Source organism: Oncorhynchus mykiss, chromosome 2 (assembly GCF_013265735.2).
Source record: "Oncorhynchus mykiss isolate Arlee chromosome 2, USDA_OmykA_1.1, whole genome shotgun sequence".
NCBI classification, from domain to species: domain Eukaryota; kingdom Metazoa; phylum Chordata; class Actinopteri; order Salmoniformes; family Salmonidae; genus Oncorhynchus; species Oncorhynchus mykiss.
This window is the reverse complement of record NC_048566.1, coordinates 33,498,365-33,603,601: the sequence shown is the minus strand read 5'-3', so window position 1 is coordinate 33,603,601 and position 105,237 is coordinate 33,498,365. Positions and strand designations below refer to the sequence as shown.

At 43.3% G+C, this 105,237-nt stretch overlaps 2 protein-coding genes and 1 long non-coding RNA gene across 9 annotated transcripts in view; 2 read left to right on the top strand and 1 right to left on the bottom strand.

Annotated features, from left to right (window-relative positions):
- Nucleotides 1-12,611: 12,611 nt before the first annotated feature.
- Nucleotides 12,612-80,567, top strand: syngap1b (synaptic Ras GTPase activating protein 1b). Of its 7 annotated transcripts, none has more exons than XM_036946399.1 (19): nt 12,612-14,731; nt 26,672-26,766; nt 28,234-28,355; nt 34,525-34,678; nt 35,267-35,365; nt 37,244-37,483; nt 37,738-38,067; nt 39,738-39,882; nt 40,004-40,148; nt 40,298-40,534; nt 40,799-41,000; nt 41,317-41,525; nt 41,834-42,047; nt 42,386-42,982; nt 45,077-45,517; nt 55,447-55,629; nt 56,416-56,627; nt 64,116-64,197; nt 74,838-78,133. In XM_036946399.1, exons 2-19 carry the CDS (start codon nt 26,722-26,724, stop codon nt 75,258-75,260), a joined length of 4,080 nt encoding a protein of 1,359 aa, XP_036802294.1. In that variant the 5' UTR covers nt 12,612-14,731; nt 26,672-26,721; the 3' UTR covers nt 75,261-78,133. The 7 variants fall into 7 exon arrangements, with proteins under 7 accessions (XP_036802294.1, XP_036802304.1, XP_036802293.1 ...); XM_036946409.1 differs by lacking the exon at nt 12,612-14,731 and adding an exon at nt 67,968-68,029 and having other exon boundaries at nt 25,089-26,766; nt 74,838-75,018; XM_036946405.1 differs by lacking the exon at nt 12,612-14,731 and adding an exon at nt 67,968-68,029 and having other exon boundaries at nt 25,091-26,766; nt 78,000-80,567.
- LOC118939517 lies at nt 62,907-72,012 on the bottom strand. The gene is made up of 3 exons (XR_005036461.1): nt 71,477-72,012; nt 63,227-63,367; nt 62,907-63,127 (listed from the first exon to the last, which is right to left on the bottom strand). It is a non-coding gene; the product is annotated as an uncharacterized LOC118939517 (long non-coding RNA).
- A 19,224-nt stretch (nt 80,568-99,791) lies between the features above and the next one.
- smg5 (SMG5 nonsense mediated mRNA decay factor) overlaps nt 99,792-105,237 on the top strand; it is a 14,403-nt gene continuing 8,957 nt past the window's right edge. Inside the window, exons 1-8 of the mRNA XM_021559653.2 lie at nt 99,792-100,570; nt 101,389-101,487; nt 101,580-101,703; nt 103,464-103,620; nt 103,693-103,782; nt 103,929-104,018; nt 104,470-104,548; nt 105,136-105,237. The exon at nt 105,136-105,237 is cut by the window's right edge and continues 24 nt beyond it. Of these exons, the coding sequence (XP_021415328.2) occupies nt 100,506-100,570; nt 101,389-101,487; nt 101,580-101,703; nt 103,464-103,620; nt 103,693-103,782; nt 103,929-104,018; nt 104,470-104,548; nt 105,136-105,237 (806 nt within the window). The 5' untranslated portion in view covers nt 99,792-100,505. The remainder of the gene's footprint in view (nt 100,571-101,388; nt 101,488-101,579; nt 101,704-103,463; nt 103,621-103,692; nt 103,783-103,928; nt 104,019-104,469; nt 104,549-105,135) is intronic.

Genomic DNA, 105,237 nt, shown 5'->3' with positions numbered 1-105,237 from the left:
CTCTTCAATAAGCGTAACAACCAGCAGAGAAGAGAGTGCTACTACACAGTAAATATGTATTCCTTGGGGCTGTATATTATTGAAAAATTAGGCAAATGTGATTTAAAGATAACGTTTTTATAATCAACATCTTAGCTACAATACATTTTTCAAGACGGGTCTTTTAGAATCCTCTTTGTAATTGAAATTTTGACCAAAAGAATCACCCTTTAATAAATGATTACTGATCAATTGATCAATTACGAGGTACCAGAAATGACATGTTAAGAAATGGAGTGAAGCACCATTGAAAATACCATGCCTAAATTAGTGAATAGCTTTTTATGCAGAGCAGCTATGTAAATGTCGACATTATGTAAGTGCTCACATATCCTGTGATATATCCTGAGGATGAAATAGAGCAACAACGATAATAACAGCAGTAGCAGCACAGCTCCTGGTTTGACTGGCAGTTGTCCATGGATCTCTTGTGTAGGCTGGTTTCCCTTCCTCAGCCCTCAGTGTGTAAGTCAGCTTTCATACATTGGTTGGCTGTAGTCTTACAATACTTCCCTCTGCTAAATATCTCTCTGCACTGAGACTAGTGTCAGGGATTTACTGCAACTTCCTTCAGCTTCAATTAAACTCTGTCTCAAATAGCCACCTGTCCCTTTAAATAGCTGGGCATCGGCACACATTGCAGCAAATACACAAGTATTCAGACCCTTTGCTATCAGACTCAAAATTGAGCTCAGGTGCATCCTGTTTCCATTGATCATCCTTGAGATGTTTCTACAACTTGATTGGAGACCACCTGAGGTACATTCAATTGATTGGACATGATTTGGAAAGGCACACACCCGTCTATATAAGGTCCCACAGTTGACAGTGCATGTCAGAGCAAAAATCAAACAATTGAGGTCGAAGGAATTGTCCGTAGACCTCCGAGACAGAATTGAGTCAATGCACAGATCTGGGGAAGGGTACCAAAACATTTCTGCAGCATTGAAGGTCCCCAAGAACACAGTGACCTCCATCATTCTTAAAAGTTTGGAACTACCAAGACTCTTCCTAGAGCTGGCCGCCCGGCCAAACTGAGCAATCGGGGGAGAAGTGCCTTGGTCAGGGAGGTGACCAAGAATCCGATTGTCCATCTGACAGAGCTCTGGAGTTCCTCTGTGGAGATGGGAGAACCTTCCAGAAGGACAACCATCTCTGCAGCACTCCACAAATCAGGCTTTTATGGTAGAGTGGCAAGACAGAAGCCCCTCCTCGGTAAAAGGCACATGACAGCCTGCTTGGAGTTTGCCAAAAGGCACCTAACATGCTGACCAAACCGGTCACATCGCGTGCATGAGCGTCGCAAAATAAATTTAGAAATCCATGTTATTCAATTATTGCACCCACACTGCTCGCACGTGCCAATGAGCGTCTGCGATGCCAAGGGCTAAAATAGAACTCCTTTCTATTTCTGACGCAGATCGCGCTGAAAGTCCTGCCTCTCCCATCTCCTCATTGGTTTATAGAAACAGGTTCCCATGTGCCATCTCCTCATTGGTTATACCCACGTGGGTGATTGAAAGACAAACTGTTTTGCCAGTAGTCGTGGTAATACTATGAAAGTTTAGATGCCAATCATCATATAAGTTCAAAGATGGAGAGATGACTACAAACTATTCGGTTGGCCGTTTTATGTGTGGATTAATTGGCAGAGTAGAGGAGCATGTTCATTTCATGTAAAATAACAACTCAATGTTTATATCCCAGGACAAATTAACTAGCAACAGCAAACTAGCTAAATAGGACAAATTAGATAGCAAGTGCAAGCTAACTAGCTAAATTGCCATACATGTTTAATGGTTTTCGACCTGTCCCCAAATTTAGCTAATTTGTTCAGAGTTTGTTTTGATATTTCAACCTGCGTGTCGTGATCGCGGTTTGGTGTAGGGGGGAAAAATAAATGTATGCACGATGGCGCACGAAGGCGCACGCGCGCAGCTGGTTTGGGTTCCGTGTAAAGACTCTCAGACCATGAGAAACAAGATTCTCTGTTCTGATGAAACCAAGATTAAACTCTTTGGCCTGAATGCCAAGCGTCACATTTGGAGGAAACCTGGCACCATCCCTATGGTGAAGCATGGTGGTGGCAGCATTATGCTGTGGGGATGTTTTTCAGTGGCAGGGTTTGGGAGACTAGTCAGGATCGAGGCAAAGTACAGAGAGATCCTTGATGAAAACCTGCTCCAGGGTGCTCAGGACCTCAAGACAACGCAGGAGTGACTTCCCCACAAGTCTTTAAATGTCCTTGAGTGGCCCAGCCAGAACCTGGACTTGAACCTGATCAAATATCATTGGAGAGACCTGAAATTAGCTGACAGAGCTTGAGATGATCTGCAGAGAAGAATGGGAGAAACTCCCCAAATACAGGTGTGCCAAGCTTGTAGCGTCATACCCAAGAAGACTTGAGGTTGTAATCACTGCCAAAGGTGCTTAAACAAAGTACTGAGTAAAGGGTCTGAATAATGTGAATGTGATGTGTTTTTTGATAAAGCTGCATGCAGACATGGTCTCTCTTTTGCTTTCTTGAGTAAGGCAGCTCCAAAATGCAAGTGTTTCAGCCTAGCTCAGTGCTTTCTGTGGAGGGGCAGCCAGCAGAAAATACAGAGCATAGGGTTTGTTCATCTTCTTATGTTGCTCCGTGATTGGCTCAGTGTTCTGTCACTCATGGGGACACTACGTCATCTCAAAATCTACAGGGAGAGCTAGAAAGTTCAAACCCCCTTGGGTGCTGCCATAGATTTACATTAGAAGTGCCCATCCAAGAAGGCTCAAGTTAGAGAAAACAGTCATTATCATGAATCACATCAACAATCTACTGGCAAATCCTTTTCAATCCTTGTCATATGAAGAGAAATTATAGATAAAATGTATCGATGCTCATCGGCCATTGGACATAAACATTACACAACAACAATGAGTGGTTTGGAAGGAATCAGTGGCTAACTGCAAGCATTGCAAAGCAATCACAATTTTGCTTCCCCTGCCTGCTATTCAGTGGAGAGGGTGTGTGGTCCAAGTCTGGGTTTAAGGGTATCTTTTCAAAGCTTAAAAGGATAAACATTCACACGCAACACCAAGGGCCAGAAAAGGTTGAATACATTAGCCATGCTGTCAATCCAGCATGACTTCTGCCGCGTTCAAAACAACTTGAAAAGCAGAACTGGGAAATCTCAATCTTCAGTGTGTTCTTGACAACTGGGAACTCTGAAAAAACGATCTCCGACTGGGAAAATACGTTTTGAACGGTCATCCAATACGAAATTCCAAGTCGGGAACTCAGGCCTCTTTCTAGAGCTCCGACTTGAAGATGTCATGATTCGATCTGGGTTTTTTTCCGAGTTCCCAGTTGTCCTGAAAGCACCATAAATCTAGAGAATGAAAGACTTTGATGACAAAGTTTCATGACAAAATTTGCCCACAATAAGGACCGCTGCGCCACCTTCCTGTTCAAGTGAGCACAACACAATGGTGAGTCCTAGAATGTCTTGTATGCAGCTGCATAAATTATGTAATATGCAAGGGAGATACAGTGGGGCTAAAAAGTATTTAGTCAGCCACCAATTGTTCAAGTTCTCCCACTTAAAAAGATGAGATAGGCCTGTCATTTTCATTATAGGTACACTTCAACTATGCCAGACAAAATGAGAAGAAAAAAAATCCCGAAAATCACATTGTAGGATTTTTTATGAATTTATTTACAAATTATGGTGGAAAATAAGTATTTGGTCAATAACAAAAGTTTATCTCAATACTTTGTGAAATACCCTTTGTTGGCAATGACAGAGGTCAAACGTTTTCTGTAAGTCTTCACAAGGTTTTCACACACTGTTGCTGGTATTTTGGCCCATTCCTCCATGCAGATCTCCTCTAGAGCAGTGATGTTTTGGGGCTGTTGCTGGGCAACACAGACTTTCAACTCCCTCCAAAGATTTTCTATGGGGTTGAGATCTGGAGACTGGCTAGGCCACTCCATGACCTTGAAATGCTTCTTACGAAGCCACTCCTTCGTTTCCCGGTTGGTGTGTTTGGGATCATTGTCATGCTGAAAGACCCAGCCACGTTTCATCTTCAATGCCCTTGCTGATGGAAGGAGTGTCACACCCTGACCATAGTTTCCTTTGTATGTTTCTATGTTTTGTTGGTCAGGGTGTGATCTGAGTGTGCATTCTATGTTGGATGTCTAGTTTGTCTGTTTCTGTGTTTGGACCTGATATGGTTCTCAATCAGAGGCAGGTGTTAGTCATTGTCTCTGATTGGGAACCATATTTAGGTAGCCTGTTTTGTGTTAGGTTTTGTGGGTGATTGTCTATGTTGATTGCTTGTGTCAGCACAGTTCTCATTAGCGTCACGGTCGTTATTTCGGTTTTTGTATAGTGTGTTTCAGTGTTCAGTGTTTTCTTTATTACATTTCATCATGAACAAATACCATGCCGCATTTTGGTCCTCCGATCCTTCTCGCCTCTCCTCTTCAGATGAAGAGGAGGACGCCCGTGACAAGGAGGTTTTCACTCAAAATCTCACGATATATGGACCCATTCATTCTTTCCTCTACACGGATCAGTCGTCCTGGTCCCTTTGCAGAAAAACAGCCCCAAAGCATGATGTTTCCACCCCCATGCTTCACAGTAGGTATGGTGTTCTTTGGATGCAACTCAGCATTCTTTGTCCTCCAAACACGACGAGTTGAGTTTTTACCAAAAAGTTATATTTTGGTTTCATCTGACCATATGACATTCTCCCAATCTTCTGGATCATTCAAATGCTCTCTAGCAAACTTCAGACGGGCCTGGACATGTACTGGCTTAAGCAGGGGGACACGTCTGGTACTGCAGGATTTGAGTCCCTGGCGGCGTAGTGTGTTACTGATGGTAGGCTTTGTTACTTTGGTCCCAGCTCTCTGCAGGTCATTCATTAGGTCCCCCCGTGTGGTTCTGGGATTTTTGCTCACCGTTCTTGTGATCATTTTGACCCCACGGGGTGAGATCTTGCGTGGAGCCCCAGATCGAGGGAGATTATCAGTGGTCTTGTATGTCTTCCATTTCCTAATAATTGCTCCCACAGTTGATTTCTTCAAACCAAGCTGCTTACCTATTGCATATTTAGTCTTCCCAGCCTGGTGCAGGTCTACAATTTTGTTTCTGGTGTCCTTTGACAGCTCTTTGGTCTTGGCCATAGTAGAGTTTGGAGTATGACTGTTTGAGGTTGTGGACAGGTGTCTTTTATACTGATAACAAGTTCAAACAGCTGCCATTAATACAGGTAACGAGTGGAGGACAGAGGAGCCTCTTAAAGAAGAAGTTACAGGTCTGTGAGAGCCACATATCTTGCTTGCTTGTAGGTGACCAAATACTGGTCACCTACAAATAATGGATTTGTTTTCTCTCATTTTGTCTGTCATTGTTGAAGTATACCTATGATGAAAATTACAGGCCTCTCTCATCTTTTTAAGTTGGAGAACTTGCACAATTGGTGGCTGACTAAATACTTTTTTGCCCCGCTGTATGTATACTGCAGCTAAGAAAGTAATAGTAAGTGTATGTTGTGTAGTAAGCTGTTAGAAGCCCATGTGCATCACCTTAATAATTTGGTCCCTTTCCCCCTCATAACTTAGCCTACTGTTCTGACTTGGTGGTGCACATGTAGCCTATATGATGACATTTCATCATCAATATTTGATGATGAAATGTCATCATCAAATATTGTAAGAGCTTTCATTGTCTGCTTATACAGTATGCCCCCTTTATTTATCATTTGGTTCTGACTTGGTGTAGAGGGAGAATACTGTAAGAATGGACCATGTTCTGAATTCTGTCGCTGTACATTTCAAAAGTTATATTGACAACGTCCATCTTAGATGGCTTAATCATGTCTTAATCAAAATTACGGATTGCCTCTTATTCGCTCATCGTTCCCTTATGCTATGGCTTGTACATCTAAATTGTCAGTAGAAACCACATTTCTTTAAGCAAGTCAGCCAAATCCCAGCTATGTTTTTTTAAAAGGCAGTAAATGAGGTTGAATTAATTGTTTTTCGCTGTATGCTCGTCGAAGCTGCTGTAGACATGGTGACCTAAGCCAGGGGTTCTCAAAAATAATATTATGAATCTACAATGTATGTTCTTAACCCTGGGCAACATAGGCCTGGTAGGTTTACAGGAATATTGTTATCCACAATAAGCCTATTCTCCACTAATTGTATTCTCCCCCACAATAAAAAATAAACAAACAACAACATAAATGCACTGTAATTTAAGCTTTAAAACTGCACCATTTTCTCTCTGCCTCATTAAAAAATGTGTAGAATTGCAGGAAAGGAGCTTTAAAGCTGCAAGGTGTTCTCTCCGATGCCAAGAGGCGGGCCTTTAAAACATTCCTTCCCAGGGCTCGAGACTTGGTTCGTCCAGCCATGCACTGCCAAAGTCATAGTAAAGCTTATTGTATGCTATTCTTATCTCACTGGAGTTGTGTTCTGACTATGGAATAGCCTGCAGACTAAACTTAAACTTGAGACTCTTGTCTCCCTGTTGCCCATTTTAAATATTTATTGGAGGATTTGTATTTTTGTATTGCTTGTACAGTGCCTTGCGAAAGTATTCGGCCCCCTTGAACTTTGCGACCTTTTGCCACATTTCAGGCTTCAAACATAAAGATATAAAACTGTATTTTTTTTGTGAAGAATCAACAACAAGCGGGACACAATCATGAAGTGGAACGACATTTATTGGATATTTCAAACTTTTTTAACAAATCAAAAACTGAAAAATTGGGCGTGCAAAATTATTCAGCCCCTTTACTTTCAGTGCAGCAAACTCTCTCCAGAAGTTCAGTGAGGATCTCTGAATGATCCAATGTTGACCTAAATGACTAATGATGATAAATACAATCCACCTGTGTGTAATCAAGTCTCCGTATAAATGCACCTGCACTGTGATAGTCTCAGAGGTCCGTTAAAAGCGCAGAGAGCATCATGAAGAACAAGGAACACACCAGGCAGGTCCGAGATACTGTTGTGAAGAAGTTTAAAGCCGGATTTGGATACAAAAATATTTCCCAAGCTTTAAACATCCCAAGGAGCACTGTGCAAGCGATAATATTGAAATGGAAGGAGTATCAGACCACTGCAAATCTACCAAGACCTGGCCGTCCCTCTAAACTTTCAGCTCATACAAGGAGAAGACTGATCAGAGATGCAGCCAAGAGGCCCATGATCACTCTGGATGAACTGCAGAGATCTACAGCTGAGGTGGGAGACTCTGTCCATAGGACAACAATCAGTCGTATATTGCACAAATCTGGCCTTTATGGAAGAGTGGCAAGAAGAAAGCCATTTCTTAAAGATATCCATAAAAAGTGTCGTTTAAAGTTTGCCACAAGCCACCTGGGAGACACACCAAACATGTGGAAGAAGGTGCTCTGGTCAGATGAAACCAAAATTGAACTTTTTGGCAACAATGCAAAACGTCATGTTTGGCGTAAAAGCAACACAGCTGAACACACCATCCCCACTGTCAAACATGGTGGTGGCAGCATCATGGTTTGGGCCTGCTTTTCTTCAGCAGGGACAGGGAAGATGGTTAAAATTGATGGGAAGATGGATGGAGCCAAATACAGGACCATTCTGGAAGAAAACCTGATGGAGTCTGCAAAAGACCTGAGACTGGGACGGAGATTTGTCTTCCAACAAGACAATGATCCAAAACAAAGCAAAATCTACAATGAAATGGTTCAAAAATAAACATATCCAGGTGTTAGAATGGCCAAGTCAAAGTCCAGAACTAAATCCAATCGAGAATCTGTGGAAAGAACTGAAAACTGCTGTTCACAAATGCTCTCCATCCAACCTCACTGAGCTCGAGCTGTTTTGCAAGGAGGAATGGGAAAAAATGTCAGTATCTCGATGTGCAAAACTGATAGAGACATACCCCAAGCGACTTACAGCTGTAATCGCAGCAAAAGGTGGCGCTACAAAGTATTAACTTAAGGGGGCTGAATAATTTTGCACGCCCAATTTTACAGTTTTTGATTTGTTAAAAAAGTTTGAAATATCCAATAAATGTCGTTCCACTTCATGATTGTGTCCTACTTGTTGTTGATTCTTCACAAAAAAATACAGTTTTATATCTTTATGTTTGAAGCCTGAAATGTGGCAAAAGGTTGCAAAGTTCAAGGGGGACGAATACTTTCGCAAGGCACTGTAACTGTTTCGGGTAATGCAAGTTATTGTGCTGTTAGTAGAATAACCTATGTGTAAATGTAATCTGTTGCTGTATTGTTTTGTGTTATCTGTGATTATTTTGTTTGTCTCGTTTCTTAATCATTGTGCCTAAACTGTATGTGTAAACATGTATATGCCGGGCCCAGCTGTAAAAGAGACCTTGGTCTCAGTCTGTGTTCCTTGTTGAAATAAAGGTATAATAATAATGAAGGGTTCCCTGATGAATTTGCTATCACAAAAGGTGTCCCCGGCCCCCAAAAGTTTGAAAACCCCTGATCTAAGCTATCCAATTGGCCAACGGAATGCCTACAGGTGCACCTGATTTAGCTCTCTTGGCCCGCGGAGTTTGTATCTTCAGACAAATAAAATGGGAACACTTCGCCTATCCGGCATGCAGGGCAGATGAATCAAGTGCACCTATCGCATTATTGGCAAAAAGGCTACTACAAAAATATATTTTTTTAAATTGCCAGCATGATTGTACCTTTCGTTTAAGCTGCTGTACCAAAAGAGTAGTTATTGCTGCATCCTCCACATAAATGTCATAATGGGTACTGGGAGGCTGTATCACTGTCATTTGACCAAATGAGATCAATCGGGGCAGGCAGGCAGTTGCGGCCTTCTTCATTATCCCACATGAATCGTTCTGAAAATGACTGTTGAGTTCCATAAGTTGTCTGTCCAATATCTCATTCCATTATGCCTGTAAATCCAAGTTGCTCCTAACGGGGGATGCATTCCCCACTGCATGGGTCCTGAGATCCTCAAAAGGTTCTACAGCTGCAACATCGAGAGCATGGTTGCATCACTGCCTGGTACGACAATTGCTCGGCCTCCAACCGCAAGGCACTACAGAGGGTAGTGCGTACATCACTGGGGCTAAGATGCCTCCCATCCAGGACCTCTACACCAGGCGGTGTCAGAGGAAGGCCCTAGAAATGTGTCAAAGACCCTAGCCACCCCAGTCATAGACTGTTCTCTCTACTACCGCATGGCAAGCGGTACCGGAGTGCCAAGTCTAGGACAAAAAGGATTCTCAACAGTTTTTACCCCCAAGCCATAAGACTCCTGAATAGGTAATCAAATGGCTACCTGGACTATTTGCATTGTGTGCCCCCCAACCCCTCTTTTACGCTGCTGCTACTCTCTGTTTATCATACAGTATATGCATAGTCACTTTAACTATACATTCATGTACATACTACCTCAATTGGGCCGACCAACGAGTGCTCCTGCATATTGGCTAACCAGGCTATCTGCATTGTGTCCCGCCACCCGCCACCTGCCAACCCCTCTTTTACACTACTGCTACTCTCTGTTCATCATATATGCATAGTCACTTTAACCATATCTATATGTACATACTACCTCAATCAGCCTGACTAACCGGTGTCTGTATGTAGCCTCGCTACTGTATATAGCCTCGCTACTTTTATAGCCTCGCTACTGTATGTAGCCTCGCTACTGTATATAGCCTCGCTACTGTATATAGCCTCGCTAGTGTATGTAGCCTCATTACTGTATGTAACCTCGCTACTTTTATTGCATCGCTACTGTTTATAGCCTCGCTACTGTATATAGCCTCGCTACTTTTATAGCCTCGCTACTGTATATAGCCTCGCTACTGTTTATAGCCTCGCTACTGTTTATAGCCTCGCTACTGTATATAGCCTCGCTACTGTATATAGCCTTGCTACTACACAGCAACCCCCCACAACTCAGACTAGTATGTTCCGACACTAACCCCCCCCCCCCCCCGCGTGACTCAGACTAGTACTGTATGTACTGACAACTCCCAACAGTTAATCCTATACCAATCCAGAGGACCATATCTCTAACGCAAGATGTCAATCATTTCTCTCCTTTATGGCTTTCATAGACCCTGACTCTCTCCTTTTGCATACAAATGTATGCTTTTGCTATATTTCCTCTTTGTGCATCTCAAATAGGTGCATGCCAGTTGCTACAAATGGGTTAGCCAAGAATCAGTAGTTGTTACTGCCATACACAGTTGAAATGGAGGGAGTTGAAATGGAGGGAGTTGGGTGTTGAAGAAAGTGACCAAGCAAAGATAAAAACAGCCTTGGTCCTCACGTCATATACAAGAGCATTTATGCCAGTACATCCGTTTACACAAAAGAGGCAAAAATAGCTATTGACTGGAGAGTATTGCTGAGAAATATAAGGACAGTGCGGTGTGGTCTTCTTGAAGTCATAACGGATATTACATGTCGATATGATGGCCAACTTTCCTTCATGTAGTACATATTGTATCTCTCTGTTTATCTCTCTCGCCCCCCTCTCTCTCTGTCTCTCTATGTCTGTTTATCTCTCTCTCTATCTCTCCATCTCTCTCTCTCCCCCCTCTCTCCCTATGTCTATGTCTCTATCTCTCCGCCCCTCTCTCAATTCAATTCAAGGGGCTTTATTGGCATGGGAAACGTGTTAACATTGCCAAAGCAAGTGAGATAGATAATATACAAATGTAAAATAAACAATAGAAATCAACAGTAGACATTACACATACAGAAGTTTCAAAACAATTAAGACATTACAAATGTCATATTATGTATATATACAGTGTTGTAAAAGTACAAAAGGGAAAATAAATAAGCATAAATATGGGTTGTATTTACAATAGTGTTTGTTCTTCACTGGTTGCCCTTTTCTTGTGTCTGTCTCTAACACCTTTATCTCAATGCCCCTATAGGTATGTATTGTATATCCATTATTTCTAACTCGGCTCTCTGGCTCTGTTTTCACACGTAGAGTGTCGTTACCAGGCTCTCCAGCAGCACTAGTCAGGCTCTTAATTGAATATTTGCACACAGCCGTGTGCTGCAGCTCCGGAGGCACGTGGTTTTCCAGAGACAGAATACCGGTGTTGTCAGGCCAACACTCCCACTCTGACTGACTGTCAACTAAAGGCTCCACCACGATCTGTGAAGCTAGAAAGGAGCTCATTTACTTGGTCTATCAGTAAGTTATAGAGTAAGAATGGATGGGAGATGGGGAGATACAGTATTCACACCATATGGTGGGTGAATGGGATGTTGTAAATGGGAAGGTGATGTATGTGTTATGGGTGTGAGGCCGTAGGGTATCTACAGAAGGTGTGCGAACATCCATGCAAATATCTTCACATGCAAGAGAATGCGTGGGCTTGTGTTGTGAATACTGCACTGTAATTGTGTGTGTGTGTGTGTGTCTGTGTGTGTGTGCGCATGTGTCTGTACTGTAAACGGTGTCTGTGCCTCCAATGTGTTCCTAGTTTCCCACGTGCCTGTGCCTGTGCCCACCACTGCCAACATCCCAGTTTACTCTTCAGCCTTGGCACTCCACCTAGCCAGCTGGCAATGTGCACGCTTCAAGTGTGTCCTCGTTTCATACCATCCCTCTATCCTATCTGATGGAGAGAGACAGGGAGAGAACTATGTGAACAGGTTGGACATTTTGTATTGCATGGAGTAAGCAAGGGATGTGAAAAGGAAGAGTAAATGACAGTGGTGAGAGAGACGGAAAGATTACTACAATAGTACATCCGCCTTAGGTTCACATCACTAATGGTAACCATGGAAATAATTATAGAGCAGACGCACAGACGTTAGAGAGAATGCAAGAGAGAGAGAGGGAGCGAGGGGGGGGGGGGGGGTGGGTGAACGAGAGAAAATGTGTGTGTGGGAGGGGGTGTAGTAAATTGTTTTCTGCAATACTTAAATTAACCAATCCCTGTAATTCTTATCGCTCAGTGTCTTAGTATCTGTAATGCGATGGGTTAAAAAGTTGGTCCAAGCTTACAGTTGTCATGGAAACAGATCCAAGTCACCCTTTACCCATTTGGAAATACTGATGGCTTTAAATATACTATAAAGTGCCTTCACCGGCGATGTCTTAAGTGACTGAAATTAAAAATGTCTGGCTTTTTAGCTGTTGGTGATAAAAGAGTACCGCAAATTGTGCTTTGATGTAGGTCTACGTGAAGATAGGCATAGCGTTTTGTCACCATTTCAGGTGTGTTTGGGTACTTTTGATGTACTCAGTTATCATTGCCTTTCTTTCCATGATAGATCATGTTATTTGCATTGAAACCATTACACCTACCCCAGATTTGTCTTGTGTCTCTGTGTGTGTTTCTGTATGCATGAGCGGATTGCAACTTTCAGTGTCATAGTCATATTGTTACGCTCATGCCTCCCACACACTTGCCCCTAGCTCTGAACCTCTCATTCTCCCAGATGTGTGTGTGTGTGAGTGAGAGGGGGCAGGAAGAGAATGATGAAGGGGGTGGAGAGAGAAAAAGAGAGAGCGCATTCTGGGCACCTCATACTAGTACTGTACTTCAATCACTCCATTACTCGACTCCCACACCCTTTCAAAAACATCGCTGTCCTATCCCTTTAACAAAACTGAGATAGAGGGAGATGTGAAGGCAAAGCAAGGCAAGGCATAAGTGCTGCTCCAACCATATACACCTGTGTGACACAGTCTCGTTCGACATAGGTTGGATAAGACCTCCATCGAAGGAGAGGCGGATTACTTGAGGATGGACTATAATTTCTAGCAACTGGATAAGGGATGCTAATTTGGAAATATTCACCTGGTTATTCCATGCTGTAGGACACTGTTCACTTTCGTGTTGCTGTTTCGCCGTTATTTTTGTATGACATTTGCGTTTTGATGGTCACCAATGATTCGCGCTTCCTGTACTTGCAAGAGTAACCTGTCCAGGCGCTGGCACAGCATCTGCTAAACTGCTGCTAGTTCAATATTCTCTGCCGATTTGGGAATTAAGAAAGCATCGGTCTATCAACGGAAAGAGGACTTCGAATATCTTTCCCCTTGTATAAGAGTAGGACTTGACGGAGCGCATCCGAACGCGCACTATCCTATTTCCAATAATTGGCACACAGGACAGGCGGACCTCACGAACCCCCCCACTCACACACATACACAGCTGCAGATGTCATGGGTTGATCTGCTTATTGTAAAAAACTAAAACTACAAAACATTAAATTAACCAAAAAGTGTTATTATTATTTATTTTAATCATTATTTTATTTTTCCGAAATCGAAATTGAGGTCTTGTAGAAAATCTATCCTCCACACCTGGACAACATCATTTTGTGGATAGAAGGCATAAAACCCTTAAAAACCATTGCTCAATTACAACCAAAACATGAGAGAAATTCGCCTCTGTAGATCTTCTGTAGGTTACCGAGGAAACGGCCGCGGGATTGGGGGCGAGGGCACCGGTGCGAGGGGACAGGGAGAGGCCGGGGAAGAGGAGCTCTCAGCGCGACTGCCCGCCGCGGAACAGCCGCTGCCGGTGCTGGAGAGCTTGGCTGGGGGGAGGTGGTGGAAGAATGAACCATACATCCGTGAGGAATTATAACAGTCGCTGACTTTGGAGACATAGCCTATTTCTAATTCTTCATATTTTTCCATATGGATATACTACTGTAAGAGACGTCTACAAATTCAATCAAGTATAGCCTAGGATAGCTAATATTTTGGTGTTATTTATGTGTGGGGAAATAGTAGCCTACAAAATCATCCTTATTCTCTGTAAGCTTACATGTGGCACTTTAAGGTCATGATAAATATATTTATGAGCACTTTTCAAAAGTATACAGCTTGAGGTTTAGACACTGCACCTTATGAGAAAACTACTGCCTCCCTTCATTGACCTATACGCAAATGCCACGAGTAAGGCTAATCATTTTCCCTCTCCTAAATTGTACTTATAAAAACCTCTCATATTTATTTCACTGAGTTAGAATAGATTTTTTTCATGAGTGAAACATTAAGTTGATCTAGAGATTCCTATTTCAAGATGCCTGGATAGTAAAGTCTGGCAATCAAGTTAATTTATATGTGTATTTATGTGTTGAATATTTAAAGTGTGGACAAAGTTGTTGATAGTTATTTGGCTGTATATTCATTTTTGATTAGAATATATTCTACCGTCTTTGCTTGCTGGTGTTATTTAAATTGGATTCTTTGCTTGAGAATTGACCTCAAGCACTGCCTGAGCAATATATCTGTATGGCCAACTCATGGTCTCAGACCTGCAGATGCTGAACTCAATAGGTGAGGCACTTACCTGCTTGACAGCAACCCAGACAAATGCACTTAGGCTATCAGACAAATGCCATGACACACATTCACAATCACGTCCAGTGTCAGCAGATACTCACTGAGACCAATGTATTTAATTATTTATAGACACTAATGTCAAGGCATAGTGGCGGAGCATTGATTTACAGCAAGTTTGGGCCCAAAGGAATGTGACAACGACAACAATATCAAACAGACACAGACCGTGGAAAACTATGGTAACTCAAGACAAAGTTGGATATCTAAAGTTGTTTGCTTCGAATTGCCTCCACTTTCTTATCGTGGGCTGAATAGACGATGGACATCTGAAGATACTTTAGAGGTCTGGGATCGAAGCACAACACCTCTCATCTTTCTTAGGTAGGAACCAACACCGTCTTCTTTCTTAGGTAGGAACCAAAGTTGTCATCTGATGTTTCATGTCTCATCTTGGTCATGACCAAGTATGTTGCATTCACCAGATTCTATTCAGGTTCTATACAGTAGGAACAGGCTTTTGGATTAAACAGGCATCTCGTTTTGTTGTGCACACATGAAAGCATGTTGTCATGGTCCACTGTTCATGTGTTACGGCCCGCTTTTATACTTTCCCAAATAGTAAGAAGATTGCAACATATTGCACCAATATAAGATGAAACATTTGAGTTGGGCAAGTTTAAGGTGATAGTTCACCCTAAACTCAAACCAAACCACTTTGAGGTCTGAAAACATCTAGCAAACTTTGATTTTAGGATGAACTATAGCTTTAAATCTTACAAGGCTACGTCCCTCTTCATTATTGGCCCTGATTGGCTAGAGCTAGACCAAGAGTAGAACATGCTCATTCTGGATATCTAGTTGAAAAATAGGAATATTGTATTGTCATGACAACGTATCCTTTCTGACATGCATCAAATTACACTAAGTAAGCTGCCGCTGCCTGCTAAGTGGCAAGCCTAAAAGCTCGACATTGTTTATCTGTTAAATCATTCATCAATTAAAACTCAGAAATTACTCCTAAGTGCGCATACCATAGAAATAATGAATTAGAACGGGTAAGGCCAGGTCAGTTTGACAGTACACTCAATATGGTCACCGGTATTACCCATCACGGAACATTGACTTGAATGAGGATGTCAGTTCTATAGATTCTATGTCTATGGCTCAGACATCCTCTAAGGCGTGGTCATACATGTAGAGACATGAACTACGTGTGTTGAAATACGTCAAGAAAGATCAACATAGAACTACAATGGAGTATAGTGTATGTTGCACACAGGAGAGACGATCCTACGTTTGGATTTACAGATCTTGGATCAAAAGCTAACAGGTCTGCAGACCAGCATTCTATGAAAAACAATGGAAAACATACAAAAAGGCTCACAGCATTTCAGACACCCACTCCCTCTCCAGCCTCCATCACTCTGGCTATTGTACTCTCTCTCTCTCGCTGTCACTCTCTCTCCTTCGCTTTTTTCCTTCTACCTTTCTACCTCTTGCTTTCTTGCGTTTACTCTCCTGTCTTGCTCTGTCCCTCCCACTCATTCTCACTCTATATATCCATCTCTCTCCCTCTCTCTCTTTCCTCTCGCTCTCTGCTCTCTCTCGCTCTTTTACTCCCTCACTCTCCCTCCCTCCCCATCCTGTCTCTCTGAGGGACTAAGCTCGAAGCTGTTGCCACCCACACGTTTCATCTTCAGCTTTCGGCTTGACATCAGATTTACATTCAGAAGGAAAAAGAGTGCACCATTTCACATGCACAAACACATGCCAATGCAAACTGACATGTTCACACATCCATGTGCATGCCAGGGCAAACTGTGCTGAATGCACACAGGCACATGCACACGTGCATCATTGGCATCATGTAGGCTGTAGGTGGCGTATACAAACGCATGCACAATTGCAGACGAACACACACGTCATGTGCATCCTGTTGGATCTGTGAACACATTCTCAGTATAAAAGGTTCTATGGGTTAAAGTCAGATGCAGTAACAGAAGAATGAGAACCCTATTGCTTTCTCCTCTATTTTTAGAAGGCTCATTCAAACCATCTCTACATTCCTCTAACCCTCCCTTCGTTATGTAATGCCTAGTACTATTTAATATACTACTATACTATTTAAGTCAGTCTAAGGCTATATGTTTTTTTACTGCTTTGCATTCGTCTGTCATTTCAGTTATGGTAGTACTGGACATGGTGTTCCCCAGATATCATGAACATTAACCGAATGATATCAGCATGACTATAGATTTTCATTTCCCCCCACATTTGGAGCGTGTTTCCTCCCTCTGTTGCTTAGCGTTTGCGAAGGTGAATGTGTAGGATGTAGTTTATAGGCTCCTAAGTGTCTTTTTTCTGTTTCCTGGCTTTGTTATGTGTCTGTAACTCAAATGCAAGGTACTTGGAAAATGTTGCCATGGAAACTAAATAAAGAGCCCGGGTTTGGATCAAAAGGGATTGGGTGAAAAATTGAATGAAATGGACCTATTGAGTCCCTTTTACCAGTGACTTTTTAACGCATAATCATAAATCAATATTTAATGTGGTCGATTATTGCTGAACACCATTAAGGAGTTCATATAGGACACAAATAATACTGGTCACACAAAACGTCACACAATTCACGCCTCTCATTTGTCTCCACTTAAGGTAGAAGTTGCTCTAACAACAGATCTAGGATCAGATTACGAATCTCTTCATCATAACATAGACCATGTTGGGATTAAAAAAGATCTGACCCTATAATCAGTGTTTAGAAGCAACTTCAACCCACTCATCTTGTCTCCCCACTCTGAGCATGAAGTGCATGAAGTGTTATAGTAACACATGGACATGACTGAACAAGTGAGGATATGTGGTTACTTTTGACATGTATAAAAGAAATAGAGCCGTACACTCATAAGTTCCAACGTCAAGGTATGTTTGTGAATGAAGGTACATGGTTGAGCTTATCAGTGTGTGAGCTCCATTTCTTTAATACTGGCACTGCACCCCACTACAGGATGGGTCAGGATGGGTCATTTAAAATGTCAACTTCACTGGTGTAGGGACATCCCAAGGATCCCGGATAGCACAGACCCTAAAGGATGTACGTTTGATCACGCTTGACTACATTTTACACGTGTCTGACTCACCCATCATAATACATACATGATGCTCTTAGGATTTCAATAGCATGATTCCCCTCTCCCCTCCTACTTCATAACATCTGATTTCAGTTCATACGAAAATGACATACTGCTGCTATGACACGTGGGATTACACTTTCCTAATACCAAGTGACAAGCTTGCCCAGACCCCAGATGATCTTGTGTACCATGAACCCTACACAACAGTGTTGGGTCACTTGTCATTTACATCTACTTATGTCATTTCTAGAGCAGAAAATTGTAGTATGAGGAAATGTTTGTGCTAATTAAAAGTATGTGGGTGCCTGGTTCAAAAGAAATAGTGAAAAAAGAAAAAAACAAGTGCAGGTTTTTCCTTTTTCAGGATAGAACAGAAAGTTGCCCATAGTTGTTACGGTGCGTGAATGAGGACCCAAAAGCGAATCAACTTAAACAGAGCTTCTTTAATTACCAAACATAGGTAGGCTCAGATGGACCGGCAGATTCCGACAGGACAGGACAAGGTTACAGCAAACATGACGGCAGTCTGGTTCAGGCATGAATGACACAAACAAACAAGAATCCGACAAGGACAGGAGCAGAAACAGAGAGAGATATAGGGACCTAATCAGAGGGAAAAAGGGAACAGGTGGGGAACGGGGTGAATGGGTAGTTAGAGGAGACAAGGGACAGCTGGGGGAAAGCGGGGGAGAAAAGGTAACCTAACACGACCAGCAGAGGGAGACAGGGTGAAGGGAAAGGACAGAGACAAGACAACATGACAGTACATGACAGTACCCCCCCACTCACCGAGCGCCTCCTGGCGCACTCGAGGAGGAAACCTGGCGGCAACGGAGGAAATCATCAATCAGCGCACGGTCCAGCACGTCCCGAGAGGGAACCCAACTCCTCTCCTCAGGACCGTACCCCTCCCAGTCAACTAGGTACTGATGACCACGGCCCCGAGGACGCATGTCCAAGATTTTACGGACCCTGTAGATAGGTGCGCCCTCGACAAGGATGGGGGGGGGGGGGGGGGAAGACGAGCGGGGGCGCGAAGAACGGGCTTAACACAGGAGACATGGAAGACCGGGTGGACGCGACGAAGATATCGCGGAAGAAGAAGTCGCACTGCGACAGGATTAATGACCTGAGAGATACGGAATGGACCAATGAACCGCGGGGTCAACTTGCGAGAAGCCGTCTTAAGGGGAAGGTTCTGAGTGGAGAGCCAAACTCTCTGACCGCGACAATATCTAGGGCTCTTCGTTCTACGCTTATTAGCAGCTCTCACAGTCTGCGCCCTATAACGGCAAAGTGCAGACCTGACCCTCTTCCAGGTGCGCTCGCAACGTTGGACAAAAGCCTGAGCGGAGGGGACGCTGGACTCGGCGAACTGAGATGAGAACAACGGAGGCTGGTACCCGAGGCTACTCTGAAAAGGAGATAGCCCGGTCGCAGACGAAGGAAGCGAGTTGTGGGCGTATTCTGCCCAGGGGAGCTGTTCTGACCAAGACGCAGGGTTGCGAAAAGAAAGACTGCGTAAGATGCGACCAATAGTCTGATTGGCCCGTTCTGCTTGACCGTTAGACTGGGGGTGAAAGCCGGAAGAGAGACTGACGGAAGCCCCAATCAAACGGCAAAACTCCCTCCAAAATTGAGACGTGAATTGCGGACCTCTGTCCGAAACGACGTCTGACGGAAGGCCATGAATTCTGAAAACATTCTCGATGATGATTTGTGCCGTCTCTTTAGCAGAAGGAAGCTTAGCAAGGGGAATGAAATGAGCCGCCTTAGAGAACCTATCGACAACCGTAAGAATAACAGTCTTCCCCGCTGACGAAGGCAGTCCGGTGACAAAATCTAAGGCGATGTGAGACCACGGTCGAGAGGGAATAGGAAGCGGCCTGAGACGGCCGGCAGGAGGAGAGTTACCGGACTTAGTCTGCGCGCAGACCGAACAAGCAGCCACGAAACGACGCGTGTCATGCTCCCGGGTGGGCCACCAGAAACGCTGGCGAATGGAAGCAAGCGTACCCCGAACGCCAGGGTGGCCGGCTAACTTGGCAGAGTGAGCCCACTGAAGAACGGCCAGACGAGTAGGAACGGGAACGAAAAGAAGGTTCCTAGGACAAGCGCGCGGCGACGGAGTTTGAGTGAGCGCTTGCTTTACCTGCCTCTCAATTCCCCAGACAGTCAACCCGACAACACGCCCCTCAGGGAGAATCCCCTCGGGGTCAGTGGAGGCTACTGAAGAACTGAAGAGACGAGACAAAGCATCAGGCTTGGTGTTCTTAGAGCCCGGACGATAAGAAATCACGAACTCGAAACGAGCGAAAAACAGCGCCCAACGCGCCTGACGCGCATTAAGTCGTTTGGCAGAACGGATGTACTCAAGGTTCCTATGGTCAGTCCAAACGACAAAAGGAACGGTCGCCCCCTCCAACCACTGTCGCCATTCGCCTAGGGCTAACCGGATGGCGAGCAGTTCGCGGTTACCCACATCATAGTTACGTTCCGACGGCGACAGGCGATGAGAAAAATACGCGCATGGGTGGACCTTGTCGTCAGAGAGGGAGCGCTGAGAAAGGATGGCTCCCACTCCCACCTCTGACGCGTCAACCTCGACAACGAACTGTCTAGAGACGTCAGGTGTAACAAGGATAGGAGCGGATGTAAAACGATTCTTGAGGAGATCAAAAGCTCCCTGGGCGGAAACGGACCACTTAAAGCACGTCTTGACAGAAGTAAGGGCTGTGAGAGGAGCTGCCACCTGACCGAAATTACGGATGAAACGACGATAGAAGTTCGCGAAGCCGAGAAAGCGCTGCAGCTCGACGCGTGACTTAGGGACGGGCCAATCAATGACAGCTTGGACCTTAGCGGGATCCATCTTAATGCCTTCAGCGGAAATAACAGAACCGAGAAATGTGACGGAGGAGGCATGAAAAGTGCACTTCTCAGCCTTCACAAAAAGACAATTCTCTAAAAGGCGCTGGAGGACACGTCGAACGTGCTGAACATGAATCTGGAGTGACGGTGAAAAAATCAGGATATCGTCAAGGTAAACGAAAACAAAGATGTTCAGCATGTCTCTCAGGACATCATTGACTAATGCCTGAAAGACAGCTGGAGCGTTAGCGAGGCCGAAAGGAAGAACCCGGTATTCAAAGTGCCCTAACGGAGTGTTAAACGCCGTCTTCCACTCGTCCCCCTCCCTGATGCGCACGAGATGGTAAGCGTTACGAAGGTCCAACTTAGTGAAAAACCTGGCTCCCTGCAGGATCTCGAAGGCTGAAGACATAAGAGGAAGCGGATAACGATTCTTCACTGTTATGTCATTCAGCCCTCGATAATCTATGCAGGGGCGCAGAGACCCGTCCTTCTTCTTGACAAAAAAAAACCCCGCTCCGGCGGGAGAGGAGGAGGGGACTATGGTACCGGCGTCAAGAGCTACAGACAAATAATCTTCGAGAGCCTTACGTTCGGGAGCCGACAGAGAGTATAGTCTACCCCGGGGGGGGGTGGTTCCCGGAAGGAGATCAATACTACAATCATACGACCGGTGTGGAGGAAGAGAGGTGGCCCTGGACCGACTGAACACCGTGCGCAGATCGTGATATTCCTCCGGCACCCCTGTCAAATCACCAGGCTCCTCCTGTGAAGAAGAGACAGAGGAAACAGGAGGGATAGCAGACATTAAACATTTCACATGACAAGAGACGTTCCAGGAGAGGATAGAATTACTAGACCAATTAATGGAAGGATTATGACAAACTAGCCAGGGATGGCCCAAAACAACAGGTGTAAAAGGTGAACGAAAAATTAAAAAGGAAATGGTTTCACTATGATTACCAGAAACAGTGAGGGTTAAAGGTAGCGTCTCACGCTGAATCCTGGGGAGAGGACTACCATCCAGGGCGAACAAGGCCGTGGGCTCCTTTAACTGTCTGAGAGGAATGTCATGTTCCCGAGCCCAGGTCTCGTCCATAAAACAGCCCTCCGCCCCAGAGTCTATTAAGGCACTGCAGGAAGCTGACGAACCGGTCCAGCGTAGATGGACCGACAAGGTAGTGCAGGATCTTGAAGGAGAGACAGGAGTAGTAGCGCTCACCAGTAGCCCTCCGCTTACTGACGAGCTCTGGCCTTTTACTGGACATGAAGTGACAAAATGACCAGCGGAACCGCAATAGAGACAGAGGCGGTTGGTGATTCTCCGTTCCCTCTCCTTAGTCGAGATGCGGATACCTCCCAGCTGCATGGGCTCAGCACCCGAGCCGGCAGAGGAAGATGGTAGTGATGCGGAGAGGGAGGCGACGGAGAGCGCGAGCTCCTTTCCACGAGCTCGGTGACGAAGATCAACCCGTCGCTCAATGCGAATAGCGAGTTCAATCAAGGAATCCACGCTGGAAGGAACCTCCCGGGAGAGAATCTCATCCTTTACCTCTGCGCGGAAACCCTCCAGAAGGCGAGCGAGCAAGGCCGGCTCGTTCCAGCCACTGGAGACAGCAAGAGTGCGAAACTCAATAGAGTAGTCTGTTATGGATCGATTGCCTTGACATAGGGAAGACAGGGCCCTGGAAGCCTCCTCCCCAAAAACAGATCGATCAAAAACCCGTATCATCTCCTCCTTAAAGTCTTGATACTGGTTAGTACACTCAGCCCTTGCCTCCCAGATTGCCGTGCCCCACTCACGAGCCCGTCCAATAAGGAGAGATATGACGTAGGCGACACGAGCAGTGCTCCTGGAGTAAGTGTTGGGCTGGAGAGAAAACACAATATCACACTGGGTGAGGAACGAGCGGCATTCAGTGGGCTCCCCAGAGTAACACGGCGGGTTATTGATTCTGGGCTCCGGAGATTCGAAAGCCCTGGAAGTGGCCGGTGGATCGAGGCGGAGATGGTGAACCTGTTCTGTGAGGTTGGAGACTTGGGTGGCCAGGGTCTCAACGGCATGTCGAGCAGCAGACAATTCCTGCTTGTGTCTGCCTAGCATCGCTCCCTGGATCTCGACGGCTGAGTGGAGAGGATCCGAAGTCGCTGGGTCCATTCTTGGTCGGATTCTTCTGTTACGGTGCGTGAATGAGGACCCAAAAGCGAATCAACTTAAACAGAGCTTCTTTAATTACCAAACATAGGTAGGCTCAGATGGACCGGCAGATTCCGACAGGACAGGACAAGGTTACAGCAAACATGACGGCAGTCTGGTTCAGGCATGAATGACACAAACAAACAAGAATCCGACAAGGACAGGAGCAGAAACAGAGAGAGATATAGGGACCTAATCAGAGGGAAAAAGGGAACAGGTGGGGAACGGGGTGAATGGGTAGTTAGAGGAGACAAGGGACAGCTGGGGGAAAGCGGGGGAGAAAAGGTAACCTAACACGACCAGCAGAGGGAGACAGGGTGAAGGGAAAGGACAGAGACAAGACAACATGACAGTACATGACAATAGTATGTTGTCTCTGGTCAGTTATACACTGTGGCTCAGCTACACACAAGTATAGCATCTAGAATGACATATGCTAATGCATTGGGCAAGTAGTATGCTAAGTAGTACGCTAGTATGGACATTGGGACATAGCACTACAGTGCATTACTAGTGGAGATTAGTATGCGCTACACTGCACTACACTGCCTCAGATCCTTTCTTGTAAGTTTGCATATCACTAAGGAATTGGAACAAAGACTGTTGGCATTTGTAAAGCTTTGAAATATCCACTTTTGGAGGTCAAACCTCAACGACTCAAAATCACAACACTGTAATACTGTTTTATTTGTAGATAAAGCAACTAACACTTTATGTTTAAATGGTACAGAAATAAATATAATGTCGATTTTATATTACTAAAATATTGTAGTGAAACGGATTATTAATCCTAGTAATATTATCATCATGTTTTATTATGCACAAAGCTCGTATGAATAACTGCAGCCTATCAGGTATATTTAAGTGTTTTGCTCATAATCATTACCAAACATGTACATTACTTTCTTAATTTACTGAGCCAACTGACACTCAGACTTTGCCAAGTTATTGTTGTTGCCTAGCAAGCGTTATGCTAAGGGAATCTCAAGGGTTTGTTCTGTTAGTACGGAAGCATCGGAACCTTTATTGCATAAGCACTTCCACAATGTCAGGTTTGGCTTCACGCTGTGATTTGAGAGCTTTGAGTGAAGGCCGATGGTGGTGAACAGCAGATACGGAACGACCTTGGTGAACTATTTCCTATTTCCGTAAACTCACCGTCACGCTGCAAGGCTCTGTGCACTTTCAAATCGAACAAAAGGGTTCATTAGCCAATCATATCAGAACACAAAACCCAAAGATTTCATGAGGGGTAACCCATGACAACCGGCGGTGACACTTTATTTGGATAGTCCATCTGTAGATGCTCTACAGACTATCAGCAACATTTCAACTAACTATCTACTAACCCTAACCCTAGCCCTAACACTAGCCCTAACCTTAACCATTCCGTAACCCTTATTCTAAACCTAATCCTAACTGTTGCTTATCAACAGATAGCTTGTTGACAGTATGACCATCTGTAGAGCATCTACAGATGGATTATCTGGACGATCCACATCCACATTCATAAGAAGAATATTTGCTGTCTTTTTGAATAATCTCCTTCACATAGTAGACTCAGCGTTGAAAAGAGTGAAGAAAACAACTTGGTAGATCTCCAAACAAATCAAAGGTTTGGCCCAATGAAATCCTCCATGAGACCAATATTTTCAGATAATCTTATGAATCTAAATTGGCAACAAAGGACAAAGTTTTCACCCTCATGGAGAGAGCCTGACGCCAAGTTGCTGACTGTTTCCAGCTTATCTAAATGCCTAGCTAGCTAAAGCCACAGAGCAGTCACACCTTTGGACTGTAGGAGGGATACCAGCTGAATTGTCATTTAGCTACTCAGGCATGGCATCAGTCTACTTGCTCTAGGAAAACGAATTTGTTTCGTGAACAGTAGTTCCAGGAGGAAATGATGCACCTCTTAGTTTATGTTGCATTTTGACTGGGGCTGTATTTGGAGTTCATACATAATGACTGTTGTCCTGCCATTTTTCTAACTATGTGAACTGACCAGGAAAAGGTCACATGGTCAGGAAAAAAACTCTGGTCCCTAAAAATGACGTTTTGTCTATGTCATAAGAGATCATGACACCAGGGTGACTAGAGCCTGTAGTTTTCCTGGTTAGGTTATGTGGTCAGAAATACTCAGGTCCCTTAGTATGATAACTACCTCAATACAGATGTAGGGTCTTAATTTGAGCCAGTTTGCTACAGCAGGAAAACAATTCTGGAGCTAGAGGAAATATGAATTATTATGTGGATTATAACTAATGGACATTTTTGTAGAGGTTGATATATTATTAGGGCAAATCAAGTCAGACATTTTTAAGTGGAAATTACAAATGTAAGAAGCCTTTTTAAAGCTGAAATACACTACAAGTAAAAATGTCCTGCTGTGCAGGAAAATTCTCAGAAACAAAAGAATGATCAAATTAAGATCCTGTGTGCTACCCATATTTACAAAGGACAATGATGGACTAGCAGTTGGTTCATTGGTCTTGGGAGTTTCCACTGTGTATAATGGACATACACCCTTTTGGATTTCATAACCCTCTGTGATTCGTTGACTTGGTTATCATCACAATGAGGATCCTTCCCTAAGGCGCTCGCTCAGCTCAGTGCGTGGGCAGTGGAAAGTAGCATGACAGCAGAGTCATGAGAAAAGATTGACATTTTGAGAAGTAGAGGGAATGTAGTGACCAGATAAAGAGAAGGAATTCAGATAAATGAAAGGAGGATGAAATAGAAGGATGGAGGAGACAAGATACATTAAGTAAAGGGGAAAGACGGGACCATGTGAAAACGTGAAGAGTGAGGAGAGGAAAGAGAGTGCGATGAGAGGCTGGAGAGAGGAGAGGATAAATGCACTTTTGAATTATGTAAAATAGCTGCGTGGGAGAGAGGAGGAGTGTGTGTGTATGCCTGAGTATTTGTGTGTCTGTGTGATAGCAGAACCAGGGAGAGCGAGAAGAAGGAGAGAAAGAAAAAGAGAGAGAGAAGAGAGGGTGGGATAAAGAGAGAGACAGAGAATACAAGAGAGAGAGAGACCGAGAGAATAAGAGACAGGAAGAATATTTATAGCCTCAAATATGACGATGTTATCATTGATCTATCTCAAAAGAGGGTAGCAGAGAAAGGGATAGGGAGGGAAAGAAAGACTGAAATGAAGGGGCCTCAGATGCTCTCATACTTTCGTTCCCGTTCCCTTCTTTCCATGATACTGCGTACATTAGTTAACTTCTCCTTGCCTTTCACAGATCTTCTCCTGTGTCCAGCCACTGGTCTCCTCCCGCTGAGCACACACTGTTTGAATGAATGTTGTTTCCACGTCGTTTCAGCGGAATTCCTTTGAACCAACGTGGAATAGGCGTTGAATTGACGTCTGTGTCCAGTGGGTTCTGCCTTCCATCATGGATAGTACAGAGTGTTAGAGTGGGCTTGTGTGATCCATCTTCTCTACTGTCCGGCCACTGGTCTCCTCTGCCATCCATCATGGATAGTACAGAGTGTATTCCCTTACTGACTAATTCACTACGTTAGGGACTGACTCACGGACGGAAGTCAATAGGAGCTTTGTTTGTGAATGCTCCCCCCTGCTCCCCTCCCTTGGTCCCTGCTTCCTCTCTCCCCTCCCCCGACACACTCAGTGCAGATTGTTAACGTTTGCCTCGTCGAACGGCCAGGCAGAAAACCCATCCCTTTCAACTCACTCACCTCACCCCTCCTATGCCCTCCTCTTTCATCTTCCTTCCCATGCAGCTCTCCATCTACATCCCTCATTTTCCTGGTAGGAGGAGAAGAAGTAGGGGATGATGGAGATCAGGGTTAATGGGACATCATCATCGCATTGCTTCTCTCACCCTTAACCTTGCTCTCTTGCTCTCTCCCTTGCCATTTTTTATACACACTACCTTCACTTCACCTTCTGTTTTTTCATTGTTACTTGTCAGTTTCTCACACTTTTCCTATCTCCCCTGACCGTATGCATGTACTGTGTGTATCTTCTCTCTTTCGCCCCCGTCTCCCCGCTGACACACATGCCAAGACCATGCCCTCTCTCGCTCCCTGTCTTTTGGATTCTCTCTCTCTCTTTCTCTTACCTGACTTCTTCCCTCTCTCTCTCAGAGAACGCTCGCGCCCGGCGGAAGAGCATAGCCAACGTGAAGCAGCCAAGCATGGAGATCCCTCCCACTGCCCCTCCCCAACCCTTCCGACAATCCGTGAGTACCCCTCCCTCCTACCGCCCTCACTCGCTCCCCCCGTCCCTCTCTCTCTCCCTCCCTTCCCACTCCCCACCACACACCTGTCGCAGGGCCAGTGGAACCCCTCCCTTCCCCTTCCCCCTCACCCTCTCACCCTCTCTCTCCCCCTCCCTCCCCCATGGCCACTCCTGCCCTCAGCAACGCTACAAGAAAGGGGTCGGTACTCCCCCTCTCTCACTGCCCCTCTCCCCCTGCCTGTCCCTTAGTCTCCCCCACTCCCCCCCTTCTTCTAATTGGCCGGGGGACTGGAGGGTTGCCGCTTCCAGCCCAGTGACCGGACGCCATATCGCACCTCTTCCTCCGATCGAGGTACATGACTCAGATGTCTCTGTATGTGGTGAAGAAAGCCCCTGTAAACTTCACGTTACATCCTTTGCCAAATGCTATTTCTGTTCCCTATGCCAAATGTGATCCACCACTGTGATTCAGTTCTTCTGACTGTATGAGGCTTCAAAGTGTCAGACAGGCCGGCTAATCAAGCCAGAATGACTTATCTAGTCCTACCAGTCGGTTACTGTGACGGTCAGCAAATGAGTCAAATTTTTTGTCACTTCTTTAAAACAGACTTCAGTGACACAAAGCTCACAAAAAGTGAATGGTTGGTCTCGATTCAGACCAATTCCTCGCAGAATGTAGCGTTCAATGTTGATGTGTAATGTGCAGATTGATATCTGAGTGGATTTTAGACATGGAGAGAGGTTGAATTCAGCTGATTCAGTATTGTAAGACTGTCATAAAAAGCATTGTTATTATTCAGATACAATAGCAGCATGTCTCTCCTTCCACTCTGAGAGGAAAAGGCTGCATAGTAGTTGTATGGAACCTTATACTGCATGTTGCGGAGAATGACATCATTCATTGATTTTCATTCCACTATTGAAGCCCTGTTCTCCCTGTCAGCACTTCTTATCAAAGACACAGTATCAACACACAGCCTGTTAGATTAGACCTGTGTTATATACTGACTAAATCAGCTGATTAAAATCAGGGGAATATGGTTGCATGGAAGCACAGGACAAAACTGCACTGCAATATGAAGCTCCTTTTTTTTTACGGAGGTCCAGTGTATGCTGTTGGATTGTGGGTATATTTATGGCACAACACCACCCACTGTTGGTTACCAGATGATACTACACTATTCTACTACTGCTGTATTGTGGACGTGTGACTGATATAATATGCAATAAATCTTTCTGTTGCTCTCCCCCTTCGTGCATCTGTCATTCACTAAATCACATATGTCCTCTGTTCTTCTTCCAATCCATTTTGGGCACGAAATATCGATCTTTCCTTACTCACCCTATTCCCCCTCTCGACAACTCTGATGTTTCTCCTTTCCTGTGTCCCCTTCCTCCCTCTCTCCATCCCTGTTTCACACCCTCTCATTCTTCACCTCCTCCCTCTCTCCATGGCTGCCCTGTTCAGAGTTTCCTCAGTAGAAGGTTGAAGGGCTCTATCAAGAGGGCTAAGAGTCAGCCCAAACTGGACCGCACCAGCAGCTTTCGACACATGATCCTCCCCCGCTTCCGTAGTGCCGACCAGGACAGGTACGAGTCTCTGTGTGTGTCTGTGTGTGATTCTGTGAGGGTGTGCGTGTGTTCCCTGCTCTCTCTGTTCCGGAGCAGGTCAGGCAGGCACTTAACTTGTCTTTCTAAGTGTGTGTGTGTACACTCCTACCTGTGTGTCCACATGTATGTGGGACTCTTAAAGATGCTTTCTTGTGTCTATTTTGGATACCTTTCAAGGACAATGTGGCATGTACTGTGTTTTACTATTACTCCTAGCTGTAATGAAACCAGTAAGCCTTGACAGTAAGTGTCTGTTTCACAACCGCCCCTTTCAGTGCCGCTGCACTCCCATTTTACATAGTACATTGTTTATGACTGCTTAATACATGGAGAATACCAGTGGAAGATTTCATTTGAAAAAGTCTTGACGTTTCCATGGCAACCATCAGACAGCCGTATGGCCACAGAACAGACATACAGTTGAAGTCGGAAGTTTGTAGACACTTACAGTGCCTTGCGAAAGTATTCGGCCCCCTTGAACTTTGCGACCTTTTGCCACATTTCAGGCTTCAAACATAAAGATATAAAACTGTATTTTTTTGTGAAGAATCAACAACAAGTGGGACACAATCATGAAGTGGAACGACATTTATTGGATATTTCAAACTTTTTTAACAAATCAAAAACTGAAAAATTGGGCGTGCAAAATTATTCAGCCCCCTTAAGTTAATACTTTGTAGCGCCACCTTTTGCTGCGATTACAGCTGTAAGTCGCTTGGGGTATGTCTCTATCAGTTTTGCACATCGAGAGACTGAAATTTTTTCCCATTCCTCCTTGCAAAACAGCTCGAGCTCAGTGAGGTTGGATGGAGAGCATTTGTGAACAGCAGTTTTCAGTTCTTTCCACAGATTCTCGATTGGATTCAGGTCTGGACTTTGACTTGGCCATTCTAACACCTGGATATGTTTATTTTTTAACCATTCCATTGTAGATTTTGCTTTATGTTTTGGATCATTGTCTTGTTGGAAGACAAATCTCCGTCCCAGTCTCAGGTCTTTTGCAGACTCCATCAGGTTTTCTTCCAGAATGGTCCTGTATTTGGCTCCATCCATCTTCCCATCAATTTTAACCATCTTCCCTGTCCCTGCTGAAGAAAAGCAGGCCCAAACCATGATGCTGCCACCACCATGTTTGACAGTGGGGATGGTGTGTTCAGCTGTGTTGCTTTTACGCCAAACATAACGTTTTGCATTGTTGCCAAAAAGTTCAATTTTGGTTTCATCTGACCAGAGCACCTTCTTCCACATGTTTGGTGTGTCTCCCAGGTGGCTTGTGGCAAACTTTAAACAACACTTTTTATGGATATCTTTTAGAAATGGCTTTCTTCTTGCCACTCTTCAATAAAGGCCAGATTTGTGCAATATACGACTGATTGTTGTCCTATGGACAGAGTCTCCCACCTCAGCTGTAGATCTCTGCAGTTCATCCAGAGTGATCATGGGCCTCTTGGCTGCATCTCTGATCAGTCTTCTCCTTGTATGAGCTGAAAGTTTAGAGGGACGGCCAGGTCTTGGTAGATTTGCAGTGGTCTGATACTCCTTCCATTTCAATATTATCGCTTGCACAGTGCTCCTTGGGATGTTTAAAGCTTGGGAAATCTTTTTGTATCCAAATCCGGCTTTAAACTTCTTCACAACAGTATCTCGGACCTGCCTGATGTGTTCCTTGTTCTTCATGATGCTCTCTGCGCTTTTAACGGACCTCTGAGACTATCACAGTGCAGGTGCATTTATACGGAGACTTGATTACACACAGGTGGATTGTATTTATCATCATTAGTCATTTAGGTCAACATTGGATCATTCAGAGATCCTCACTGAACTTCTGGAGAGAGTTTGCTGCACTGAAAGTAAAGGGGCTGAATAATTTTGCACGCCCAATTTTTCAGTTTTTGATTTGTTAAAAAAGTTTGAAATATCCAATAAATGTCGTTCCACTTCATGATTGTGTCCCACTTGTTGTTGATTCTTCACAAAAAAATACAGTTTATATCTTTATGTTTGAAGCCTGAAATGTGGCAAAAGGTCGCAAAGTTCAAGGGGGCCGAATACTTTCGCAAGGCACTGTAGGTTGGAGTCTTTAAAACTTGTTTTTTCAACCACTCCACAAATTTCTTGTTATTAACAAACTATAGTTTTGGCAAGTCGGTTAGGACATCTACTTTGTGCATTTTTCCAACAATTCTTTACAGACAGATTATTTCACTTATAATTCACTGTATCACAATTCCAGTGGGTCAGAAGTTTACATACACTAAGTTGACTGTGCCTTTAAACAGCTTGGACAATTCCAGAAAATGATGTCATGGCATTAGAAGCTTCTGATAGGCTAATTGACATAATTTGAGTCATTTGGAGGTGTACCTGTGGATGTATTTCAAGGCCTAACTTCAAACTCAGTGCCTCTTTGCTTGACATCATGGGAAAATCAAAAGAAATCAGCCAAGACCTCAGATTTTTTTTGTAGACCTCCACAAGTCTGGTTCATCCTTGGGAGAAATTTCCAAACGCCTGAAAGTACCACATTCATCAATACAAATAATAGTACGCAAGTATAAACACCATGGGACCACACAGCCGTCATACTGCTCAAGAAGGAGACGCGTTCTGTCTCCTAGAGATGAACGTACTTTGATGAGAAAAGTGCAATCAATGTCAGAACAACAGCAAAGGACCTTGTGAAGGTGCTGGAGGAAACAGGTACAAAAGTATCTATATCCACAGTAAAACGAGTCCTATATCGACATAACCTGAAAGGCCGCTCAGCAAGGAAGTAGCCACTGCTCCAAAAACGCCATAAAAAAGCCAGACTACGATTTGCATCTGCACATGGGGACTTTTTGGAGAAATGTCCTCTGGTCTCAAACAAAATAGAACTGTTTGGCCATAATGTTCATCGTTATGTTTGGAGGAAAAGAGGGGGGGGGGGGGGGCTTGCAAGCCGAAGAACACCATCTCAACCGTAAAGCACGGGGGTGGCAGCATCATGTTGTGGAGGTGTTTTGCTGCAGGAGGGACTGGTGCACTTCACAAAATAGATGGCATCATGAGGGAGGAAAATTACGTGAATATATTGAAGCAACATCTCAAGACATCAGTCAAGAAGTTAAAGCTTGGTCGCAAATGGGTCTTCCAAATGGACAATGACCCCAAGCATACTTCCAAAGTTGTGGCAAAAGGGCTAAAGGACAACAAAGTCAAGGTATGGGAGTGGCCATCACAAAGCCCCGATCTCAATCTCATAGAAAATGTGTGGGCAGAACTGAAAAAATGTGTGCGAGCAAGGAGGCCTACAAACCTGACTCAGTTACACCAGTTCTGTCAGGAGGAATGGGACAAAATTCACCTAAATTATTGTGGGAAGCTTGTGGAAGGCTACCCGAAACATTTAACCCAAGTTAAACTATTTAAAGGCTATGCTACCAAATACTAATTGAGTGTATGTAAACTTCTGACCCACTGGGAATGTGATGAAAGAAATACAAGCTGAAATAAATAATTCTCTACTATTATTCTGACATTTCACATTCTTAAAATAAAGAGGTGATCCTAACTGACCTAAAACAGGGAATTTTTACTAGGATTAAATGTCAGGAATTGTGAAAACTGAGTTTAAATGTATTTGGCTAAAGTGTATGTAAACTTCAGACTTCAACTGCATCTCTCTTAGTCTCTCTCTCTCTCTGTTTTCTCATCAACCCTGTCACTCCCTTCTTCTCTAAATTACCCTAGTTTACATAACAACTTGATTTCCTCTGAGATGTACTCTCTTCCACCATCTTCCCCCTCTCCTTCTCTCTCCTTCTGTCTCTCTCGCCCTCTCGCCCTCCCTTTCTCGACCTCCCCCACTGTCCTTTATTTCTCTCATTCTGACTCATTTCTTTGGGTCTATTTTTATCTCTCTCTCTCTCTCTCTCTCTCTCTCCACTGTAAGTATTCAATGTTCTGATGCACGTTATGAGTGATTGTCCACAAAAACAGTGGCACAGGGAGAACGCGAGAGAGCTGGATGCATCAGGGACATCATAGTAGGGAGACTGTTACTTTCTTTTCTCTGCTTTTTCTGTGTTGTGGTCACTGTCATTCCCCTTTCTGTCATTCTGTATCTGTCTCCTCTTCAGTTCAGTGGCATTGTGGCATAATCGGTGTGTGTGTGTGTCTGTATGTATAAGTCAGTGTGGGTGGGTATGGCGGGCAAGCGTCATGGACAATTCTATTCACGTGTTGCTCTGTGCCTTATGCATGTACAGTATGGCTGTCAATAGAAATATAGCTTTGTTGTCCAAGAACTATCGTGGTAACACTATTGTGGTTATGCTCAAATCTAATCTAATCCAGTGAAACTCTAATTGAATGCTAATGTGTTTACTTCTTCAGATGACAATTAGACCCATTGTGAGACTAGCAGCGCATTGTTTTTTGATGTGACCTCTTTTGAAGCTCACATAACACAGAATTTGTGAGTACAGACGGATTCCTTTGGCATGAAAAGCAGAATGGTTGCGTGCTGTTTCTCATTTTTTCAGAATCAGATATGCTCAAGTGTATCTCAGAAAAACTCCACTGGGCCTGCCGTTATGAAAGATCTCTAGCTCTCTGTGCCCTCAATGACTGATTGTATTCTAGTCCCCTTGTCACAGTTCGATTTGTTAGTGAGATTGTAGGGAGCTATAAACAGAGGGTAGTCCCTTTAGTGCAAGAAGTGTATACCGACATTCAAATGAAAAATATTGACCGTGGTTGCATTTTTTTGGGCCACATGGTGCCAGTTGCCTTGTTGACTTAATCATCCCCCTAATCAAATCAAATTGTATTTTTCACATGCTTCGTAAACAACAGGTGTAGTCCTTACAGTGAAATGCTTGCTTACAGGCCCTTCCCAACAATGCAGAGAAAAAAAATAAAAATAATAACACTAGGAATAGACACACCATGAGTAACGATAACTTGGCTATATACACGGAGTACCAGTACTGAGTCGATGTGCAGGGGGTAATTGAGGTAGATAAGTACAGGATAAAGGTAGGGATAAAGTGACTTGGTAACAGGATAGATAATAAACAGTAACAGTAGCTCACATGTGATGAGTCATAAGAGATGCAAAAAAAGTGCCAATGCAGATAGTGAAATAGTTAACCAATAGCTACATTGACTAGCTATTTAGCAGTATTATGGCATGGGGGTAGAAGCTGTTTAGGGTCCTGTTGGTTCCAGACTTGGCGCATCGGTCCCACTTGCCATGCGAAAGCAGAAAGAAGAGTTTATGACTTTTTAGGGCCTTCCTTTGATACCGCCTGGTGTAGAGGTCCTGGATGGCAGGGAGCTCGGCCCCAGTGATGTTCTGGGCCGTACGCACTGCCCTTGCGGTTGGATGCCAAGCAGTTTCCATACCAGGCGGTGATGCAGATACGGTAGTCACTGGGAAGCTGTAACCTATACGACACCTCGTTGACCCTCCAGAGAACCTTGAATGGCCCAACAAACCGGGGGCTCAGCTTCTTGCAGGACAGGCGGAGTGGGAGGTTCCTGGTAGAGGAACGGGGGTCGTCTGCTCCTTTTGACGGTGGACGGCAGGCTGGAGTCTCACGTGGGCATCGCTCCACACTTCTGCATACCTGAACCACTCATCAACCGCAGGAGCTTCAGTCTGGCCCGTGATCCACGGAGCCAGCTCCGGCTGAAAACCCAGAGCACACTGAAAGGGGCTCAAACCAGTGGAGGAGTGACGAGCAGACTACGTCCAGAACTCACTACATGGAAGGAATCGAGCCCCCAGCTGCGCTTCCAGGAGGACTAGGAAAAGAGAATAGCAAAAGGAGTACGGGAAAAACACGCTGGTTGACTTGACTAAACATATAAGACGAACTGGCGCAGAGAGACAGGAAACACAGGGATAAATACACTGGGGAAAATAAGCGACACCTGGAGGCGGTGGAGACAATCACAGGAACAGGTGAAACAGATTAGGGCGTGACAGTGACATGTTCTAAAACTTTTGACCGGTAGTGTATATGTGGCTGTTTGGCTGTGGGAGAGTTACCCTTTATAACCACAGTTCAGACTGCTGTGTACTGTATCCTTGATGCGGTGTAATGTAATGTATGGGACTCACTCTGCTCCTCTCACTGTGTCTCTGCTCCCCACCCAGAACACGCCTGATGCAGAGCTTCAAAGAGTCCCACTCCCATGAGTCCTTGCTGTCTCCCAGCAGCGCTGCCGAGGCGCTGGACCTCACCCTGGATGAGGACGCCATCATCAAGCCCGTCCACTCCAGCATCCTGGGACAGGAGTACTGTTTCGAGGTGACGCTGACATGACCCACACACACACACAATGACCACAGATAGTGCTACTAATTAAACCTGGGTTCAAATACTATTTGAAATCATTTCAAATAACTTTGCTGGGCTTGATTGAGCTTGCCTGGTGCACTGGAACCAATAGAAGAAAATAAAGTTCAAATCCTGCCCATCTGCCACTCCGGGCAGGCTAAAGCAAACACATTAACACATATTAAAGATTTCAAATAGCATTTGAACCCAGGTCTGTCTACTATTGTTACTAATGCTACTAATGTTGGGTAGAAGTCTCTCCATTGGCATCAACAAAAGGATTTATTGAATAAGGCTGTGATTTTTTTAAATCTAGTTATCTGTGGAAAAGATATCAAAAAGAAAGCCAACAAGCGGCTCGAAATGAGCTCATGTCCCAAGTTGATTTGTCACAGAAATTTGTTGTGAAAACGGCTTTCACTGCATGGCTCACTTTCCCATAGCCGACGTGTACATGACACAAGTCTCTATGATTTAAAGGACGTTGTTATGCCACTTGTCATCTTCTCCCAAGTTGCTAATGGTTGTGGCTGTTGATGTTACCGTTGGTAACCTCAGGTGACTACGGCTTCAGGAACCAAGTGCTTTGCATGTCGCTCGGGTGCAGAGAGAGACAAATGGATCGAGAATCTTCAGAGAGCTGTCAAACCCAACAAGGTGGGGAAACAAGGACGAGAAATTAAGTTACTTCTCTGTCTGTCAGTGCTTCTCTCCTTCTCCCCTGTCTTCAATATGTCTGTGTCAATCTGAGCATTTCCTCATTTTGTTTACTGTAACCTCCATGTGCTCTCTGTTTGTCTGTATCTGTAATGTGTAGTGATCAAATACAGTACATATTAAAACACAGCACTTCTACACCATCATCCGAGTTCAATAAAGGACTAAAAAGACGCAAACTCAGCACTTTAGATGCGGTTGATTAAAACAGATCTTCTAATTTCAGCTCAGCTTGATCTCCTAGGTCTGCGTAATAGGCCCCTCCCCTCCCCTCCCCTCCCCTCCCTCTTATCAAAAGAGCCATTACGTGGGACAGATAACTGCTCTCGATGGCAGCAAGGGAGCTGCAGTTATTAAGGCAAACCGAGAGGAAACATCAGCCCGAGTGGATTGACTCATCCAGATGCTGTGACTGCAGGGTTCCTGGCCTGAATCACGGGGCTCCAAGGACTCGACACGGGGGCTGCAAAATACCCTCTGCACCCGCATGAATCTCCAACCAGATAGATGATGGGAGAGATAAGACGAGGTGCGACGTCGATAGAGACCAGGATGTTCATTAGGTTTCGCAACCGTCGCTGGGCAGACAGACGCTCTTGATTCTTCTTCCTATTGAAATTCATGATGAACAGTTGAAAGGGTTGTATCGGCGGACGTCTGCATTTATTGTCAGGCGGCATACCAATGGAGTACTTAAGAAATAACAACTTTGGAAAATTGGTGATATACTTAGCAGTCGAAATTTGGTATTAAGAGCTGAGCTAAGCCAAGGCTGAGCGATCCAGTGGCATTTCAGACTAGTTAAAATGACTCACCCCTGACTAAAACATCACTCTGTGCAATCTGCACAGCACGCTCTCCTCCCATGGGGGGATTTCAGACATAGTTGGCTTTTTGTAAACATGTTCAGAAAATGCAGCTCTCTGCTGCAACATTACCAATCACACGTCCACTTTCTGTCTCTCATGCCTCCAGTACATATGTGTTATCTAATTTATCTCCAGTACATATGTGTTATCTAATTTATCTCTAGTACATATGTGTTATCTAATTTATCTCCAGTACATATGTGTTATCTAATTTATCTCCAGTACATATGTTTGCATATTGCTCTTAGACTGTTCTTAATCAGTGGTGGAAAAGGTACCGAATAGTCATAGTTGAGTAAAAGTAAAGATACCTTAATATACAATGGCCCAAGTAAAAGTGAAAGTCACCCAGTAAAATACGACTTGAGTAAAAGTCTAAAAGTATTTCGTTTTAAATATACTTAAGTATCAAAAGTAAATGAAATTGCTAAAATATACTTAAGTATCAAAAGTAAAAGTATAAACCATTTCAAATTCTTTATATTAAGCAATCTTGACAGCACACTTGTATTCTTTTATTGACGAATAGCCAGGGGCACGCTCCAACACTCGGACATAATTTACAAACGAAGCATTTGTGTTTTGTGAGTCCGCCAGATAAGAGGCAGTAGGGAGGACCAGGGATGTTCTCTTGATAAGTGTGTGAATTGGACCATTTTCATGTCAAAATGTCACGAGTACTTTTGGGTGTCAGGGAAAATGTAGTAAAAAGTACATTATTTTATTTTGGAATGTACTGTAGTGAAGTTAAATATAAATAGTGAAGTACAGATACCCCAAAAAACTACTAAAGCATGTTTACTTAAGTACTTTACACCACTGTTCTTAACCCACTCAACCCTCCCTCTCCCTTTGGCTTTCTTTTTCTCTTTGGTCTTTTCCCCTTTGGTTTTCTTTCCTCCCTGTTCTGCCTTGTCCTTTTGCCACCCTCTCTTCGAACCCTCTTCAGGACAACAGTCGGAGGGTGGACAACGTGCTGAAACTCTGGATCATCGAGGCGCGGGAACTTCCCGCCAAGAAGCGCTACTACTGCGAACTTTGTCTGGACGACATGCTTTACGCACGCACCACCAGCAAGCCCCGGACTGACACCGTGTTCTGGGGTGAGCACTTTGAGTTCAACAACTTGCCAGCCGTCCGCAACCTACGCCTTCATCTCTACAAGGAGACTGACAAGAAGAGACGCAAGGTGAAGGGACAACTCTCTCACAAGTGTGCAAAACTGGATAAAACTGGTTAAAATGACATTTTTGCAGGCTGGTTAAAGCTGTGGTTTAATGACAGCAACTTGCCCAATGATTAGGCGTGGAAATAAATATACTTTAGTTTCATTACTATCCTCTTTTTCTCCTCTTTCTTAAAGGCCCAGGCCCCATAACTCTTGACCACAAAGTCCCACATTAAGTTTCTCTGATTTATGCCTTATTTCCCCTCTTCTATCAGGAAAAGAGCACATACCTGGGACTGGTCAGTATCCCTATCTCCAGCATCACGGGCCGACAGTTTGTGGAGCAGTGGTACCCGGTCATCCAGCCTAGCGTCCTGGCCAAGGGGCAAGCAGGGGGCAAGATCATCAATGCCTCCCTACGCCTCAAGTCCCGTTACCAGACCATGAGCATCCTGCCCATGGAGCTGTACAAGGAGTTTGCCGAGTATGTTACCAATAACTACCGGACTTTGTGTGCGGTGCTGGAGCCTCTACTGAGCGTGAAGAGTAAAGAAGAGGTGGCCTGTGCGCTGGTCCATATACTACAGAGCACAGGGAAAGCAAAGGTAAGTATTGGCATGAAACTGAAGTTGTTACTTCAGTAGTACACGGTACAATGCAAGGTCATATTCCTGTATACACCTACCTCACTGTATCCTGTGTATATACCAGATAAATGCTGTTTTTGATTTGATAACATAATATTGATGGAACAGGAGTAGGGGGGGGGGGGGGGGCATTACTGCCAAATAGATCAGTGTCATAACCGTATTCTTTAAATACATAGGATGTGGTGTTGTGATGTAACCAGTGTAACATGTGTCATGCTAATGTAACCATCCTATTACTTGATGGCCCATGTTCTACCAATATGTCATGCAGACGGGCCATTGTTTACTTTACTGGCCACACTGGATATTCATTCAGTCCTTGAATTTGGGCAGTTCATGGTAGGGCTCAATGCCATGCTATGTAGAAGATGTGCTGAACAGGCAAACATCGCTTCCATTGGTCGATTATCAATCAAATTATTATTGAATCACAAAACGTAACAAAACATTCCATAGCATTTTTTACCTCTCTTTTGGAATTTTCCACAACCACAACTTCTACAACCTCAGGTTCCCTTCAAAATCAGACTATCTCCACCAGTATCTCCCTGAGAAATACATGTTTGTGTGATGGCAATGTACCAAATGTATAGCTAGATGATGCATTGTTTGGGTGGTCCTAGGTTGAAAATGCTGTCAACCATCTAGCTAGCTAGCATTATCATCTACAAACCAAACACACTATCATGTCAACAATCTGCATATCTAGCTTTAGCTAGTTGAAATAAAGGCATTGGGCATCTTGTGTGGTTTATGCAGTGTATACATGATGTAGCTAGTTATCATTAGATTCTTTGAGTACAAAACAGTCCAAATACAAAGATGTCAGCTAGCTAAGTAGCCATGTTAGCAAGCTTGAACATTGAACACACTAAGGTTAGCAGCTAATGTAGCTAAAAAACCCAGTCTAAAAACGCAACCCAACACTTACCTACCTGTTCATGAGGAGGCCATTTCGGCAACACTCTTCCACCTTTCAAAATTAATTCCAATGTTTATCCGGTTTCTGGATTGGTCATGAGCAGTCTTTTTTGTGCTTCTTTTTCTCTTTTGGGGTCGAGTTTATTCAGATCCAAGAACTGAGAATGATGCTTGTTTCTGTCTACATTTTCTGAAAATGCTGACCCTGCTACCAGGACAGTTTATCTGCAAACAAGTTAGCTAGCTTGTTTGCTTCGTCTGCTCTGTATTTGTTTCTGGCGACTGTAGCTTGCAAGTGACTTTCACTTCCTCTCCAGCTCCGGAGCATGGCAGCAGGGTTGTTTGAGTAGATAGGATTTAGTGCGAAGACACACCTTGCCTAGAAAGCCAGCCCAAGGCGGCTCAGGGCTCCATCCCCTTGTTTTCGTTCAAAGTGAAAACACAACAGAAGAAGTGGGGCGGCATGGAGGCGCCCACAACCTGCGGATTCTATCTTTAAGGCACTATGAACTACAAAATGAACACTAGTTTGACTACTTCTTGGTTTCCTTACCAAACCATAAGCCAAAAGAGATAACAAATTACATTCTGACCTCAGGAAAGGCGTTATATCCTCAAAATTGAATTTGAGAGTACCCAATAGATTATAATTGAATGTTTTAAAAAGAAAGTCTATGCTATGTTGACGTTTTGTTTTTTCCCAGGATTTTCTTTCGGACATGGCGATGTGTGAGGTAGATAGATTCATTGACCGAGAACACCTTATCTTCAGAGAGAACACTCTGGCCACCAAAGCCATAGAAGAGTACCTCAAGCTGATTGGACATAAGTACCTCAAGGATGCAATAGGTGTGGCCTTCGTATGCTTCACATTAATCACTCAATACATGTTGTTGAACTGTTCTTGCTGTGATATATTCATTATCTTTCTGTGTTTGCCTAATGGTCAGTGATATTGTGTTTGTTTCAGGGGAGTTCATAAGGGCACTGTATGAATCAGAAGAGAACTGCGAGGTGGACCCCATGAGGACACCACCCTCTGTCCTTCCAGATCACCAAGCCAATCTCCGCATGTGCTGCGAACTGGCACTCTGCAAAATCGTCAACTCCCATTGGTCAGTAGACCAAAGACCAAAGACTTATTTACAGAATTTTGCTTGTTGAACACCAGATTTGCATTCAGTTGTTGGGATACACTGCCTGACTAAAGCAGAATATCCTATCAAATGATAATAACACACTGAATATTTGTATCTCTCTGCAGTGTGTTTCCTCGAGAGCTGAAGGAGGTGTTTGCCTCGTGGAGGGTGCGCTGTGCGGAGAGGGGGAGGGAGGACATCGCAGACCGCCTAATCAGCGGCTCCCTTTTCCTGCGCTTCCTGTGTCCGGCCGTCATGTCCCCCTCCCTGTTCAACCTGACCCAGGAGTACCCAGACGAGCAGACATCTCGCACGCTCAGCCTCATCTCCAAAGTGGTGCAGAACCTGGCCAACTTCTCCAAGTCAGTTCATTCATTCACTACAACTTATAATGTTATGCTTATGCTAAAACTTTTGTAATATTTCGTATTTTTCCAGGACACAGATTAAGCCTAATCCTGGACTAAAAAGCGTGCTCAATGTAGAATCTCCATTGAAAGTGTTTATTAGTTATTAATCCAGGGTTGGGCTAATTCTGTGTCCGGGAAACCAGCCAATGATGTAATCTCCGTGAGTATACAGCATTTTGACAATTCTTCTTCTCTCACTCTCTCTCGCTCCCTCAGATTTGGTATGAAAGAGGAGTACATGTGCTTTATGAATGAGTTCTTAGAGATGGAGTGGGGCTCCATGCAACAATTCCTCTATGAGATCTCCAACCTGGACAGTGTGAGCAACGCGGGGGGCTTCGAGGGCTACATCGACCTGGGCAGGGAGCTGTCCATACTGCACAGCCTCCTCTGGGAGGTCATGGCCCAGCTCAGCAAGGTAGGGAGGATCAGGGTAAATATTGACAATATAACCTCTACAACATATGACCAATAAAAAAGTACAAGTTACAGATAACCAATGTGGTGTTATTCAATAATGAATAAGTCCAATTAGGACTCAGGACAATAAAATAACTATGTATGGTCTTGACACACCAGTAATCTGAAAGTATGAGTCAGTAGAATGAATGGAATGATTAAGTATACTTGCAATTTTCAAGAATAAGATACTTCAACAATTGAACCATTTGAATGCTTTTCCTATTGCCATTGCTAACTTGTATTCATGTCAGTCTTCTAACCCTAACCCACAGGATGCCATTATCAAACTGGGTCCCTTGCCCCGCCTCTTGAATGACATCAGCATGGCCCTGCGCAACCCCCACCTGCAGAGGCAGCCCAGCCACCAGAACCAGACAGATAGAGTCCATGAGAGACAGACGGAGAGGCTGCTCTCACGACCCAGCTTCCACAGGGGAGTCTCCTCGGAGTTTCAGAATCTCATGATGAAGGATCTCAACAGGTAGTGCCCTGGCTTTATTTAATCCTATGGGCCTATTTCCTGGAAACAGGTTAAGTATAGTCCTGGACAAAAAAAGCACTTTGAATGGAGAATTTCAGTTGAACATACTTTTTTGTCTAGGATTAGGTTTAATCTGTGTTGGGGAAACCAGCCCTAGGAGGATGGTTGGTTGGTACGTTTGTAACGGTTTTGCCTTTCCTGCCATAAGGCTGTAGTTGGGTTGTGGCTTTTATACAAACTTGTAATACACCTATAACCTTGTCATCGTCTTCTCCAATCTGTTGCCATGTGTTGTTGCCTTTCTTAAGCTCCATAGATATCACTCGCTTGCCTTCCCCTACATCTGGTGTGTCCGGTGGGGGGGTCATGCCGTCTCGTGCTCATGCTCAGCTGAGTTTCCAAGAGCGCGATCACCCACATCGAGCCTCCAAAGACGTTTTCTATGTAACCCGCCCTCCCTTGGCCCGATCCAGCCCTGCCTACTGCACCAGTAGCTCCGATATCACCGAGCCAGACCACAAGGTTAGTTGAATTCTAGAGTTTTGATAGCATTAAGATATGTTAGGAGCCATGTTCTACAGGAAATTATGTAAACTGCACATCTCCTTTCCATGTGGTAGCCAAGTCTGGCAGACGACTGCAGGATAGTATGGCAGCTATGCGCTCATAGGAAAATGATGCATGTACCTTAGTGGTAAGTCATGGGACATGCAATTCAGGCATACAACCACCCCTCTCAATAGATAAAACACTTGATCAACTTATTGGCACTTAGAATTGGGCACACAAGGGTGTTAGCTATATCAATCTAGTCTAGGTGCTCAGTGTCAATAAAGTGTATATCTATGATGGACCTCCAGGACTCCACAATGAACAGCGTGTCTAACCTGCAGTCGGTGGCCATGCTCAACTCCTCCCAGGCCTCCATCACCGGCATGGGCAGCTTCGGAGGGCTCAGCAGCCAGGGTGGAGGAGGCCTGGGCTCAGGCCTGAGCGGCCAGCTCCGGGCCGGGGGCCGCCACTCGGCTGGCTCGGGGGGATCCAGCATGTCAGGGGGCCTCCGGCTGAGCCAGTTGAGCCAGATGGGCACCACCACCGACTCGCTGTCCCAGCAGCAGCAGCAGCAGGCCGCCGCCCTGAGATACCCGCTCTCCTTCCAGAACCCCCTATTTCACCTGGCCACCGGCACTGCAGATGGACCCCACCTTCACCACCAGCACAGCAGGGCCCATCTCCCGCCGCCCCTGCTCCTGGCCCCGGAGCCTGACCCCGGTGGCTCGCACCAGGCCTACATCCCCCAGTTCGCCCACGGGGGGTTCTCCCGCAGCGAGGACCTGTCGACCCTAAGGACCGGGGCAGGGCACCTGGGGCAGCCAGCCATTATCCACTCACACAGCTATAGTGACGACTACAGCAGGGCTGATTACGCACGGCGGCAACTGTCCATGCACGGGCAGGTATGGATTAACTTAAGGTCAAGAACGTGTTTACAATCGTGTTCTACTTTTGTGCAAATTAGCCTTTTTGTCTCTCCTACATGATAATAATTTAAGTCAACATTTGTTTGTAGCCTACATTACCGTAATTTCTGGACTATTAAGCGCACCTGAATATAAACCGCACCCACTGAATAAAAAAAAACATGTATTTTGTACATAAATAAGATGCACATAAGTGCATATGTGCCTACCGGTACATTGAAACAAATGAACTTTACACAGTCTTTAAACGAAACACGGCTTGTAACAAAAATAAATAAGCTTTTAAACGAAACACGGCTTGTAACAAAAATAAATAGGCTTTAACGAAACACGGCTTGTAACAAAAATAAATAGGCTTTTAAACGAAACACGGCTTGTAACAAAAATAAATAGGCTTTAACGAAACACAGCTTGTAACAAAAATGTAAAAAAATAGCAGTAAACAGTAGCCTACCAAGAAAGTCATTGGTCACTATCTTCCTCCTCCTGTGCACTGAAACCACTGAAGTCATCTCATTCGGTGTCGGAGTTGAATAGCCTCAGAATTGCTTCATCCGATGTTGGATCGTTTTCATTGTCGCTCTCGTCATTTTCATCCGGAGGCAAATTCCCCGCTGAGCTCATGCTGCCTTCTTCAACACGCAGCAGTCCAGCCTTTCGAAACCCGTTGATGATAGTGGATTTTTTGACAATGCTCCCCGCTGTCAGGACCCACTGGCAGACTTGACCATAAGTTGCTCTTCGCATGCGGCCCGTTTTAGTGAAGGATTTCTCCCCACTTGTCATCCAAGCCTCCCACTGAACACGGAGCGCCACCTTAAATGCACGATTTACACTGATGTCGAGTGGCTGCAAATACTTTGTTGTGCCCCCAGGAATCACAGCTGGAATTGAGTTTGTCCTCTTGATGGCTTCTTTCACAGAATCTGTTATGTGGGCCCTCATGCTGTCCAACACGAGCAATGCCTTGTTCTTGTGAAAGAATCCTCCCGGTCGCTTGCCGTAACACTCCGTATGCCATTCATGCATTAGGTCTTCCGTCATCCATCCTTTCTTGTTGACTTTCACAACAATTCCTTTCGGGAATTTTTATTTTGGCATCGTCATGCGTTTAAAAATCAACATCGGTGGAAGCTTTTCTCCCGATGCCGTGCAGCTCAGAACACAGGTGAAGTGCGTTTTTTCATGCCCAGGTGTTTTCACCGTGACGGATGATTCGCCTTTCCTGTTGACAGTCCGAGTGAGAGGCAGGTCAAACGTCAGAGGAACCTCATCCATATTTATGATGTCGTGCGGGCCGATGGAATGCTCCGCTATCTTTGCATCAGTGAATTTGCGGAAGTTTGAAACTTTTTCCTTGTAGTCGGGAGGGAGCTGCTGACACAGACTCGTCCGTACCCTGATGGCCAGGCCTTTACGTCTCATAAATCTTAGACACCACGATGGTCCACCTCTAAAATCCTCAAACTTCATTGCGGTGGCGATTGTTTTGGCTTTCAGTCGGATCTGCACAGTTGAAACACCTCGGCCGTCTGCTCTCTGTGTGTTGACCCAGTCTTCAAGCTCATTTCTAGTTCGGGCCATCTGCTTTTCTTCCCTCTGAAAGCTTTTGTTGTCTTTTTGCACTGAGTCAGTTCCTCACGCTGCTGTTTCCAACGTCTTATCATCGACTCAATAAGGCCAAGCTCCCGTGCAGCAGCTTTATTTCCTTTTCCAACAGCCAGATCGATCGCCTTCAACTTGAAAGCTGCATCATATGCATTTCTCCGTGTCTTTGCCATGATGAGGGTGACAAAATGACTACCGTAATCAGAATGATGGGAAGTTTGAGCGCGCTCGATTTACGTCACATTATGTGACGGTGCTCAGTTTTTTGGCGGCATGAATCTTGTGAAAGCGGGAAAAATCCATAAATTAGCCGCGTCATTGTATAAGCCGCGAGGTTCAAAGCGTGGGAAAAAAGTAGCGGCTTATAGTCCGGAAATTATGGTACTAGAATTAGCATAATGTAAACATCTGAAACAGGTTGAAGGCCAGGATAACTTGGTGTTCTCTAATTGCCCTTGTTAGGATAATCTTCAACAGCAACAGCAGATGGGCATGGCCTCTCAGACTGGTACCTCCCACTCCTCCCTGGCCACACCCCCCTCCACAGTCCAGCCCACGCGCCAGAGCTCCATCGCCCCGCCTTCCGCTCAACGCGTCAAATCACAGACCTCCCATCAGCTGTCTGTCAGTGCGGCTGCTGCTCCCACACCATCCGCTAAGACACGACCGCCCAGTGCCAACCTATCGCCAGAGTCGGGCTACGGAGGTCGGCAACAGGCACCGCGGCAACAGCTGTCGGTCAAAGACAACACAGCCCCTGGACTGCCCCACCAGCAGAGCTCTGTCAGGGAGAGCCAGGGGCCACAGGGAGGCACTACAACGACCATACAGCAATCGCAGCAGCAGCAGCAACAGCAACAACCACAGCAACAGCACCTGCTGAAACCTTCCATCAGCAAACAGGTATGCAGGCTACTGTACTCTATTGTGTAGTTCAATCTACCCTTAAGTCTGACAACAAGCTCATAGCTGTCACTGTTATTTTCTCTCACTCTGAAAAGAGCATTATATACAGTGGGGCAAAAATAGTATTTAGTCAGCCACCAATTGTGCAACTTCTCCCACTTAAAAAGATGAGAGAGGCCTGTAATTTTCATAATAGGTACACTTCAACTATGACAGACAAAATTAGAGAGAAAAAAAATCCAGAAAATCACATTGTAGGATTTTTTATGAATTTATTTGCAAATTATGGTGGAAAATAAGTATTTGGTCACCTACAAACAAGCAAGATTTCTGGCTCTCACAGACCTGTAACTTCTTCTTTAAGAGGCTCCTCTGTCCTCCACTCGTTACCTGTATTAATGGCAGCTGTTTGAACTTGTTATCAGTATAAAAGACACCTGTCCACAACCTCAAACAGTCACACTCCAAACTCCACTATGGCCAAGACCAAAGAGCTGTCAAAGGACACCAGAAACAAAATTGTAGACCTGCACCAGGCTGGGAAGACTGAATCTGCAATAGGTAAGCAGCTTGGTTTGAAGAAATCAACTGTGGGAGCAATTATTAGGAAATGGAAGACATACAAGACCACTGATAATCTCCCTCGATCTGGGGCTCCACGCAAGATCTCACCCCGTGGGGTCAAAATTATCACAAGAACGGTGAGCAAAAATCCCAGAACCACATGGGGGGGACCTAGTGAATGACCTGCAGAGAGCTGGGACCAAAGTATCAAAGCCTACCATCAGCAAGGGCATTGAAGATGAAACGTGGCTGGGTCTTTCAGCATGACAATTATCCCAAACATACCACCCGGGCAACGAAGGTGTGGCTTCGTAAGAAGCATTTCAAGGTCCTGGAGTGGCCTAGCCAGTCTCCAGATCTCAACCCCATAGAAAATCTTTGGAGGGAGTTGAAAGTCCGTGTTGCCCAGCAACAGCCCCAAAACATCACTGCTCTAGAGGAGATCTGCATGGAGGAATGGGCCAAAATACCAGCAACAGTGTGTGAAAACCTTGTGAAGACTTCACCTCTGTCATTGCCAACAAAGGGTATTTCACAAAGTATTGAGATAAACTTTTGTTATTTGCAAATAAATTCATTAAAAATCCTACAATGTGATTTTCTGGATTTTTTTCTCATTTTGTCTGTCATAGTTGAACTGTACCTATGATGAAAATTACAGGCCTCTCTCATCTTTTTAAGTGGGAGAATTTGCACAATTGGTGGCTGACTAAATACTTTTTTGCCCCACTGTAACAATTCCAACACACCTCTCAATTCCATTCAACAATGCTATCTCTTGCTCAGTTGTTTCTGACCAACCCCAGAGTCCCAGTGACCTGTATGATTAAATAGGGGCAAGGGTCACCCCCTCATGTGTGTAGTACATAGTAGTGGTGCGTGGGTAAAACCACTGGGGAAGTCAGAAAAAAAAGCCATATTACAACTTATGTGTTGTGATAATTGCTTTGTTTGCTCTATAACCTGTTAGTTAATGTGCCTGGCGACCCTGATATATCAGCCTAAGGCCTAGTTAATAAGAAGACACAGTGGTAGAATAAATTCAATCACACCTGGCGAAGTCCACAAAGCATGTTGCATGTAACAAACCGTTGCATGATCAAGTTAATGTTTCCAACATTTTCGGACCACTAAACAACTATTGATTTAGAACCACGGAAAGTTACCACAAGACGCAAAGAAAACAGGAGTTGCCTCAACTATTCCAGCACCATTTTTTTTATTTATTCAACATTTTGGGGTCACTTAGAAATGTCCTTGTTTTTGAAAGATAACTTTTTTTTGTCCATTTAAATAACATCAAATTGATCCTAAGTAGAGTGTAGATATTGTTCATGTTGTAAATGACTGTTGTAGCTGGAAACGACGGATTTTTAATGGAATATCAACATAAGCGTACAGAGGCCCATTATCAGCAACCATCACTCCTGTGTTCCAATGGCACGTTGTGTTAGCTAATCCAAGTTTATAATTTCAAAAGGCTAATTGATCATTAGGAAACCCTTTTGCAATTATGTTAGCACAGCTGAAAACTGTTGTTCTAATTAAAGAAGCAATAAAACTGGCCTTCTTTAGACAATCTGGAGCATCAGCATTTGTGGGTTTGATTATGGAAGTTTACATACATTTAGGTTGGAGTCATTAAAACTCGTTTTTCAACCACTCCACAAATTTCTTGTTAACACAAACTATAGTTTTGGCAAGTTGGTTAGGACATCTACTTTGCATGACACAAGTCATTTTCCCAACACTTGTTTACAGACAGATTATTTCACTTATAATTCACTGTATCACAATTCCAGTGGGTCAGAAGTTTACATACACTAAGTTGACTGTGCCTTTAAACAGCTTGGACAATTCCAGAAAATTATGTCATGGCTTTAGAAGCTTCTGATAGGCTAATTGACATCATTTGAGTCAATTGGAGGTGTACCTGTGGATGTATTTCAAGGCCTACCTTCAAACTCATGGGAAAATCAAAAGAAATCAGCCAAGACCTCAGAATATTTTTGTAGAACTCCACAAGTCTGGTTCATCCTTGGGAGAAATTTCCAAACGCCTGAAGGTACCACGTTCATCTGTACAAACAATAGTACGCAAGTATAAACACCATGGGACCACGCAGCCGTCATACTGCTCAAGAAGGAGACGCGTTCTGTCTGTTCTGTTTGCAACTTCACATGGGGACAAAGATCGTACTTTTTGGAGAAATGTCTTCTGGTCTGATGAAACAAAAAATAACTATTTGGCCATAATGACCATCGTTATATTTGGAGGAAAAAGGGGGAAGCTTGCAAGCCGAAGAACACCATCCCAACCATGAAGCACGGGGGTGGCAGCATCATGTTGTGGAGGTGCTTTGCTAGAGGAGGGACTAGTGCACTTCACAAAATAGATGGCATCATGAGGGATGGAAAATTATGTGGATATATTAAAGCAACATCTCAAGACATCAGTCAGGAAGTTAAAGCTTGGTCGCAAATGGGTCTTCCAAATGGACAATGACCCCAAGCATACTTCCAAAGTTGTGGCAAAATGGCTTAAGGACAACAAAGTCAAGGTATTGGAGTGGCCATCAAAAAGCCCTGACCTCAATCCTATAGAAAATGTGTGGACAGAATTTGTAAAAGCATAGGCGAGCAAGGAGGCCTACAAACCTGACTCAGTTACACTGAATTAGATGGTGTATGTAAACTTCTGACCCACTGGGAATGTGATGAAAGAAATAAAAGTTGGGGGGTGAAGCTAGCATGTTGGAGTAAACGGCTGTGTGTGAGAGGCTCCTTTAACTTTTTTGCTAAATAATCTATCTTAACCTACTTTATGGCACTTTTTACAACAAACGTTGCTTTCTAATACAATGTTGTAACTTTCTATTTGGAAATGCAGAGTAATAAGCGACCAAAGGACAATAAATCCACATCGGAGGCCTGCTCCCCACCAAACAATGAGACAGACATTTCTGAAGACACAGGTAACAACGTGACACTTACAGAATTTACCCTGGCTTTGGGAGAACAACTTGTTGCTATAGCTGAGGATCTTAAGGCTACTATTGCTGAACTGGACACCAAAATCGAGAGCACCGTTCAAACGGTCGCTTCGCAGGGCCAGAGTATTGTGGACCTTGAGAAAGCTTCTGAATTCAACGCTGGTAGGATAGACGAGTTAGAGAAGCTATTCACGTCATTGCAGGATAGTGTGCAGAGGCTTTCTGTGAAAGTGTTCGACCTGGATGGCCGATCCAGACGTCATAACCTTCGCATTGTTGGTCTGGCAGAGAGAGTGGAGGCTGGCTCTCGCCCCACCAACTTCTTCACCATGCTATTGAGGGATGCAATGGGACCGGATGTTTTGGATTCGGATCCCCGCACCGTGCACATCGCGCCCTTGTCACAGTGACTGGACCGGGCCAATGTCCTTGTCCAGTAATCATCTGTTGTCACAGTGTCAAGACCAAGGATCTTATCCTGCGCGAGGCTCGAATGAGGGGTAATCTGTTACATAAAGGGCACCCCTTCCGTGTCTATGAGGATTATGTGCCCGATGTGGCAAATCATCGCGCCGGCTACAGAGATGTCATGACCAAACTCTACAAACTCCATCTTCGCCCAGTCTTGCTCTTCCCTGCAAGACTCAGAATTAATGCCTTCCGGTGAGAAGATTTGGTCTCCTCGGTTTTGGACGCAGAGAAGTTTATCCAGGAATATACACCAATACCCGTACGGGTTAGAGTGCCTTGTCATTGTGTGTTCGGGTCTGTTCATGGTCTCGAATCCATACTATACCCTAACGGGTGAAACCGTATTAAACGATCTCAGCAAGGGTGCTTTTTTGGCATCAGCCAGACAATGTGTTTATTATTTTTATTCAATTTTTTTTCTAATGTTTTGCATAATTAAGGGGTTAGGATCCGCTTTAGATGTTTATAGAGTCTCATAAAACTAACGGAATCTGTCATTGATGTCTTTGGGGGAAGAGAGTAATTCCCCAGATGCAGATTTAACTTTGTGAATCATCAGGCCAATGAGGATGGCGCTCTCCCATCTACTTTGGATGAGACGTTCATTACAGCTATACATAAGAAGGGAAAGATCCGGAAGAGGTAGGATCATACAGACCAATATCCCTCCATAATATAGACCAAAAGATTTTAGCAAAAACTCTGGCTAACAGGCTTGGCACTTTAATTGGTCAATTCGGACCAGACCGGCTTTATCCCTAACAGAAACTCATTCTTAAATCTCAGGCGTCTCTTCAACATGTATTCTCAGAGGTTACCTAACGTGGACCTTGCCGTTATATCTCTTGATGCCGAAAAGGCCTTTGACTAAGTTGAGTGGTCCTATCTATTCAAGGTCCTACATACATTTAATATTGGAGATTTTTTTATAGGAACCCCTGTGCGAGAATACTCACTAACCAATCATTGTCGCCCTGATTTAACCTTTACAGAGGGACAAGGCAGGGTTGTGCGCTGTCGCCTATGCTCTTTGCCCTAATCGCTCAGGCGATGAGATCTCATGCAGCAATACATGGCTATAATATTAAAGATACTCTAAATAAGATTTCCCTATACGCAGATGACATTCTCCTCTATGTAACAACCCCAAGCTAGTATTCCAGCTATTCTTGATCTGATTAATTTGTTTGGTACCTTCTCAGGATACAGAATAAATGGGAACAAGAGCGAATTAATGCCCATATGGTTGCAAAACACCTCTTGGCTAGAACATCTTCCAGTTAAGTTATCTTCAGAAAAATTTACCTACCTAGGAATTGTAGTTACCTAACAATACTCCTCACTATTTAAAGAGAATTTCCCCTCTCTGATGCAAAAACTCAAGGCAAACATACAATTTTGGAGAACTCTCCCAATTTCTCTGCTCGGGAGAATTAATGCCATTAAAATGGCCTTCCTCCCACAACTGCTCTACCTATACCAGAACATCCCAGTATTCATACCTAAATCCTTTCATAAACAACTGGACTCAATTATCAATCCTTTCATCTGGGATTATAAAACACACAGGATAGGTAAAAAAAAACACCTCTGTAAATCCAAGATGGAAGGAGGATTGTCTCTCCCAAATTCTATATTTTACTATTGGGCCGGTAACCTCCGCGTTGTTACGTTTCTACTGGATGACGCACTTCCGTCATCCAGCTGGCTTACTATGGAGCGTGAGGAGTGTCACCCCTTCTCTATAGGCACTGTGATTTTGTCACCTGTCAATCTGGAGATGTCACTTTATCGTAACAATCCTATTATACATAGCACAGTTCGATCTGGAAGCAAATTAAAGTCCACTTTGAGCTTAGACCAATGTCATTCATGCTCCCTGTCACCAGGAATCCCTCCTTTGCCCCCTCTAACCTTGATAACACCTTTGAGCGATGGGGAGAGTTAGGGATAAGTACCATAGGGGATTTATACATAGAAGGGACCTTTGCTTCCTTTGAGCTGCTGAGTGAAATTTATCATCTTCACAGAAGTAACTTTTTCAGATACCTACAAATTAGAGACTGTTAGAAAACACCTCCCAACATTTGGGAATGCTAAACCTTCCATGTTTGACGGATGCATAAAAATATGCCCCACCTCAGACAAACTGTTATCTCGTCTATATGACGCTTTTCAATCTGTTAGCACACCTTCTACAGATGCCATTAAGTCAAAATAGGAGGAAGAACTAGGGACTGACATTTCTGTGGCAGACTGGGAAGATGGCTTGGAGTATATCCACACTTGCTCCATTAACTCCAGACATCGTCTCATACAATTCAAGGTATTACACAGATTACACTACTCCAAATCAAACTAGGATATTTCCTGATACATCCCCTATGTGTTATAAATGTCAGGCTGCGCAGGGTACACTACTCCACTTATTTGCCCTATGCTCTAGCTTGTATGGTTATTGGTGTGGAATTTTTAGTATCCTCTCTGAAGTTCTGTAGACTTCAATAGACCCAGACCCGCTTCTGATAATCCTGGGAGTGTCTCTGATTCCCTAAACGGATTAACCAACCCCCCAAAACAACTAATCTCTTACAGTCTCATTTCGTCAAAAAAATGAATCTTGTTGTTTTGGAAAAGGAGGGAAGCGCCCTGTACCAATTCATGGCTCAGCGAATTGGCAAACACTGTACACTTAGAAAGAATTAGATATATTCTGAACAATAAATTATCAACATTTGATCAAATCTGGCAGCCTTTCCTCTCTTACTTGGACCAGTCGGCGCTGTGAATTTGTACATCTTAACGAACTCTCAATTGTAATATTTTAATTTGGGCAGCATGTGCTGGCCCCGTCAGGAGGGGAATAGGGGGGAATAAGGGGGGAGGATAAAGGGGGGGAATAAGTGGGGGGGTGACATCTACCCTCTTTCTACCTGTCCTTGTTCTGTATGTCGTGTTTTGTATTTGTTTTGTACCTAGAACTCTGGGTCTTGTTGTTTCTGTCTGCTCTTTTATGTTTAGATAAGAATTTTATACCTATACACCATTCTTGTGTCTGTTCAATAATATACAGTGCCTTGCGAAAGTATTCGGCCCCCTTGAACTTTGCGACCTTTTGCCACATTTCAGGCTTCAAACATAAAGATATAAAACTGTATTTTTTTGTGAAGAATCAACAACAAGTGGGACACAATGATGAAGTGGAACGACATTTATTGGATATTTCAAACTTTTTCAAATCAAAAACTGAAAAATTGTGCGTGCAAAATTATTCAGCCCCTTTACTTTCAGTGCAGCAAACTCTCTCCAGAAGTTCAGTGAGGATCTCTGAATGATCCAATGTTGACCTAAATGACTAATGATGATAAATACAATCCACCTGTGTGTAATCAAGTCTCCGTATAAATGCACCTGCACTGTGATAGTCTCAGAGGTCCGTTAAAAGCGCAGAGAGCATCATGAAGAACAAGGAACACACCAGGCATGTCCGAGATACTGTTGTGAAGAAGTTTAAAGCCGGATTTGGATACAAAAAGATTTCCCAAGTTTTAAACATCCCAAGGAGCACTGTGCAAGCGATAAAATTGAAATGGAAGGAGTATCAGACCACTGCAAATCTACCAAGACCTGGCCGTCCCTCTAAACGTTCAGCTCATACAAGGAGAAGACTGATCAGAGATGCAGCCAAGAGGCCCATGATCACTCTGGATGAACTGCAGAGATCTACAGCTGAGGTGGGAGACTCTGTCCATAGGACAACAATCAGTCGTATATTGCACAAATCTGGCCTTTATGGAAGAGTGGCAAGAAGAAAGCCATTTCTTAAAGATATCCATAAAAAGTGTAGTTTAAAGTTTGCCACAAGCCACCTGGGAGACACACCAAACATGTGGAAGAAGGTGCTCTGGTCAGATGAAACCAAAATTGAACTTTTTGGCAACAATGCAAAATGTTATGTTTGGCGTAAAAGCAACACAGCTGAACACACCATCCCCACTGTCAAACATGGTGGTGGCAGCATCATAGTTTGGGCCTGCTTTTCTTCAGCAGGGACAGGGAAGATGGTTAAAATTGATGGGAAGATGGATGGAGCCAAATACAGGACCATTCTGGAAGAAAACCTGATGGAGTCTGCAAAAGACCTGAGACTGGGACGGAGATTTGTCTTCCAACAAGACAATGATCCAAAACATAAAGCAAAATCTACAATGGAATGGTTCAAAAATAAACATATCCAGGTGTTAGAATGGCCAAGTCAAAGTCCAGACCTGAATCCAATCGAGAATCTGTGGAAAGAACTGAAAACTGCTGTTCACAAATGCTCTCCATCCAACCTCACTGAGCTCGAGCTGTTTTGCAAGGAGGAATGGGAAAAAATTTCAGTCTCTCGATGTGCAAAACTGATAGAGACATACCCCAAGCGACTTACAGCTGTAATCGCAGCAAAAGGTGGCGCTACAAAGTATTAACTTAAGGGGGCTGAATAATTTTGCACGCCCAATTTTTCAGTTTTTGATTTGTTAAAAAAGTTTGAAATATCCAATAAATGTCGTTCCACTTCATGATTGTGTCCCACTTGTTGTTGATTCTTCACAAAAAAATACAGTTTTATATCTTTATGTTTGAAGCCTGAAATGTGGCAGAAGGTCGCAAAGTTCAAGGGGGCCGAATACTTTCGCAAGGCACTGTACATAAAAATATTTGAACGGAAATAAAAGTTTAAATAAAATAAATCTCTTTGCTATTATTCTAACATTTCACATTCTTAAAATAAAATGGTGATCCTGACTGGCATTTTTACTAGGATTAAATGTCAGGAATTGCGAAAAACGGTGTATGTAAACTTCTGACTTCAACTGTGTGTGTGTGTGTGTATATGTATATATATATAGGACACACATTACGACACGAGAGACAACACTACATAAAGATAGCCCTAAGACAACAACATAGCAAGGCAGCAACACATGACAACACAGCATGTGCAAGTCTAAAACACATGATGACTCACCCTACTTGTAGAGAAACGCCAATGTCATCCTTCTCTCTTTCATGTTGATAAAATAGTCTATCACTCTGTCATACAGTACACGCTTTTATTTTTTGTAGGCTAGGCTACCTGGCTAAAATGCTTGCACGCTAGCCTAACTTTCTTTCATGATCAACATTAGCTAGTTAACATTAGCCTTCTACAATTAGATACATATTGAACTTCCATCCTCTCAGGCCAGGGGCACAATGTCTGAATTAATAGTTGGATCAGAATTACCGTTATAAGCATTGGCCAGTTCGGAGAATTAATTAAAACCACAAGTCCAAATCCCTATCTCCATCCATGGCCAATTTAGAAAAGGGACAACTTTAGCTAGATAGCCACCGGAGGACAACTACACAACGAGATTCAACAATTCAAGTTGTTTCTCAATGCGATTTGATAGGAGTGATGCCAAATCCAAACTGGCTTCCCTTGACATTTATATTTTATGCGCCAGGACCATTCAGTTGAGCTCACTCAGTTTAGCGCAACGCCGATTGGCTATTTTCTTACTTTTTTTTATCAAGGAAAGCCAAATGCTCGTTTGCTTCCCTTGTATTCAATGCTACGTCCGGCAACAATGTCATACGCTTTTGGGCCAGACAGCATCAGATAGATGGCCTACACATACAGAGACAGAGGGGCAGTGTTTTGCTCGCTCGAATGCTTTCTCCAGTGAGATATATTCAGCCTCTTGCGAATTGAAGGATAACTATGAAACACAGAGAGACGAAAGATAAATTATTTTATCTTTTCTTGTTCAATTTTTGGTGAAAGTCTGGCTTCCCTTGGCACCCATGAATACACACCACTGCTAGTACTAGTACATATTCGTCATATCTGCTTTTTGTCTTTTTCCCCAAGGGTTCTGGCCAGTCGCCCTCGACTCTTAACCCCCCGACTCCGGCCAATGAGAGAACAGTCGCCTGGGTCTCCAACATGCCTCACCTCTCCGCTGACATTACTCTGGAGGCTAACCGCATCGACCGTGAGGAGTTCAAGCTGAAGGAGTACTCCAAAAGCATGGATGAGTCTCGCTTAGACAGGGTAGATACATCTCTCCCACCACAGCTTTTACAACACAAAGAATGGTAGCCTAAATTTGACATTTGCAATGTGTATATATTAAAAAACAGTAGATAATTGTCTTAACAATATACTGTAGCTTTGGCATTGAAATCGCAATCTTCTAGGAAATCGACAGTAACAAAACGATGCCTCAAAGGAATGCAGAATTCGACTTAGCAGCATATTCCACAGCAAACTGTGAGACTAGAGAACCGTAACACTGATCTGAGTCACATCTCCTTGGTAATGCACAGTGCAGATGTCAGGGAAGTGCAAGTCAAGTCTATCAGTGGAGAGCAGATGGTACCGAGACACTTATTTATGAATAATTTAGAAACTGCTGAGGATGAACTTGAACAACAGTGAGTCATTGAAAATAAACAAACTTTTAGCTCGTATATTCATATTTGACCGCAGACACCGCATTACCACATTTCTTTGTCCGAGTGAAGGTGTGTTCAGTCAACCCCCAGGAACATTTGTTGGTTGTTTAGTCATGTGTTGCTAATAAACAGTATGACAATTGCTTAACTATTTTTATTTTTTCAATATACTCCCTTCTGGAGTTATTTTCATAACAGATATAGCTAGATCTTTGTGCATAGTGAGCAAGTGAAAAGGGATAAACTATGTGCCTTAGACCTTAGTGAACACTGGACAACAATGTGGTTGCCTTCATATTCCATGGTGACTTGTCGACGTGTATGACAATTGCTCAACCATTTTCTATTTCCCAATGCGTTCTCTTCTCTCTGTCTGTCTCAGGTAAAGGAATACGAGGAGGAGATCCACTCCCTGAAGGAGCGACTGATCATGTCCCACAGGAAGCTGGAGGAGTATGAGAAGAGGCTCCTTTCCCAGGAGCAGCAGACCAGTAAGATCCTCTCACAATACCAGAGTCGCCTGGAGGACAGCGAGAGGAGGCTACGGCAACAGCAGGTGGAGAAAGACTCCCAAATTAAAGGAATAATCAACAGGTAAAAAGAGGGGTGGTGGAGGAGAAGGAGAATGGAGATGTAGAGATTAAGAGAAAGAGAAGACAGGTGTGGAGAGAGAACTAAAATGGAGAGACGAAAATAAATTAATGTATTGTTGAGAACTCTTGTCTGATTACGTTTATCCAAGAAATATCCAACAATCTTACTTAGGCAGGTGCTAATTTTGGGAAATCATCTGGGGAATATTGATGAATATACAGTATTTGAGAGGCTAGATAATGTATAGTTATGAAATAGATACATTAATGTATGGAGAAATAATGGGGAGCCCTCAACCTGTACACTCAAATGTATGCAGGGATATTTTAATTTAAAAAAGTCAAATGTAACTTTTATTTCACTAGGCAAGTCAGTTAAGAACAAATTCTTATTTGCAATGATGGCCTACCCCGGTCAAACTCGGACAATTGTGTGCTTTCCTATGGGACTCCCAATCCCGACCAGATGTGATACAGCCTGAATTCGAACCAGGGACTGTAGTGACGCCTCTTGCACTGAGATGCAGTGCCTTAGACCACCGCACCACTCGGGAGCCATATATATATATATATATATATATATATATATATATATATATATATATATATATATATATATATATATATATATATATATATATAATATATATAATATAATATAATATAATATATATATATATATAATATATAATATAATATAATATATATATATATATATATATATATATATAATAATAATATATATATATATATATATATATATATAATAATAATATATATATATATATAATATATATATATATATATAAAATAATATATATATAATAATATAAAATATATATACTGCTCAAAAAAAAGGGAACACTTAAACAACACAATGTAACTCCAAGTCAATCACACTTCTGTGAAATCAAACTGTCCACTTAAGAAGCAACACTGATTGACAATAAATTTCACATGCTGTTGTGCAAATGGAATAGACAACAGGTGGAAATTATAGGCATTTAGCAAGACACCCCCAATAAAGGAGTGGTTCTGCAGGTGGTGACCACAGACCACTTCTCAGTTCCTATGCTTCCTGGCTGATGTTTTGGTCACTTTTGAATGCTGGCGGTGCTTTCACTCTAGTGGTAGCATGAGATGGAGTCTACAACCCACACAAGTGGCTCAGGTAGTGCAGCTCATCCAGGATCGCACATCAATCGAGATGTGGCAAGAAGGTTTGATGTGTCTGTCAGCGTAGTGTCCAGGTCATGGAGGCGCTACCAGGAGACAGGCCAGTACATCAGGAGACGTGGAGGAGGCCGTAGGAGGGCAACAACCCAGCAGCAGGACCGCTACCTCCGCCTTTGTGCAAGTAGGAGCAGGAGGAGCACTGCCAGAGCCCTGCAAAATGACCTCCAGCAGGCCACAAATGTGCATGTGTCTGCTCAAACGGTCAGAAACAGACTCCATGAGGGTGGTATGAGGGCCCGACGTCCACAGGTGGGGGTTGTGCTTACAGCCCAACACCGTGCAGGACGTTTGGCATTTGCCAGAGAACACCAAGATTGGCAAATTCGCCACTGGCGCCCTGTGCTCTTCACAGATGAAAGCAGGTTCACACTGAGCACATGTGACAGACGTGACAGTCTGGAGACGCCGTGGAGAAAGTTCTTCTGCCTGCAACATCATCCAGCATGACCGGTTTGGCGGTGGGTCAGTCATGGTGTGTGGTGGCATTTCTTTGGGGGGCCGCACAGCCCTCCATGTGCTTGCCAGAGGTAGCCTGACTGCCATTAGGTACCGAGATGAGATCCTCAGACCCCTTGTGAGACCATATGCTGGTGTGGTTGGCCCTGGGTTCCTCCTAATGCAAGACAATGCTAGGCCTCATGTGGCTGGAGTGTGTCAGCAGTTTCTGCAAGAGGAAGGCATTGATGCTATGGACTGGCCCGCCCGTTCCCCAGACCTGAATCCAATTGAGCACATCTGGGACATCATGTCTCGCTCCATCCACCAACGCCACGTTGTACCACAGACTGTCCAGGAGTTGGCGGATGCTTTAGTCCAGGTCTGGGAGGAGATCCCTCGGGAGACCATCCGCCACCTCATCAGGAGCATGCCCAGGCGTTGTAGGGAGGTCATACAGGCACGTGGAGGCCACACACAATACTGAGCCTCATTTTGACTAGTTTTAAGCACATTACATCAAAGTTGGATCAGCCTGTAGTGTGGTTTTCCACTTGAATTTTGAGTGTGACTCCAAATCCAGACCTCCATCGGTTGATAAATTTGATTTCCATTGATAATAGGTGTGTGATTCAACTATGTAAAGAAAAAAGTATTTAATAAGAATATTTCATTCATTCAGTTATTTTAGTGTTCCCTTTATTTTTTTGAGCAGTGTATATATATAATGGGACAGCTTCAAAATAACTGCACATTCATTTCAAAGGTGAGAGGTCACCAGTGAAATCCATTCATATGAATGATTCATGTCTGTATGCAGATACCTTAGGCAATTTGTTTTCACCCAGTCAGTAGGAAAATGTTCATTGAACATTCTGACTAACGTTGACAAATTGACTTGAGATGAGGAACTTGAGAGAGGAAACTATTTGTGTAAATGTTCTGCTTTTGTTCACCACTTCTAATAATCTGCAATTGATAGTTAGATATGTGTCACAGGGAACTTTGCTACTTTTAATCCATTCCAGGGAAGAAGAAATCGAATGAAGACCGAGACAGTTCCTGGCTGTACTTAATGGAAGCAATCCCATCCATAACCCCATAACTTGGTGCATAAAGAACCCAAAACACATGTTTAGGCCCTTTGTGCACTATTTGGCAGCCATTTTATTGCCAGTATATCAAACATGATGCTTGTTTTTTTCCATCAGTAGTTTACCTGCGTCATCTGTGGTGATTATTCCGATAACCGTAAACTGAGAGGGATTCACCTCGATTGAATTGAAAAGCACAATAATGGACTGAAAGGTGACATCATATGACTTCTATCTGTCCTATACAGTATGAGGCTATAATGGTGTTTTTGATAAAAAATGCATGAAACAAAGACTAAGGTAGTACATGACATCTTGTTGTCATCACCATAACAGCTTGACATGAGGATGAACAATACCATCTTTACAAACTGCAACCACAGTTTGATAGTATTTCCCTAACATATGATGTGTAAAGAGAACAGAGTAAACCTAATTTAAATGACAAGTTCTCCTTCCCCTTTGAAGTTAGTTTGGATAATGGCATTGTTACAGTTGACAAGGTCATCTAGAGGATTCTGTAAGTAGTGGATGGATGCAAGGTTTTAAGACAGATCCATATGCTGTCAATGAATGAGATGCTATTAGCGTTTTTTTTATTTATCATTGAAAGTATGTTTCAAGCAATTTCAGTGGCTCAAGTGGTTATATCCACTGTCCTCCAAAAGGATAATTAACCATACATTCCACATTTCACAAAACCCAAACGTCTATCATTGTTTTTCAAACCTCATTCACCATTCTTCTTAGAAACGACTTCAGATATTCTTTGAAAGCCTTTTTTTTGTGTGATTTATCTTGGTGCCTCTAGAGTAGCAGTTATGTTTCTTAAGAGGAATATGACAGATTATATGATATCAAAGAATATCAGACACGCTAGAGTAACACACTTTTTCTAAATGTTATCAATACCCCACTGAAGCACCAGTACTGCCATACCAATAAGGATACTATAAGATTCTATATGTACATTTTGTTATGATATTACCAATGAAATTAACTATTTTAATCTATTGAAATAGCAATATTTTAGCATTACGAGATGTGCAATAATAGACTACATTTAGCATTTATGAACAGAAGCAATCCGTATATGTATGTAGGCCTACATTCAGGCACACAAAGATACTGAGTATGTAAACCTTACATGCATAGATACATCTAACATATGACCATACATACAGAACTCATACACTTAAAGGTTTTTTTCAGGTCCCTTTCAGTATCAAATGAACCCATATTAACATACATTATATTGAGACTTCTGCATGTATGACCATGGATCCTGTAAATCCCTAAATACCATAGATGCAGCATATACAGTACTGTAAAAAAATAATGTATAATTTATATCTTTGACTTACACATGGCTGTATAGCGTCTTTGAACGAAAATGTTAATCATGTAGCCAGATGGATATTGGTGCCATTTATCTAAAGTGTTAAGATTTATATATCTGTTATAATTTTGCTGTATGTCGTTGGTTTAAGTTTTGATCTGCAGTAAGTCATAGGAAACCGAAGGGTAAATGGCGTCATTGTTTGCTAAAGTTAGAGCTTTGAGGGAGTCATTTTTTGAGATACGATGTGGAACAAGAATTGTTCACTATCATCAGATTGCCTCTCGTTTGGCATTGTAGCAAGTATAATATTGGTAGTCTGTATAGATGTATAATATTACATCAGTATTACTTTTAAAGTTTTCATAGAGATATATAACTTGTCACTGTGCAATAAAGTCATTTGGATTGACATGGCAAATAGCAGCACATAGTGAGAGTTTACTGTTGATGTGCATACAATTGACTACATATCATGTGACCTTTGACTCACCCAATCGCCTGCCTTATTTCTATGTAACAGACAAGTCAGATATCATGACCTGTCCCTGACCTCATATTGACAAATACCCACATTGTTTTGACTGCGTGTAAGACTTGACCTGACAAGCACACTACTTGAACTTGAAGTAAATAGATATACAGCTTTAGTTTTGGTACATATCACCCATGTGAATCACTGTCTGCCTTTTTTGGAATTCTACTGTATACTCATGTTACATTTCATTGTTTCTTAGATCAGTGCCAATGTTTCAGTCAGTGCATACGTTTGATTCCTTTTCCCTTTCTTATTTTTGTCAAATAAATCCCTGTACATTATTTATGTAATAAAACATCTAACACCAATGTTTGAAACTTCACCTGTGGATTTTCATTATTTATTCATGTTAAGCATCAATTTAGTTGTATGTTAAGCATAAAGATATTCAGAGAATGCTTTCTCTGCGGAATTGTGACAGCTTGATTATGGTGGAAAATGACTATATGTTATCCTCTGTCCAAACCAACCACTCGTTTTGGAATAGTTTGACTAAAATCTGTGCTATTTCTGTTTTTAGCTTATCTTATTGGCTCAGTTTTTTTGCACCAATCACATCGGCTGTCTGGTCCTCACTTTCTCTGTTGCCACTGCTCAATGTCCTATACAGTTCCTTCAGAAAGTATTCATACCCCTTGACTTATTCCACATTTTGTTGTGTTACATCCTGAATAAAAAATTTATTTAAAAAAATCACACCCATCTACACACAATGACAAAGTGAAAACATGTTTTTTTCTTATTTTAGAAATTGTATTGAAATACAGAAATGCAATTTACATAAGTGTTCACAACCCTGAGTCAAAATACTGTATGTTAGTCACCTTTGGCATCGATTACAGCTGTGAAACACCTGGATTGCACAACATTTGCACATTATTATAAAAAAAATTCAAGCTCTGTCAAGCTGGTTGTTGATTGTTGCTAGACAGCTATTTTGAAGTCTTGCATTTCCAAGCCGATTTAAGGCAAATGTAACTAGGCCATTCAGGAACATTCAATGTTGTCTTGGTAAGCAACTCCCGTGTATATTTGCCTTGTTAATTTCTTTGGCACATTTTTTTGCAGTTTTATTGTATGTTGTTGATCCAGTCTCAGTTTTCGCTTATCACAGTCTTTAAACTATAACTGTTTTAAAGTCACTGGCCTCATCGTGAAATCCCTGAGCGGTTTCCTTCTTCTCCGGCAACTGAGTTAGGAAGTGTCTTTGTAGTGACTGGGTGTATTGATACACTGTCCAAAGTGTAATAATAACTTAACCATGCTCAAAGGGATATTCAATGTCTGCTTTTTTTTTACCATCTACCAATAGGTGCCCCTCTTTGTGAGGCATTGACAAACCTCCCTGGTCTTTGTGGTTGAATCTGTGTTTGAAATTCACTGCTCAACTGAGGGACCTTACAATTATCTGTATGTGTGGGGTACAGAGATGAGGTAGTCATTCAAAAATCTTGTTAAGCACTATTATTGCACACGGCGAGTCCATGTAACTTATTATGCGACTTCTTAAGCACATTTTTACTCCTGAACTTATTTAGGCTTGCCATAACGAAGGGGTTGAATACTTATTGACTCAAGACATTTCAGCTTTTAATTTTTAATTAATTTGTTAACATGTTTAAAAACATAATTCCACTTTGACATTATGGGGTAACCCCAGCCAGTGACACACAATCTCAATGTAATCCATTTTAAATGTGAAAAAGTCAAAGGGGGGTGAATACTTTTTGAAGGCACTGTATTAAAATGAGTCATTCCTTTTGTGTAATTAGTCCTCTCTCAGCATTCTGTTCATCTCAGGAGTTTAACACTGAAGTTCATCCACGTTGTCAGCAATTTTTCACAGCTTTTCTGTATGACTTTAAATGAAAACCACCATGTCATTCAGGCGGAAAGTAGATGTGATAAGATTGAAGACAATGAAATCTATAATGAGCAAAGCAGAAGAATTTCATTACCTCAGAAATATTGACCAGGTAGGAGTTAGGATGTCATATGTACCCTTGTTCATTGAATCTCCATCACCAAACAGCTGATCGCCATCTTGGATTTGACCTCATGATTGCAGTGACTTTTAATTCATCCTTCACCTTTTGTGTCTGTTGAAGAAAATATCAGAACCATTGCCTTGAATGACCCAGATCTTGAAATTCCAGAGGCAAGTATTTAATGATCCATGTTCCCTTCTCTGGAAAATAATTCTGATGCTGAGTAATCGTGTCTAAATGTGAATTTGCAAGGCAAGAAAAATATCCTATGGAGACTGTAGCAATAAGCTTCCAAATATCCTATGGAGACTGTAGCAATAAGCTTCCAAATATCCCTGCAAGACGACTCTTTGAAATGGTTGTAACAAGGATTTGGAATCTCTATCATGTTGTGTCAGTTCAACTATTCCATGAGGATGTATTGCTAATTAAACCCCATTCAGAACACGATAACCGGCAAAACACCACAATCTAGACATCATTAGGCATGATTACATTGGAAAACACCCTGAATTGGACAGACACATCATGCTGAATCCCTTGGGGAACATGGAAACATGCACTTCAACTGCCTCAAAAATGCTTCCTCGCATTACTAGAGCAGTGTATGTTAAACAGTTACAGCATTGGTTGAATAGATTATAATTTGGCTACCAGAGGTTTTAACAACACTACTATAGACCAGGTAATGGGTATAAATCAACGTTTTTCAGGGCAATGAGCGATCCAGCTTGCACCTGGACAGTCATTATAAGCCTTACGTATTACACTTAGCTACTTCTTGTCTAGTTTACTCACAATTCTCTCACAACTGTTTGAACTCTCTCTCTCTCTCTCTCTCTCACTCTCTCTCTCTCAGACTTATGGCTGTGGAGGATGAGATAAGGGGAGGAGCCGTGGTTGAGCCGCCAAAAGCTAACGTTAGGGTCTTCGCCGATCAGGTCTGTGATTTTCTTCTTCCGGTCGCCATGTCTGTAGGATGGCCTGTGTCTTTATCTCTCTATCCTTCTCTATGTTGTTTTCATCTCTTTGTTGATTTGTCCCTTTTATTTCGTCCAGACAAGTCCTTGGGTTTGGGTGAAACTCATTTGTCTGTCAATCCGCTTAGGTGCTTTGAAGGTCAAAGAACGTCTGTTTACATCTTGTGTCTGTCTCTCAATCAATCTGTTTATATTCTGTCTGACCACATCCGGGTTGTAATCAAATCAGCGTCTATAGTAACTGTACATCTCAGACACGTCTATCAACTTTGTGTGAACTATATGTATTAAATCAAGTTGTATTACCAGTCCAACACAAATGTAAGACATAATACACAACTATTGAACAGTTTTGGTCCTGAGGATGAGTTAATTTGTCAGGCCGACAACGTCTTCAGCATCCACACTCAATGTTTCACGGTCCATGCTTTTAGCCAGCCACTCATCTCCTATCGAACTCGTCAGGCCCGCCCTCAAGCATGAGTCATGCTGCAAAGACATACCAGCTTTCAGTGTGTGTGTGTGTATGTGTCTGTGTGTGTGTGTGTGAAAGAGAGACAGAGTGTGTCAAACCCCAATGTCTCTTACAAACGACATCACAGATGTATGCTCAAGCTTCTTTCATTCGTTTAAATCAAATCCCTGTTCCACCAGAAGATGAGTCCCACCCAACCGCTTCCTCAATCCAAACTCCTTCCTCCCAATTATTCAGACTGAGCATGTCAACGTCAAGTTGTATTACCAGTCTAACACAAATGCAAGACAGACATAATGCACGACTATTGAACAGTTTTGGTCCTGAGGATGAGTTCATTTGTCAGGCCGACAACGTCTTCAGCATCCACACTCAATGTCTCTCGGTCCATGCTTTTAGCCAGCCACCCATCATCTCCTGTCAAACCGGTCAAGCCCACCCTCAATCATGAGTCATGCTGCAAAGACATGCCAGATTTCTGTGTGTGTGTGTGTGTGTGTGTGTGTGTGTGTGTGTTTGTGTGTGTTTGTGTGTGTAAAAGAATGTGCGAGAGAGAGTGAGTATGTGTCAAACCACAATGTCTCTTGCAAACAACATGACACATGTACGCTCAAGCTTCACTGAGTCCCACCCTGCCACTTCCCCAATCCAAATGTCTTTCTCCCAATCCGAGTCAAATCAGACTCAATAGAGGCAACAGACATTTTCTGACATGCAGAGATAAAAACAAAAGCAGAAAGTTTGAGCGGTGTGAACAGACAGGGCTCCCGCTATGTCCCAGATAAGAATGCAGCACCCCTGCAAGGTGTCGAACAGTCAGGGCTTCAGCCACGCTTCCTCAAGTGAGCAGTGATCCAATGTGTCTCTCCTGTTATTTCTCCATTCAGTACACAGCTCCCCCAGAGAGAGAGAGAGAGAGAGGGTGAGGGAGAGGAAGGGAGGGAGGGAGAGGGAGAGATTAGCCAGAAAGGCTTAGAAACTGTGGTTGAAAGGGTGTAAAGCCGTCCAGCGATGCGTGGCGTTGTGTTCAGTTGCCAGACAAGCAGCAGACCAGAGTTTTGCGCTCGCACTGGTTTCACTCGATCGAACGTGGCCAGTCTGTGGTTGACATGTAGTTGAGGGAGTGTCATGATAGACTTGGCCTACAGCATTGGAATCGAAATCTATTGGTTCTTTCTGAGGGCTGAGAGATATAGTTTGAGTAGCTCTTCCCAAGTGGTCGTAGGAGCATCCAAGGCTGGGCATCCATCTTGACATTGGTTTTGTTTCCAAGCTGAAAGAGGCAGATTTGCTATCCAACATGAAGCTGTTTGGGTCTCTTCCTAGATACAGTATTAAATCACAGCAGTCCAACATGGAACTTCTGATGACATTCATTATTTTCATGTCATGCTTCCACCCAGGTTTTCTTTTATCTCATGTTAATTGTCCATTATCATGCAACCACGCGAACATTTCTGTGTATCTCCATTGTTCTGAAGGTTATAGTCAATAAGATTATAAAATGAAGCCATAAATTGTTGTGGGCCAATTGTTTGTGTACCATTACATTCCCATCATGGCTATGCCCAAGAAGAGCATGTCGGCATGTTTTAATGATTGCGTTTCCAATATCTGTCATTATTTGCAGTGAGCCGTACAATCACTTGTCCATCGCCATGGCAGCAACAGGTGTTTAATGCCGGGTGTCTAGGTGGGGGTGTCGGTGACTAATAGGGTTCACGTTCACGTTATCTTTATTATCCCAACAGTGGGCAGTTCACTCGGCTTTCAGCTTTTTGCGTGGAATTTGTGGATTCATATTCCTACAGCATTATGTTGAGAATACCTCCACCCCCTCTCTACTAAATATCTGGTTTTAATGGGATTTCATTGTCAAACTTGATTAAATTAGTTAATGTAATAATATTGCTTGTTTTTATTACTACCGTTTATACAAATGTTCTTAATCTTAATTTGATCAATCTGTTGTAACAGAGAATTTTCCTGTTCAGCAGGAAATGCAAACTTGTTTGTATTTGAGGGTTTATAAAGCTTCTAACGTTTTGTATTTTCCACTTTAAATGTTTGACTTGATTTGCCCTATTGAAAAATGTATCAACCCCTACAAACATATCCATTAATTATTATCCACATTCCTGTTGGTGCAGGATTATTTTCCTGCTGTGAGAAACGGGTCCAATTAATATATTACACCTGTAGGCAGCAACTAGTGGTAGCACTCTTGAAAGTACAGTGGATCAGCCTGTCCTTGGAATGACTCATAACAAATAAATCATCATTTGGATGTTGTACTGTACATATCCTCTCCAACTTAATGTTATATGTTCCATGCATCATTGTGAATATAATGCATGTCTCACTTTACATGGTTATCTCTTTCACATCAGTTATCTACTGTCTCTATAACCCTGTATGTATTTAAGTGTGTTATGTGTCATTCAACCTTTTTTTACATGTGTATGCATATTTATATTGTTTAACTCTGTTTATTAATACTATTTATTCCTTGTTGCAGTAACAGTGGTGTTTATTACTTTTGCCAATGATTACTGCATGTTTAGCAGTAGCATGACCTTTTGCCTCAACTTCTAACCCCTCAGCTTCAGAGGAGATCAGAGATACCATTTGTCTGGACAAGACTTTTCAATCTTTGGATCAATGAATGACATTTAGCTTGAATTAAAATGCAGCTATCTTTACTGCCAAACCAACTCAGTGGCCTTGTTGTCAGTGTCCGCCCTGAGATTGGAAAGTTGGGAGTTCGATCCCAGGCCGAGTCATTACAAAGACTAAAAACGGGACCCAATGTGTCTCTGCTTGGCTCAGCGTTAAGGAGATAGGTTGGGGGCTATGGCCCTGCGATAGAGTAGCATCATGTCCAGAGGGTGTACTTGTACATCAAGCTGCCTCATGTTCTGGCTTGCACAAGATGGCTACTTACCATCTGTACTGCTGCATGTGTGTATCAACAGCCTTGGTTTGCTTCCTCAGCATGCAGACTTGGTTGACATGTTGGGCCCTCTTGTGCTTTCAGGCTGCTGGGTTTGTGTTGGCGCGAATGGTGGTGTGTGTTCCTTTGTGTTTGTGTGTGTCCTGTGGGCGTTGAGTATCCCTAATGCTCCTCAACCCTCGACACCCAACTTCTACCTTTTACTTTCTTCAGTGCACACAAGCCTAGCCTCTCCTCTCCTCCTTTTCTCTATCGTTCCTCTCCTCTTCTCCTGTGTTGATGAGATACGGTGATTTCTCTTAGGGGAGGCGCCAATCCATCCTAGTGCAGCCCCGTCTCGCGCCCGTTCCACCCCGAGTACAAAGGTAATAAACCAACCAGCATACACTTCAGTGGTACTGCCTCTCTCCATCCATACATTCTGCCTCTTCACTTCGATTCCTCCACTGTACTGTATGTGCGTCACTGACCGTATGCAGCACCAACAGAAGCACTTATTGACTTACACAGACATTTTACAGAAAATCACACGTATTATCAACAGCAATATTCTTTCTTTCTTTACCTATTGTTCACATTATTTTGGTTATTTTGATTTTGTCAACAGCAATTTGAATAATGTCGAGCTTTACTGTAATTGAAAATCAATAAATGCTGGAGCTGAAATATCAACCCAGAGTCAGGGGTAGACATAACATAGTAAACAAAAATCTGGGACACTCAAATTAGTATGATCGTTATGTTTGGTATGGCATGTATTAATATGTGGATGTCCATCATCCATTTCGTATGATATATTACAATTCATAATATATGCTACAAATTTGCAATACGTATGATATGTTAAGAATTCCAGTTTGTTGTGGCTAATGTTAAGTAGGTGGCTAACACTAACGTTAGCTAAGTGGCTAATGTTAACTAGGCTAGGGGTTAAGGTTAAGGTCAGGAGTTAGGTGAAAGGGCTAGGGGAAGTGTTAGCTAACATGCTATGTAGTTGCAAAGTAGCTATTCGCTCAACCATCCACACCGACCAACTACCCTCCTTTAATTTTTGCCTTAAATAACCTTCGGCCTGATGTAACCATACCAAACATAACATATCATACTAATTTGAGTGTACCAGATTTTTGTTAACTTTTACATCTAGTCTATGAGGCCAGGCTGGATGGTGTCTTTGGAAAGTATTCAGACCCCTTGACCTTTTCTACATTTTGTTACATTACAGCCTTGATTTAAAATGTGTTCTTTTTTTAATCCTCAGCAATCTGCACAAAATACCCCATAATGACAAAAGGAAAACAGGTTTTTATAAATTTGTGCAAATTTATAAATCATTAAAAACTTTGCATATGAGACTCGAAATGACAGTACTCCATGTAGGCACAACCGACGTACAACCGATCACACAGAGAGCACACTTGAAGCACAACTGCACTGTCTGGAAGACCGCACCGGACTGAATTGGAATCCCTCAAATGACAGTACATGTTAGAGAAAAAACCAAGCCTTGAGGTCGAAGGAATTGTCCGTAGAGCTCCGAGACAGGATTGTGTCGAGGCACAGATCTGGGGAAAGTACCAAAATATGTCTGCAGCATTGAAGGTCCCCAAGAACATAGTGGCCTCTATCATTCTTAAATGGAAGAAGTTTGGACCCACCAAGACTCTTGCTAGAGCTGGTCGCCCGGCCAAACTGAGCAATCAGGGGAGAAGGGCCTTGGTCAGGGAGGTGACCAAGAACCCCATGGCCACTCTGACAGAGCTCTAGAGTTCCTCTGTGGAGATGGGAGAATCTTCCAGAAGGACAACTATCTCTGCAGCATTCCACCAATCAGACCTTTATGATAAAGTGGCCAGACGGAAGCCCCTCAGTAAAAGGCACATGACAGCCTGCTTGGAGTTTACCAAAAGGCACCTAAAGGACTCTCAGACCATGAGAAACAACATTGTCTGGTCTGATTAAACCAAGATCGAACTCTTTGGCCTGAATGCCAAAGATAAGGTAAAGTCTGGAGGAAACCTGGCACCATCCCTAAGGTGAAGCATGGTGGTAGCATCATGCTGTGGCGATGTGTTTCAGCGGCAGGGACTGGGAGACTAGTCAAGATCAAGGCAAAGATGAACTGAGCAAAATACAGAGAGATCCTTGACAAAAACCTGCTCCAGAGTACTCAGGATCTCAGGCTGGAGCGAAGGTTCACCTTCCAACAGGACAATGACCCTAAGCACACAGCCAAGACAACGCAGGAGTGGCTTTGGGACAAGTCTCTGAATGTCCTTGAGTGGCCCAGCCAGAACCCGGACGTGAACCCGATCTAACATCTATGGAGAGACCTGAAAATGGCTGTGCAGCAATGCTCCCCATCCAACCTGACAGAGCTTGAGAGGATCTGCAGAGAAGAATGGGAGAAACTCCCCAAATACAGGTGTGCCAAGCTTGTAGCATCGCACCCAAGAAGACTCGTTGCTGTAATCTGAATACTTATTATAAGGTGATATTTTCGTTTAATTTTTTTGTTTAATAAAAAAAAGTTTTTTCTTCGTCATTATAGGGTATTGAGTGTAGATTGATGAGGGGAAAAAACAATTTAATCAATTTTAGAATAAGTCTGCAACATAACAAAATGTGGAAACAGTCAAGGGGTCTGAATACTTTCCATAGGCACTGTGTAGCACTATATATTTGACATTTAGATTTGTATATTGTACAGATTTAAAATACACATAGTGTATACATTAATGTATGTGACTCTTACACCACTCAGACAAATATGCCAACATTATTTGCACAAATTCAGTCATATACGGAGACTTCCTAAACGTGTAACTCTTTGCATTAGGTAAATTGCTTACCCACTGAATTCAAACCATAAAACTCCAGCATCAATGGTAGAATTCCTGACTGAAATGCATCGAAATGTTCAGCTGTTTAATTCAATGCTCCATTTCAATGCTCCACTATTATCAAATGTTGGCATTTGCAAAACCTTGCAACTACTCCTTCATCCTTCTTCACATCCTTCATCCTTCTTCACATCCTTCATCCTTGTTAATCCCTCCACTACTTTTTTCTTTCAATTCCCTGTGTTGTTTTGGGATGATAAGCGAACTGTTTGATCAGAATATAGATGGTAGTAATATATATTTAGGACTAGATTCAATCAGATTGACAGCCGAATAGCCGTTGTTTTGGCAGTGTCGGAACTGCGATAGAGTTGTCAAATCCACAAGAAGCAACGAAACCACGCCCAACGTAATCCTACAAATTCCATGCGGCCGCATTAGATATTTATGCAGCCGCGTTACCAATCAAACACTCAATCAGATTAGATTGATAGGCTTTAAACCTCTCCCATTAGCCTAACATCAATGGATTGACATTACATTTGAGAGTCATTATTTCTAACATCGATAGAGCCTTCAATTTCTAGCTCCGTTTTGAACTTCTAACGCGGTAAGGATAACAAGGAAGGGAATGGTTTGTGACGTTCAAGAGCACCCTCGCCGATAAGTCAGCTCATGAACGTCTTAACGGGGTAGGGATAATAAAACATTTGCTATGCAGATGTCGGCCAACACTGGTTAACGATGGTTAATGCTCGATCTGATTGAATCCAGGCCATAGTTAGTTCTAGTTATGACAAACAGCTTGACAATTCACAGATACTCTATTAGGTACATGTACAAACACTGAATGCTCTGCTGCAGTAATACATATAAGTAGGCTCTATTCCAAGAACCAATATCAACAAGGTAACTGACTACATCCATGTACAACAATACCCCTGCTCAAATCAACACAAAGTCACTTACACGGAGGAACACGTTACGGTGGGTCATCAACATATCCATTCGATTCGACTCATCTCCCCTCCCATCACTCCCCCAAATAAATGACGGGAATTATGGGAAATCTCCGTATCTGACACAATCCTTCCCTGAAAATAAACAACTGGTGTGCATATATGTCAATGTGTGTGTTTCTTGGAGAGTGTGTTTATATATTCCTGTGTGTATGTGTCCTGTATGTATATGGCACCTGAGCACATAAGTTGATCCAATGTTCATGTATTGTCATTGTGAGTTTGATCAAGTGTGTCGCCAGTACTGTATTGTTGTTCTTTTTGCTCTGGGTCATACTTGGAGAGTTGTCTAGTGTCCTTTATATGTATGTCGGTCATATACTACTGTTCTGGAATATTTGGTTGGTTTGTACATCTAATTTCCACAATGATATGCCTAGTTTGAAACAGAAAACGAGAATTAATTTCCTATTCATGTTGCTGAGTAAGAACATTTGAGAATTGCGTACCAAAGCATACTAACAATGCACTTAACATTGCACAATTCATCCGCTATGTGTTGTTTTTGTCTACAATTTCCTAACTTTTATTAGTTGCAGCTTTTGTACAAACATAAACACCAAGTTGTTCAAGTAAGCAAACTCTGCACATATGGATCTTTAACAGTGAGTGATGCACGTTTTGTTAAGTTGACTGGATCGCTGCTTCTTTTATTAGCATAGGTTGGCTATCTAGCAGCTATCTAACTTTCTTATCATAAAATATTTGCACAATTTTCTCAGTTACATTGGCAGGTCTGGCTAAACTTGGATAAATAATGTGAAAGGGTTTGTAGTAATTTTTGTAGAACTGGTTTGAAAGTAATCCAGCACTGGTAGAGAAATACCACTTGTTCTTCTTGTTTCCATAACACATTTTCTGTTACTGTTGCTAGCACCAAGTAGGGAATGGGATTAGCATGTATGCTAACGGTAATATCTGTTGAAATTGGTTATCGCCGTGTGCTTTACAAGGTTCTGAGTGAGAAGAGAAAAGGTCTGCCAGTTCAATTCCACTTTCTGAAGTTCTCTTTCTAGAGATGGAAACATGTGCTACACACAATGGACACACCCACCCTGATATTTAATGCTAATTCGTTTTGAAATCAAATGGCCTGTTTCCGACTAATTTCTGTACTAAATGCAGATCATAAAACCCTCTTGAAATACCTTTTTTTCTGACTTTCACTTCTCCAGTGCATCGTTCACATCTTAAGACGTCATACTCCTTGGTACAATCATATGAATGGTCTTTAGTCCTTATTGTTCAATGAAGTAATTACACATTTGAGGAAAGGTATTGGCATCTCGGTAGAGTAAATGTCAATTCAGATTCTTCGATTCGTGTAGAAAACTTTTAAATGATTCCACATTCCTGTTTTTACTTGGATATGTTAGACACCATTTCCTCAATCTAACACAGCCTCCATCAGTGCCAATAACCCAGCTATTTTCTTTCCTACTGCTCCAACACAGACTGTACTGAACAGGACTGAACACGATGACTTGCATTCAGAGCTTGATTTAATTAGGAACTGAAATCAATCTGGTATTTGCAATGACGTTATTCTGCGCCAATGTAGGTAAGGATAGATAGCAAAACCAAACTTTGACTTATTCACTTATTACAAATTCTAACCCAGTGCTTTACAGATTTGGTCAATTAATGAGCATCCATTGATAATTGGTCAATGGGTATGGGTTAGAAATTCTGATTGGTGGATTAGACACAGTTGAGATTTTATTCAAGAACTCTTGAATACTAGCTTCTTATTCGAGCTTTGTAGATCAGTATTTAGTCATTATGTCCTCCAATTCGCATCTAAAGTTCTAAGAATTACTGTAACCCATCTGCATGTTAGACTATTATAGTAATGCAATACTATAATATTGTCATCTAGAATGTTTTATCTTAAAGTACTTATTACTATTTAAATGTTAAAGTACTTATAAGGTTCAATGACGTGTGGGACTCAACCCCAAACTTGACAAGGGAACAAAGGTGCATGAAAAAACAATATCGAATTTCTGCACATTAATTGTGGTCTTAGCTAAGCTTTCGGTGAACGCTTTTTGTTCTTAATTTATTTTCTTCTTTCTGTGAAAGTTTTGCTCTGACAAAGGTCAATTGACTGAAAGCTTAGCAAAAACCATGCTAAACCTGAAATGCGCATGGATTCTAATGTGCGTAAGATGAATTAAGGTGACACAATTGTATCACGTTATAGAGTCATAGCTATTTGTATCCCCATGGTTTTCAAGCCTTTACTACAGTATATTTAAGCAATAAGGCACGAGGGGGTGTGGTATATGACCAATATACCAAGGCTAAGGGCTTTTCTTAGCACGTCGCAAAGCAGAGTGCCTGGATACAGCCCTTAGCCGTGGTATATTGGTCATATACCACGAACCCCTGAGGTGCCTTGTTGCTAATATAAACTGGTTACCAATGTAATTAGAGCAGTAAAAATAAATGTTTTGTCACAACCGTGGTATACAGTCTGATATGCCACGGTTGTCAGCCAATAAGCATTCAGGGCTCGAACCACCCAGTTTATAATACAAATTAGAATGTATAGAAATTCCTTGAAATTAATCTCATTGGCTAAGACTGACACAACTCTCATTCTACTTGACTGCTCGGACTCCTTTTGACACCTGTCCCTGACTAGTAACCCCTTCTAACTCAGCATCATATGAAGATCAAGACACTCTGACATGTTGGTCAACCCGAGATTGTAATTCCTTCCACCTTTTCTTTTTCTGACTGTATCCCCTCTCCTATGCTGTCCATCTCTATTGGTGTACTTCATACACCTCTTCATACACTTCTGCTCTGTAACTCATTTTCCTCTATTTCTCTTTCTCCGTTGTTCCTCCCATCCCTTGTCACTTATTTCTCTCCCTCCCTTTGCTTTCTCACATGATCCTTTCTTTCTTTACCTCCTGCTTTGATCCTCTCCTATCGGGACCCTCATCACCCCACCCTATTTCCTCCATTCTATTCTTTTTACATTCGTAACTGATTCACCTATTTACTCTCTCCTCTACCCACCTGTTTGTTCTTCACTGGCCTCCTCTTTTTATTTGACTATTCCTTGCTTGTTTATATCACCCATACTCTCTCTCCTTCCATCCTCCCTGTTGCCTTCTCTCCCCACATTTCCTGCTTCATATATGACTCTTTATATTGCATCCCTCTCTCCTTCCTGGATTGGCTGACTCGTTTACACCCTTGTCCATGCCACAAATCCCCCACTGAATGCCCCTTCTCCCACTCCCATCTCTCCCCTCTCCTACTCCTATTCTCCCTCCCTCTCTCTGTCTTGCTAGGGGGCCCAGCATTCCTCCCTGGGTTCAGCAGACCCCTGTGTGAATACTGAAGGTGGAAGAGGAGGAGGAGGAGGAGAAGAAGAAGGAGATAAAGAAGGAGGGATGACTACTGATCCTGACCATACTATCTCTTCCTCATGCATCTCCTCCACTGGCTTGCCCCGGAACGAGAATGGAGTCCCCTCCCCACCCGTAGACCCTCCTCCTCCCCCCACTCCTCATCTCCACTCCAGTCCACACCAGAATGGAGAGCTCCGTGTCAACCCAACATCCTCCCCAGTGACAAGCACGGAGGCAACTGAGAGCAATGCAACAGCAGGACTGGGCATAGAGGAGAGGGAGCAGGTCAAAAACAACACAAAACCAAATCAGAGAGAGAAGACACAAATAAAAAAGTCTTGCCACATTTCCTTCCTTTTTTGAGGAGGATGAGATGACTGCAATCTTTCCCGTTTCTTTTATGTGTACTCAAACCAGAGAGAGAAGAAATGTGTGGGGGGGTCATTGTACATTTAACTGTACAGTACGTTCAGCATTATCATACAAGACAACAAAAGGGCTTTCCAATGGACCTCATTTCCGTCATGCTCAAACTGGGCTTTGGTCAGTATCTGTCTTGCAGGACAAGATAATGATACCTTTTAGTTATCGTTGACATTGTGGGATCCTCATGTACTGTTTCAATCGATCAAACTATAGAGCCTATCATACACTGGTATAGGCCTAATCACCAAACCAAGCGACTACGTGAGATTTTGCTTTGTGTGTTTGTTTAATCAAATAAAGACAGTAAGCAAACACTATATAACGTCTCACTCCCCAAAAACTTCTCAGTAGCCAATAGCATCCTACTAATATATACATGCGTGTAGTATCCCATAATTACATCGATAAAGGTCTAGTCATTTCCTGTCCTGAAAACTCCAGCTCTCAAATTTAATTGGTAGAGATGTGGTCATCTGGCTTTTGTAGTCTGGTTTCCTTAGTGCCTTTGAGTGTATTTTAACAGGGTTTTCAAATAACAGGCGGAGATGATATTGACAGAAGGATTATTTTAACTGATGATAGTACATAAACAGTCTAATCAAGATCCAAAAATAACTATGCTGTTTGAAATGCAGACTAACTACAGAGTCCAGAACAAGCAGAATACGGTTTTATTTTTGGCCTAAGGAAAGTGTGTGATGTTTTCAAAACATTGTGTGTAAATTAAGGGACTTCCCATTCGTGGACTGGACTCGTGCAATGTTTTCTCTTCTCAATCTCAGAACCTGTGTGTGATCAACTGGTGCTACAGACACAAACAGGGCCATCTCCAAATCAAGTGTGTGTGTCAATAGCACTGCCTGTCATGTTTCCCACTGTCTGTATGTCTGTCTCTCTCACTCTGTCTGTTATTGTCAAGGTAGCCTATTTCTTTGATGTATTTGTCTATGTTTGTTTGTTATGTGTGTGTCGTGTCCTTACGTGTGCAATTGTTTAATGGAGTGGGAGCTGGGTCAAGTAGGGTGCATAAACCAAATGAGACAATAACAAAGTTGTCAGGTCAAAAGTTTACCAGCAATTTTAAGTGGTTGAAAATATCAAAGGGATACTATTTGTGGACCTTCAGTGTCCTGGCATATAACGTAGTCACTTGTAACACCTAGTACACTTCCAAAATTGTTGTCATGGCCTTTTCTGTTTAGTACCACGTAAACTATTTATTTGATTCTTATTTTGGGGTAGCCAGTTAAGTCTAGCCTTAAGTGCCTGGGTCTCAGATAATGACATTTTGGCCAGTAGTCAAACAGCGCTCAGACAAATTTTTATGTGGCATAGACTTTCTTCATGTCGTTTCGAGGGACTACTTTTAAGTTAACGTACCATTCAGCTGAGCATGATGAATGCTAATGTAACAACATTTTGAGAAAACAAAGATTGTTTGGGGCATCGTTAGTAAAGAGTACTTCAAATCTAAAACATGTTACACACACGGTGCACTAAAAGGAATTCATTGCTTTGTGTCAACTGTTCAGATATCACCTGTCATTGAATACTGTTATACTGTGTTGTCGCGTCCTCTTGTTTTGTGTATAACTTGTCCATTGTAATCTTTGTTTAGATGTGAACTTGGGTTTATTTTGGCCCTTTTAGATTCACACTGGTGGTGCTTTATAACTAGTTGGATAACATTCCTTACTCTGGCTTAGCGTCTCAAGTGAATTAACATGCTTCAGACAGTCCTGGTTTTGCAGAACCCAACACCGGTCTTATTTCACTTTTTTTATTTGATTAAGAGTCAATTTACTAAGGGCCATATCCTAACTTGATTTATATTTTTGCAGTTCTCCCATTGGCATCATGCATTACGAGTAAGTCTGAGTTTAACATGCAGATCTCAAGTTAGGATTCGGCACTTTGTGTATAGGGTCAAATGCCTCCGCCAATGCTGTGTCGGTCAGTACTAGGGGATTAGCCATAGTGTAGAGTGGATGAGATTCAGAGATATGAGAGAGATTTAGAGTGTTGAATTAAAAGTTAACCAAATGTGATTATTAATAGGGAGAGTTTGTTGTAGTTAACTTGTGTTAAGTCAGCTAATATGGCTACCTTTCTAGTGCCAAAACATATCAGTAATAAAATGGCTTTTAAAGCAGCTAGGGTTTTACATCTGCATTGAGTAAAGATATGGGACTATACAGGGTCACTGGTTGATATATGAGCATTGCCATTAATATACCTCAGAGATGCAGAATTGAGAGACTCAGGTAAACAAATATTTGCCTCAGAGCTAAACACAAACTGACAAAGAGATTAATCCTACTTTGTAGGGAATGCCATCCGATACAGTGGTTGGTGCATCTCTTACACGATCTATCCCACTGGGCAAAAACTGGTTGAATCAACAAAGATTCCACATCATTTAAACAAAAAGGCTAAATGTGATGTAGTAATGGAATTTCATTAGGGACGTTAGGGAATTTTGTATTTTTTCACCCAAATCTGAACCTAAATCCAATGACATAGATTAAATTCACTTTAGTTGACAACTCAATCGATTGTAAATCAAAATTAGACGTTGAAATGACGTCTGTGCCTAGTGGGATGGCTATGATTGGATAGCAACTCATCAAGCACCTCCCCGTTCCTTCTCTCTCTGTCTTCCTTTTCTCTCCTTAGCCAATCACGCAGCTTCGTGGAGGACAATCTGGAACCTAATTGGCTGAGGCAACATGGGCAGCCCGCATGGCCTGGCCATATATCAAGAGCGCTCTCTCGTGATGCGATTGGCTGACAAAGGGAGAAGTTGGGCCATTGGTCCAATTCTCCTGACCTTAAGGATAGTCCAGAGCCACAGCTGACCATGTAAGGATCTGCTGTGTTATTTACCCTACTTTACTTGGGCCCTCTCTCTCTGATTGGATGGCTGGACAATCTGTATTTGACGCTTGTGATTAGATATTTTCTTTTCAAGACGTGCCAATCTCGGGAAATGGTTTTGTTGGCTCATCAAGCATGTGAAGAACAGCTATGCAGATTGACATGATATAAACCTTTTGGGATTGAGTAGTAAGTGAAATGAAAGAGGGAGAGCTGCTGTGTGTAAGATGCATTTCAAAGGTGCTGTAATTTTTCTTTCCTAACATTTTTCTAAGATCTCACAATTAGTTTCTTTCATTTTTCCTTCCTAACATTTTCTACAGTCCACCCACTATCTACCCATTCCTCTTTCTATCTATTCTTAACCACCCACCTCAGTTTATGTTCACTTTTAGACTTTTTCTGCTCCTGTTCATATCTGCCATGGTTTTGGTTTTGTTCTTTCTTCTTTATCTCTATTAGTTTTGCATTTAAAGGAAACTAATTATGCACAGCCTATTACAAGTGAAACTGCTACAAAACAAAATATTGCTTCAATTAAAACTTTGGAAAATGTAGACAATGCTATGATTTATATTTCTATAATAATGCTTATTCTTACCGTAGTACTACATCAACTTTTCATTGGAAATCTTCCTCTCGCAAATGTTTATTTCTTGATAATGACAAGACTCTAGTATCTAATGACAGTCCAGAAATTATCCATTTTATATCAACTGATTTTTCTTAAGACAATCTTATGGAACATTTTGTGGCGAAAGATTGCCCTGGGATTGTGATGGATAAAAACACAAACTGTTGTTTTACCTGCTCCCCTCACAATGATCTGCACGTTGCCGTGACCTGTACCCCTCCACTTCTCTCTTGTAATCCCTGGAAGAGAGATGCGAGGATGGATGTTGTTTTTCTACTTGACAATCGCTGGGGAGCTCTCCATTTTACAGACGATCTAAAAACTCCTTAGAAGAGGACATCCTTGCCATCACATTTTTGTTTTCCTATTTCTGTCTCTGATGTAAGCTTAGTGGAGCAGACGCGAGTTTATCATGTTTTTCCAGTGTGGTGAGACCGAATTCTGGAGCCAAGTTTCTGTATAACTTCCATTTGATTTCTTTGTATGGACTCCACTGACACAGAAGCTAAATAAAACCCTGTGCCCTCCTTCACCTCTGACCACTGAAAAGTGACACATCCAAAGAGCGAGAGATTAGAGGTTAATACCTTTTACGTGATTGAATGTGTGTGTATATACAGTGTGTGTACAGTTGTTGTGTATATACTGGATATGTGTGTGTATATATGGTATGTCTATGTGTATATACAGTTTGTTTGTATATGCAGGGTGTACAGTTTTTTTCCTCAATCCTCTAATCTCTCTCTCTCTCTCTTAAATGACGTATTTGACTCCTCAAAGAATAAATGTTGGGGAGTGGAGAGGTTCACACTGGCAATTTAAAGGACAGCTGTCTGGGAAGCACTTTCTGTGCAGACACTGACAAATCCGACACCTCTGAACACCTACACACCTAATTATGCCTCTCAAAACAATCTCTGGCTTGCACTCATTTTCTCATCAACTGAGGCATTTTTTAAAATTATATTTGGGTGACCAAGCAATGTTTGTACATATACAGTATATAGAATAACTAAGATAATATTTCCAGTGACCTCCATCTCCTTTTCTTTGAATTCCTGTAACTATTATGATTCTTCGTTGTTATTTGATTTAAGTTTTGCGTTTCTCTACATTAAATGTTTGCAATGGTTGTCATTCAGATATATATATTTATCCAGACAACCCTTATCTAATCTTTCCAATTTAGTTCCCCGAACTCTGCCTCTCATAGACCCCTCTGTCAGGCTGAACGTTTGGTTCAGATCACACTGTTACTTGTGAAGCAACTCTTCCATGCAAGTAACACCATGTTATTAGCCATTTCTTCAAGTTCTATTAAGTGTGCCTCCAACTCGCCAACCCTCCCTCACCCTTGAACTTTCAACCCCACAGGTCACACATAGTCATACCCTTTGACAAGCCATAGTCCCCCAACCCCTCTATTTTTGTTTTAAAAAGGACAGACATTCGGGGATTTGTGTATATTAATGGAAGAGTGATATTGAAGAGTGTATTGCCATTGTAAATGGATTTGTTATGAATGTGGATATTCTGATTATTTAATTATTATTGTAATAATGATTATGATTATTGCCACTTTGATTTTGTTGATTCATTCCTTTGATGCGGTCAATAACAATTCCTTCATTTAATTTTTGAATAAACCGGAATTTATATTTTTCGGGTGGGTGAATCTTGGAGATAGAAATACTTAAATAAATGACTAATAAACAAATAATTAACTTCTTAAATTAAGATGTGATATGTCTTTTTTTGTATAATTCCTACAGAACAGTCACCACAGTGAAAAATATTTTGAAACTCTTACAAAGGCCTATTGGCCATTTCATGGTTGATGCGGCCTATTCTGGGGTCCATATCATGAGATACACTGTAGGTTACAGAAACATCATTAGATTATCACTGGACAACCAAAGACACAGTATGCCAGACAGATCATAGTAGTCGACATTTACATTACCATAACCGATCATGTTTGCAAATATTATTTGCTGAGGCTGTTGGTGCATTTCATGTGAGATCAAAATTAAGACTAGTCTTTTTCGTAAGTATTCACACCCCTTGACCTTTTCCACATTTTGTTGTGCTGCAGCCTGAATATAACATGGATTAATTTGAGATGTTGTGTCACTGGCCTACACACAATACCCCAGAATGTCAAAGTGGAATTATGTTTTTAGAAATATATTCAACCCCTTTGTTGTGGCAAGCCTAAATGATTTCAGGATTAAAAATGTGCTTAACAAGTCACATAATAAGTTGAAATAATAGTGTTGACTACCTCATCTCTGTACCCCTCACATACAAATGATTGCAAGGTCCCTCAGTCTCTGCAGTGAATTTCAAACAGAGATTCAACCAGAAGGACCAGGGAGATCCACCATGAGGCCAATAGTGTCTTTTAAAACAGTTAAATAGTTCAATAGCTGTGATATAAGAAAACTGAGGATGGATCAACACCATTGTAGTTACTCCGCAATACTAACATAAATGACAGAGTGAAAAGAAGGAAGCCTGTACAGAATACAAATATTTGCAATAAGGCACTAAACTAAAACTGTAAAAAAATACAAATAAACAAAAAAATGTGGCAAAGAAATTAACTTCATGTCCTGAATACGAAGCGTTATCTTTGGGGAAAGTACATCACATCACTGAGTACCACTCTTCATATTTTCAAGCATGGAGTTGGCTGCATCATGTTATGGGTATGCTTGTCATCGGCAAGGACTAGATCGTTTTTTTTAGGATAAAAAGAAATGGAATAGAGCTAAGCATATGCAAAATCCTAGAGGAAAACCTGGTTCAGTCTGCTTTCCAACAGACACTAGGTGACAAATTAGCCTTTCAGCAGGACAAAACACAAGGCCAAATATACACTGGAATTGCTTACCAAGATGACATTGAATGTTCCCGAGTGGCTTAGTTACAGTTTTGACTTAAATCGTCTTGAAAATATGACAAGATTTGAAAATGGCTGTTTAGCAATGATCAACCACCAACTTGATAGCACTTGCAGAATTTTAAAAATAATCATGTGCAAATATTCTCCAATCCAGGTGTGCAAAGCTCTTAGAGACTTACCCAGAAAGACTCACAGCTGTAATCTCTGCCAAAGGTGATTCTAACATGTATTGAGTCAAGGGTGTGAATACACATGTAAATCTGATATCTCTGTATTTCATTTTCAATAAATGTGCAACAATATTTATAAACATGTTTTCACTTTGTCATTATGAGTTATTGTGTGTAGATGGGTGAGAGAAAACATAATTTAATCCATTTTGGATTTAGATTGTAACACAACAAAATATGGAATAAGTCATGGGGTATGAATTCTTTCGGAAGGCACTGTATGTAGCCTGATACATCATCCAGTGATAGCTTGCTAGCTAGTCACCATCTGACATAATGCAATAAAATTGTTTGGAAAGGTCCTTTTTTAAAAAAAAAACATATTTTACCTATATTTAACTAGGCAAGTCAGTTAAGAACAAGTTCTTATTTTTAGTGACAGCCTAGGAACAGAACTGCCTGTTCAGAGGCAGAATGACAGATTTGTACCTTGTCAGCTCGGGGGTTTGAACTTGCAACCTTCTGGTTACTAGTCCAACGCTCCTGCCACCCCAGGATCTCTGCAAGCCAGAATGTTGAATACAATTACATTTGAACTTACTCTACTGGTTGTTTTGGTGGTTGGTCATTATGCTGGAAATTTGAGACAAAATATCCACAGGAAAGTGTTATTAAACTGACTTTTCTAAACCACCCCCTGTATTTTAGCATATGCTCTTATCATAAGCCATGACAAAATGTGTAGAATTGCAGGACTCCCGAAAACCAGAAAAATAGCAAACATTTTCAAGAAACAGAAATAGAAACAAAATAGAACATACAAAAGTAATCCATACTGTTCCGGGAACATAACTGTTATTTTAAAAGCACAAGGACCCAGTTAACAACCTTATTTTAAGTTGCAGGCATTTTTACTAGTCCCACAAGAAAACGCAATAAAGCGCCTATGCAAAGTGCTCACTCTGTCACTCAGAAACTTATTCCAGTGTCTGCCTGCAAGCTGAAAATCTTTGTAAGCGTGTGTATTTAGGCTACCTGCCCATTCCCCTTCCAAAGCGTAGGCTACTGTACTGTTGTTAGAATCGTGATTCAGAAGATATAATCTATTAACTTTTTTTAATGCTAATTTAGGATTCAAAAGGCCTAATTATAATGTTTCACAAAGGATTTATTAACTACAAAAAGGCAAGATGTGTTTTTAATTCTGGTGCCACTCTGCACACACAAGCGTGTTAGCTAGCTAGCTCAAAGGACATTCAAAGTTCTTTCATAGAAGCCGGCCCTCTTAGGTATAATTCAGTGGACCTAATTCAGATAATGCATGTCATAACAAGATGCCCAGCACTTCAAGCCTCCTCCACTACCCTCTCTCGCTCAATCCCCTCCCCACCAACAAAATGTCAGTCACATCTTGTGCCATAGTCTACACTTGTCTGTCCATCACACATGTAAACAACTACCTTGCCTGCTCTATCCACATTGATTGGTCAAGTAATTTAATGAGCTAAATGTAAAAAACTGTTGATATCACAGGTTAAAAAAGAAACAGCAAGGAACGATATAAACCGGTTGTTTTGGGGGGTTTGAACTAGTTCAGAACTTTATTTTGCTGGTTGGAACAGTGGAACGGAACAAAAGAAATGTGGTTCTGTTCAGAATTAAACAATTGGAAAATAATTCTGGTTCCAACCCCTGGAGGTAGGTGCCCCAGATGTGGGGATGCGGCCCCGCTAGTATATGCATGCATTCTGCGTATGCATTTATATTGTTTGCTCTAACAAACCATGAGAGCCACACACAGATCAGATCCGCGTTTGGAAGTCGATTTAAGGCCTACTTTCCTGTGGATATTGGCTGTGTCCGAAATCTGTATTGCCTACTACTTACTAAAACTGCATACCGTGTACTAATCATAGTTTAGAACGTACTGTTTAGTAAAATCAAATACAGTAAGCAACAAACATCAACATACTAAGCTCATCCATATTGAGAATGCTCATCTAGTGCGGAAATGAACAATTGCATTTCGCCATTTGTTAAGTTTGGTACACCTCATCATCAAAGGCCTATTATCAGCTGTTATCTAACACACTTGGGTCTAGAAAGACGATTCTCTTCCTCAATAGTGTGCAGAGAATTCAACTAGAGGAAATGCCTAAATGAATATGAAAGCGTTTCCCAAACTCTGTCCTCGGGACCCCAAGGGGTGAATGTTTTGGTTTTTGCCCTGATTCAAATTATCAAAGCTTGATGATTAGTTGAATCAGCTGTGTGGTGCCAGAGCAACAAGAACAAAAAATGGGGTCCCGAGGACCGAGTTTAGGAAAACCTGGAGTATGACATCTTGGCATTTAAAGCATACTAAATATATTTTTATTTCAGACACGGCCAGTGTCTCAGATTTTCAATTCACTGCCCTTTAAATACGTCACTTATAGTTCAATCCTGTAACGGTTTTCTTCCTGGGAAGGAGAGGCGGACCAAAATGCAGCATGGTTATTTATAAACATCTTTAATGAAAGATGAAACCGTGAACACTACAAAAAATAAGAAACCGTGGCAAAACCAAAACAGTCCTAACTGGTGCAAAACACAGAGACAGGAACAATCACCCACAAAATACCTAAAGAATATGGCTGCCTAAATATGGTTCCCAATCAGAGACAACGATAAACACCTGCCTCTGATTGAGAACCACTCCAGGCAACCATAGACTTACCTAGAACACTCAACTGAACACAACCCCATAGACTACAAAACCCCTAGACAAAACAAGACACATAAATCAAATTGGATGGAGTTAGGCTGCTTTACTTACCGTCTAACGAAGAGGGCTCAACAGGGAACTTCAGGCGGAGCTAGCCTGTAGAGGTGACTTTCAGGATTTAAATCAATACATTCGTGTTTCCATCTCCATCGACCATCTCATCGCCGATCGCCGAAGAACTCTGCCACCCAGGAACCCGAAATCTTCTCCTTCCATGATTCCGTCATCCCGTCCGAGTCTTCCAGAGCCCATGCAGTTGGGACATGCTCCTTTCCTGTGAATCGAACCTCAAAGGCGGATCCAAGAAGGGCTCTGCCTATAAAAGATAATCTATTCAGGCGTGTCCTTATTTGTAAATATCTCCCAGAAACAATTCTCCATCCTAGTATAGATAACCGTGAAGAGGGATACTAAGTACGTAGAAGGCTTGATAGATTCGGGAGCAGCAGGTCATTTTATCGCTCACCAGCTAGTACAAGAGCTTAACATTGATCTAACACCTGTCACCCCTCCCTGGACGGGCAGCCATTGGGCACAGGCTCCATTACGCACCTGACACAGAGCGTCACCCTCCAGATTGGAGTCTTCCACACCGAAACCATTCAACTCATGAACTTTCATCCCCCAAACAGCCACTCATCCTCGGACACCCCTGGCTTTGTCGTCACGACCCTGCCATCTCGTGGTCTACTACCTGCTTCATTAGTTGTCTCAGCCTAACCTGCAGAGCCACCACCATTAAGGACTCTGCCTCTGCAGTGCCGCCCACCATACCATCTGAATACGCCCAGTACAGCAATGTCTTCAGCAAAATCAAGGCCTCCACTCTGCCACCACATTGCCCAGGGGACTGTGCTATTGACTTACTCCCTGGAGTGTCCCCACTGAAGGGCCGTGTTTAGCCCCTATCTATCCCGGAAAATGAAATGAGGCAATGGAGAACTACATTGACGAAACACTCAAACGGTTTCATTCGTTCTTCTTGCCCGGCTGCATCCAGCTTCTTCTTTGTTGGAAAAAAGGACGATGGTCTCCGCCCATGTATTGATTACCGTTCCCTGAACGACGTCACGGTCAAGAACCATTTCCTTCCTCTGATCCCAGCGACCCTTGAACAAGTGGGCCGCACCAACATCTATACAAAACTCGACCTGCGATGTGCATATAACCTTGTTCGTATACGTGAAGGCGACGAATGGAAGAAGGCCCTTATCACCGCATGAGGGTACTACGAATACCTGGTTATGCCCTACGGCCTTACTAACGCCCCTGCCGTCTTCCAATTCTTTATGAACAAGGTTTTACAGGATATGATCGATCGCTTTCTCCTTGTCTACATTGATGACATCCTGATTTAGTCCAGCTCCCTGAAGGAACACATACAGCGTGTGCAAAAGGTTCTTCAATGGCTCCTTGACCATAACCTTTATGTGAAGACTGAAAAGAGCACCTTCCATGTAACCTTGGCAAACTGCCTCGGTTTCGTACTGACACCTGGAGGTGTCAGCATAGATGAGAACAAAGTCCCCTCCATCAGTAACTGGCCCAAATCCACCACCATTAAGGAACTCCAACATTTCATTGGGTTCTCCAACTACTATCGCCGGTTCATTCGGAACTTCAGTTCTACTGCCGCTCCCATCACTGCCCTTACCAGCCAAAAGACCCGGATTCGTCAATGGACTGAAACCGCCCTGACTGCTTTCAACAACTTGAAATGCCTATTCCCCTCAGCTCCTGTTCTTCGCCAACCTGATCCGACTCTTCCTTTCACCCTGGAGGTGGATGCCTCTGAAGTAGGAGCCATATTCTCTCAGCAGTTGGGAACACCTCCAAAATCACATCCCTGTGCCTTCTTTTCAGGAAGTTATCCTCCGCTGAGAGGAATTACGATGTGGGGAAAAGAGAACTCCTCACCATCAAGCTGGCCCTCAGAATGGCACCACTGGTTGGAGGGCGCACAACATCCCTTTCTCGTCCTAACAGATCATCGTAATCTGGAATATATCAGAGGAGCCAAGAGGTTAAACTCCAGAAAAGCCTGCTGGGCTCTCTTCTACACACGCTTCCATTTTCATGTTACTTACATCCCCGGAAAAGAAAAACTTAAAAGCTCTCCCGCCAGTTTGACCTTCTGACCAATAACTCAGACCCTACACCATTCTTCCTTCCTCTTGCATTATGGGGCCGGTACTGTGGGAGGTTCACTCAGCCATACAATAATCCCTAACCTCAGACCCGGCTCCTCCTGAGACACCAGCTGGAAGGAGTTACGTACCAGCAGCTGTTAGACCCCCAACTGATGCAATGGTGTCACACGTCCTTAGGGTCTGGCCATCCGGGCATTACACGAGCCACCAAACTTCTAGCTCATAAATTCTGGTGGTCCTCACTGGCATCTGACGTAAGGGATTACGTACTCTCCTGTCCAGTCTGCACCCAAACCAAAAGCCCTCATCTCCCTTCCGGGAAGCTTCAACCTTTGCCAATCCCTCACAGACCCTGGTCCCACATGGCTGTTGACTTCATCACAGACATTGCTGAATCCTCTGGCAACACCACCATCCTTGTCATAGTAGATCGTTTAAAAAAAATGTGTCTGGTTCCTCTTCCTCATTTACCTAACGCCATGGAATTGGCTAGGTGTATGTTCCAGCACGTGTTCCGTCTGTATGGTATTCCGGAGGACCCCGGAGCCCCAGTTTGTCTCCCGGGTGTGGCTAGTCTTCTGTGACCGACTGGGGGTCGCCCTCAGACTCTCCTCTGGGTACCATCCCCAGACCAACGGGCAGACCGAACACCTGAACCAAGAAATAGGGAAGTACCTCCGCCAACAATGTTCTACCTCTCCACACGACTGGAGTCGGTATATGGCCTGGGCCGAATACGCTCAAATCACTCATGCATTCATCCCTCCGCCTTACTCCGTTTCAGTGTGTTACCAACCCCCCATGTTTCCCTGGGAGGCGGAGCCTGGTACTGTCCCAGCTGTTGACGACTGGTTTCGGCATAGTGAACAGGTATGGGAGACAGGTATGGGCTCACCGCCATCTGCAGAAAGCCTCTAATACCCAGAAACGCTTTGCCGACCTACGCCACTCTTTCACCCCGGATAGCGTGTGTGGCTCTCTACCAGAGACATCTGGCTCCGCCTCCCCTGAAAAGTTATGTCCTCGCTTCATTGGTCCCTTCAAGATAACCCATCGCATCAACCCTGTCATGTATTGCCTCCAGTTACCCCATCAGTATAAAATCTCCTCGTTCTTCCATGCGTCTTTAAAACCGGTCCTCTTCATCCTACAGTGTCAACCTGCAGTCAGTGCGCCCCCACTGTTGGACGTCGGAGGGGAACCTGCCTATGCCATTCAAGCCATCCTTGATTCCAAACGCCTGAGAGGTTGCATCCACTATCTAGTGGACTGGAAAGGTTATGGACCTGAAGACCAGGTTATGGGTCCAGGACATCCTCAACACAGGGATGATTCAGGCATTCCACCGTAACCGTCCGGATCGTCCCGCTCCCCGACCTCGGGGTCGACTCCCGAACAGGCCCACTGGACATCAGCCTTGACGCAGAATGTCGGGTCAGTTCACGACTTTGTCGAACCAGCCTGCCGGACCTCGCCCCACGAGGTAGGCTGCTGCCTCTGCTCCCCCGCCCGCTCCACCCTCCAGTGCTATTGGGTCGTCAGGAGCCTTCCTTGGGGGGGGGGGGGGGGGTACTGTAAGGTTCTGTGTTAATTTTCTTAGTCAACCTTGTGTTCTGTTTGCCTTCTTGAACGTAGCCCTGTCTTTCATTTTTGTTCATTGATTTCAGCTGTGTTAGTTACTCACCTGGTCTCATCAGCTCCTTATTTACTTCAGTTCATTCTGTTTGTGCCTTTGTGAGGTATTGTTTGTTTTGACTCTGCTAAGCCTTTTCCTAGCTCATTTGTGAGAACCAGTTATAGCATTCAGTCCTAGTTTTGATTTACCTACCTGTGTATGACCATTGCCTGCCTGTGACCACGATTCCTGCCTTCTGCAAAGGCGAAATAAACACCTGCCGCGCAGGTATCTACACCTTTTTCTCCCTGAGTATTCATTTACACAAGTATACACACCCCTGAGTCAAAACATGTTAGAATCACCTTTGGTAGCAATTACAGCTGTGAGTCTTTCTGGGTAAGTCTCTGGGAGCTTTGCACACCTTGATTGTTGAATATTTGCACATTATTATTTTTAAAATTCTGCAAGCGCTATCAAGTTGGTGGTTGATCATTGCTAAACAGCCATTTTCAAATCTTGACAGATTTTCAAGACGATTTAAGTCAAAACTGTAACCAGGCCACTCAAGAACATTCAATGTCGTCTTGATAAGCAGCTCCAGTGTATATTTGGCCTTGTGTTTTAGGTTATTGTAATGCTGAAAGGTGAATTTGTCAACCAGTGTCATGTATTGTCATGTTGTGTCTTGTTTCTGTCCTTTCCTTTCACCCTGTCTCCCTCTGCTGGTCGTACTAGGTTACCGTTTCTGTCCCTCTTTCCCCCAGCTGTTCCTTGTCTTCTCTGACTACCTCATTCACCCCTTTTCCCACCTGTTCCCTTTTTCCCTCTGATTAGGTCCCTATATCTCTCTCTGTTTCTGCTTCTGTCTTTGTCGGATTCTTGTTTGTGTGTCTCATGCCTGAACCAGACTATCATCGTGTTTGCTGCAACCTTGTCCTGTCCTGTCGGAATCTACCTGTCCATCTGAGCCCACGTGTGTTCATCATTAAAGAAACTCTGTTTGTTAATTCGCTTTTGGGTCCTCATTCACGCACCTGACAGAAGAATCCGACCAAGAATGGACCCAGCGACTTCGGATCCTCTCCACTCAGCCGTCGAGATCCAGGGAGCGATGCTAGGCAGACACGAGCAGGGATTGTCTGCTGCTCGACATGCCGTTGAGACCCTGGCCACCCAAGTCTCCAACCTCACAGAACAGGTTCACCATCTCCGCCTCGATCCACCGGCCACTTCCAGGGCTTTCGAATCTCCGGAGCCCAGAATCAATAACCCGCCGTGTTACTCTGGGGAGCCCACTGAATGCCGCTCGTTCCTCACCCAGTGTGATATTGTGTTTTCTCTCCAGCCCAACACTTACGCCAGGAGCACTGCTCGTGTCGCCTACGTCATATCTCTCCTTACTGGACGGGCTCGTGAGTGGGGCACGGCAATCTGGGAGGCAAGGGCTGAGTGTACTAACCAGTATCAGGACTTTAAGGAGGAGATGATACGGGTTTTTGATCGATCTGTTTTTGGGGAGGAGGCTTCCAGGGCCCTGTCTTCCCTATGCCAAGGTAATCGATCCATAACAGACTACTCTATTGAGTTTCGCACTCTTGCTGCCTCCAGTGGCTGGAACGAGCCGGCTTTGCTCGCTCGTTTTCTGGAGGGTCTCCGCGCAGAGGTAAAGGATGAGATTCTCTCCCGGGAGGTTCCTTCCAGCGTGGATTCCTTGATTGAACTCGCTATTCGCATTGAGCGACGGGTTGATCTTCGTCACCGAGCTCGTGGAAAGGAGCTCGCGTTCTCCGTTGCCCCCCTCTCCGCATCACTACCATCTTCCTCTGCCGGCTCGGGAGCTGAGCCTATGCAGCTGGGAGGTATCCGCATCTCGACTAAGGAGAGGGAACGGAGAATCACCAACCGCCTCTGTCTCTATTGCGGTTCTGCTGGTCATTTTGTCACTTCATGTCCAGTAAAAGCCAGAGCTCATCAGTAAGCGGAGGGCTACTGGTGAGCGCTACTACTCCTGTCTCTCCTTCAAGATCCTGCACTACCTTGTCGGTCCATCTACGCTGGACCGGTTCGTCAGCTTCCTGCAGTGCCTTAATAGACTCTGGGGCGGAGGGCTGTTTTATGGACGAGACCTGGGCTCGGGAACATGACATTCCTCTCAGACAGTTAAGGGAGCCCACGGCCTTGTTCGCCCTGGATGGTAGTCCTCTCCCCAGGATTCAGCGTGAGACGCTACCTTTAACCCTCACTGTTTCTGGTAATCATAGCGAAACCATTTCTTTTTTAATTTTTCGTTCACCTTTTACACCTGTTGTTTTGGGCCATCCCTGGCTAGTTTGTCATAATCCTTCCATTAATTGGTCTAGTGATTCTATCCTCTCCTGGAACGTCTCTTGTCATGTGAAATGTTTAATGTCTGCTATCCCTCCTGTTTCCTCTGTCTCCTCTTCACAGGAGGAGCCTGGTGATTTGACAGGGGTGCCGGAGGAATATCACGATCTGCGCACGGTGTTCAGTCGGTCCAGGGCCACCTCTCTTCCTCCACACCGGTCGTATGATTGTAGTATTGATCTCCTTCCGGGAACCACTCCCCCCCGGGGTAGACTATACTCTCTGTCGGCTCCCGAACGTAAGGCTCTCGAAGATTATTTGTCTGTAGCTCTTGACGCCGGTACCATAGTCCCCTCCTCCTCTCCCGCCGGAGCGGGGTTTTTTTTTTGTCAAGAAGAAGGACGGGTCTCTGCGCCCCTGCATAGATTATCGAGGGCTGAATGACATAACAGTGAAGAATCGTTATCCGCTTCCTCTTATGTCTTCAGCCTTCGAGATCCTGCAGGGAGCCAGGTTTTTCACTAAGTTGGACCTTCGTAACGCTTACCATCTCGTGCGCATCAGGGAGGGGGACGAGTGGAAGACGGCGTTTAACACTCCGTTAGGGCACTTTGAATACCGGGTTCTTCCTTTCGGCCTCGCTAACGCTCCAGCTGTCTTTCAGGCATTAGTCAATGATGTCCTGAGAGACATGCTGAACATCTTTGTTTTCGTTTACCTTGACGATATCCTGATTTTTTCACCGTCACTCCAGATTCATGTTCAGCACGTTCGACGTGTCCTCCAGCGCCTTTTAGAGAATTGTCTTTTTGTGAAGGCTGAGAAGTGCACTTTTCATGCCTCCTCCGTCACATTTCTCGGTTCTGTTATTTCCGCTGAAGGCATTAAGATGGATCCCGCTAAGGTCCAAGCTGTCATTGATTGGCCCGTCCCTAAGTCACGCGTCGAGCTGCAGCGCTTTCTCGGCTTCGCAAACTTCTATCGTCGTTTCATCCGTAATTTCGGTCAGGTGGCAGCTCCTCTCACAGCCCTTACTTCTGTCAAGACGTGCTTTAAGTGGTCCGTTTCCGCCCAGGGAGCTTTTGATCTCCTCAAGAATCGTTTTACATCCGCTCCTATCCTTGTTACACCTGACGTCTCTAGACAGTTCGTTGTCGAGGTTGACGCGTCAGAGGTGGGCGTGGGAGCCATTCTTTCTCAGCGCTCCCTCTCTGACGACAAGGTCCACCCATGCGCGTATTTTTCTCATCGCCTGTCGCCGTCGGAACGTAACTATGATGTGGGAAACCGCGAACTGCTCGCCATCCGGTTAGCCCTAGGCGAATGGCGACAGTGGTTGGAGGGGGCGACCGTTCCTTTTGTCGTTTGGACTGACCATAGGAACCTTGAGTACATCCGTTCTGCCAAACGACTTAATGCGCGTCAGGCGCGTTGGGCGCTGTTTTTCGCTCGTTTCGAGTTCGTGATTTCTTATCGTCCGGGCTCTAAGAACACCAAGCCTGATGCTTTATCTCGTCTCTTCAGTTCTTCAGTAGCCTCCACTGACCCCGAGGGGATTCTCCCTGAGGGGCGTGTTGTCGGGTTGACTGTCTGGGGAATTGAGAGGCAGGTAAAGCAAGCGCTCACTCACACTCCGTCGCCGCGCGCTTGTCCTAGGAACCTTCTTTTCGTTCCCGTTCCTACTCGTCTGGCCGTTCTTCAGTGGGCTCACTCTGCCAAGTTAGCCGGCCACCCTGGCGTTCGGGGTACGCTTGCTTCCATTCGCCAGCGTTTTTGGTGGCCCACCCGGGAGCATGACACGCGTCGTTTCGTGGCTGCTTGTTCGGTCTGCGCGCAGACTAAGTCCGGTAACTCCCCTCCTGCCGGCCGTCTCAGGCCGCTTCCCATTCCCTCTCGACCGTGGTCTCACATCGCCTTAGATTTTGTCACCGGACTGCCTTCGTCAGCGGGGAAGACTGTTATTCTTACGGTTGTCGATAGGTTCTCTAAGGCGGCTCATTTCATTCCCCTTGCTAAACTTCCTTCTGCTAAAGAGACGGCACAAATCATCATCGAGAATGTTTTCAGAATTCATGGCCTTCCGTCAGACGTCGTTTCGGACAGAGGTCCGCAATTCACGTCTCAATTTTGGAGGGAGTTTTGCCGTTTGATTGGGGCTTCCGTCAGTCTCTCTTCCGGCTTTCACCCCCAGTCTAACGGTCAAGCAGAACGGGCCAATCAGACTATTGGTCGCATCTTACGCAGCCTTTCCTTTCGAAACCCTGCGTCTTGGTCAGAACAGCTCCCCTGGGCAGAATACGCCCACAACTCGCTTCCTTCGTCTGCGACCGGGCTATCTCCTTTTCAGAGTAGCCTCGGGTACCAGCCTCCGCTGTTCTCATCTCAGTTCGCCGAGTCCAGCGTCCCCTCCGCTCAGGCTTTTGTCCAACGTTGCGAGCGCACCTGGAAGAGGGTCAGGTCTGCACTTTGCCGTTATAGGACGCAGACTGTGAGGGCTGCTAATAAGCGTAGAACTAAGAGTCCTAGATATTGTCGCGGTCAGAGAGTTTGGCTCTCCACTCAGAACCTTCCCCTTAAGACGGCTTCTCGCAAGTTGACCCCGCGGTTCATTGGTCCGTTCCGTATTTCTCGGGTCATTAATCCTGTCGCAGTTCGACTTCTTCTTCCGCGATACCTTCGTCGCGTCCACCCGGTCTTCCATGTCTCCTGCATCAAGCCCGTTCTTCGCGCCCCCGCTCGTCTTCCCCCCCCCCCCCCATCCTTGTCGAGGGCGCACCCATCTACAGGGTCCGTAGGATTTTGGACATGCGTCCTCGGGGCCGTGGTCACCAGTACCTCGTAGATTGGGAGGGGTACGGTCCTGAGGAGAGGAGTTGGGTTCCCTCTCGGGACGTGCTGGACCGTGCGCTGATCGAGGATTTCCTCCGTTGCCGCCAGGTTTCCTCCTCGAGTGCGCCAGGAGGCGCTCGGTGAGTGGGGGGGTACTGTCATGTATTGTCATGTTGTGTCTTGTTTCTGTCCTTTCCTTTCACCCTGTCTCCCTCTGCTGGTCGTACTAGGTTACCGTTTCTGTCCCTCTTTCCCCCAGCTGTTCCTTGTCTTCTCTGACTACCTCATTCACCCCTTTTCCCACCTGTTCCCTTTTTCCCTCTGATTAGGTCCCTATATCTCTCTCTGTTTCTGCTTCTGTCTTTGTCGGATTCTTGTTTGTGTGTCTCATGCCTGAACCAGACTATCATCGTGTTTGCTGCAACCTTGTCCTGTCCTGTCGGAATCTACCTGTCCATCTGAGCCCACGTGTGTTCATCATTAAAGAAACTCTGTTTGTTAATTCGCTTTTGGGTCCTCATTCACGCACCTGACAAACCAGTGTATACACAATGTTGAAATGAGCAGTTCATACTTTAAAACCCACAAATGTCGCTGAGTTAAAGCAGTTCTGCATGCAAGAGTGGGCCAAAAATCCTCCACAGCCATGTGAGAGACTGATCAACAACTACAGGAAGTATTTGGTTACAGTCTTTGCAGCTAAAGGTGGCACAACCAGTTGAGTGTAAGGGGGCAATTACTTTTCACACAGGGACATGGGGTGTTGCATAACTTTGGTTATGAAATAAGTATGAGTCATGACTAGAATACAGTATGTAAACATTAAAGTGACCCATGTTCATTGATTCTATATACATAAGGCTCTTAAGGTGCAGGGTAGAGTACCTGGTGGTAGCTGGCTAGTGACAGTGTCTACGAAGACAGTCATTTAGTTCAGTAACCTTCGCTTCCTTGGGTACAGGAACAATGGTGGACATCTTGAAGCAAGCGGGGATAACAGAATGGGATAGGGAGCGATTAAATACAGTGCCTTGCGAAAGTATTCGGCACCCTTGAACTTTGCGACCTTTTCCCACATTTCAGGCTTCAAACATAAAGATATAAAACTGTATTTTTTTGTGAAGAATCAACAACAAGTGGGACACAATCATGAAGTGGAACGACATTTATTGGATATTTCAAACTTTTTTAACAAATCAAAAACTGAAAAATTGGGCGTGCAAAATTATTCAGCCCCCTTAAGTTAATACTTTGTAGCGTCACCTTTTGCTGCGATTACAGCTGTAAGTCGCTTGGGGTATGTCTCTATCAGTTTTGCACATCGAGAGACTGACATTTTTTCCCATTCCTCCTTGCAAAACAGCTCGAGCTCAGTGAGGTTGGATGGAGAGCATTTGTGAATAGCAGTTTTCAGTTCTTTCCACAGATTCTCGATTGGATTCAGGTCTGGACTTTGACTTGGCCATTCTAACACCTGGATATGTTTATTTTTGAACCATTCCATTGTAGATTTTGCTTTATGTTTTGGATCATTGTCTTGTTGGAAGACAAATCTCCGTCCCAGTCTCAGGTCTTTTGCAGACTCCATCAGGTTTTCTTCCAGAATGGTCCTGTATTTGGCTCCATCCATCTTCCCATCAATTTTAACCATCTTCCCTGTCCCTGCTGAAGAAAAGCAGGCCCAAACCATGATGCTGCCACCACCATGTTTGACAGTGGGGATGGTGTGTTCAGCTGTGTTGCTTTTACGCCAAACATAACGTTTTGCATTGTTGCCAAAAAGTTCAATTTTGGTTTCATCTGACCAGAGCACCTTCTTCCACATGTTTGGTGTGTCTCCCAGGTGGCTTGTGGCAAACTTTAAAAAACACTTTTTATGGATATCTTTAAGAAATGGCTTTCTTCTTGCCACTCTTCCATAAAGGCCAGATTTGTGCAATATACGACTGATTGTTGTCCTATGGACAGAGTCTCCCACCTCAGCTGTAGATCTCTGCAGTTCATCCAGAGTGATCATGGGCCTCTTGGCTGCATCTCTGATCAGTCTTCTCCTTGTATGAGCTGAAAGTTTAGAGGGACGGCCAGGTCTTGGTAGATTTGCAGTGGTCTGATACTCCTTCCATTTCAATATTATCGCTTGCACAGTGCTCCTTGGGATGTTTAAAGCTTGGGAAATCTTTTTGTATCCAAATCCGGCTTTAAACTTCTTCACAACAGTATCTCGGACCTGCCTGGTGTGTTCCTTGTTCTTCATGATGCTCTCTGCGCTTTTAACGGACCTCTGAGACTATCACAGTGCAGGTGCATTTATACAGAGACTTGATTACACACAGGTGGATTGTATTTATCATCATTAGTCATTTAGGTCAACATTGGATCATTCAGAGATCCTCACTGAACTTCTGGAGAGAGTTTGCTGCACTGAAAGTAAAGGGGCTGAATAATTTTGCACGCCCAATTTTTCAGTTTTTGATTTGTTAAAAAAGTTTGAAATATCCAATAAATGTCGTTCCACTTCATGATTGTGTCCCACTTGTTGTTGATTCTTCACAAAAAAATACAGTTTTATATCTTTATGTTTGAAGCCTGAAATGTGGCAAAAGGTCGCAAAGTTCAAGGGGGCCGAATACTTTCGCAAGGCACTGTATGTCCGTAAAAACTCCAGCCAGCTGGTCTGCACATGCTCAGAGGACGCGGCTTGGGATGCCATCTGCGCTGGCAGCCTTGCCAGGGTTGACACCCTTGAATGTCTTACTCGTGTCAGCCACAGAGATTGGGAGCACAGTCCTCATGAGCGGCTGGGGCCCACATCGATGGCTCCGTGTTGTTTTTCTTTGTCCGGGATTGAGGCATCGATGTCTGCGACGTACCCCAAAGTCTGTTCAAGAACGTTGAACATTTTGGGGAAACATGTCGTTCAGTACAAACCGTCACGCAACGTAGCGAATGTAACTTAACACACCCTTGTAGAGTAGCCTAAAGTCAAATGAAGTTTATGCAACAATCTTACGCAAAGGGACTGTTAGGTCTTCTGGAATCTACAATAAGTGTGGCGATGTCCACACTCAGAAGCGTATAGGCTAAAGTGTATGCTACACTTTTTTATTTTATTTTTGTATGCTACATTTATGAACAAGGTATGCATCTAGTGTATGAGGCCTGTGGTAGCAGAATCAAAATCCTTTAGGTAATATTGATAAATAAGATGTTTTATTAATTTTCATAAGTATGCTTATGTGGAAAAAGTTACTTGGGCCCAGAGAGGGGAGAGGTCAGGTTAGTCTTATCTGTAAATGTGTCTGTAACTATTCCTAAACCATGTGAAGGGATGGTGTGATTAATGGGGAACCAGTTAGTTGGCTCCACAATGTCTTTGGTTCCAGTCACTTCTCTCTGTAAGCTTGTCCAGGAGGGGTTGTATTTTTTTTATGGGAGTATCTAGAAATTGACAATTGATATATACCATTGGATGAGGTAATGTCTTGGTACTATGTTGTACCAAGAACGAGATAAGAGCTTCGGTTTAGGAGACCAAACTGAACGATAATTTATAGCTAATGCTATAAATTATGGGATACTCTTTTTTCTGGTAAAAGATCTGTTATTCGTTATGTGAGTTTTGATGGGTGTGTCTTGGCTATAAATGATACTAAGGACTGTTTTGTAAGCACTCTCAGATAATTCATTTATAGACACTGAATTGATCTGAGAGTCACAGGGCTATGGTGAAGCTCATATAATTAAAGATGGACTTTATGATAACTCTGACTTGTGTGTGGTTTGCTCTCTCATGATTTGGTAATACAGAAAATTTCAATGACAGGCCACTTTAAAACGAATGCAATCACTGCTTACCTGGTGCGTCGGATCATGAAAAACACACCCTAGCACACTACATTATCAAATTACAGAGCCATAGCCAACCAGCAAAGTGGCCTAATTTAATTCCTAGCACTTAAACCTAAGCGAAAAAAGAGATAGCTCATTTAGCTACAAAACAAGAAGCTCCAGCCGATTCAAACTCTCAAAGAACAGCATTAAGGAACATCACTTACCTTTCTCTGTTGAAATAGATGTGATGATGGCATGCAAACTGGATCATGTGGTCCTTCGGTGATTGCCTTGTCTATCAATCAAAAACCAACGAGAAATGTTTATTTGTAGCCTAATTCTTTTTTTCTCCAAAACATAAACCCAGAATATTCAGTATTCATCTAAATCACTCCTAATCACAGCTCCTGGTCAGTCCAGTCCAAGCTCTTCCCTGTTCTGACACCCCAAATGTGGAACCAGCATCCACCTGAAGCTACGACAGCAGAGTCTTCCCGAAAACATCTGAAACCGTACCTCTTCAAAGAGTATCTTAAATAATACCAAAGCCCCCCCCCCCCCCAAAAAAATGCAGCAATATCAAATATTTTACTGAGTTACAGTTCAGATCAGGAAATGAATCAGTTGAAATAAATTAATTAAGCCCTAATCTATGGATTTCACATGACTGGGAATACAGATCTGTTGTACAGATCTGTTGGTCACAAATACCTTAAAAATAAGGTAGGGGCGTGGATCAGAAAAACAGTCAGTATCTGGTATGACCACCATTTGCCTCATGCAGTGCGACACATCTTCGCATAGAGTTGATCAAGCTGTTAATTGTGGCCTGTGGTCCCACTCCTCTTCAATGGCTGTGCGAAGTTGCCGGATATTGGTGGGAACACATTGATCTAGAGCATCCAGAACATGCTCAATGGGGGACATGTCTGGTGAGTATGCAGGTAACAGGAAGTGTGTACAGATCCTTGCGACATCGGGCTGTACTTTATCATGCTGAAACATGAGGTGATGGCGGCGATTAAACGGCACGATATTTGGCCTCAGGATCTTGTCACGGTATCTCTGTGCATTCAAATTGCCATAGATAAAATGCAATTGTGTTCGTTGTCTGTAGCTTATGTCTGCCCATACCATAACCCCACCTCCACCATGGGGCACTCTGTTCACAACGTTGACATCAGACAACTGCTAGCCCACACGACGTCATACACATGCTCTGCGGTTGTGAGGCCGGTTGGATGTACTGACAAATTCTCTAAAACAATGTTGGAGGCAGCTTATGGTAGAGAAATTAACAATAAATTATCTGACAACAGCTTTGGTGGACATTCCTGCTGTCAACATGCCAATTGCTTCTCCCTCAAAACTTGAGACATCTGTGACATTGTGTTGTGTGACAAAACTGCACATTTTAGAGTGGCCTTTTATTGTCCCCAGCACAAGGTGCACCTGTGTAGTGATTATGCAGTTTAACCAGCTTCTTGCTATGCCACTCCTGTCAGGTGGATGGATTATTTTAACAAAGGAGAAATGCTCACTAACAGGGATGTAAACAAATTTGTGCACAACTTTTGAGAGAAATAACCTTTTTTTGCGCATATTTTATATCAGCTCATGAAACATGGGACCAACACTTTGCATGTTGCATTTATATTTTAGTTCCTTTTGTGAACTAACACTTAACTATTTTCCCTCTTACTAACTCAGACTTTTCTGATAGCTACTTTATTGAGGAAAAATGTACTTATTATGACTGTGATATATGGTTGTCCAACCTAGCTATCTTAATACAGCAGTGGGCTAAATCTGGGTCACACAGTGTTTCTTGTTAGTTTTAAACAAATCTACTTTAAACAAAACAAAAGTATACACCTCACACACATGTTCATGGGCTTAAAAAAAAGGCATCTGTATCCTGTCAGATAAATAGTTGACATGTATTCAATTTTGAGTTTGCATCCCAATATTACACTTTATATTCATCACAGAAGACTGAAATATAACAAAACTGTTTGGCATAGAAACACCAGATTTTCATTTTTTTTATTATTAATTATGAAAACAATATGAATAACATTCTACCCTTGAGGCCACTAGGTCATTTGACTGCAGGAAAGGGGTACGATGAATGTACTAACTTTAAGTCGCTCTGGATAAGAGTGTCTGCTAAATGACTCATGTAAATTGCCTAGGCAAACAAAGACTTGTTTGCTACAACACCTTGCTTGTTTTAGCAAGGTGCAACAAAAGTTTCATCAAGTTTTAGAGTCCAGAAACGAACTCAACTGCACAAATGCCCAGCAGTTCCGTCTTCAGTCAGGTGTTTTTTTTCGGTGGTTATCACTCTTATTTCATTTTCATGACAGTCTTCATCAATAATCATTGGTTACCCGGTTATTGTGCCATGCAACCCTAATAACCCAAAAATATATACAAACGTTTTACATTGCCAGGGATCGCAAACAAACAAATTAATCATAATGACTCTGGCTGTCTGGCAATGTAGCTAGGTTTCCACTAGGTTCTACAGCCACAAATAAAAATAAAAAAATGTTTTGCTATTGGTCTTAATTCAAGGTTAGACATAAGGCTATCAGTGTGGTAAAGGTTAAGGTAAAGTCTTATTTTAATTAAGGGAAATTGTAGAATTAGCAACTAGTGCCGGTCCCGCGCGGAAGCAGGTCTAACATTTCACGCGAAGTCTCGCGCTGTTCTGGCGGTCGCTGTTTAATGGCTGTCCTCTTACTCGTAGCGATGTTTCGAACGGGGAAAAACACAAGGAAACAATCGGGGTGTGATAACTGACCGGGAATTAACACAAACACTGGGGCATTCCCTCTCCTAAACGGTTTCCGAACGGATGGACAGTTTGGCAAGCGACATAAGATACGAAAGCGACGTAGTGGTTAGCGGGAGAGGATAGAGCTGCTAACGTTAGCTAGTCAACACAGTTGTCACTGCCGGTGAGGCAAGCCCGGAGCAACCCTGACAAGAGTGGGGTTGAAGAGGGTGGGTGGGAACGCAGACTCTGTTGGACTGGAGCGTGTGACTCTTGGCACCAGATGCTAACATGAGTGGACCTGGGCAGGATAGCGAGCCAGAGGCAAAAGTCCTCCTCATCAAGCGGCTATACAGGTGAGGTAAAGGCCTTTTGCTGGGAAAAATTACATTAGCTAGCTAACAGTAGTAAAATAAATGGATAGCTAACCTTAGATAGTTTGCTAACTAGCTAGTCATCTATTCAACTAGCTAGTTAGCTAACTAGCCAGTCACCTGTCTGTCTGTGACTTGCATAAGCTAACGTTAGCTAGTTAACTGTACTTGTCACGAAGCCTTCGTCGAAGGGCAATGACATTTTTACGAAGTAGTCGGACATTTTCGATAGTATGGGTTTTAAATAACCAGATGTAGCACAGTGGGAACTTATGAAGCGGATAGCTAATTAGCTAACTAACGTTAGCTTCTAGACAACTGAGCACTAACAGCACAGTAACAAGCTACTGTGCTATTAGCTAGCTAACTCATTCCTGTGTCAACTTGCTTTCTAAATAATATTAGTTGTTTAACTACGTTGTGATAGCTTCAGCTGTCAGTATTGTCACAGTACTAGTTAGCTGATAGGCCTACCTTGCTTGCTTGCTACCTAGCTAGTTAGTTATTTAGCAGCTAACTAGAAGCGTCTAGCAGAACATCACCACATGAATAATGTCGACTGGCTACTTTTAACATGCCTATTTAGGGCGAAACACAATTTTTCATAAGCCCCTTTAACTTTACATACCTAGTTAGGAAGCTATAATGTCAACCATTATCTCAGTGTGAAACATGTATGACAGTTTATATATTCCAGTTATAGCTAGCTAGCTAACGTTAGCTCAGTGAGTTTCCTCATTCCTCCAATGACAATTACCAAGTAATTTACCTGCCATAATAACTGTCTCTTGCGTGCTCAGGGCAGTGGTTGAGTCGGTACACAAGCTGGATGTCATCATTGGCAGCAAGTCATCGTACAGGGAGGTCTTCAAGCCTGAAAACATCAGCCTTCGCAACAAGTAAGCATTTTACTCTACTCCAACCTTTGCCCTAAACACTAAGGCAAAAGGCAACGCACCTAACCCCAACCTCATCTGTCTTCTGTGCCCAGGTTGAGGGAGCTGTGTGTGAAGCTGATGTTTCTCCACCCTGTGGACTATGGTCGCAAGGCTGAGGAGCTTCTGTGGAGGAAGGTCTACTACGAGGTCATCCAGGTCATCAAGACCCACAAGAAGGTACAGCGTTTAAGGGTGTTTTCCCATATAGTCCTCTTTAAAATAACTGATCTCCGTCCTCTTTAAAGTGAACTTTGTGGTAAAAATGAAGCTAAAGTACTGTTCTCTTTGTATTCACACTTTCCTTGCTTTTGAATGGGGACTCTACTCTTTTGTGGTCCAAGTCCTCTTTGCATTCACATTGCTATATTTAGAAATGACCCAAGATCTTTTTCTAACATTCACTCAATGCGCTCTGGGACAAGCCACTTCCATTCGGCCATCAGATTTTCCACCAATGCACCTTATAGGACAAATCACTGCACTCTATACTCCTCTGTAAACTAGTCATCTCTGTATACCTGTCGCAAGACCCACTGGTTGATGCTTATTTATAAATCCCTCAATCCCCCATATCTGAGATACCTACTGCATCCCTCATCCTCCACATACAACACACGTTCTGCCAGTCACATTCTGTTGAAGGTCCCCAAAGCGCACGCATCCCTGGGTCGCTCCTCTTTTCAGTTCGCTGTAGTTAGCGACTGGAACGAGCTGCAAATAACACTCAAACTTGACAGTTTTATCTCCATCTCTTCATTCAAAGACTCAATCATGGACACTTACTGACAGTTGTGGCTGCTTTGTGTGATGTATTGTTGTCTGTACCTTCTTTCCTTTGTGCTGTTGTCTTGTGCCATGTTTTGTGCTGCTACCATGTTGTCACGTTGTGTTGCTACCATACTGTGTTGTCATGTGTTGCTGCCATGCTATGTTGTTGTCTTAGGTCTTTCTTTATGTAGTGTTGTGGTGTCTCTCTTGTCGTGATGTGTGTGTTGTCCTATATTTTTTTATGCCAGCCCCCGTCACTGCAGGAGGCCTTTTGGTAGGCCGTCATTGTAAATAAGAATGAGTTCTTAACTGACTTGCCTAGTTGTTTAAAAAAAAAAATATATATATATATATATCACAAATAATACATTTAATCAAAATATGTTATTGGACAGATATACCTTCTTACATTTCGTAATCTAATATATTGCATTTAGTTAAAAGATGAGACAAAGTAAGATACTATTAACTTGTAATTATTATTGGTAACAGAATAAATAGTGGAAGAATAACTGCAGATTAAATAATGCTGTAATTGAAAATTGTACACCCAATGTAGGCTGCCGCCCCATAAAGAGCTAGAATAAATTTGGACGTTATGTTGCTTCTCACCAAATATGTTTTCTCACACTTCCAACCCCACAATCAAATAAACAGTGTATGAAACTCTCTTATAGATCACATGTTGCAAACAAATAATCTGAACTAAAAACACTACACATTTTGGAATGTCTGTGCATCCTTGACAATCGCTAATCAATATCCAAAAACGGCACGCTGTTTTTTTCCCTCGAACCTGCACATAATCTTTTCTCTTGTGGCACCAATGTGAGGGGTTATGGCAGGGAAAACAGTGTTGCAGTAGTGTGTGTAATTGCAAGCGAACCTGGGGAGCATTGCCCTAAATAATGGAACCGAACTCAGACCAACTCTGGAGATGTCCTCAGTTTGCTTCGGGGGCTGTTTTGGAGTGTTAACACTGCATTATGCAAACCGCAAAATGCAAAACACCCTAAGTTATTGGAGAAATGTTGACTGTGTGGCCAGTACAGTGACTCCTGAGCTTTCAGACATGCACACGTTATCTTTCCTCATGCCCTACACACAACCCTTTTATTTCTAATCTCTTCTTATTACCTGGCCCCCTTTTATCTCTCTGTCTTTTGCAGCACATCCACAGTCGCAGTGCCCTGGAGTGTGCCTACAGGACTCACCTGATAGCCGGCGTGGGCTTCTATCAGCACCTGCTGCTCTACATCCAGTCCCACTACCAGCTGGAAATGCAGGACTGCATCGACTGGACCCATGTCACCGACCCCCTCATCGGTGAGAGACACACTCAGGTCAGAGGTATCTGTAATTGACACCGTGTATAAATTATTGTATTTGTTTTTGTAGGTCGGAAGAAGCCGGTATCAGCCACCCCTAAGGAGATGGAGTGGGCCCAAATGGCCTGCCATCGCTGCCTGGTGTACCTGGGAGATCTCGGTAATACAAACTTTATCTTTCTCACCAAAGAGATTTGAGACAACCTTATTTGTATGACCATGGAATATCATTCCCCAAATCCAAGGTCACGTTTATTTGAATGTATAGGCGAGGTTTACAGGAGGTTGTTTGAATGTTTTCCACAGCCCGTTACCAGAACGAGTTGGCTGGGGTGGAGGCTGAGCAGCTGTCAGAGCGGTTCTACCACCAGGCCCTGTCAGTCACTCCGCACGTAGGTGAGTTGACAACAAGGTGTTACCGGCCCTCTCTTTCACAGCACATTACCGCCATTTTTCACACTAACCGGTTTACTCACACCACACCACCATCTACAAATGAATCACTCTTGTTATATTGCCCACATAGTGATGAACTCACACAGCACTTATTGATTGAGCTTTATTATATGACTGGTCAAAGCTTTACACAACTCATAGTGATCTAGCTGAACAGTTAGCGGGCCATTTGAGCCAGGAACAGGAAATTCAGTAACTGTTAGCTGGCCAGGAGAGTGCATTCAGTCTCAATAAATCACTGATCCACATTTGAAACGTTCTGTCTTTTTGAGAGGGCTTCAGAGGGCTTCATCAGTCGAACTGAAAGTCAATATTAAATGGCTGCTGCTAAAGGAAAGCAATGTCTTTATTGTGCCATGATGTTGACAAGTGTTTGATGTTTTGTTTTCAGGAATGCCTTTCAATCAGTTAGGTACACTGGCGGGGAGTAAATTCTACAACGTGGAGGCCACCTATTACTACCTACGCTGGTGAGAGGAGACTTCAACACGTCTAGATTTACTGCAGCACATCCACAATCTATGACTGGCCTGTAGACTATGCTGTGCTATTGTTCTCTACCTTAGTGGGGCAATGTAGTCACACTGCTGGGGAGAAATATCTTCATGGCAGCAATTCATATTTGGATCACATCAGTAGGCACTAAATAGCATGTTTGAAATGGTAGAGGTTCTGAAACCAGCCTGTTAGGAGAAGAAGCCCAATTTCTGATCCAGAACATTTAAAAAAAACACTTGCCACCGAGTGGTACCGGGACGATACCAGTATTGCAATAACCGTTAGTAGTGGTGGGTTTACAAAACACAAAGCGGATTGAGCTTTCGGAAAACAGCCCTGATTTTGGAAAGAAACATTGTTGTCATCCAGCCACAATTATTTGTTTTCCAAGCTATAGCACACACTATTTTACATACAGCTGGTTTTTAAAGGACCAAAGAGTTGGGTCTGCTTCGTGTTTTCATTGCCATGGACGAACAATTGCGATACTGGTATCGTCACATCCCTACCACCAAGTATTGATCATGGTTGTCTCCTCTGTGGTCCCGTGTTTGAACAGTATACAGTCGGAGACTCCCTTCGAGGGGGCCTATGGGAATTTGAAGCGTCTGTTTGATAAAGCTGCTAAGATGTACCACCAGGTGAAGAAACAGGAGATGAA

Coding starts and splice junctions, on each gene's coding strand:
- syngap1b (XM_036946389.1), top strand. CDS start 26,533: ATGTACTGTGTGTATCTTCTCTCTTTCGCCCCCGTCTCCCCGCTGACA. Junction 34,679..35,266: donor GACAGGAGTACTGTTTCGAG/GTGACGCTGACA, acceptor TGGTAACCTCAG/GTGACTACGGCTTCAGGAAC. Junction 40,535..40,798: donor AACCTGGCCAACTTCTCCAA/GTCAGTTCATTC, acceptor TCGCTCCCTCAG/ATTTGGTATGAAAGAGGAGT.